Genomic DNA, 144,179 nt, shown 5'->3' with positions numbered 1-144,179 from the left:
TTTAATCGGGACAACAGTACCCAAAACACCGCTGGCAGCTGCCAGTCAGTCAACACACTCAGCCACTGGCAACTGCCAGTCAGCAACTGCCATGCAACTGGCAGCTGCCACTCAGCCACTGGCAGCTGCCACAGTCAGCCACTGGCAGCTGCACGGTATATTCGCTGATCAGCCGCGGCTGGCTGGATGAGCGTCCAGCAAGCGTCTGTAAGCTGCCAGTCGGATCACGGCCATTTGACTGGTTTAATCGGGATAAACGGCCAAAAAATACCAATCATACACAAGAATAAAGGCATGACATTATATTCATAATAAGAATTTTTTTTATTTCCTTTCATCGAGAGTGTCAGGCAACGCGTTACATTCGCTGATCAGCAGCGGCTGGCTGGATGAGCGTCCAGCAAGCGGCTGCAAGCTGCCAGTCGGATCACGGCCATTTGACTGGTTTAATCGGGATAAACGGCCAAAAAATACCAATCATACACAAGAATAAAGGCATGACATTATATTCATAATAAGAATTTTTTTTATTTCCTTTCATCGAGAGTGTCAGGCAACGCGTTACATTCACTGATCAGCAGCGGCTGGCTGGATGAGCGTCCAGCAAGCGGCTGCAAGCTGCCAGTTGGATCACGGCCATTTGACTGGTTTAATCGGGATAAACGGCCAAAAAATACCAATCATACACAAGAATAAAGGCATGACATTATATTCATAATAAGAATTTTTTTTATTTCCTTTCATCGAGAGTGTCAGGCAACGCGTTACATTCGCTGATCAGCAGCGGCTGGCTGGATGAGCGTCCAGCAAGCGGCTGCAAGCTGCCAGTCGGATCACGGCCATTTGACTGGTTTAATCGGGACAACAGTACCCAAAACACAGCTGGCAGCTGCCAGTCAGTCAACACACTCAGCCACTGGCAACTGCCACTCAGCCCATGGCAGCTGCCACTCATCCACTGGCAGCTGCCACTCAGCAATTGGTAGCTGCCACTCAGCCACTGGCAGCTGCCACAGTCAGCAACTGGCAGCTGCCACTCAGCCACTGGCAGCTGCCACTCATCCACTGGCAGCTGACACTCAGCCACTGGCAGCTGCCACTCAGCAACGGGTAGCTGCCACTCAGCCACTGGCAGCTGCCACAGTCAGCCACTGGCAGCTGCCACTCAGCAACTGGCAGCTGCCACTCAGCAACTTGCAACTGGCAGCTGCCACTCAGCCACTGGCAGCTGCCACAGTCAGCAACTGGCAGCTGCCACTCAGCAACTTGCAACTGGCAGCTGCCACTCAGCCACTGGCAGCTGCCACAGTCAGCCACTGGCAGCTGCCACTCAGCCACTGGCAGCTGCCACTCAGCAACTTGCAACTGGCAGCTGCCACTCAGCCACTGGCAGCTGCCACTCAGCCACTGGCAGCTGCCACTCAGCAACTTGCAACTGGCAGCTGCCACTCAGCCACTGGCAGCTGCCACTCAGCAACTGGCAGCTGCCACTCATCCACTGGCAGCTGCCACAGTCAGCAACTGGCAGCTGCCACAGTCAGCAACTGGCAGCTGCCACTCAGCCACTGGCAGCTGCCACAGTCAGCAACTGGCAGCTGCGTTATATTCGCTGATCAGCCGCGGCTGGCTGGATGAGCGTCCAGCAAGCGTCTGTAAGCTGCCAGTCGGATCACGGCCATTTGACTGGTTTAATCGGGACAAACGGCCCAAAAATACCAATCATACACAAGAATAAAGGCATGACATTATATTCAAAATAAGAATTTTTTTTTTATTTCCTTTCAGCGAGAGTGTCAGGCAACGCGTTATATTCGCTGATCAGCCGCGGCTGGCTGGATGAGCGTCCAGCAAGCGTCTGTAAGCTGCCAGTCGGATCACGGCCATTTGACTGGTTTAATCGGGATAAACGGCCAAAAAATACCAATCATACACAAGAATAAAGGCATGACATTATATTCATAATAAGAATTTTTTTTATTTCCTTTCATCGAGAGTGTCAGGCAACGCGTTACATTCGCTGATCAGCAGCGGCTGGCTGGATGAGCGTCCAGCAAGCGGCTGCAAGCTGCCAGTCGGATCACGGCCATTTGACTGGTTTAATCGGGACAACAGTACCCAAAACACCGCTGGCAGCTGCCAGTCAGTCAACACACTCAGCCACTGGCAACTGCCAGTCAGCAACTGCCATGCAACTGGCAGCTGCCACTCAGCCACTGGCAGCTGCCACAGTCAGCCACTGGCAGCTGCACGGTATATTCGCTGATCAGCCGCGGCTGGCTGGATGAGCGTCCAGCAAGCGTCTGTAAGCTGCCAGTCGGATCACGGCCATTTGACTGGTTTAATCGGGATAAACGGCCCAAAAATACCAATCATACACAAGAATAAAGGCATGACATTATATTCATAATAAGAATTTTTTTTATTTCCTTTCAGCGAGAGTGTCAGGCAACGCGTTATATTCGCTGATCAGCCGCGGCTGGCTGGATGAGCGTCCAGCAAGCGTCTGTAAGCTGCCAGTCGGATCACGGCCATTTGACTGGTTTAATCGGGATAAACGGCCAAAAAATACCAATCATACACAAGAATAAAGGCATGACATTATATTCATAATAAGAATTTTTTTTATTTCCTTTCATCGAGAGTGTCAGGCAACGCGTTACATTCGCTGATCAGCAGCGGCTGGCTGGATGAGCGTCCAGCAAGCGGCTGCAAGCTGCCAGTCGGATCACGGCCATTTGACTGGTTTAATCGGGATAAACGGCCAAAAAATACCAATCATACACAAGAATAAAGGCATGACATTATATTCATAATAAGAATTTTTTTTATTTCCTTTCATCGAGAGTGTCAGGCAACGCGTTACATTCGCTGATCAGCAGCGGCTGGCTGGATGAGCGTCCAGCAAGCGGCTGCAAGCTGCCAGTCGGATCACGGCCATTTGACTGGTTTAATCGGGACAACAGTACCAAAAACACAGCTGTCAGCTGCCAGTCAGTCAACACACTCAGCCACTGGCAACTGCCACTCAGCCCATGGCAGCTGCCACTCATCCACTGGCAGCTGCCACTCAGCAATTGGTAGCTGCCACTCAGCCACTGGCAGCTGCCACAGTCAGCAACTGGCAGCTGCCACAGTCAGCAACTGGCAGCTGCCACTCATCCACTGGCAGCTGCCACTCAGCCACTGGCAGCTGCCACTGGCAGCTGCCACAGTCAGCAACTGGCAGCTGCCACAGTCAGCAACTGGCAGCTGCCACTCAGCCACTGGCAGCTGCCACTCAGCAACTGGCGGCTGCCACTCAGCAACTTGCAACTGGCAGCTGCCACTCAGCCACTGGCAGCTGCCACAGTCAGCAACTGGCAGCTGCCACTCAGCAACTGGTATCTGCCACTCAGCAACTTGCAACTGGCAGCTGCCACTCAGCCACTGGCAGCTGCCACTCAGCCACTGGCAGCTGCCACAGTCAGCCACTGGCAGCTGCACGGTATATTCGCTGATCAGCCGCGGCTGGCTGGATGAGCGTCCAGCAAGCGTCTGTAAGCTGCCAGTCGGATCACGGCCATTTGACTGGTTTAATCGGGATAAACGGCCAAAAAATACCAATCATACACAAGAATAAAGGCATGACATTATATTCATAATAAGAATTTTTTTTATTTCCTTTCATCGAGAGTGTCAGGCAACGCGTTACATTCGCTGATCAGCAGCGGCTGGCTGGATGAGCGTCCAGCAAGCGGCTGCAAGCTGCCAGTCGGATCACGGCCATTTGACTGGTTTAATCGGGACAACAGTACCCAAAACACCGCTGGCAGCTGCCAGTCAGTCAACACACTCAGCCACTGGCAACTGCCAGTCAGCAACTGCCATGCAACTGGCAGCTGCCACTCAGCCACTGGCAGCTGCACGGTATATTCACTGATCAGCCGCGGCTGGCTGGATGAGCGTCCAGCAAGCGTCTGTAAGCTGCCAGTCGGATCACGGCCATTTGACAGGTTTAATCGGGATAAACGGCCCAAAAATACCAATCATACACAAGAATAAAGGCATGACATATTCATAATAAGAATTTTTTTTATTTCCTTTCAGCGAGAGTGTCAGGCAACGCGTTACATTCGCTGATCAGCAGCGGCTGGCTGGATGAGCGTCCAGCAAGCGGCTGCAAGCTGCCAGTCGGATCACGGCCATTTGACTGGTTTAATCGGGACAACAGTACCCAAAACACCGCTGGCAGCTGCCAGTCAGTCAACACACTCAGCCACTGGCAACTGCCAGTCAGCAACTGCCATGCAACTGGCAGCTGCCACTCAGCCACTGGCAGCTGCCACAGTCAGCCACTGGCAGCTGCACGGTATATTCGCTGATCAGCCGCGGCTGGCTGGATGAGCGTCCAGCAAGCGTCTGTAAGCTGCCAGTCGGATCACGGCCATTTGACTGGTTTAATCGGGATAAACGGCCCAAAAATACCAATCATACACAAGAATAAAGGCATGACATTATATTCATAATAAGATTTTTTTTTATTTCCTTTCAGCGAGAGTGTCAGGCAACGCGTTATATTCGCTGATCAGCCGCGGCTGGCTGGATGAGCGTCCAGCAAGCGTCTGTAAGCTGCCAGTCGGATCACGGCCATTTGACTGGTTTAATCGGGACAAACGGCCCAAAAATACCAATCATACACAAGAATAAAGGCATGACATTATATTCAAAATAAGAATTTTTTTTTTATTTCCTTTCAGCGAGAGTGTCAGGCAACGCGTTATATTCGCTGATCAGCCGCGGCTGGCTGGATGAGCGTCCAGCAAGCGTCTGTAAGCTGCCAGTCGGATCACGGCCATTTGACTGGTTTAATCGGGATAAACGGCCAAAAAATACCAATCATACACAAGAATAAAGGCATGACATTATATTCATAATAAGAATTTTTTTTATTTCCTTTCAGCGAGAGTGTCAGGCAACGCCTTATATTCGCTGATCAGCAGCAGCTGGCTGGATGAGCGGCAGCTGCCAGTGGCTGAGTGGCAGCTGCCAGAGTTGCTGACTGGCAGTTGCCAGTGGCTGAGTGTGTTGACTGACTCATCCAGCCAGCCACGGCTGATCAGCGAATATAACGCGTTGCCTGACACTCTCGCTTAAAGGAAATAAATAAAAAATTCTTATTATGAATATAATGTCATGTCTTTATTCTTGTGTATGATTGGTATTTTTGGGCCGTTTGTCCCGATTAAACCAGTCAAATGGCCGTGATCCGACTGGCAGCTTACAGACGCTTGCTGGACACTCATCCAGCCAGCCGCGGCTGATCAGCGAATATAACGCAGCAGCCAGTTGCTGACTGTGGCAGCTGCCAGTGGCTGAGTGGCAGCTGCCAGTTGCATGGCAGTTGCTGACTGGCAGTTGCCAGTGGCTGAGTGTGTTGACTGACTGGCAGCTGCCAGCGGTGTTTTGGGTACTGTTGTCCCGATTAAACCAGTCAAATGGCCGTGATCCGACTGGCAGCTTACAGACGCTTGCTGGACGCTCATCCAGCCAGCCGCGGCTGATCAGCGAATATAACGCAGCAGCCAGTTGCTGACTGTGGCAGCTGCCAGTGGCTGAGTGGCAGCTGCGAGTTGCATGGCAGTTGCTGACTGGCAGTTGCCAGTGGCTGAGTGTGTTGACTGACTGGCAGCTGCCAGCTGTGTTTTGGGTACTGTTGTCCCGATTAAACCAGTCAAATGGCCGTGATCCGACTGGCAGCTTACAGACGCTTGCTGGACGCTCATCCAGCCAGCCGCGGCTGATCAGCGAATATAACGCAGCTGCCAGTTGCTGACTGTGGCAGCTGCCAGTTGCTGACTGTGGCAGCTGCCAGTTGCTGACTGTGGCAGCTGCCAGTTGCTGACTGTGGCAGCTGCCAGTGGCTGAGTGGCAGCTGCCAGTTGCTGAGTGACAGCTGCCAGTTGCATGGCAGTTGCTGACTGGCAGTTGCCAGTGGCTGAGTGTGTTGACTGACTGGCAGCTGCCATTTCTTATTATGAATATAATGTCATGCCTTTATTCTTGTGTATGATTGGTATTTTTGGGCCATTTATCCCGATTAAACCAGTCAAATGGCCGTGATCCGACTGGCAGCTTACAGACGCTTGCTGGACGCTCATCCAGCCAGCCGCTGCTGATCAGCGAATATAACGCGTTGCCTGACACTCTCGCTGAAAGGAAATAAAATAAATTTCTTATTATGAATATAATGTCATGCCTTTATTCTAGTGTATGATTGGTATTTTTGGGCCGTTTATCCCGATTAAACCAGTCAAATGGCCGTGATCCGACTGGCAGCTACAGACGCTTGCTGGACGCTCATCCAGCCAGCAGCGGCTGATCAGCGAATATAACGCAGCTGCCAGTTTCTGACTGTGGCAGCTGCCAGTAGCTGAGTGGCAGCTGCCAGTTGCTGACTGTGGCAGCTGCCAGTTGCTGACTGTGGCAGCTGCCAGTGGCTGACTGTGGCAGCTGCCAGTGGCTGAGTGGCAGCTGCCAGTTGCATGGCAGTTGCTGACTGGCAGTTGCCAGTGGCTGAGTGTGTTGACTGACTGGCAGCTGCCAGGGGTGTTTTGGGTATATATATACTGCTTAACTTGTTGATAGGGTTGATTAACAGAGTCTGCTCCACTCGTGCCTAATTAGGTTTGATTATCTGAATATGCTCCTCCAGAACTTTGTTAATAAAACATCATTTCACGAGTTCACAATTACATCAATTAAACAGAGATTGTGTATTTTGGCGTGCTGTCCGTAGGGAGGGCTCAGAGCTCGAAATTTTTGCCCAAACCACAAATTATTCCCCAAAAGACAAAAAGAGCAAAGAACAGCCGCTAGACTAAAGATCCCCTAAAACGCAGAGATTTGGCGGGCTGGTGTTTTGAGAATAAGCCTGGTTGCTTCAGCTCATGAAAGGGGAGCAGTCAAAATTTGGAACAAACAGTCGGGAGGGCTTGCACCGTTAAATTGATGGGCACAGCTCACAGCATCAGAAAGGCGAGGCCTACCGGCGGATGAACAAGGAACAGCGTGATTAATGCCGCCTGACCAGGAGGGCCTATGTTGCCTCTGGCGGAAGCAAACTCACTACGCTAGGCGGATGGGCCCTATTGGCTGATGAATGAGGAGCAGCAAGATTTGGGTATGACGGGTGAGCTCTGCCGACCAATGGGCAGGGAGCAGCGAGATCTAAGATGGCCGACCGAGAGGGCCCATTTAGCTTTCGATGGGAACAGCTCAGAGTGTCGGGCAGGTGGGCCCTACCAGCCGACAACGGAGTGTCAAATTTTGGAATATTAATTCTGAATAGTGAACAGGTACTGGAGAAGAGACATCACTGCTGTGGCAGTGGAGAAAATTAGCAAGAGTAACAAAGCTCCTGCAGGAGCAGAGAAGACATCACTGCTGCGGCAGTGGAGAAACTTACATGGAGAAAAATGAGCTCCTGCGGGAGCAGAGGAGACATCACTGCAGCTGCAGTGGAGAAACTTGCCTGGAGAAAAATTAGCTCCTGCGGGAACAGAGGAGACATCACGGCTGCGGCAGTGGAGAAACTTACCTGGAGAAAAATGAGCTCCTGCGGGAGCAGAGGAAACATCACTGCTGCGGCAGTGGAGAAAATAGCCAGAGAAACAGAGCTCCAGCGGGAGTAGAGACATCACTGCTGCAGCAGTGGCAAAAATAGTCAGAGAAACAGAGCTCATAAAGGGTGGTATTCAATCTGCATATTCAGTGATTGCATTAATGCCCTGATAAATGATAATGAAGCTGAAGATTTAATGATTATGTCGTACTGCTGTAATAATAAAAGCAGTTGGTTCGCAAAGGTTCAAAAGCAAGGTCACAGTGCTTGAGTGGCCTTTGCCTCCAAAACCGGGTGACATTTACAGAAATACCTTACGGGTCTCTCCCTCTTAACTCCTTTAGGAATTGTATCACGTTACACCTCTGATCTGCCCTGCTGTTTGCTAGAAATAAGTCAAGACACTGTTCATGGCCTGCCAATGCGTATTGGTTATACGGACAGATTGAAATATTCAGTTCTGTATTGATTGTTGGTTATTGCCACTTTGCATTATTGTAAGTCACTTTAGTCAGAAAAAATCGGCCTGGACAAATGTAAATGTCCCTCACTCTAAAACTTTTTTCTCTTTTGCACTCTCTCATCCCGTGTCTTCTGATCTTCACCGTCTGTGCCTATAACAAGGTTCCCCTCTATTTCATACATTACTCAGCAAGACAGCTAGACTGCTTGCATCAGCATCAAATTGTCCTGCCAACAACTATGCCGAACCACCTGCTTCAGCCATCCTTCATCCCCAGTTATTAAAAATACATATATTACCACATCTTCAACATTTCCTTTCATATTTTTTCAGTAAGTTTTGACGTGTTTAGAATTTAGTATCTTCACATTCACTTATCTCAGATCCAGGAACACATACTTGCCACCAAAGGATGTTCTGGGACTAAGCAGTGCTGCTGTGGTTGTTGGAACTTGTTTTATATGCAATTTAGCGATGATGAAAATCTCCAGAGATCTACAGAGTGTGAATTAGAATTTTACCTGAGAGAACAGTAGATTACTGTTGGTTAAAATAATCTCACTTTCCTTTTCTTTTGTGTTATACAGAAGGTCATACTGATTGGAACAACTGTAAAATATGTCCGAAAAAGAACTATCAAGGGTGTAATCCATCCGCCGGAAACTGAAGCTTCCTCTGGGGTCAGCCATTGTAGCAGACTATCTGCTATTAGCAATCCATTGACTCCCATTCATTTTGGCATCACTTTGACAGCATCTGAGGCATCCAAAGACATTTGTCCATTATTAATTTCTAAAGAAACACGACAATGTATAAAAGGCTCAATTACTTTGTATCTTACGTTATAGCCCGTAAAAGCCGTTTTTTGTAAAAATAGGCTAATGATTGCGTTATAACCACGGGACTCTCTGTCGCACAGAAGAGAAGTTACTGTATAGACAGAAGGAGAAGATTGTAGGCAATCTTTTACTGTCTACGAGGCAGTCGGGTGGACATTGAGACAAAGTCAAGGCAGAAGCCAATAGATAGAGTCCATTAAAAAAGCAACGGGACAAAATATTTCAACCACAGATTCATTTCAGATTTCAATTCAGATATGGCTTGGCACAGCTACTAGAAGGTCAGAACAGTTTCTCATGTCACATCTATGTCGTCAAGCTCAGTTTGAGACTGTGCAGTACGCAGGAAGTGAGTGCTTCTCTTGGGCTTCAATTCTCTCCATTGAAATCAAGGGGGTCGCTGTGTCCATTTCTTTTACTGTCTATGAGAACTATACCATTAAGCACTAAGTTTGGGAGAATGAGACTTCAGAGTCTGCTGAAAAACCACACAAAGGTTTATTATATTATTGTGGTTGCTGTTTGTATTTAGAAACTAATGCAAATCATAATATTTTCCTCTATTTTAAAATACTGATTATTGTCCATAGCACTACATAGCATATTATTTTACCTTCTGCTGCACCCATACAGATAAGCATTCCAATCCCAACTGTTTCTTTTCTTCCAGACAGAGTAACACAAAGCTTTAATATAGTCTTAACCAAATTCCAATTACCTTACATCAGATTCATTTTAAGTGAAACATAAACCCTCCTCCAAACCCCGATTCCTTGGGTCTTTACACTGTTAATACTTTAAATGGAGAGAGAATAACAAGGAAAAAAACTAATTCATTTCGTCAAACTATTTCTGGGAAAGATTTCAACATTTCAAAGCCAAAGAAAACCAATGTCTCATTTTTTGGGGGTCTTTTATGCAGTCTCCCAAACACAGGTCTATCACTTCGTCAGTGTTATGGTATAATTTAATATGTATGCAACATCCCATACTTGCTCAATGATGCATTAACTTCACAGCACCAATGTTATTTTGTACACAAGCCAGTCACAAGGGTTTATTAGGCTCCACCACACATAACTTGGGCACGACCACAGGGCATCTTGACAATTCATCTTTTGCTCCCTTTTCCACTCACAATGAACTGTATTCATTTGAAATCTTACTTTATGACAATTCATGGGGGCACTGTTATCAAGGTTTAAGGTAACAAGGAACTAGACACTTTCCCCCAAAAAATAAACTAGTTTGTGAGGATATAAAGCAAGAATCTAAAGACTGTGGGTGTGACATGGCGCTGTGTTCCAGTGGTTTTTGTTGATCTCTTTTTGTTGAGTCTGATCTTAGATACACACTGACCTGACAAGAGATTGAACGCTTATATAGTACTCCTTGTTTGTTTAGAATGCTTACACTGAGACCCAACAGCAAGACTACGAGTGGGATCTTGCTTTTATACAACGGTTCAATAAACAAGAAGTTAATACTGAGTAACTTACATTTTAGACAAAATATTACCTTACTCACTGTAAACCGAAATAGTTCCAAAGTCAAAGTAGAACCTTTGTAATGTTCATCCCTGAATCAGTGATTTTGAATGAATGATTTGCTCATAAAGTCATTTGATTAGTTCCTCAGCATTTTGAACAAATTGGTTGAGTGAAGGGCATATTACCCTACTATATAGGTGGAAAAAACAGTATAGGAAAATAATATACATGTCTGAAATAACAGTATTAAAAAGTATCTGGATGACTTTCTACTTCCGACGAGATTCTGAAGTGCACATCCAATGGACACTTTAATATCCCATCAGGCCATGAGCAAGGATTTGCGAATGGCAGTTAAGTGATGCAACTAACGCTTGCCACATGACAATGACAAGACGAATGTAGCATTTCTAGATTTCATTCACAATATACAGGGCATAATGTTTTAACAGTTCTTATTTAAATGTTGTATCTTCTCAGGAAATATGGAACTTCGGATTTGTTCTCATTTCTAAGGGAATCAATATTTTGAACGAATCAGTTGAATAAATGATTCAAGGATCCACTCATAAAGACAGTCACTTGTCACCACCTTCCGGTGTATCGGTGCAACCTGCAGAACGTTAATGAAAAATCCCACTACAAAAACACAGACTAACTCAAATTAACATAGGCAAGCAGAGTGTTAACAGTGAGAAACTCTAGAGATGTAAGACTGCATATCAGTTATTTGACTGCCTACCTGGACATCAGAAAGCAAACTAAAGTACCCAGAGCAAACCGTTTCAGTTTCCTCCAGAATTAATAGGTTTTGTGGTTCTGGTAAGACTATTCTTTGAATTAAATGTTGGAGACCAAAAAATTTTTTTTTTCATTATCACGTTTCTGCATTATCCCTTACTTACCCATCTTAGCCCATAAACTAGGTCAGAATGAGTCATACAACCCACTCTCACGACATACCCCCTCCCCCTTTTCCTCTCTCTAGCCTCTCCTTAGCACTGCTAGACAGTACAGAACCGCCCACAGCTCTTTTACTTGTGGACACATCAAACTATCAGACATTTTCACAGACTTAAGAAATAAAGGTTTCTTTCATTTCACTGTGCAGACCACTAAATTCAGCATAATTGTGTTTTCCATCATCCATCTCTCCATACACATTTAACCTATTTTGGTTTATATGATCTTTCTGAAAGGCCACATCTTAGTGCTGTGACAGATGGAGATTTCCACAAAGTGTGGTGTTGTGGGTAACTGTGAGGTCTCTTGAATTAGGATTATTATTTCTGGTAACAAATCTAACATGTCAGTCCTCAAAAACAGAATTCAGACTTTTTTTCTTACCCTTTGGATGCACTGCAAACCTCATAAGAACAAAATAAAGATGCTCTGGCAACAACTTATCTGAAAACCTACCCTTTAGAGTGCCTTGCTTCATTCTTGGCTAATTTACTCAAGAAACAGCATTTTTGAATGAGTAAGCACATAATACTTCCCTAACGAAAACACAAAACCCTTATTACACAATTTTGTGGCATAAATGAAAAGTAGAAAGTAGAAGTTGACCATACTGGCAAAAATTAAAATTTGGCCATGGCCGTATGTTGCGATAAGTCTTGTCAGAATTTTAAATTGTCTTTTATTTTTTTTACTGCTTTGAAGCAGCAACACGAGCACAACCTGCTGTCAAACTAGGGGAGGGGCAGTGATAAGGCCTCACCTGATTGACAGCTAATCCACCCAATCCAAACTACTGGAATGTACTAAAATACTGACAATAACTAGAAACTACATTTTTGTAACAGCTCATATACGTTCAAACCATCAGACACAACAACACATTCTTGTGTGATTGTGCATGTTGGGAACTTTCCTGCTTAAATGTATGTTTCAACCATAAATGAGGATGCATACAATAAGAAAATGGTGTCTTACAAAGACTAAAAAAGAGGCACACTTAAAATATAAAAAATATAAAATCTGCAATAAAATCCACAAAGAGCGAGGTCCATCAAATGTGCCTAGGCAAGGGTGGCACCCACCCTCTGGCACTACTCTTACCATTTGACATTTCAGTAAAATTTCACAAACTTATCATGGAGATTGTGGAGGTTAATACTTCTGAACATTGGTAAATCTGAGCAGCCTTCATTATGCAGGCTTTTATTAATACTTCATGTTACACAACATCACATTATTTGTTTGGGCAATATCCATATACTTTGTGTTATTTTGGAGTGGCTATATTTAAAGTGGTGATGTTAAAATTTAGTAGAGTAAAACACATTTATTTTGTATTATTTATTTTTATTACACTTTATGTTGGGGTCAGAGTAATTCAAAAAAAAGAAATAAAGATGATATTACTTTTCAGCAAGGATGCATTAAACTTTCTATTCATCAAAGAAACCTTAACAATATATCATTGTCCACAAAAAAATAAATTAAGCAGAGTGGAATACCCTGCCAGACTCCTATGACATAAGCCCATGGCAGAGTTAAGGGAGGGAGGGGCCATAGTGGAGGCTTGACTGGTGGAACTAGGGGGACAACTGACTGAGACAAAGCTGATGGTGGTGGAGACCCAGGAGGAGCCGAAGACCCAATGGGTCTGGGTGGTACTGAAGGTCCTGGAGACTGAGGTGGAGCCACAGGGACGAAAGGTTGAGGCCAAACCAGGGTGACTGAGGCAGAGCCGGTGTGCCCGAGGAATGAACGAAATGACTCGAAAAAAGATTTGTTCATTTTGATGAATGAGTTCAAACAGGAGAGTCACGAACGCGCATCACAGAACAGAGCAAGGCGAGCATTTGTGCTTCTAAAACCTTAATTTATTTTTGACTGAAGAAAGAAAGACTTCTTGGATGACATGAGGGTGAGTATATTATCAGCAAGTTTTTTTTTTTTTTTTTTTTTTAAAGTGAACTAATCCTTTAAAAGGCAAACATTACACAGGCAATAGATTAGCGAAAATGGGTTTCACATCAGAAGTTTTCACACATTGCAATCAAAATTCTATAGATACATACATCCATGCAATCTGGCACTGCACTCCAATCAAACACTTTTGGGAAGAGGTCACAGAGTCACTATCCACTATAGTTGGCGGCCACATCCCACTGTCCCCTTCCCTTTGCTTGCTGGGGGACCTCACAATAATCACTGATAAAACTATAAACTCTAAAATACTCCTCATAGCACAAACCATCGCCAAGAAAACTATCCTCATGAACTGGAAAACCAGAAATAAATTACACATTAACATTTGGAAAAATCTTATTAATGACTTCATTGCAATGGAATTCGTATCTCCCCTTCATAATTACACATCTGAAACTAACCCCTGCCGTCCAACACTTTCTGACCTCTTACAGCTATGAATCCTTTCTCTGTTCTGAACTCCGACTCCTCCCACCCTCTTAATCAACCCACGAATATTAGTGCATTTTAGTTGTTTGAACTTGTTTCTGTCATCATTGTTATTACTATCTTTACTGTTACTGTTATGATATTTTCACTTGTATTTTTTGTTGTTTCATTGTTGTAATTGTTGTTGTTGCTGTCTTTTGCTCTCACCGTTGCGATCACCACTGCCATCATCATTGTCATTAATTATTATTATTATTATTATCATCATCAATATTGCCATTGTCAATGCTGTATTAGTATTAAGTGTCATTGTCATCACTACTGAAATAACTTCCCCCTTATCTCTTCATGGGTTTTTAATGCACCACAACATAGAATAGGGGAAAAAAAAGGAATAAGTATATATGGAAAAACCTCACAAACAACAAGGCAGGCAAGACAGGCGAGAAGTGGTTTCAACGGGACAGCATCTCTGTCCCAATTTGAGACACTCTCGCACTGTACTCCCTATTTTAATGCACTTTAGACATTGCACATAACACACACACACACAAAAAGAGAGAGAGAGAGAGAGAGAGAGAGAGAGAGAGAGAGAGAGAGAGAGAGAGAGAGAGAGAGAGAGAGAGAAATGGGAAAAGATAGGGACTGATGAGATGTGGGGGAAGGTTATCTTATATTATCTTATTATATCATATTCTATTTTATACAGGATTGACGATGGCAATTGCTACATAGGAGGAAGGATGGAAATAAAAATGTACCAACACAATATTGGCAGTATGGTGGTAGAGGGGAGTGGGATGGTGATGGTAATGACAATGGTAATAAATAATAAATGGTTACTTTGTTTACGCATACACACACACACACACACACACACCCACACTCAAACCCACTCACATTCACACTTAGATCAAACACTTAAAGAACTCTTGTCACTGCTGGAATTATGGATTTACAAGATTGCTCACTACTGCACTATGTTGTTTGTATGTACGTCTGACTGTTAAATAAAAAAAATAAAAAAATAGGTGATTGGGACGCCAGAGATGAGTCCCAGGTGGAGCCAAGGGGACAAGGAGCTAAGGTGGAGTAATTGGCAGGGAGGTTCTGGTGGGTCGACACTCCAGGGCTGGACTGGCAAACGCTCAACCTGAACCGATCGGAAGACGAAGGGCTGAGAGGAAGGCTGAAGTACAGGGCAATGTAGACAGGGGTTTCACACAAAAAATCTCTAGGTAAATACAATCTTCTTGATTGATTCGAAACAGGCACACAATTCATACATACTGTAGATCTCTCAATAGACTCAGAACAGGTAGTTCCTGTTCAATTCCAATTTCAAGAACCAGAAGCATTTACACTTGTCCAGTTTCGTCTGGAATGCGGCCCACCTCCTGAAGTGGTTTGAGCGATCGGATTCAAATTCGTCTCGAATGCGTTTCGGGGGGCATTTACACCTGGGGCCTCATGTATAAACGTTGCGTACGCACAAAATGGGCATAGAAATATGCGTACGCATTTTTCCACACGCACATCGGGATTTATAAAAAATAAACTTGGCGTAAATAAGTGCGCACCGTAAGGATGCTCTTGACCGTGCGTACGCACTCTTTTAGAAGATTATAGGTTTTGGCGACACCGATGGTGAGCTGGAGTCAAATGTCTTTTTGCTTACTATTAGACAGAGAATCTAAAGAAAATTATACATCTACAGAAAGATAATACAAATATAATTTCACAAACCTATCATCACTTGAAGCAAACATCCATCCCTTCTTAAATGACCGCGCCAGCACGCGCATTGGGCCGTTTAGTGAAACTGACGCACATATAGCCTATAATCTAACGGCAGATGGAGTAAAACCGTAAATCTTCATTGTGAGTCCAAATCATAAATACAGTCCATATTCACAATAACAGTTTAAATAAATAAGAAAATGGTTTAAACTATGTTTTACTTCTGATATAAACATTTAGATTAAATATTCCATTCTCATTACTGGAGTTAAACTCTTAAACTACATGCAATCATTACTGAGAAGTTACAATATATATATATATATATATTCAATAAATAGAAATAGACCTATTTGTTGTGGATGCATTGCTTTTGAACACTTTTCTTCTGGCATGCTGTGTTTTAATGTTTTAACTAGAGATTGTCTGAGAAAACTGTTTCGTGCAAATAATGCACAACCATGTCTACAAGTATCTCTTTCCATTAAAATATAAATCAATTAAAAATACTATTTGGCCAGTGGAAAAGATTGAGAAAAACTTTCTCTGAAGTATTTAACACTATTTGATTTATTCATTCAAAAAAAAGGCAAGGATATAGGCTACTAAAAAAATGTTTGTAATAATGTGACGGCACATCCGCATTTCATATTTTCCTAATGTCTTGTACCGTTAAACTTGGCATCACGTGGATGAATAATCATATGCAAATGATATGCAGATGAGGATATGCACATTTAAACTAGGCGTTGTAATCTCCATATATGGTTATTTCGGGGAGGAGACTGCGCACAATCTCCCGCTGACTGGGATTTATAAAGTGAATTCTGCGCAGGTTCTGGCGTACGAACGGTTTTATAAATCTGAAAACTTTTGTGCGTACGCACACTTTAAGGATGAAATCTACGCAAAGTTTTATACATGAGGCCCCTGGTCTTTTCACGATCGGATAGCTATCCGATCACAGAAAACGCATGAAGTGGCCAGGTGTAAACGGCCCCTAAGATGCATCACGATGCGGACGTGGACGATTCTGAATCGATTCACAAATATCAAAAATCGATTTTCAAAAAACAAACAAAAAAAAACTGTTTTTTTTATATATACTGTACATTTATAATAACGTATTAGGCTATGCCCGTCGAAGTTCCGAGTTCACGTGTACTAGGCCATCAACTTTCGGTTCAACTTCCTGTTTATACACAGACAGATATGGCTCTCTTTTATAGACGTTGTCTTCAACGTCTTGACGGAACTCTAAAGCGCGGAAGTGCAGTGCCCGGACCGTCTGTGGCGTGCACATAGACGCGATGGCTGAGCGCGAAATCCAAACACCCTCCTTGTTAAAAGCTGATGTGTGTAAATATTTTGGATCTATGAAGTTGAAGGGGGAAAGGAGCTGCAAAAGCCACACTATTTTTAAGCTTTGTAGAATCAAACTAAGATATTTCGGAAACACAACAAATATAAGAAGCCACATGACACGTTTCCACCTAGAGGAGGAAACTACAAGTATGCTGCTAGTTCAGGCACACATTTATTTTCTTGTTAGTTCTTTGCAATGTTAATAAAATATATTGTATGTTCTTTATGGGCCATTACTTGGTACTTTTAAAGCAAAGTATTTATAGTCACAAACACACTTTTTTTTAAAGATTTAGATAATCGATAATCGCTTTAGCGTCGAATTGCAGCCTTCTGAATCATAATCGAATTGAATCGTGAGGTGCCAAGAGATTCCCACCCCTAATGAACAGCAGCTATGCTAATAATTATTTTCCATTTGTTTGTTTATTTCCACCTCAGGATGTCCATGTAGTTATTTTGTTGTATTAAACATTGACCCAGTAGCTGATTGTGACCCAGTAGCTGATTGACAAACATATTGCCAAACTATACAGCAATATAAGGTTTGTCTATATTCTAAATGAGCCCCCATTATTGAAACCCTAAAATTGCCCCTGCTTTAAGCTGTTTTAGTCAGCTCATGCAGTATGATTCTTAGAAGGAAGAACAGATTTCCTCCGCACAGGGGTCCTCTCTCACGAGCACAGACACACACCTGTGAAAGGACATGAGGAAACAGGAAGAAAAGTCACCTTCATCCTTTAAACTCCCTAAAGCAGCAACACTCTTTCCTTTCGCCTTTTATTTTTTTTCTCCTCACAAAGGAGTCAAGTCTCTCCAATGCACCCACCCTCTTTTCACTTCTGTTAACCCCCATAACACATTCCTCTTTTCATCCTCTCACATCCACATCTTTGAGACGGCATAAATGCGTCATGAAGCATGTTTGGGGGTGAGGATGGAGATGCAGTGCCAATCTGCATGCATAATTCGCTGTTATATCAGCTGAGCAGATGGGCCAGATCCTGTCCCTGGTGATTGACCTATAAGCGTTGTTGTTGTTTTTTTAGTTTTTTTTTTATCACTCCTTCTCTTCCATCTGTTAATCATTCGTCAATCTTCTTCTATTTGTAGTGGTTTTCACTCTGTCTTTTATGATTTTTTAAAATATAATAATTTTTAGTCAGCTGTTTGGTGGACATCTAGTGGAGGAAAATGAAACCAAGGCAGTAGACACGCTGTCTGCAACATTACCTTCTTCCTCTTTCTCTATGCCTCCTTCCTGTGTCTGTGCTGAATGTAGGTCTTTACGCGCCTACAGCCATCAGCAGCAATCAGTTCTGCCCCAGTTACTGAGGCATCACATAAGCACACATTCACAACATACAGCATGTGCATGCAGGACATACTGTAGATTCCTGCACACTCATGAAAACACACATTCTACATATGAATGCACACACACGATTGTACCATCCATCCAAAACATATTCAAATATTTTTTTTTCTCTTGAAGATGCATTAATATAGATTTTGGCAGTTGTATTCTCATACATAATAATCTGTAAGAAAACAATTCAATTAAAATTGTATTTAGCTTCTGAAGTCACATGTGTATGTTGATATTCTTTTTTGTTTCCTTATAGTTCTTCTTTCCATGCTCTATTCAGTTTCGGTTTCCTTGGTTTCTGATTATGTCCCTGTTTATTTAAGTGATTATCATCAGCTCTATCTTATTTAGTTCCGTTTTAACCATTCCAGAATAACCAACCCTCAAGACAAGTAAAAGAAACATGGACTTACCAGCGTTGCGTCTCCTCCTCCAGAACAGTCTGGTGGAGTTTTTGGGTTGGATACTCCAGCAGAGCAGCTTCCCCATCACAACGTGCAAGCCTGAGGCAACACCTAAGTCAGTCTCGAAGTCTACACTCTGTCCGTTCAGTCAGGAGCGGACCACTATCTTGTCGACCTGTAGTCGGCAGATCCAATTGTTACCCGAGTCCCCACCCTCAAATCTTTGCCTTCTCTCTGGTTCCATTCAGAGATCTTCCTCCAATATTCTTGCCCAACTTCCTGGTCCCACTGCTCCACTGGTTACATGCAGTCCCCTGGATCTGTCGGCTCCACTGGTTTTGTCTTCTCGGCTTTGCACCCACCGCTAACTCCATGCAGCTCATCGGATTCATCTCTGGCGTCCCAATCACCAGTTTGGCACGAAGATGCAGACTCGCCAGCTTCACCTCTAGCATTAAGGCCTGTAATGACTTCCCTATAAGCCCAAGACAGGTGGTAAGGTGTTCCTCACGCATAATAAACCACTTCACACAGTGAAATCTGTTGAACAGTTGGTTTTGTCCATTTTAATGCAATGTTTAAGAGGTATACATAACAGTGGTTCTATGGTAAGAACCATAAATTCCCACCACCTGCCCCCCTTCTGATTCAACCCACGTCATTTAAATACCATGTGATGGAACAGGTGTGGTTTTCACCTGCACCACAGATCACACTGCCATCTAGAGGTGGAACAAATTACATTTGGCTACTACAAGGCCCATATATCCACCTCGGCCTGTCAACCCGCTGCCTCCGCCATAGCTCTTTATTCCCTCAGCTCCACTGTGGTCCTTCAGCCCTAGGACTCCTCCAGGCTCCCCCATCCTTCCATGTTCTGCCCAGGCATTCAATAAAAACTCCACCCTGGCTTCCTTCGCCTGTCAGCTCCACCATGGTGTGTCTCTCCACCGACTCCAAATTCCTGTCCAGTAGCTCCAAGGCAAGCCCTCCTCCAAGTCAAGTCAAGTTAAGTCAAGTCACCTTTATTTATATAGCACTTTTGACAATACAGATTGTATCAAAGCAGCTTCACAGTGATAACATGAAAATAATACAACAACACAGATCAATAATATTGTTGAATATTAAATGTCCCCAACTAAGCAAGCCAAAAGCCAAGGCAACAGTGGCAAGGAACCAAAACTCCATCAGGCCCCCTCCCTCAATACTCGAACTATTAGTTACAATTCGAGGACGTGCCTTCCGGGAGGGGGAGTCACTATTGTTTCTGTGACTATCATTAGCTACATCATATTTAGTTCCTGATTATGTGCTGCATGAACAGTAGAGTATACTGTTCAGTTTAGCCCTTTGTCGGTTATTGTATGTTTTTGGTTCCGTTTCCAAAGTATTCCTGATTAAAGAATATTCTAGTTCATTCTCTTCTTCGTGTGCTACAGAATGATGGTCATATAAGAATATTCCTCAAGAAAAAATAAGAATTGAATTTATATAAACTATGCTGTTTTGGTTACACTTGGTTGCATTTGGTTACATTTTAAGGTGTCCTTTTGACAAGTACAGATTCATTTTAATTAACCACATTTGCTTACTATAGGGTTAGGATTAAGTTTGTTTTAGGGTTAGTTGCATGTAATTATGCATAATTTAAAGTTATAACTATAGTAAATACATGCAATGTGTAACAAGGACACTGTAAAATAATAATAATAATTTGTTACATTTATATAGCGCTTTTCTGGGAACTCAAAGCACTTTACATGGAGGGGGAATCTCCTCAACCACCCGGATGATGCGACGGCAGCCATATTGCGCCAGAACGTCAACACAAACCAGCTTACTGGTGGAGAGGAGACAATTAGTATGTGGGGATAATTAGGAGGCCATGAGGGACAGACAAGGGGCAAATTTCGAATTTTTAATCATCACAGAGAGTCAGGACCTCGGTTTAACATGTCATCTGTGCTCTTTGACAGAATGGTGTCCCCATCACTTTACTGAGGTGTTAGGACCCACACAGACCACAGGATGAGCACCCCCTGCTTGCCTCACTAACATCTCTTCCAGCAGAAACTGGTGTTCTCTGGATGTCTCCCATCCAGATACTGACCAGGCTCAGCCCTGCTTAGTAGTCTCGGGCTACAAGGTGATATGGCTGCTGACAAGATCGGGAGTCAGATTTTATGTGATGTTTTGTTTCTGTTTTGTGTGGCCAGGAGTCGTCCACCAGGGGCTGGTGGCTATATATATAGATGTATATAAAAAAATACAATAAATCTTGGTCCAGTTCCTACAACGCACTGCCATCTGGTCCTCCACCAGCAGGGCGATCGACTCTGCAGCGCCTGGCGGTGGCGCCTGATAGCCCTCGTTGGACAGCTCAACACTCCCCCGCTGCCTGGTGGACGGAGACAGATCTGTGTTCAGGCAGTCGGCAGGAGTCCCCCGTTCCCTGCTCCTCCCCGTCATTGCAGATGGCAGCAGGCTCCAACCTCTGGCAAACGACGGTGACTCTGCTCTCTCACGGACAGCAGCCGCCCCTCCAGCACCAAGGGGGCCGGCAGCAAGCTTGATTATTGTATGGGAGGAAATATTGTTGTAGGGAAAAACTGCAGGCCTGGCAACCCTGGCTTGACTCATAGGGTTAAATAGAGCAATTAAAAAAAAAAAAACCTGTTAATGTGTTATTCACATTAACTACGACAGCCCTAAATTCAACACAAGATATTTTCTTCACGCCTGACATTTCCCCACCCCCTTTTGATTAACAGGATACAATTGGCCCTGATCATCGAGTTTAAAAAAAAAAAAATCATCCAATGGTCGATACGGAATTTAATTCATTTTGCTGATACATTGCTGCGTCTCTAAAATAGGATAATTTATTTTAGATTGGGGAATATATGTTGGCTACATATCAATGACGAATAGCTAAAAAGAGTTAGGGCTTTTCCCCCACATGCCCTGTGTTTGCAGTACAAGATCTTTCCACCCTTTGATGACCTTATCTTTACCCCCCTGAGGGTCATCCAAGATGGAGAGAGGTGAGGTATGAATGTAAGGATGGAGCAGGAGCGCCTAGGCAGTTTGCCCCTTTGCTGAGCTTGGTTCGTAACTGCCTCCCACGGGATAAATTAAAAAAAGATGGCAAGATCTCCCTCCCTCCCTTCCACACACAGGAACACATTACACAGAAATCATGTGAAGGACACATCTATCACATCTTATGTATGTGCATCAATAATCATGGACAGGGATCCCCTCAGAGTGCATATAACACATTCTCGAACATCTCATTTGCATGACATCCATGCATGCTTCTAATAAGGAAATAATGAGCTAATCTTCATTCTTATTGTGTAAAATGATAGATGTTGAAGCATTTTGGTGTGTAAATATTTGAATGATAATATATTTAATGGCTGTTGAATGTACAATTTGTTTCATAGGTCAGATTCATCATCACCGGTCATAAAATTGCCACCACATGTTCTCCCATATCTGCCTCATATAGCCTTTACATTTTTTTTTTTTTTTTTTTTTGTTGCAGGATTAGCGTTTCAAAACTGACTCACTGAGGGGATGCATTATGCTTCAAGTGGTTAAGTTTGTTTGGAAAGAAGTCATGTTTATAGAATTGAAGAGTTATAACAATTTTAAATACATAATGTGTGCTAATTATATAGTTTCAGTCACACATTCTGTATTGAAAATTATGTTATATTCTGGCGTCATGCTTAATTGTTAGACTGCTCAGCAGAAAGCAGCATTATATAATTTTTTTATCATATTCAAAATGCAAAGGAACTAGTTTTTGGACTACCCATCTTGATGCCCCAATGATGATCCCTTCCATTGTCATAGTAAAAGCCAGTGGAGAAATGGTGCATTCTGCCATTATTCCAGCCTCTAAGCAATGCCATGTAGTGCTGAACTCTGGAGTTGAGAAACTAAATTGCAAATTTACAAAATAGGCATTCACTAAATTTGTTATTGACATTGGTACTCTGAAAAAAATCAAATGCTGCCCAAAGAAGCTCATGTGGCACTGAACCATATACATTAGCCAAATCCAGGAATGTCACATGGAGCTCCTTCCTCTCCTTTTAAGCTGATTGAATTCATTGCCAGATAACACTGAAGTGTTCTAAGCATCTTGAGAACCCTGGAATGCTCGCTTTTTGAACTGAAGTTTCAGTGATGCCATTTTTTTTAATAGGTAGGTTGACAATCTCTGAGCAATATTGCTGACTCCACCTGCTCTGCGCCATGCTTTAGGTACAACCTGTTTTTCCCATGCCACTTTTATCAATTTCCATAGAACTCCTGAGGCACTCTTGTACACTCTGTATGGAACTCCATTAGGCCCTGGAGATGATGAAGCCCTTGCCTTTCTCACAGCCTGTTCTACCTCCTTTTTTTTAAGTTATTATAATTATTATTATTATTAGTTATCAGATTCAAAGATATTATGTTTAAAATCATTTAAAGAAAGTATATGTCAAAACCCATTGTACACGACATATCGGTTATCTGGAATCGGCATCGGCCCTGAAAATCAAATATCAGTCAACCCCTACACTGCAATGCACCATAACACCAAATGATCAATTGTGAGGTGAATGGAAGGAGCAATTATGTAGACAACTACGAAATACAAATCTCCTTTCATACCTGTATGTCTGGGGGAGTGGCATATGCAAATTCCACTTGCCCCCTTTATTGCCTTTTCTCAAAGTCTCAGAGGTGTCTCAAGAAAGAAAGATTTGTGGAGCATAACTAGCTGCATTTCCATTACCCTTCAATTTGCGCAAATTGAAATTGCGAAATGAAAATACGCTCAATGGAAACACGTCAATTTCGCAAAAGCTCCCATTTATCGCAAAAAAGTTTTTACGCTCGCATGAGGAGGTTTTTCAGGCAATTCGAAAAAGGATTTTTTTCGCAAAACTGCAATGGAAACTGATTTTGTGCATTTACAGTCACCTGACTTAGAAGACGGAGTGTGTTTTAGGTCCGTGTCCGCATATAATAATAATAATAATTATCATCATTAGCCTATTATAACATTTATTAGGCTACATATGTAGAAGACGCTTTTATCCAAAAAAGGAACAAAGCAATTCGTCACATCTCATTCATAGTACAGGTTGGACAATAATAATAACAGGGCTAAGATTATCACAAATAAACATTTGATTTTGTCCAATATCCAAGAGTGCGTGCGGAGTTTGGAGCACGCACTGGATGGCAGACAGGCGCAGGCGCTCCGCTTTCATTTTCCTATCAACAGTGGAATTTACTTAAAATACTCTATCATTTCTGGTTATACAGATAATAATAATACAATATTCGCAACTACTTTTATTTGCGTAATGTCACAATAACAAGAAAAAGTTGTGCTTTTGTAAAATAACATAAAACAATCAGGCGCGCTGTATGATCTTCGTGAACTGGAGCGCGAGAACTGAAATAATATCCTTTATAGACTAAAGCTTGAAATGTCCACTTTAAAAGGAACAAATTCGAATCGTAAAATAATATCTTCTGATTATGTAATCCGTATGAAAGGTGCAGTTCTCTCTAAAGGTGCATCCAGAGATTATGTTTTTAGCTCGTTATTTTTTCAGACGCATTTATAATAACTCACCTACAGCCAACAGCACTGCGGGAAAAATATCATAAATATCCATGTTCTAATTTGGCTTTAGAAAACCAAAATCTATATTTTTTTCCCATATTAATTTGTGAATATTTTAAATGTTTTAAAGGGGGCAAAAAGTCAAACAAACATCTAAAATTTCGTTGAGATGTATAGCCTATAGCGCAGCATTGGTGTGGTCAAACTAAAATGTTGGTGTTCAACTTTGCATTTTAAAAATACAACAACCGTTCATTTTTTGTTTTGCAACGACCGTTTGGACAAAATACAAGATAGAGTTCTTTATTAAATACATTTAAAAAAAGAAACAATAATTACAGGAATATCCTCACTACACCTCAAAGAAATGCCATCAAGACATCGAAGCAGAAATAAGGGAGAAACACCAAGAACTCTGTGTCTTTCCCTGCCATTAATGCTTGGATAACACACGAGAGGGGAAAAAAAGACGTTTTAGTCGCATAACATTGGTTAATGGAAACACCGTCATTTTGCAATAGTTTTTTATCGACATTTGGAAAATATCGCAATTTTTTTACGCAAATCTGTAATGGAAATGCGCCTACTGATGATCACCAACCAGAACAAAAAAGGGGAGACACTACTTCTTACCCTGTCCCATCTCTGTCTCTTTCCCTTGCCCTCTTTATCACTTCCCCCTGTCCTCCAGCCTTTGAATGCACCCCCCCCCCCCCCCCCCTCCTAATGAGCAAAGGCTGAGGGTCAAAAGCCCTCTCCATGTTCAATGAACTCTAAAAGAAGTTGAAATTCAATCTATTTTTCTCTCTCTCTCTCTCACCCCTCAACGCTATCCTCCTTTGGGGTTAAAAAAGAAGCAATTCAACCCCTCTCTCTCTCTCTCTTTCTCTCTCACTCTCTCTCTCTCTCTCTCTCTCTCTCTCTCTCCACATCATATAATCAATCTACATTATTACTTTAAATGTTTTGAAAGAAAAAATATGGTCTCATCTCAAAAAAAAAATGGTTTCATTATGGTCAACCACACTAATTTGAAAAGCCACCCCACAAAAGATAGTGTGTTGTCCTGAAGACAGACCCTTTTCATTCTATTTTAAATCACAAATACTTTATAATTAATAATAATAATAATAAATAAGAAAAAGAAGAAGAACAACAACAACAAGCAAAACATTTCCATATAAATAATTTTAGTTTTAGAAACTGTTCTTAGACTTCCATTCATGCCACTATGAATCCTTGATGAGTAACCTTGGCCACAGAGTGCTTTAAATAGCAAAGGAAGATGTCATCTACTCAAACTAGTGGATAATCTGTTTGTGTGAGTGTGCTTCTATGTGCAGTGAACCTGGTTGTAATAATAATGAGAAATCCATTCGTTCTTGTCTTTTTGTAACCTTCTCAGTAACCTTCTCATAAAGTCATTCAAGTTTGGTCAACCTTGAGGATAAAAACAAAAAAACACCCGTTGCTGCCTAGCTGTGAGGTAACTGACTCCCAGATAAATGTGAAAGGCAAAGCTTGTGTCTGGTTATTTAGAGTGTCAAGTCTGAGATTTGAGAAGATTTAGAATAATCAGTTTATATTAAGGAATAAAACTTTCCTTCATCTTTTAAAATAGTTTACTGTACTATGAAAACATACCTTGACTCAAAACTTTATCTCGGAAAAAGCACTATTTAAAATTAGCTGCAAAAACATTTCATTCCAAAATACTTCGATTTCTGACATCAAAAACCACTAAAGGATACTTTATTGCTAAACACCCAAGTTAATTAATGATGAGCGTAAAACCAGTCAAGCCTGTGTGAAGCACCTACTGCTCTATATGTAACGGAGGCCAGCTAGTAGTTGCTGTGTGAGTAAACCTCACTCCCCTGATCTCAATAGGCGCTCTAGCGACAGACGCTAGAGGCTGCAGTCTTTAGCCTCCTTGTTAGAGCGCCCGACTCTCACGCCAGAGACCCGGGTTTGAGGCCCGCTCGGAGGGGGTCGAGTGGGACCCGGCTGTGGGGGTTGCATATATATCCTTCCGAAAGATCGTAACATTAGAAAAGAGTGGCTGGTTTGACCTCATGAGTTTGAGTGGCATTTCAATGGTTTGTGCACCTGTCACAATAATGCAGATTTTCCACAGAGGCTGTTTGGACATAACATGACATAACTGCACTTTGCTTTTGCAGACATTGCCTTGAGGACAGCTCTCTAAAATACAGTATTGGGTGAATTGGTTTCATCTCCAGGCTTGAGGTGCTTTCTTTATCCTATTCCCATTGCTTCCTATCTGCTCTCAATGTTATATCAAATAAAGGCTAAAGGCAAAATAAATAAATTTTCCATAGGCTAGTTTAAACAAAAATCCAATCAACGACCAATTCCAGATACAGTTACTACTAGAGGGGTTTATGTTTCAGTGTCATGCTCAAGTAAACAAATGCACACTGTTAAAATCTCATGACCTCTCCAGTTGCTTCTGCCTGGTGTCTCAGTATTTTACCAGTGCAGACAGAAGTCAGCTGTACTGCTGTCAAACCAACAAAACCTTCTGAGGTGAAAGTAAATACTTCCATTTTCCTTATAGCTACACTCCTTTTCTTTATTATTTTAACTTAATATTAAAAATATTTACTAGGTTTGAGAGTAATTCATGTCAATGGTCATTCCAGCAATGGGAATCCACACCAATTGTAATGGAACTCAAGTGGATATTAGTCGTGCTTTGCAAATAGTGGCCACACACATGCTGTCTGACTACAAGCTAGACTGGATTCAAGATGTTCCATGGGGACATGGAAAAAAAATAGATACATATCAAAGCACTCTGACTAACCAAATCCATCTTATTCTCATCATAATGTCACCATCTTATAATTCTTATTGAATCCACTCATGAGTCACAATTTACTCTGATGTGTCATTTCCATCCATATCCATCCAACTGACTGCCCTGAAAACAAAACTTTCTGTTGTGTGGTATGATTCATTCACTTTTTGCTGAAATATATCAGGGTTACCGGGATCGGCTTGGCTGCGGAGTTGCCCAGTGCCTGCGTGACTCGCCATACACAGGAATTAAGTCAATTAGAAATTAAGTCAAAATAAGTGTAAGTTAAATGTACAGTGTAGACATATAAAAGACAAGACGCTAACAGTGTCAAGATCAATATTTGTGTAGCCTGCCTGACACAGTATTTTCAAACTGCATCCGTTCAAGGAGCAGGTAGCAGTGAAGAGATCATTTAACACAGAGTCTATCCCTGCTGCGCTACACAAGCTGAATTAAAGTGACAGCTCGTTGGTCAAAATGATCACAAATTGACATGACAATGAATTTCATCATAAATGCATTTAAAGCTGCAGACAGTAGCTTTTTTGGGTTAAAAATTATCCAAAATACATATTTGGGTAAATACATAACCAACCAGTGTTCAAAACTATCTGTTTGCCTAAGCTCGATTCAAAGCGGTAAGCTTTGTGCTAGTACTGGTGGATTTGTACACATCTGTACACATAAAGGAGCCTCGGGTAGTAGGCTATATTGTGAATGGCGGATTTGATGTGTACACACACATCTGTACACATAAAGAAGGAGCCTCGGGTAGTAGGCTATATTTTGAAAGAGGATGTTGGAGGTGGAGATTTATAGCCTTTTCTCACAGAACTTGATATAATTAAACTTATAAATTTGGCAGATCCATAAAGGTTCAAACGACAATCAACAATGACAACAGATTCCCCCACTGTAAAATGCAAAACACTTTGTTCGGACTTCGGAGTGGCTACAGAAAAAAAGAGATTGCAACCGGACCCATGCGAAAACAAGGATAATATCAGAAGGACATTACATTTAGTCACGCAATGCTGACATTGTTAACATTAACAATTTGAGAACAAAGTATAATTCGCATGATTTTTCGTGATATGAAAAGCGATTGTTAGATTTAATCAGCACGATTTACTGCAATGTCAGAACCAGAACAGAAGTAGATGTTACTTGTTGTTCAGATGACATTTTCCAGTGAAAATTCAATAAGAATAATCTATGATTCTGAATGACAGTATCCACACCGGCAAGGTGACTGACAGCCTCACATTCTCCTCAAACATTGTGTTCATCCACCCTGAGCCATGTCAAAGTAGAACTCACGTAAAGTTTATAAATCTGCGAATAACTGCAATTGCAGATTTTTTGCAACTTCAGCTTTAATTAAATAAAATGTAGTAATCTCACCATACATTGATTTAATTAAATACTACTATTTTTACTTTTTAATATTTTTTTGAGAAAATTTTGATTTGATAGTTAAAAGATTAAAACATTTTGCTAACATGGGGTCTTGTCACTGTTAGTCTTTTTACATCAGAGCAAAACTATGGTATGCAGATTAAGATTCAACATGCATTGATTAATCCCATGGCATGTAGCAAAAAAAAAAAAAAAAAAAAAAAGTGCGACCAAATCATATGCTGTGCAACCAGTGTTAAAGTTATTGTGGAGCCCTGTGTGTGTGCTTTCAGACCCCTCCATGATTTCTAAATGGGAGAACTAAAAAATAGGAGGGTGTTCAAATACTTATTTTCCTCACTATATATTACTTCCATTTACTACTTACACGTCTTAACTGGATTCAGTCTGTCACTTAGACAGCTTTATGATGTTTTAGCTTTGCAAAGTGGCCCACATTCATCTTCCTGTTAATATTTGTTTTCTGGCTTGGTCATGTAATCAGACAAGGATAGTAGACATCCACATTGGATTCAGGTCTGCTTAATTTGTGGTCAGAGTGTTTTGCTCTCTAATTCTGAGTGGTCAGAAATCGAGACAGACCCATAGGAACGGGCGACCACTGACACAGGAAGAAGGGTTGAGGCCAAACAGTTTCCTCTCAGGCTTTATAACCCCAAACATTGTATCATTTTATCTCATTTTCATTCAGTTTCTTTTATAGCTCAATAAAAAAAGAATAATTTCTATCATGCTTTACTCCCCTTTTTATTTGGTACTTTTAAACCACATATTAATTAAAGTAAAAGTAGCCTAAGTTAATAGTGAGAATTGGACCAAGTCAACCAATTCATTTTAGTTTATTGTGAGGTTGTTTGTGAGTTAGCCTTAAGATCAGCTTAATTTAGCATGCAACAATGCAGAATTCACTCAGCATAAACTTCAAATATATTTTGGGGTTATTACAAATTGCAACTCAATTACACTGTAAGAGTGTTGAACATACATTAATATTATACTGATAACAAACTGAGGTCATACTGTGACCTTAAACCCGTATTGTGAAAATGTAATACAGATTTTAAAACACATTGCAATGCCATTCCAATTAAAGTGTGCTAATGGCATCATTATTGTGTGCATCAAATACAATATAGTAATCTTTATAAATAAAAGCTTGGCCAAACCTAAAGGGGTCATATGATGCGATTTCTTGTTTTCCTTTTTCTTCAGTGTGTTATGTAGCTGTTTGTGCATACAAGATTTGCAGATTTACAAAGCTCAAAGTCTCAAACCCAAGAGATATTCATTGTAAAAGTTAAGGCTCAGCCACGCCTTCCTGAAACACGTCTTTAAAGGTGCATTGCGCAACTTTTCATGTTAAAAATAGCCGTTTTCTAACCCATACATGCTTAAACAATCGCCTGGTGGGCTGAATGAGCCCTTCTTTGATCACTGCGATCGCCTCTATAACCCTGTACAGTGAAATATATAAGAGGGATTCGGGCTCGAATCTGAGACTGGGCGTGACGTCATGCGCGTTCACGCTCGCCTGGCTATGTCTGGCAGGTTCGTGTAGCTATTCGCCGCCGTTCTCCGTATCAGAGAAGACAACTCGAGCGACACAACTCTAGTCAGCTTTCCACAAAAGTAGACGATGGATTCAAAGGGGCTGTTTACACCTGGTCACTTCATGTGTCTTCTGTGATCGGATAGCTATTCGATCGTGAAAAGACCAGGGTGTAAATGCCCTCCGAAACGCATTCGAGACGGATTTGAATTCGATCGCTCAAACCACTTGAGGACGTGGTCTGTGCCGTATTCCAGACGAAACTGGACAAGTTGCATCTGGTTGTTGAAACCAAGCTATATGTCATGATATTTTAGTCATATATGACGACGCGCATCACCTGAGCAGCTGAGCTGAGCCCCTTCATCAAGCGCCGCAATCTATCGCAAATCAAAGTGAATTAGTGAAAGTAAGTCGCAGACGCTTAACACTACCATCTTCATTAAAAGTAAAGAAATGAAATGATCTTACCAGGCCTGTTGCCGATCTCTCCTATTGCTGTCTTTGCTGATTTTGAAATTAGCCGATGATTAATAAAATCCAGCTCATATCTGTTGCTTTCGGTGACGTGCACTTCATTAAATCTGTATATGGCGCGGAAAGAGACCGGCTTGTAGCTCATTACAAACCCCAACGCAAACTCCACGTGAGACAGAAAATAAAACTTCTGTCTGTCCAGTGCCATGCGTCGGGATAAGACGAGAGTCAACATCGGGAAGCTTTCAACAAACGGAGAGATCTCCGGTCTGCTCTAGGGCTCAAACGGGTAATAGCCTATACAAAGTGATAACTGAACGTGTTTCCATAATAATTCAATCATAAGTGGATACAGTAAGCACAGGGAGATAGATGGAAACAAAAACCGAAGTTTTCTACTACCCCCGTTTCCCCCTCTCACACAAGTGTGTAATTTACTCGAATGCCTTTCCTTTCATATATTTTAAATGACTTGCAGATTTATTACTGTATTACCTCATTATGACTGTAACAAAAGATGTGTGCCGCACAGTGTGCGGCTGATGCTCCTTAGTTATGAACAGCTCGTGCAAACGTGCGTATGTGTGTGTGTGTTCCTCCATGAACGCGCACAGCTCTGGTTGCAGTTTCGCTTGTCGCCAGAGGGGGCGTAGTTCTGCAAAAACTCAGAGACTTGCGTTTAGCTCCTTTAAAATACGCTCCCACAAATCTACATCAGTGTGTGAGTTTCATAACACCGTGCAAATGTATCCTCAAAGAAAGAAGGCGTCACTTTTATTCTCGCTTTATTATTGTTGCCGCTATGATGTGGAGATGCTGTGTTTTTTGTTGCGAAAGCCTGGCCTTCCAAAAGAGGACACAATTAAAAAAAAAGTGATTAAAGGACAACTCCGGCGCAAAATGAACCTTTGGCCTGGACTTTGGGCTATTCTGAAATGTTATCTAGTAGGAGTTATCCTATTTCATTCTGATGCATTAGTTTCATTCTGAGGGATTGCTTTTGTCTTCCGCTAATTTCATTTCGCTCCTGTAGTCAGTCTGAGATAGCGGCCTATCTTTCAGTTTTCCACCGGCCTGAAAACAGCCGGCCAATCAACGAAAAGAGGGTGGGCTGAGAGCCGTGACGTAGACGCTAAGCGCCGAGATTACATTGTAGGTTAGAGAAATCGAAAACCGAAACAACCACGCAGAAATGGGAAACAAGACACGGGATGCAATTCGCTCTGTTATGGAGAACATTCCGGAGAAAGTCGGTCTCCTCATCTGTGAACGCTCCTGGTGCGCTCTTATTATCATTATTAACATCATAATAATAATCCACCATATTTCGTTTCGACATCCTGCTGTATTAGTCCCAGATATGTGATTCATGAACGATCTGTTCATTGTGTATGTCACGTGACAAATGAACGTAAGACTCGGAAGGTAAAGTGATTGTTTATGTTCCCTGTAAATCATTTTTTACTGCATTATGATTTCTTAATTGAGAATATGATCAACATTGCGTAGGTGGATGTGATCGGGGAATTTGGCTGTTAAAATTATAACATTAAGCCACTTAAATAAACGAATGAATCAGTAAAAAGAACTTCCTATTCATGACTCGCGAGAGCAGCGGCTCGTCCTCGCGGCGCTGCGGGGCGGCGGAAGCTAAATCAGACTCGTGAGAGCGGGGCACGCCGACGTTGCGGGGCGGCCGCAACTCAGTAATTCATATAAATAACCTAGTTTGTGAATTGTTCATTCCCGGTTGGCACACATTTTGCAGCCCTTACAAAAGCGCCGCTCCCTGTTTACAGTGGAAGTTATATGTCTCGATGCATAATGCATAATGTCTCGATACGGCCGTGTCGGCGCATAACATACGTCATAAATAAACTTATCTGATTGGCTTACGGGTAACCAATGATTTTAAACTTCAGAGAAGCGCCCCCTTGCGAGAGAGAAAACACTTCTCTATTATGCCATTCCAGACTCTGTCTACGAAGCAAAGTGAAGTAGCAGAGTCTGGTATTACCAGGCTATTAATTGCTTTTGAGCATGTGCACACAAACTATTATGTCATGCATCATGTCAAATAGAGCAAGTAGTCCGTCACTGTCTCAGAAACATGCATTACAGCAAACTGCAATGGAGAATTGTAGGAGAGCAGTTATTCATTAACACTGCAGACAGCATGTACATTGTATTATAGTAGGGATGGGCATTTAAAACAAAAATAATATTCAAAGACGGTAGGATAGGCGAAAATCGTAAACCTTACCTCTGTGGTGCTAAAAAAAAAAAACTAAAACCGGTGTGGCGCTTAAATAGACATTAAAAACCTCAAACATACGTATATAAATAAAAAGGTTGCTGCACAACAGTCAATCTGAATAGACACATAACCAACATATATTTAGAAAGCCAACCATTGAGAGTTTACATTTCAAGACTCAAAATTAACCAGACTGTTATTAATATTGAGACATATAAACTCAAACAGAAAAAACAACAAATATTAAGAATATATTTATTAAATGTATAAAAATATTATGTGAATTTAGCATTGCATCTCATAAACACAACTAAAACATGTTTTTTTTAGACAATCATCCCACACATCCTATTCAATATTCCATCCCACACATCCTATTCAATAAAATCAACTAATCGAATATTCAAAAATCTTGACTCATCACTAATTAATATAGTATTTCAGAGCAAGTGGGATTGACAAGTAGCAAAAGGCAGTGCAATATATGTGTAAGTGGGGTCAAATGTTCATAACAAATTTAAAAATAAAGCAATGTAGCAGCATCATAATGTATACTACCTGTGTTTTTGTGTAAGAGTCAATCCTCTGCCCTTATGTTATTGGAGGGTTCCCCTATAAGTTAAAAGGATGGATTTTTGGGAGATGAGCCTTCCTCAACTGTGGGAGGAAGTGCAGAGGTTTTTGAACTTTCTTGGCCAGGTTCTGTTGGTGGTGTCGATAGATCAAGATGGGTCATCTGTGATGTGGATACTAAGCATCTTCCTGATCTTGACCTGCTCCATCATGGTGCAGTTGATGTGATGATGATTGTCAACGATCACCTCGTCATTTGGGTGTGGAAGGATATGATGTTGTCCTGTTCGTGTCTGTGTGTTAGATAAACAACTGGATTATATTCAGACACAACCACAGAAAGCACACATTACTAGATAATTTTAAATCACATTTTTCATATTGACATTTGTATTAAGATGATAACCATCTTAAAGGAGCTTGACAAGACTACTGCAGTTCTGACCACAAATAATTTTGTTAAATAGCTCAAAATCAGCCACCTTTAACTAAAATATTTTTCAAATCATTTTTGTTTTGCTTTGTAGTCTTTTTTTAAAAAAAAAAAAAAAAACTGGACATAGGCCTATCTGTCAAATTATTTATTATTGCTCACTTTGCTTAATTCATTGTGTATGTACTGAATAATTATTTTGGATAAGGCTAAGCAACATATATATATATACTGTTAGACCTAGCTTACTGCTCCACTACCAAAATTCTTTCGTGGCTAATGTTACTGTTCTAATCAACGACAACGCATATATTCACGACGAAGTATAGCTTGCAGTCTTAAATACAACTTCTGAAAAGCATTAAGATATAGGGCTGTATAATCATTGTAAAAAAAAAAAAAAAAACCTTTGTCTTACCTTGACATTGACTTGCCGAGACACACCGGTCTCTCCAGGTTGGGTTGTCTATGGTTGTGTGTGTGACTAGAGTTGGCTTCAAACTGACGCGAGTCACGCGACGCGGGTTCAACGAATAACGTGATTGGGCAAATCAATTCAACAAAGCAACAACACAACCGTTGATTGGATCTCACTCCGGCCAACGTTTGAAATTAAATCTATTTCTATACTTTAAGGTGCAACTGGAAACAATCGGTAATCTTTTGGTGAATTATTCATACGATACAAATAAATAAAAATAAATAAAATGAGCCACACAGCAGCTGGGTAACGTTAACTATCAAATCAAAAAGTTAACGAGATAGACGGACTTGGCCCACTGCCTATTTTGGTGGTCAGCTAAACATTAACTGTTTTTAAAGACACATAATACATCGTCACATCATTTTCACTGGATAACTTTTGAGTCACTATATGTTTGTGTTGTTTAAATTATATGCACTTTCCAACAAAACACATTTGATGCAGATTTAATTACTTACCGCCTGACCTGCGGTTCCGACTCATGATCTGGATCTCTGGCACTACTCTATCTTCAGTTTCAAACGATCTGTAAATCCAGCGTCGAACTGGGCCTTGTTAATAAAACGTTTGTCACCGAAATCCGAGGGACAAACAAACACACTTGCATTGCATAACTCTGGTAATGCCACGGAAAAAGTAACTGTTTCCACTGTTAGTGTTTCCTTAACGCTGGATTCTTTGGGAAGATGGACAAGGTTAATTTTCCTCAGAACCAAAAACACACTTCTTTGGTGACGTTGTTGATTTCGAGATCTAAAAAATGTCCAAACATTGTTCGAACAATGAACTAAAGCTCGTTAATTGGGACGTGTTCTTGACTTGCACTCTCTGGTTGATGTGTGCGTGTGAGAGTGTGTGCGCACGCTCTTCCGAGAGAAGTGCCCATATAAGGAATTCTGCACGTTATGACATCATACAGTGCCATACGAAACTTGAATATTGAATATTGAAACTTGATATGAATCCATAGAGTATGAATACTGAAGGAGCATTTGGCACAGAAATACTATCCCATATGTCAAACTCGTTTTTTTTTTAAACTGTGGCCATTTTTAGCATGAAAAGCCAACTTAAAATCCCCGTGAACCGGAAGTTGCAAACGATTTTTCTCCAGTGCTGTGACGTATTTCCAAGTGAAACGGAATATTGAACAGAGGGCAGGGTTTTACTCTAGCGCTCCTCCTCTCCATCTCTCGCTCATAGCAAACTAACGGTTTGAGGGGAGTGGTTAAGCGTTTCTCCACCCAAGTTGTGAAACCTACGTCATCAGAAAAAGAAACTGTTCCAGACCGGAAGTAACTTTTCAGATTTTGATTAAAGATTACTAAGGTAAAACATTTTTTTATATATATATTCACTTGCACTGATTAATTGTTCACCACAAGACTAGTAATATGCGCTAACAAAGTAAATAGGTTCAATTTTGATTTCACGGGGACTTTAAAATTGCAAATATGGTTGAATGCATGAAATTACCATAGATAGCCCCTTTATATGTAGACTAAATTTATTTGTAGTAGCCTATACTTAGCATGAAATAAAATGATTTCAAATTCGTTTTAGTATATTTATTTTTCACTAGGGAAAACATCAAGTGGCTTAGAAAGACTCGTATTGTGTTTTATTGGAGCTTCACAGACATAGACAAATTATTAATTTGACAACAGGCTTTTTCAGTTTTATTTCACTAGGCGAAAAGAGGCAGAGAGAGATGGGAGCATTAGCCCCATGTAATGATAATGAAAGACCACAGCTGCACATAGTTACAAATAGCTTTTATATAAAGCACAGCCACAGATAGTCATAAATAACAAGTAGTTAGAACACAGAATACTTTATCAACTTGCATGTTGTAACACTGATCATAACTATCAATGCAAAGTGTACTAAAATGCTAACAGTATGACATTATGATCCCAGTGACACACACACACACACACACACACACACACACATGCACACGCACTGGAACACTTAGCCTTTCTCACGAAAACCTCACGAAGAGCAGCCAGGCCTAGGAGGCAGTGCTGTCTCCATGACAACTGCCTAGAATGTGCAGATCAGCATGCTTGTCCACATCTCTGCTGCTCTATGTCTCTCTCTTGTTTCCTCTTGGACCATCTCTTTCCCTCGATCTGTCAATCTCTTCATCTCCCACTGGATGAAGATGTTTCTTCTGGATCACTGTGCAGCACAGCAGACATCAGAGATGTAGTATGAGTATCAGAGGACAACACTGAAGATCTTTTGAACAGTTATGCAGTTCATGTGATAGGGAACGTTGCTCATGTGGAGTAAAACATTTTGAAACATAAATTTAAATATATAAATCTATATGATTAGACTATACAGTATAAGTGTACTGTACACATCAATAATTCTGAAATTTGGAGTCAAAACCGAAATATTGTTACCATTTTGTAAAACTGTTTTCTATTTGAATTGAATATGTTAAAATGCACTTTATTACTGTGATGTCAAAGCTGAATTTTCAGCATCATTACTCCAGTCTTCAGTGACGCATGATCCTTCAGAAATCATTATAATATGCTGATTTGCTGCTCAAGCAACATTTCTTATTATTGTAACTGTTGAAAACAACTGTGGTGCTTAATATCCTTGTGAAAACCTTGATATATTTTCTTTCATGATTATTTGGTGAATAACGTTTAAAACAACAGCATTTATTTTACAGTTTTTCTGAGTCGATTTGGTGCATTTCTATTTACATTTGCACAACAGTTATTGCAGTTCTCAAAACAAAATAGTACAAACTGCAAAACCTAGTTGATAACATGCAAAAGCATGTCACTTGCTCAAAATAAATAGCTTATTTCTCAAAAGCAAGTATTTACGTCAATGAATGTGTCATCAAGATGAAAAGTCCTGACACCATTGTTTATGAACAAGATAGTCAAATGGCTTTGTCATGTTTTCAGTATGACAGTTTATTCTGTAAATGTTTTCCAATGCAAAAAAGTCAGATCTTGGTGACACTGAAAATGCTCAAGAAAGCACTATATAATATTTGCACAGCATTTGAAAACTACAGTAAAGTTACACATTACTGGATTTAGTGAGGTAACTGAGTACAAGACACTGAATATGCATGTTTCTCATTTTTGCTCTTTGCAATTCTAATTTGTTCACAGCATTGTGCAAAAGAAAAAATACACCCTTATTTACAACAAACATAAACTCCCGTTGGGTAGAGCTGTGCACAACTGAAAACAATATATTACAGTTCACATTGGAACTGAACACACAACATAGTACTGTGAATCACATCCTTTCTCATCAGTGAAAGCTGAGTTTCACCTGAGAAAAATTGTTAATTATAGAATAAAATAAAAGTTTTTCTGCTTTTTAATTGTAAAATTAGTTTGACAGATTTTGACAAGTTCAATATTTTTGTATACTCAATGAAATGAGGACTATTAGTTTATTAACTAAGTAGTTATTTTTGACTGACATGACATAAGCAAATTGTAATGTTATAAAACAGCAGAGAGTTGTATGAAAAAAATTGATGCATGTCCAAAAGATTTGCAATTTGTTGGAAGGAATGAGAAACTGCTACTATGATGTCATGCACAAATGACTAAATGTTGTGGAGGTTGAACTAACTGTTGTGCAAATGTAAATAGTGATGTGAGAAATGCACTAAAGCAACTGAGAAAAACTGTTAATAGAAAGCTTTTGTAACAATGTCAAAGTCTTTATTGTTACTTTTGATCAATTTAATGCATCTTTTCTGAATAAAAATATTAATACAAATATAACTGAATGCAAACATTTGATCTATCTTTCCATCCATCCATCCATCCATCCATCCATCCATCTGAATTATTTTCTCAAGGTGGTTTGGGCTGATATGTTTAGATGTCAAAAGGAATACACTAATGTCTGCAAGAACATGTTTTTTTTAGCTACTACCTATTTAAAAGTTTTGCTCCCTGAAGGTTTTGTAAGTTTGTGGGATGGAGTGAAGAGGAGGCAGATTTTGCTGAAGGTCCTCCCCCTTTCCCACGATCGTTTAACAGCCCTCTGTCCTGAGGAGAGGATCCCTTAAAGAGGCACAGCTGAACTCTAACCCTATTACCCTCTGTTTCCTGCAAGAGCTTTAGTTTATAAACACAGGGGGATGGAGGGGGTGTAGAAGACACTTCCACAATTCAGATTTGTTTCCGTTTCTTTCTCACACATTACACAAGACCTCCTCAAAAGTAAAAAAAAGAGGCTAAACAAATGGTACTTTATCTTCTCAGATAAAAATTAAGGGAACCTCTGCATGAAGATTCATTACAAATTAATACTTCCAAGAAAAACACAGTAACAGCATTCTTATAGATGCGAAAAGCATAACTGTCCCTCCTGAAAAAAATGTTGATCTTTAGCATGAGTAGAGTGTAGTATATGTCTGAATATTTTACAGTGATTTAATGTTGATTCAAAGTAGAGTTTTTAACAGCACTTCATGTGCACTTCTTAGTAGCCAACTAGTACACACTCTTCACACAGCACAATAGCAGTGTCTTTGATATAAAATGCATTACATGACCACATTTGAATTGTCATTAACTATTTACTTACTAAAACTCAAGCATCAGGCAACAAGTTGTTTTTGAATTATTTCCCAAATGTTTCCATATGAATCAGATCATACAAATTAATTTGAAATCGCCATCTCGTAAAATACTTGTTCATGTTTTCTCATGAGATCATTGGCAATTCAGACAGAATCCTATATGCAGTAATTCTATAATAAACAACATTCAAAATAATTCGACCTGCCAGTTAATTCAATTCTGTAACATTGTATTTAGAAGAGGCCAGCTTTGTAAAATTGTGTTATTTAATTGTTTATTTTAATTACCATGCTGACAGGAACAGACATGCCAAGACATTGTTCCCCAAGTGTATACATCACCATAGACAAAATACAGTGGGATGTAAATAAGAAAAGACTAAGATGGGCATTTCTATACCTCTGCCAAATACTAACAGATGGATGTTCTTGCCTCTACGAAACTATGTGAAGATTTTTATTAGTATTGAGAAAAGACAACCAATTGTAAATGAAAATAATATAAAAGTTTAATTTAGAGTAGGCTCACTGGAAAGACTGACAGGTGTTGTCGCGCTTTCAAAGTGAAAGTCCTTATGTTGGTTAAGCAAACAGCAGTAAAAGCTTAATGCATTAATATTGCATTAAACAAAAAACTGTACCATGTTAGCAACCAAGCAAGTTTACCACATGATAAAATCCATATGGAGCTAATTATGTATGGCAAATGTCAAACTATAAAAATCATGCACTGTGCTGTGGTAACGTTTTGAGGCCATAGTATTTTCCAAGGAACCATGAGAAAGTCATTCACTTTTTTTAATCTTCCCTTTAATCGTTTCCTCAATGAGCCTATATCTTCTTGTTCTTTGATTTTAATAGGTACATTAGGTCAGTTTCCTATGGTATACTCAGAAGTTACAGCAGAGTCTTATATAGGCTTCTTTTAACTGAACAGCTCTAATGCTGCTGGATTCCAGTATTAGTCAGAATAATCATGGGTTACAATGCGGCTTCACAGTAAAGTCAACATAAAATTAGAACAACTAAATCCAAAGATCTCAGAGCAACATAACACTTTCAAAACTTGATCAACCACAATCCCTCAGAATACAGTACAGTAAACCTTCTTTAACATCCTCACATCTATAACACTCTTCTTTACAAGAATACTTTCAGTGGCAGAATTTATCCATTTAGTCCAGCTCTAGACAGACCACATTTCTCAGGGTGACTCATTTAGTAATACACTACTAAAGTGTAGATAAGTGTCAGAGAAAATCTTTATGTTAATGTGTAAGCTTAAATATAACATGCCAACACGTTCAAATTACCTCTGATGAAGAGGTGAGTTTTAGATGGTGTTTGGGGTGTTATTTTTGTCGTGTCCGTGGGATGTGTAGCGAGAGAGGAGAAACAGGAGGTTATGTAAACAGACTCTAATCGTCCTCCACACACCTGTGATTCCTATGAGATTCACACGGACTCAGCTGGCAGGTCCTGTCCCAGCTCACACACTTTCCATCCTCACAGCCCCTTACACTGAATTCCAGTCCCCAGTTGATTTTAACCCATTTAGCTGTAAAAATGACCAAGGTTTCACAGGTTAGAGTCCCAACATCTTAATTTCTGTAACATCTACACTACATTTCCTATAGAAGTTAACAGAGACCCATTCTTAGAGGACTACATTTTCACTTAGAATATACAAAGTCTGATGGTGGTCAAGATGGTGTAGTTACAGTTTCTATAGCAATTTGGAGAACACACAGCATATAAATAAATATGACTACCAGAATTAATGAAGTGAGGATCAGAATATTTATAAGCTACTCTAGTGGATTCTCATTTCAGACATCCCTCTTTCCACATTCAACCATCTGGAACTGAAATAATGTTCCCAATCGTGCAGTAACCAGCAGGGCTTTTGATGACATACTCTTACAGCCCTGTAACCGCTCAAAAAAATCCACTGGGTTATCCTCTTAATCCATAGCTTTTCAATTTCAGTGGGCAGAATGCAATGCAGAGAGAAAAGGGTATAAGTAACAGAAGTCCACATTTTAAGTAGTTTCACTAGTTTGAAAACTAGGCTGACATTAATAGTACACATTTAAAAATCCTATCTTTTTAATCAGCACCAAATTTTACCTCAATGAAAAAAAAAGCCCTAATCCTCATTTGCAAATGCAGCACTTCCACCTAGTGGACAAGTAGAAATAACTTGATACTGTAGGACTTCATGGAGGAATACAACACACTGCTTTGCTGCACATTAAATAGAGGCCAAAAAAAATAAAAATAAGATACAACAGGAATAATGCTTAAACACCTTTATTGTGCCCAGTCAAAAATTCAAACTTCACCCTTTTAAGCAAACTTGGCAGACAACGAGGTAGAATGACAGAGGAGCTTGGGAAATAGCTCTGCATGGAATGCATATGGTGAGAAAGGACATTCTTAGTTCTGAATGCAATTCATTCAGACTTTCAGCAGGAGATGATTAAAGTGACATTTGCATTTAGTCTGCTAAGGCTCTTGGTACATTCAAGGGAAGTCTATGCTTTTAAATACAAGCAGCCATATGGGCTCATACCCACAACACCTGCTGATGTACAATATAAGTGATTAAAAACCTACCCCTTTACAAAGTGCAAATTAAAAAGTGCAATAAAACTACGTGCAGTCGATGGCCATTCTCATTTATGGATTAATATATTAAGTTGGTTTGAAATCTGATCGAGAGCAGTAAAAGCAATGCCTAATGGAGGCACACACTGAAATTGATCTGGATTGGCAATTAGATCTGCAGGGTTATGCGCAAACCTCTTATTCTACCAAACAGAACACTGATAAGGCAAAAAACACTCCAAAAACATGGAGGAAAAAAGAAAGAAAAAAAAAAGCGCAAAATTAAAAAGCCGCCGGGTAGATTGCTATTCAACCTTTTCCATGCCATACCTTAAAACTGTTTCATGTAAAAATTTATGAAAACTAAAACTGTGAAAAATGTCATGATGAAAATCTGGCTTTTGTAGTTGCATCTCAAAAACGTAAAAAATATTGGCAAAAAAGTGCCAGAAAAAAGCAGCTAGTGTGGAAGGGGGAAAACCAATTAAAGGCACTGTATGGCTTCCGTCTGTTAAACAATGAGACTTTCGAATGATTTTTACCAACGCAAAATAGCAACCTATATAAAGGGGGGAGGAAAAAAAAAACCCTTCAAAGATGGCCTGAATCAACTTGGTCAAAAACTCTGGGTCTTCCCATCCACGGGCCCCAGCTATCCCATCTCACTGTGTACAGTGCCAAAGTGAACAAGCCAAACTAAAAAAGAAAGTGCAACAGTGAACTTTCTACAGTGTTTCCCCATGCCCCAACTCCTGGGAGGGCCTTTCGAACTGGGGCCGACTCTGGAGCAGTGCCCCGAAGGGAGCAGGCGCAATGGACATCCAGGCTGAGGCATCGTGCTGCCATGCACGCTTCAGTTGATGTCCCGCTTCTTCTGGTTTCGCATCAGAGGGCGGTGGTTACTGAGGATGTCCATGGAGTGCTGCCTATGCCAGCAGGAGCGACAGTAGTATTTGAAGCAGGTCTGGAGGGATGGGGAAACAGACTGTCATTATACAGAGACGTGCATTTAGGTCGATAAAACGGAAGAGGGGAAAAATAAAAATCACCTTGTCCCTGCAAAAGAATGGCCCAGGCTCACGACTGCATAATTGACAGATAGCATCCTCCAGGTATGGGTCAATCTGAACCTAAGAGGAAAAGCATACCCATGAAGAAAAGAGAAGCATTGAGGAAATTGTAATATTGAGTAGCATACTAATGGTCTAAAAATGAAACACATGCACTACAAGGCAGATATTGACAAATGTGACTAAATGAAGTGTCAATTGATCTGAAATTAATAATTTCTGTCTGGCAGTCACAACAGTAAACATATTTGCTTCCATGAGTGGCGCTAGTTTTCAAGTGGTCCTTTAAGCAGTAAATCGACGGACTCCTTCAGTTAAAGAGACTTACAGGTCAGTCCATTTAAAAGGAGGGTGTGATGCATACAAGAACTAGGGTGCTTTCACATCTGTAGTTCATTTGGTCTAGACCAAGGGCGAAAAATTATACTTTGGGCTATTTCAGCTGGGGTTTTGGTTTATTCTCACACCACACTGATTGCTATGGTCCGAATTAGATGAAACGAACGAAAATGCAGTCACAAGATGTGCTCACAATGTATGTTAAGACTCACCACAAGCTTTATCCTTTACCAAATCCCCTCATAAACAGCCTAGAGATAATAAGAGTAATAAGAGCAATAAGAGAGTCACTGTGCAGTGCAGACAACTTCATGGTTTATGGAGTTTTGGTGAGAGTGTAGAACGCGGTAAGTCACGGCTTAAAGGGAGCGCTTTTGACAATCTAAATAGTTTTTTTTGACTAGGGTAGCCGTTTTAATCCAAAAATGCTCAGTTCTTTGGCAGTTGGGTCTGTTTCAGGCCAAATCACGCTCACCACAAACTGCTCCAGAGCTCTTTTGAAAGCATACCGAGACCTCTTTGTACCCTTATTTGGTCCGCACCTGAATGCGATTAACAAAGGGGGCAACAAACTCAATGAAGTAAGTGTGAAAGCATCCATAACGTGAAAGACACTGGATTTGCCCTCATCTACCAATAATTTAAATCCACAGAAGATCAAATACTATAAAAAGGATATATATTAGGGCTGGACCCGAATATTAATTTGGTAGGTATTAGATTTTCAATTTTGGGATTCGAATATTTTTCTTTTCCATACACCCGGCACCCCCCCTTGAAAGTTCTCACTTGCTCTTGAAAATGTTTACTATAAAATCTGGTGAAATACAATACTTTACAATTTTGTATAGCTTAGCCATTTTTATTAGGATGGACAGTTGAAGGAACCCAACCTCGTTTTATAAATGAATACATTAGCTTCTTAGCCTACTAAAGTGTTCCCTGCTGCAACTGGACTATTCTCTGTGCACACAATGGCATGAGCTCGCATTTTGCAATCTGGTCTCCCAATTCTCAGCAAATGTAACAATATTTCATTTGACATGGAATCTATGGTTTCTTTTCCCAAATATTCACTCAAAGCCTCACCCATTTTTATAAGGGACTATAACGTTTCTTCCTTTTATTTGGTTCGCCTTCAAATATGCCTACCATATTCTCATGCTTTACTGTGTGGTAAAGTGGGAAAAAAAAAAAAAAACTTCAGACCTGTTATCCCAGTATTAGTAGGATCATATACAGTGCAGCATGCAACAAGGGATCAAGACAGTACTCCACTACTAACACAATAAAATAAGGCTTTAAGTGTTCAGGTTACTCTACCTTCTTTGTAAATTTGGGAGTCTTGATCTCCACAAATGCAGCACTCACAGCTTTCAGATAACTGCGTTGGTTGTTAAAGGTTACACGTCCAGATCCTGGAAAAAGGGAAAACCAATAACATGTCAAACCACAGCATCATACTAATATTAGTTACGATTGGAGGAGAGAAAAAAATAAAAACCCACCACATTGTAAGAAACTCACCAATGGGGTACTTGTGCTTGTCTGTGTCAATGCCTGCATACACTACTCCTCCAAACAGATCATTCATGATGCTGGCCAGGGCCTCAGCGTTGAGCATGCCATGCAGAGCTCCTACAAACACAGTGTTCCTAGGGTCCAGCCTCTGAGAGGGGCAACTCACATAGTTACTGTCCGAAATCACCCAAGGGATCACCTGTGCCTGAAGGGCCAAGAAAAGACAGGTCAGCATTTCTCAAACACCAACAAAACCACAAAAGAGTTCACTATATACAGGTTTTGGGCCATTTAAAAGTAAAATAATTCTGGAAGCAGGTCATCAAGCATTGTTCACCCACACAGAAACCTTTTTGGTACAACAGTTCAGTTTAAAACTCCAACATACATAACCAAGGCCACCTGCACATGTTAGAAAGTGATAAGCTTACATCTTTGCAGCGCATCCTTCTGCTGGACATTTTGAAGTAATACTCGCTGTAGCCCTCAGGATGGAGCAAGTCCTCAGTGCAGTCCTGAAGCAGGGCACGCACAGACTTGTCCGATTCAAACACCAAGTACACATAACCTGAAAAAGGGACTAGTCACATGCAAGTCTCAAAGGTTACTCATTTCAATTGCCTTACTGCCAACTGCATAATTGTAGGTTGTACATCAGACTAGAAATAACCTGCGTATGAACATTTTCTAAAGTGTAAAATCATTAACTCCCAGAACCGTTACCACCATACGTGTATGAAAGGTTGTTCTAGCCACCGAGAAGTTGAGTGCCACACCACCCTGCCACAGTGCTGTAATAAAATAGGTTTCCTACCCTTTTAGCATTACCTTTGGGCATATTACCTTTCGGAGGGCAGCGAGGGTGCTTGCCATCCTTACCTGGCCACTCAACACTCAGAGGGCCATAGCATTTAAAAGTGTTTATCAAACCAGCTAGGGACAAAGAGAAAAGCCATTAGTCTATAAAAAAAAGCCATATTTACAGTACCACTCAGTTTATAATTTTTTTTTTTTAATTCTTTATTATTATTTTTTTTCCGTTTAGAAATAATTCCAATGCCAATTTGGTGCTTAAAACATGTTAAACAGTTGTGTTGTTTAATTTGAGGAAAAAAAAAAAAAATGATCCTCTTACCTTCAGTAATGTCCCAGGGAACTCCTCCCAAAAATACCTTGCAGGAATAAATGGGATTTTGGTAGTGTCTGGGGGGCAGCTGTCCACTCCATGTGAAGGTAGCTTCATTAATTGCTGTGGAACACAATATCACAAGCTGAGTACAAGAGACAATATCACTGCACCAGGTTTGAACAAATGTTCAAGGTGGGTATTGGGGGTGGTTTAGATTAGCATTTAAGATCATGCACTACAGTAGTATGCAACAGGCCATACAAGCCGCCTGTCTGTGAAGCCAGGCCTCTCTTTCAATGCTGAAAGGGCTCTCCGGGGTCTTCATCAGGTCCCAGTTGGGCCAGATGGAGGCACCAGGCCAGCGGTGGGACAGGCCACCACCCGGGCTGCCACTGGATGGCGGGGTGAGAGGCGAGTTGCTGAGGTCCAGCCGAGAGCCGAGCGCTAGCTTGAGAGGATCCCTTTGCATACTTGACATAAGGAAGGGCATAGACGGAGAGATCCTCAATGAAGACTGCAAAAGGCAGGAGAGAGAATTCAGGTGTGAAAGTGTTAATACCATAAAGAGTTACAACTTTAAAACTAGCCATTTCACACTAGACTTTGGATCAAAAGGAGAGTCAAATTTATTGGTATGGTGCTTTTGATAAAGCATAACTTTCTGTAAAGCGGTTTTAAAAATGTGCAGTCAAGTTGTGAGAATAACAATGCGTCGACTAATTTCAGCAGTCAAGTGATGTTACTAAATTTAAAATCACGGTATAGAAACAAGATTAATTTAATTTTAGACAACTAGACTATTGTGAAGCCTATCCTTACAGTGTTTGAAAATTACACATTATGGGAAAGACTAAACAGGAGCTGCAAGTCAGTTAATTCATAATGTGCAAACCCCCATTGAGCAAAACCGATGCTAATGCTACAGAGGAACGGAAAACTAGTTTGTGGTGGTAGCAAAAAAAATAAAAAAAATAAAAATAAAACCTTACCAGCAGATCTGAGAGATGATCAGAACCAGAGCTGAAGCCACTGGTTTCCGAGTCCACAGGGCTAATGGAGTGAGAGTCCAGGAAAGATTGAGAGCTTAAGCGTGCCATGCCGGGAAATTTCTCTAGGAAGTCTGTGGCACCAATAGATGGCTCAGAGTAGCTTGGACGCTTGTTTGAGACACTGGGAGTCCCCAAAATCCCTTGAACTGAACAATCAGAATTTGTGACAAAACAAAAAAAGTAAAAAAAAAGGCCCCAAAGTAATCATGAAAACAGAATAGATTATCTTTGCATTTCTTCCCCAATTCCGAGAACAAACGAGCACAATAAGACAAAACAAAAACAGCTCTCATTTCAGCACACGATTGAGACTTACCAATGCATGAGGCAGGCCGAGAATGTGGCAATAGTCAACAAAAGGCTCTGACTCACTCTATGGGCCTAGCGAGAACGGTTCAAACCCGCTCTAGTCAGGCCACTGATACCAATAAAGATCATAATCGTTCACTTCAATCCACGCACATAGTTCTGTTTAACACACACTAGATTGAGTGGATTCATTGAAATGAATAAAATCAAAACTAGTCTCTCCATCCAAAATTAATGCTGCTTGGATAACTCTGTTGTAAACAGAATGTGCCTTTAAAACAAGTACAAACCAAGTTTTACCATTATATACTGAAAAATTAGCAAACATTAAGACTCACTTTAAATGATAATTGCATAAATGATAAGTGTTCAACTGTTTATGTAATGTTGTGGCAGTGTTATGATCCGGTTGTGGCAATGTTATCCTAAGATTGCTTTAAAGTCCTTCATTTCACTCACGTGCAGCTGTGTTGGTCTGTACCGAGTGATCAGTGTCATGGCTGCTCCACGGTCTCTCCCAGTCAGACAGGCTGAGGGACTGTAGGCCCAGACCCCAGTTATTGGCGTCAGGCAGACCCCTAGATGAGTCCTGGCCACTGCTGGGAAAAAGCATCCTGCTCCGGACCGCAGACAGGTCCGAGTCGGGACGATCTGTTAACAGAGTCCAGAAATAAAACAGAGTTTGACGACTCCGCATCAGCAGTGGGAATAAAAGGCATGCACATTCGAGAAAGCATTGGCTCCCTAGACTCTGGTAAATCACAGATCGCTTCGCTATGTCTGGCTAAACTGCACAGGAGCAGCTGTCTCTGCAGAGATGACCCACCCTGCATGTGACCCAGGCGCTGCTGCCCTCACAGCCCCTTACTAATGACATCAGTCTCTGGCCTCCACTGATGCCACACTACCGTGCATTGCTGACAAATTCTCCTGCAAAGAGGCAGCTCCCCCTCCCACCTCTGGCTCCCGTTTGAGGTGGCAGGGAGAGAGAGCGCGCGCGCGCCGCTAGCAGCAGGCTAAGAGATAAACTCCAGTGAATCGCAGGACTGTTGCTAAGTAGCTGAAGAATGAGCAATCTGGGCTGCTCATGCAGAACTGGACAGCCTCCAACTGCTTGCTTCAGCCCTGATTCAGCATCCTGCGTCTCGCCTGCATGACATTACATGACCGTTGCTGTAATGATTCCCTGAGCACATGAAGCTCGAATGCAGGGCCAAAGCCAAAAGTGCAAACAGCACTGCAGCAGATGCATTTGGATGTGGGGAGCAAAAAATAAAAATACTGTGACGCAAAGGTTTCAAATGTGTAGCCTAATGTTATTGTGTCTGCACATATATTAAGGAATGGTATATGTTCAACTTCTCACAAGACAGAAAAAGCAAACGTTACAATTTACCATTAAAAGGGTCTCGCTTGCATTTGGCAGTTGGAGTCGTGCACACCCCGCTCAGATCCAGTGAGTTGCCTAGCATGGTGTTCATTCTGCAGAATGTGTCTGCATTGCTGCATGTGGACAGGGCTGGAATGTCAGAATCCAGGCAGTTAAGAAGTCTGGGATTTTCTCGCTGTCAGAACAGAAGCAAATACAAGAGTTACTAATGGTAAGACATGAGGTGCATCCCAATTTCCTGGATGGATGATGCACTTATTTAACAGAAGAAAAAACAATGTTGAACACTTCAAATCTGGTCACTCAATGTCACAGCTTTACTTGCATACCAAAAAAAGGAAAGGGTAACAGAATCCAATGTTGACTGACAAAATATTTGAAAGCTTGCACACTATGTAAAAGCAAAGATAAGTGCACAGTAATAGTACATATAATTGGGACACAACTAGGTCAGATTCCTTCCCTGCCTCTTTTCCTCACCAGTTCAAATTCAGTTTCACAAGTGTGAGCAGAATACATTCAAGTTAAATTAGTGTAATAGGCATCACTGCTATGCTGTCGAATTAACAAAAAGCACCCAATGATTGATCTGATTGAGTAGCCCTCATCAATGGCAACTGCATTAATGAACGTCTCTCAAATGTAAAGACGACAGACTGAGGCTATCATAAAAAGCTAACATTTTTGCATACTCAACAAGACAGTAATGGAGCGGGAATTAATTTCACAAAACCTAAACTTCATAAAAAAAAGCGATGAACGCAGGGCAAATAAGCACCAACAAAACCTTTAACACACTCACACACTCCCATAGACTTATTAAAAACTTTCGGCAAACGTTGTCTTGCTGAACTACTCACCATAGAAAACGCCATGGTAACAACTAAAATTATCGAAAACAGCACCCAGTTTAAGTCTCATAAAGTCTACTTAAACCTTTCGAATGAAATTTTGGCCTAATTCACCACACCTGTGTTCGGGTCAAACACCCCGAGATCTAGTTCCTCTCTGGCATTAACCAATCACAGATTGCAGACACTTAGGCACGACGTCGTTTTTTTTTTTTTTTTTTTTACAGGCTAATTTACTGTTTCACGTTCGTATCCTTTAAAAATCCAGATTAAGCAATACAATGTGATTTATTATTATTATTATTATTTTTTTTTTTTTTAATTAAGTAAATACTTGTGGCATCTGACGTATAGGCCTTCTGAGATACAGATGAATATATTTAGATGTAAAAATAAATGTGAGGGCTTTTTGCTATTCTAAATCTGCACAGTGCGAATTTGGCATTAAGTTTTAATATATGAAATATGTAACGTGTGAATTGCTTTTATTGGCAGAAATCAGGACCATGGAGAGCACCATTTATAAATTAGGTCTTCGTTGATAACAAATTTTGGAATCAAGACTTTGATAATACAATACAAACGTGTTTAACAGACACATTGCTTGAGTGTTCAATAGCAACTTTCCGGGCGTGTAGCCTATTTTAAAAACAATTTATAAGACTACGGAGTAACTTCCTCTAGAGGGCAGCACTGATCTTATATTATCACATTCTGTTTGTCTTCTGCATAGATAAGTCAACCTAAAAATGAAATCTTTCATATGAACTAAGTTTTAATCTAATAAAAAGAACTAAATTGTCTGTTTTACAGACAAGGCTTAGATTAAGCTAGGAGCTTAGTTCAAATTATACATTAACATAGCTTTTATAGATGTGTCTTATGAAAAAAAAAAATACTGGTGCAAATCTGGTCCCACTTTCTATTAAGTGACTTTAAGTACTATACTTGCATATATAAAAAAATAAGTACAATGTAGTTTATTGTGTTCATGTTGTATTGTAAAACACATTGCTGTTATTGTGGTTAGAGGTAAGAGACAGATATGGTGGTAGGGTTTGTTTAAGGGTGGGTTAAGGTATAAAAGGAAGTGTCAAGTGTAATTAAAAATGTACATACAAAAATTGATTACTGTTATTACATTCAGGTATTTTAAAAATAAGTACAAGGTAAAAACATGTACACAAGTTAATTGTATCAAATTATTTAAATGTTAGCACATATTTAAAACCATATAAAGAGGGACAGGGCATCTTAAAACAAAACAATGGCATTGTCATTTTAGGATGTATAATGCCCAGTATCATTTACTATATGTAGTTGTCTTGTTACGTCTTAGACAATAATTTTATGCTTTATTATAGATTGTGCTCCATTAATTCTTTATGTACTGACTTTGTCTATTCTATTGTCCAGAAAATTATGTTGTATTTTAGTTTTAAAATTTATTTCTTGTGTAGTTAAAGTGTAATTTGTATAATTTATGTGAAACTATTTGTATGTCATGCACCCTCGCTTTATCTTGGCCAGGTCGCCATTTCAACTGAGAAAGTGTTCTCTACGTGTTTACCTGGTTAAATAAAGGTTATATAAAATAAATAAAAATATATCAGTGCAAGTTCCTTTAAGACAGCTTAAACATGCCTTTAAGTCTGGGACTAGAATTAACTGTCTGAAAACAGCCAAAATCATTTTAAACCTGCCTGATTTATTTCTTCAGGATGGTGTTAGGTAAAATGGTAGTCTCAAACACCATTTATTCTTAATGCATGCTAAAGTCAGCAAATGTGAGATGCTCTCAGTCTTTGACACAATCTGCCATGCCTTAACATCTGCTGTTGTGTTCCATGGAAGGTCATACAGATTTAAACATGTGAATAAATTACATTTTTAGGTGAACTCATTAAGTGTCCCCGCTAATTCTGGATGCCTGTTATTGATGTTTAATGCAAGTAAAATGTGTATCCTGAAGTAAGTTACTGAAACTGAACAAGCCCATAGAACATTTCAGCATCAAAAGTGAAAGTTAAGACAAAGTACACAAGCCATTTTAATGCATTCCCATTTTAATACCATCATACAGTAGTATTTTACAAACTTTTTTTTTTTTACAAATACACTTCTAATGTCGGAATTAACCATTACTACCCACATTAAAATCATGCACCATTGTAGCATATCTGTATATTCAGAGCATTAACTTGAAACAGCATTTTCATGTTAGCAGCCACATTTGCTGTCCCTATAAATGTTAGTTTGTGCCACACTGACAGTCAAACCAAAGAAAATTACAACTTAATCTCTGAAACTGCTATAAATGGACATTTATACAAAAACAAATGTCAAAACATACAAAGCAATAGTTACCAATAACTTATACAGATCACTTACTTAAATTGCGCAAACACTTTTCTCCCCAGATATACACTAGATTAAATTAGTCTCATATTTTGAAAATGTATCATTCCCACTGTGATGTGTTACAGTGGAAACTAGCAAGGGAAACCATCTATCGGACTGGACATCACCCATCAAAATGAGTCGGCCAAGGTTTTGTACATAACATAAGAAACTTCAATGACCAAGCTATCAAACAAACAAGGTTACACCGGTCATGAAAGCAACAGACATACTAGAATGAAGCACAGAGCTACTTCATGCCAAAACTTACATGCTTTGTGTCTGCAACGTCAGTTGATTGTCTCAGTTTACTTGGACCCAGAGCAAATCTCAATTAATGAACACATGAAAAAGAATTTAAACTTAAATTCAATACAAAATAAAGGAGAAAAAAAAAAAGTTCAAGGAGCTGATCCATTACAAAATACTAAGGTCTACCATTGTACCATCTAATATGCCTCTTTTTGTGCTGTTGGCAATATGACTTCAATATAAGCTTAATGAGCAATGCAAGCTTAAATTTCATATTTTCATGGCCTCATTCCACAGTTAATACATCCAAAAACCACAAGTTCAAATGAACTGGACAGATTTTAAACCGGAACTGGAAGGTGCCATTAGCAGAGAAAAACCTAAAAAAGAAAAGACAAAAAAACAACAATTACCAATATCATTATATAAAAAATAAAAAAAATATGCACAAGATTATCATCTAATCACTTTGCATGGGAGAGGTAATGGCCTTACTATATTTTTAGCAGAATTGCCTCGATTTCCATCCAGGCTGGGAGGAGTCTGATGTGGAGGGATACCAGCGCATCTATAAAAAAATGAACACAACTTTCTGAACAGGCCATATGTGCTCATGACCAATTACAGTTTCATCCAACAGTTGTGACTACTATAAATCTATTCTTGGATTAATCTAAAGGCCTCACTAGAAACATTTTTAGGAAAGCATGTGACCGAATCTTCTCAATTCATTAGCATGAGGCCAAAGCAGTCACGGTTGACACATTGTAACAACTTCAGTGCCAGGATCATACACCTTATACAATTAGCTTTTCTTGCCATTTAGATTAGTCACTTCTAGTCTGGAATAGGTAAAAAAGTCAGTAGAGAGCAAAGTCACACAATATTAATTGTGCCAACATTCAGCGGATTTTATTTCAAATAAATATCAAAAAGCATCAATTCTTGACTGACCAGAGTGTTTGAATGGAGGTTACATTTAAAATCATACATTTTAAGATTAGACATCACATTTTGATGTAAAATTCACTATTGTTTTAGGTATAATTGTTCAAGTCTATACAGTATTTGATGCAATTAAATCAGAAGCAATTTTTCTGCTACCCTTACTTTAAGTGAAAATGTAATTACAGTAATTATTTCATCATACATTACACCAAAAAAGGAAAGAAAAATAAGATGGACTCACCTGAGCATGAAGTGCAGCTGCTGCGGCAGCGGCTGCTGCTGGGTAGGTGAAAGCCGTGTGGGGCAGGCCCGGGCTGAGCTCCTGGGTATAGAGTGGGTAAGGAGACCAGGCCTCTGGAGACGCTGGGATCAACGTGGCCCCTGTCAAGTCATCTGAGGAGGTATAGCAAACCATCACTTCAGACTCAGGGCCAGCTCAGCATGTCAGACTAAAAATCACTACAGATAATGTTTGACAAATTGTTGAAGTCAGAAGCCCTAACGTTCCAACAGACTTTAAAATGTGCACACAGCAGAGGCAGGAACTGAATAATGGTACCTGTGTGATCTCTGGTAATATCTGTGACTTGGCTTGGAACAGAAGAGAGGTTGAATGAGACGTGAAGTGCTAATGCTTAACTCGTGTAAGAGAAATTGGAGAACCTTTTGCTAATAACATGCAAGTGGAGGTGGATTAGTTTCTTCTTGTGTTTTCCTAAGATCTACATAGATGCGTAGCTACAGAGTGTGTGCCTGTTTGTCTCTGCAGTGTGAACTACCACGTGGGCCGGAAACTTACATGGGTCCCGTGCTATGAAGTGCGCTCCTAGAGCTGGGTGGATATTTGTGGGATTCGGAGTGCCCATCAGCTTACTCTTTGCCATCTTCGTGTTGGCCTTAGCAAACTCTAACCGGAGGGTCTGCGGGTTTTCAGGGTCAAATCGAACCCCCTGGAGACACAAGGGGGGGAGGGATAGAGTAATGGGGATGGGTTGTGCCTGCCAGACCCTGGTAAAAATGTGTAGTGTCTTAAGCTGGTGCCCACATGCAGGTGAACGATTCTACAAGTGACTGAACAGCAAAGCTAGTGTTACCTAAACAGGTGGACTACATACTAAAAGACAAGAGGAAAACATGATGCTCAGTAATACTTGGATTTCTTGAAATAACATGTTGCTCTTTAAGTGCTTGAACAAAAACTAATAAAATGAATGAGGGACACCAATAGCACACCAGTTAATTTAATGTTTTATGAGATAAAGAGAGAAGGGGAGGTAAGCTATGGCGATTTGTGCTAGAAACTGCAAGTACAAAAGGTACATTCTTGATGTAGGCTATACATCCACTCCAAATGAAATATCAAACATGATACCCAGTTGGGCATCAAAATACCCAGTTGGGCATCAAACAGATTTGCAATAACTCAATTCATCGTTTACAGATGGCTGGTTTCTTACGTTTAATGCATTTTTTGCCGCTTCAGCCCCGGAACGGCTATCAAAGGTTACAAACCCAACAGGCTGGAAAAGAGAAAGAACAAATCAATGAGCAAAAGAACAACGTTACTTATCGAACACAAAAAATATATTACATTTTATAATGTAAAAACATAATTTAGGTATGTTATCCTTATTATCAATTTAGTTTTCATAAGTCTGACCACCAAAAAAAGAAAAAAAAAAAAAAAGCAATGACTTGCAAACATACATGTTTTTAATATACAGCAAACCTGCTCAGCTGTAATATCCAACAATGTCTCACCTGCTTTGATGTTAACTTGATAAGTGAACCCTCATAACCCTGAAAAGGAAAAGAAATCCAATTAGCAGCAATGTAGTCACATGCTTGAAAAGGAAGAAATTCCTTCTGCACTCCCCTTAAGAGGCCAACACTGTCAGATAGAGACATTTACAGAGGATGCACTTTACTGCACTGCTAACCTGAGCGACTGGAGCTGAAGATCTCCAAGCGTTAGAATTTGGATACTGTTTAGCAGCAATTTATCATGCCAACTTGATCATGCCATTCTAGTTAATTTATGGGTTCAGTTTTTCTCCTTCTGTTACTTTGACATGGGTATGAACATAAAATATATTACTTAAGTAAGAGCTAAGACCTAGGGGGGGTCAATGAGATTTGCATTTAAAATATCTGTTTTTACCTTAAATGGTCGAAACAGCAGGTAGAGCTCACGAGGTTTGATATCCGTTGGCAGACCACTGACAAATAGAGTTCGTACCTGTAAAACAAGAAATAAATCGATTGCCAAATTTAAATGTGAAATGACTAATAAATTAAAAAAAAAAAGATTATGGTTTAAACACACACACAAAAAGACAGACAGGAATTGTGTTGTGGCATGATGGAAATACTCCTATGAAACAATTCACTAAAAGCCTGGCAGTTTGACATTCAAACCACAATTTATAGTACAAGACAAATGAGTTGTGCATGACCACATTCACATAAATGGCTATAGAAATAAACAAGTGTGCATCCACTGGCTTTGACTTGATAAGAGTTTCAAAACCACAATGGAGACAGTGGAAGCACAATGGACAACATCGCACAGCGTGACAGCACTTCCTTCCTTTGACCCACAGCAACAACCCCGACAGCGCAACAGTATTCCTCTGCCCTCAACCACAGCTCAGTAACCCATATACCTTTATTTGTTTCACCTGACACATTTACATTCTACTGATGATGTTTATTAAAAGTAATATTGTATAGTATATCATATGTGAACATTTCATACACACACAAGATTATTAGCTAAATGTGTGATTCATGTACATTTCTAAAACGCATCACAGTCACCTATGAGATCACTCTAAATAGGCTAGTAATGTAGACATGCATTTCCTGTAAAGCTTATTTAAAATAATATGCATTGTGTAAATGATAATTGAATGCAATAATAAACCACAATAATTTTTTTCTATATTGAATTTTATATGAACCGTATGCAGGGGACCCACAATGTAGTATTTTTGTAGCTGTGCGTTAATATTTGTCTTTTTCTGCCACTCAGATGGTATTCATGAACGGATAAAAACGGCCTGCATAAGATCAGATTTGTCCATTTAAATTTGCATTAAAAGAAAACAGCAACAAACTGAAACACTTCAGTTTAACAATGCGTTTGCAAACTGTGCGCAATTTCATTGTCGTAATGCATTATAACCACTACAAATATATTATAAACAATAATTCAGTGACACTGAACACAATTTCAAACAATTTCAGTGATTTGTGCCCGTACAGACAAAATAAATCAATAGATTGACAGATCTTTGCAGGCAAGGAATTAAACGAGCACGTAGGCTATTAAATAAAGAACTTTGCCAAAATTAGAAATATAGGCTACAATTAAAAACTTTAAAGCAATCCTCACATGGGTAAAAGGAAAACGACATTACATGGGCTCTATTAAAAACAAAACAAAAAACTATCGATCAAGGAAAAAGGTGCTCATTAATTAGCCCGGAATATTTAATTCTCATTTTGAACAGCACTTCAAACCACAGTCATTTATTTCTCTCGAGTGATTGTTTCCTTACTTTAGCCTCACAGCAAAAACTTCGCGGAGAGACGTTGCATGAGGCTCCCGTAAACCCCTCTAAAGTTTGAAACAAATTTACCTCGACATAAAACACACTTCAATCACGCCGAACTCTCACCTCCTCTTCAACAGAGACGTTGTTGTTTGGCTCGGAGTCAGACTTGATACTCATCTTGTGCGTAAACTTGAGACACCCAAAAAGACTAGTAGAAGTTTCTTTTCTTTCTTTTTTTTTTCTTTTTTCCCCTCGTCCTAAAGTGCGACTGGATCCTGATGGCGATGCGTGTGGGATTCAGCAGAACTTGTGCGGGAACACCGAGGTCGTGTCAAAAGTGGCAGGTGAACTGAAGACGCGAAGGTGACTCGGTGAAAAGAAGTGAAGTGCGTGGTGGTGGTGGGGGGGAAGAGAAAAAAAGAAATGCCGGTGCCACCTCACATTTACCTCGTTTTAAACCTTAAATTTCAAAGAAAGCAGAGCTCATGGGTAAAACCTGTTCCATAGTTGACCTGCTCGCCAATTAGGTCATCAAGTGAGATGGGCAGGCTCGAGAACGGCGTTGCAGCTGGTGGATAAGCCAACCCCTCCATTAGTGAATCATCGCCTTCATGGGAAAGTACGGACCAATTGGAACCTCTCCTTGTATTATTGGAGACATCTCATATCAACTGCATCAGGAGGAGGGGGGAGAGTAAATAAATTAGAGAGAGAAATTGCATATTAATTCGTCCACCCAAGAGATATTACACAACTTTTTAAAACTAACTTCCTAGTTTCTTTATTGGGGGCAGTTGTGAAAGGGTCAGGGTGTAACTATATCCTCTATTTGTTTGTTGAAAAACTGAGCTATTCTAAAAATAACCCTGACATTTGTGTGCACTTAATTATGGAAACCTCTGTTTAAAAGGAAAGCTGCTTGACTTTTCCCTTTAAACACGGTGAGACACAGTGAACCGTTTATTAGAAATGGGCCTGTGCTATAAAGCTCATAAATTGTGTTAGACTGTTTGCACCTTAAACTGGCCTGGTGTCCTGTTTCCTGACATTGTGTAGTCACACAATCAAAGTACAGGAGCTTGGTGAAGCCGGCGAGGTGCGGTGAGAGTTGGGAACATGTCTCCCCCCTTCTGATTGATCCAGTGTTGTTTTGTACAATCTGTCTAAATATAGACAAATTCTTTCTTGCCAGGCCTCTCCAATTCCATTGTACATAAGGGAACTATGAACTATTTATAAATCCTACAGATGTTTATACACAGACTTGAAGTTTGTTTGAGGCTGTGTCTTATAGTAACTCCTTAATTTGGTTAAAAGCTCCAACCTGGATGTGTTCAAAGCTTCAATGTACTAATAAATATCTAGAGTTCTTATGAGAAACATTTACCAACAACATCAAATGAAAGGTTGACCAACCTGATGTCAGCTTTTCCATTAACACTCATTCTAATAGTAACCAATAGCCTCTTGTCTTGTTCTCAGGGGTTTAAAAATAAGTCCAACAGAGCACAGAGGTACACAGAGCCAAAGATGATTATACAGTAGACAGACTGATAGAGATATCAGTGCCAGGCTCTTAAAGAATGACAAGTGTGCAGATTGGCTGAGTGCAGACATGCCACAGTCAGAAGGGTGCTGGGCTTCATCGAACACATTGCCCTGCAAAGTGACATTCAAAGCAATAGTTTTTCTTTAAGTACTTTACAGACAGATATCCCGACGAATTCCTGGCAAATTGTTAATCGACATCCCGTTTCGTGTCATCTGCTTGTTAGTGGTGAAGTCCCCAACACAAAGCCTGTACAGTGGGGCCAGAATGCTGTGATGAGGCCTTCATGTTTTATTGGAAAAGAGCAGGTCCATTGTCCCAAAAGCCACCTCAATCCACACTCCTCCTCCTCACGCCTCACTGGCCCCGTCCCATCGCATCAGCGTCACAGAGCTCCACAGCACTTAGCTTGTGTTCCCTGTGTCCTCTGTGCCTCACTGCGTATCCACCATTTACTCCAGCTCTCCTTCTTTCAGCTCAGAAGAGACTTCCAAGTCTGATTGAGGGTGAAAGACAAAACTTCTTTTCACTTTAGTAACCAACTAAGCTTTTGATTCATGTTGTATGTGATTGTTGAGTGAGTGATGCATCCACAATAATAGGCCTCAAATATTTGGTCCAATTTAGTCAGCAGGACTGCATCAATGTAAGGGGATTTCTCCATGACAGACTGATCTGCAGTCAGTAATACTCGAGTCTTCATCCCCACACTGATATTGGTCACCGTGTCTCCGCATTGAATATCAGCTTGCTGATGCTCAACTGGGATTGAAACCGTTCTCCGTCTCAGGACACCTTCCTCAGGCTTATGACAAACACCTACACAAAGTCACCACAGTTCATCGCCTCATGGTCAGGGACTTTTTGCCTCTACAAAAACAAACCAATGGCATTGAATTTTTGGATTAATTGTTGATGCAGAACTGAATAAAACAAACACAAACCAAATTATGGTAAGTGCTGCTTGCATCAATACAGTCCTTTCCTGTTTACTTCTCGATGGCCTCTTTTGTTTCTTAAAGCAACGAGACCTGTGACCGAAGGATATTAGTATGCCCTTTAGCTTTCTCTTGCATTTGTATTCTCTTGAACTGCCAAAACAGAGCTGACAAAAACTCTTGTGTTAATCTGTCATTTCCTCTATCTGTCTTTTCTTGGAAAAATAGCAAACTCTGAAAATACCCACAAACGATAACTAATGTTTTTGTTAGTTGCAAGCCATCCGAATATACTTAAAATGGTACAATTTTGCTTTTGTTCACATGTTCGCTAAAGTTTTACTATGTGTCTTCTGGATCGAGGGCTATTTATTTTATGTCCTCCCTCATATTTTCATGAATCCCATGTTTCCTGTTTAAATTTGGAAAATGCACATGAGAGGTTATGCTGTTAAAACAAAGGGCAACACATTCCCAGAGAGACAAATTCAGATCCGATACCCTAGAGTTTTGACGCTGTCTTACATAAACATTCCATGCATGTAGGAAATACAAGGTCTATACAAGGTCTATGTTGTTCGGCTGTTTGTTAAAAAAGGAACATCTCTTGAGTATAATGTAAAAACCAAGATTTGAAATAGTAAATACACTGGAAACTGAATGGGAACATCCAAATTTGGCCCAGTTCCTTGTGCCTGGACTGGCTGCCAAACAGGACAAATTACAACAAACTCCCAATGAGTACTCAATCTCAAATAATTGGGCTTAGCTCATACTGACGGAAACAAATGTGAACTATTGTGTGTTCAGACAAATCAAGACAGAAATGAATAATTACATTTATTATTTAAATAAATTAGGGACATTTTAAGTCTACAAGACAAAACCCACAAGAGCAAAACTCTGACCAGAGAATGTGTTATTTTAATGTATAAAATATACTGTATAGTTATGTTTTAGCTCATCTGTATATGACCTCATTGGGTGGTATTTCCTTAGGGTGAATTTAACACGGATGAAAATGAGGCTTGAATGGGTAGACTTACAATGTCTTTACAAATGGTATCCTGTATAAAGGTGCTAGATCATGTAATTTTCAAAATGGAGCTTTTGTCTACTGAATTTTTTTTTTTTTTTTTTTTAAGATGTTTCATCAGCTGAACAATGGGCATGTTGTGAAACTACAGTACACTTTTTACTCATATCGTAGCCTCATTTTCATAGTGCTACAAGGTCTATAGCATGAGTTGACAAACTAAAGTGGTTGTTTCAATACAGTATTGAAACTTCATTTTAGGGGACGGACATCACCAGCAAGGCTTTTTTTAGTTTTTAGATTTACCATCAAGCAAAAACAGCTTTTGAGACTCACTTTTCTGGTGGCGCAAGCAGAACTTCATAAACCTCTCGCACAGCACAGACTGCAACTACAGAAACACAGAAAAACCAGTCAAGAGGAACTGATCTCATCAAATATTAAACAGAAGTCGGGGGAGTGATTCGGTGATGCATGGGACTGTTAAGGGCTGGATAAGAGGTGTGTATGATGGAGCGTAAGTGGGCCAGCACCTATGTTAAGATTTATCTTCTAGGTGCAGCAAAGCTTTTTAAAATGAAAATCGTCACAAATGTTTTATCCATTATCATTTGGCGTTAAAACATATACAAATGTGAGAAATACTAACTCTCATGGTTTCATATGGCATATGTCACTGATCTTAAAATGTCACCCCATATTCTCTTGAAGTGGTTCAGATATCACACCCACATCAATCAATCTCATTTTAAGCGATATATTTAAATGCACAGCAAGGGCAATCACTTGAAATCACTTGCAAAGGCAATACAATCCAGACTTAAATACAGAAAGGGACTGGAGCACCTGTCCATCACATCCACTAAAGTCTGTCTCAGCCTCTAAGAAAGATGAATATTTCATAATGACCCTCCTTCTTGTATGAGCCTGTCAGCTCCTGTTCTTTCCACAACTGCACAACGCTCTCTCCGGACTTAAGAGGACGGTAAGGTTTGCATTATTCAGACGCTCCATGCTGTGCACTTTCTGTCCCTTAAAAAAAACTGGGCCATATGGAATGATAAATAAAGCAGCCTAAATGTAACGATACACGTACAAGATCAGAAATATGCATATAGCTCCGTTGCCTATACAGCTCCGAAACTATGCACAAAACTCTGTTGACTCAGCCGCAGAGAGGAAAACTGCAAGTGGTAAAAGTTTTTTCAAAAACAACCTCACTCACCCTTTGTTGTTTACATAATATGGGACACAGTTATGCCCGGAGAAGTGGACACAGTGTGTGTGGAGTGGTAGGATTAAGAATGAGGAACAAAGGCCTATTGATATCGAATGGTTGACAGGCCGCCAGGGGACAGCTGCATGCTCAGGTCAAGCAGTATTAATCAATGTGTTAATAATAATAACAACACATGCAATAATAATAATAGTTTATTAAGGGCCAAGTATCAAAGAAGCATAGGTACCATTGCATCCGTTAGTCTTCTTCTTCTTCTTCCACTCTTGAAATATATGGCAGACAATAGAACAGTAGAATAGTTGATCAGTATGGTAAAACGTTATGAAATTTTGCACACAGATAGTCTGAGGACAGTCTGAGCATTAACCATAGCAATTCCTAACTCCTAAGTCTCTAACTCAATCTCTCTAGCGCCACCAACTCTCCAAATTGTATCTTACATTTGTACGAATAACTTTGAACCATAAGGGCTAGAAACAAAATGAGTTCTCTTATTCCTTGGCTCAAGACGATCCGCCATTTAGAATTTCTAACTTTTTTGAACTCATGGGCGATGCTCCGATTTTCACGAAAATTAAACCAGATCATCTTCAGACCATGCCGACACAAAAACATAACCTGCAAGCAAATTGGACGAAGAGCATGTAAAAATGGATGTGAGGCTACAGTACATCTCCTTAAATGCTTTATTCAGACCGAACTAATGACAACCATGACCTGAGGATACCTGCACAGTTTTCGCACAGTTCCACCTGGTCAGGTGAAATTAAAAAATGGCTATGTTTGACCAAAAACATTCCCATATATCAGCTATTTTAGCCATTGGCCATTTTGAATATTGTTGTAAACTACTATATTTTTACGAACGCATTGGCGTATCATAACTCAAAAAGTTTTGGGGCTGTGCCAATCAAGGAAAGAGTTATAATGAGTTAGTTGACCCAAATAGAAAATTCTGTCATTACTCACCCTCATGTTGTTCCAAACCCATAAGCCTTTCTTTCATCTTTGGAACACAAATGATGATATTTTTTATGTAATCTGAGAGCTTTTTGTCTCTCCATAGACAGCTTCGCAAACACCACTTTGACGCTTCAAAAAGTTCATCAAGAGATCATAAAACTAATCCAAATGAATTGAACAGTTTTATTCCAAACTTTTCTGAAGAGACTCAATCACTTTATATGATGAACAGATTGAACTTAGGTATTTATTCACTTATAAACATTGATCAGCTCATTTATCATTGATCTGATCAGAAGCTCAACCGAACCACATTGGTTCTTGTGTTCAAACATGCTGCGTAACACGAGAATGATGAACCTCATTGGTTCTCGCACGTCAAGCGAACATGCTTGCGCTTCACAGCTGATATGAGTTGATGAATTTTTACATAAATAAAAGCCTTAATCTGTTCATTATATAAAGCTAACATTTCCATATTCATATGGATTAGCTTTATGATCTGTTTATTAACTGTTTGAAGTGTCAGTTGTGTATAGTCAATGGGTGAAGTGACACTCGAGTGATCGAGAATATGGCAATATACAAATAAGTTTTCCATCGATTCCTCCGTCCTCATTTTCTTTGCTTGCAGCCTTCCCTTGAATCCTGAAGGGAATGGAGCTGAGATGCGAGGAAAGGAAGCGAGGATGCACAAATAAGAATGAGAAGCACCCATAGATACCAATTTTGCTACTTCTGGTCTGCCAATTAGATTTTTGTTAAAAACCTACCTTTTAACTCATAGACATAGACCATTGCTTCAATTTTCACAAAAATGTAATCAAATCATGCACATTTTTTTTATTATTCAAGTCAATTCTTCAAACCATTCGTGAGCTTAGAATTATAAGGTTCTATCTCCACTTTTGGTCAAAATTAAGTTTAAGGCATAATGTGATCCATTAGGTGTTTATTAATGCCTGTGTGGTGTTATTTTTGTAAAAAAAAAAAAAAAAATTAATAGATAAAGCTATAATAGAAGATTATACTGCATAACAGTTTTGCCAGCTGGGATGTAAAAACTTTGATGCTCAATATCTCAGAAATACCCTAAACGGAGATAAAACCTTGTAATTCTAAGCTCACGTATTCTTGATTTACGCACAAACAAATCTGAAGACCAAACTGGGTATGCCTTTTTATGACAACCATGATCTGAGGATACCGGTAGTTTCAGCTAGTGCACCTAGTGGTCAGGAGATATGGAAAATTGACATTTTTGCTTATACATTCTGTATAATTATACATACATACATACTTCTGTACATTCTGCTTATAACAGCTGGCCAAAGGTCAAAAATCTTTAAAAAAGATCAAGGTCCAGATCACGGTCAAAAGTAATAAGCAATTATGTCACAATACAAGTGATTGTATTTATGAGCTTTAAACCATTTTACTTAAAACGGTCTCCTAATGTCTTCACTTCACTCAATGTCTTTTGTAGTTGCCTTGCTGTGCCTTGATGATTTTTAGCTCTTCGATAAAATTATCCAGATGCTTGGCCTCTTAATTTTGCTTGGAGCTATTTATTATAGCTTAATAATTATAATAATTATTTATTTTTTGCTTGTAATTTTGCCTTATCTAATCAAGCAATATGTAATAAATAAATGTGCATAAAAGTTTAAAAAAATTCAGAGTATGTAAGTGGATGTTATTAAATGATTAGTTTCTGGCAGACTCAAAGCCATGGTGAACTCATGAGATAAAAACAAACCATTGCTTTGGTCAAGCAGTGTCACCCAGAAAGTAAATGGAAACCAATAATATTTTTATTCATTTTAATCCTATTAAAACATTTTTTTCTCAACACAAGCTGTTTATTTTATTAAGAACTTACTGTGGGATATGTTACCTTTATTTGAATTTATTTTGATGTTATTTTTTTTACATTAGTGGTTTGTTGAAAACTACATTCGCAATGACTGTGGTTCATTTGAAAATATCTGTTTTCAGATTACGATCTCTCCAATGCCACAATTGTGTTTACATAACATGGTTATGCAGTAAAATGGAAAGGACAGTGTTTTTACATGGGCGGCCTAAATTGTTTTGTTTAACATGTCCTTTTCAAACAAATCTTACATATACCCTCAATCCTGTCCTACGTCTCCTCTTCCTCAGCTGGCAGTATTTCCCAGTGTTTAGAGGGTGGTGGGGGTAGGCGATGTCATCCGTTGGCTGATGTATACCACCTGCCTTGGCCTCAGCCTGACCCTCCACCGCCCCCACAGCAGAGGCATTCCAAAACCTTCCAGAGTCATGTTTGTTCTGAAGAAGATTAGACAACCCTCCCCTTAGACTGAGCCGTGCAAATGACCAGCCTCCGCTCCATGCCTCTTTATCTAATGAGGGCAAGTGAGGGAGGCCAGTCTGCGTGGCCAAGATCCTTTTTATAACAGCCACACTAGCAGCAGGATCATGTTATTGTATTGAGTCATTTTGTGAGGTCATATCATTTTGAAATATTAGACAGGGTTGTGTTCTTATTCTGATATATGTAACATAATCACCAAATGAATGTGGTTATTTGATTTAGCGTGTCTTTTTTGAGAGAAACCAATCCTACTCAACAAATATCAGGCGAAGAAGACAAACACCTCTCATTGAACCCTACGCATCTCCAAACAACAAAAGTCCTTAGCCAGGATATTTGCTGTCCACTTGTTGAGGACTTCCATTTAGAAAATATATGAAGAGTTCAGATGCAAAAGCCTCTAAATGCCATTTGAAATTTTCTTCTAAAATTACCATTTTTATCAAGCTTGTATATTTAAGTTCAGCAATTTCACTTAAATGACAATTAATAAGTAATCTTCATTGCCATTTAAGTGAAATTACTGAACTTAAATATACAAGCTTGATAAAAATGGTCATTTTAGAAGAAAATTTCAAATGGCACTTAGAGGCTTTTGCATCTGAACTCTTCATATGTATTCGCTAGAATTTAATATAGGAATGTTGTGAAAGCAAATATGACACTTAACTCCTTAATACGATTAGGATACGAAGTAGAATCGATTCTCTTCTAAAATGCTATGTTGTCAAGAATTTATACCAGATGAATTGGATTAACATGTTCAGAGGGATTAACCTTTAGGTGCAACATCCTGGTGCTTTCATTTTCATTATTCCTTAATACTTGAACATGAATCAACACTATCAGACAAGAATACAGCATCAAAGTCTTTTTCCACATGGCCTTCAGTGTGAAAACTGATTTTGCCAGATTTAGATTTTTTGTTTTAATAAACATAATGGCTGTGCTGAAAAAAATGGACACAGCTGTAAAGCTATAAAATAGGTATATTTTTTAATCTCTTATTCATAGTTTTAAATATTTTTTTTTAGGTTTAATACATATTTTATATTAAGTATTGACAAGAGGTGGTGATGGTGCAGTGGATAAGACACATGCCTTTGGTGTGAGGGACGTGGGTTCGAATCCACTGTGAGACACCAATGTGTTTCTGAGCAAGACACTTAACCCCTAGTTGCTCCAGAGGCGTGCGACATCTGACATATATAGCAATTTTGAGTCGCTTTGGATAAAAGCGTCAGCTAATGAATAAATGTAAATGTAAACAGGTGGTTTTAGTAGTGAGAGATCATTAAAATAAAATAATAGTAGGGTACATTTTTCACTTAGTACATGAAATTTGGGCAATTAATCCATTAATGCAATTATCCAATCAACCAATCACATGGCAGTTGCTTCAATGCATTTAGGGGTGTGGTCCTGGTCAAGACAATTTCCTGAACTCCAAACTGAATGTAAGAATAGGAAAGAAAGGTAATTTAAGCAATTTTGAGCATGGCATGGTTGTTGGTGCCAAACGGGCCGGTCTGAGTATTTCATAATCCGCTCAGTTACTGGGATTTTAATGCACAACATGCACTCCTCTCACCTGATAGAGGTCAGAAGAGAATAGGCCGACTGATAGAAGAGCAACTTTGACTGAAATAACCATTCGTTACAACAAAGGTATGCAGCAAAGCATTTGTGAAGCCACAACCTTGAGGCGGATGGACTACAACAGCAGAAGACCCCACCGGGTACCATTCATCTCCACTACAAATAGGAAAAAGAGGCTACAATTTGCAAGAGCTCACCAAAATTGGACAGTTGAAAACTGGAAAAATGTTGCCTGCTCTGATGAGTCTCGATTCCTGTTGAAATATTCAGATGGTAGAGTCAATTTGGCGTAAACAGATTGAGAATATGGATCCATCATGCCTTGTTACCACTGTGCAGGCTGTGCAGGCAGGGTGTGGGGGATGTTTTCTTGCCACACTTTAGGCCCCTTAGTGCCAATTGGGCATCGTTTAAATGCCACGGCCTACCTGAGTATTGTTTCTGACCATGTCCATCCCTTTATGGCCACCATGTACCCATCCTCTGATGTCTACTTCCAGCAGGATAATACACCATGTCACAAAGCTTCAATCATTTCAAATTGGTTAATTGAATATGACAATGAGTTCACTGTACTAAAATGGCCCCCGCAGTCACCAGATCTCAACCCAATAGAGCATCTTTGGGATGTGGTGGAAAGGGAGCTTCATGCCCATATCCATCCCAAAAATCTCCATCAACTGCAAGATGCTCTCCTATCAATATGGGGCAACATTTCTAAAGAATGCTTTCAGCACCTTGTTGAATCAATGCCACATATAATTAAGGCAGTTTTGAAGACGAGAGGGGTCAAACACAGTATTAGTATGGTGTTCCTAATAATCCTATAAGTGAGTGTAGATCTAATTATGAGAATAGATATACACAAAGGCAGCAAAAACCTATAAAAATTATTACTTTCATAATTGACTTATTGACTTATACAATAGTTTTGTATAAAAAAATGTATTTTAAGGTTTAGCCTATAAAATTCAGTTCAAGTCACATTTATTTGTATAGCGCTTTTCACAATATACTGTATATATATATATATATATATACTGTATATATATATATATATATATATATATATACTGTATATATATATATATATATATATATATTCAAAAGCGCTTTATACAAAACGATCTATTATCATAGGTGGCTGTGTCCAAATAATGTCCATATTTCAGAAAGGTGTAGGCCTAGCCTACAGTTCCAAGTTTATTCAAATCACGTAATTAGCTAACAACATCAAGTAGGCCTATTGATTTTAGGCAGACGCAATGAGCTCATACGATCAAGTTGTGATCGTAATAATTACAATATCTAGAACATTTGGCAGTTGTGTATATTGATTCAGAGTTGCGTCACCTGAGGTCCTTGCAGGAGTTAAACACAGGTTTCCTGTTTACAAACATTACAGGGTGCGTGCACATACCATAGGCAGAAAGCCAGATTGGTGAGCTGGTCCGCTAGGGCAACAACCTTAAGTATTGAAGTTTTCCTTATTGTTTGTGTATAACAGCTGACTCAATAAAACGTTATTAGGTGTTCAGGCACGAAGTGCTGAAAACCTATTGTATTTGCTAGAAAGAAAAAAAAAATCCCCTAAAACGCATCGTGCAGCCCAAACCGTAAGGGCTGGAGCTGTGAAACTTTGTCAGATGGTAGGGCCTCGAATTGTGGAGAAGCTATCAGAGTATGACCCCGATTGGCCCATAGGTGGCGCTACAGCAACCAAAAGTACTAAATTGCTCATAACTCCAATTTTCCAATAAAAAATGACTATTATCCTGAAGTTGAAAATGAGTGTGTGAACTAAACTGTAGTAAATCATATTTTAACATGTTAAATTATGATAAATCATATTGGAACATGGTTAATTATGTAATATCAAGCTGAAATGTAGTATATCATGATAAATCATGCCTGCTACATAGAACTTAATGTCTTTTGATGCTTTTGTGCTTAAATGCCTTAAAGACCTGAACACCGATAAATGCTGCTTGCAGCTTTAATTTTAGTTGGATCTGTTTGTCTGTCTTTAAACTGTGTTATACTGTGATATAGTATACCTAACAACATAACACATTTGGTTTCCACAAATTCGCAGGAGACCGCTTGATCCTGAATAATACGGTCCATGTTACATTTAACCCCGCGTTAATTGTGCCCCGCGCTCCCCTAGGCCTGCTATGAAGTCATGTCAAGTAATGTAGGCCTAGTTAGTCTGAATGTTAGCAGTGCAGCATCTACTGGACAGTCCGAATTTGTAGGCTACTTAATATAAATTACGTTCCGCTTGTTTACGTTAAAGACCCCACCACCAGCCCACAAACACGTATTTATTTATTTTTTCTGCCTACCTGGTGCGTGGATGAATGACCAAGCAGTGATGATGACGTTGCCTGTCTCTTCACAGGTGTTCATCTGAAATCTTCAGATGGGTTAGCTTCTCCAGTGGAAACACAGAAACCCAGATGGAAAATAACGTGCAAGATATTTTATAGATATTTTATAGTTTTGAGCCATTCCACCGAAAGGGTGACATTCCTGTCGCCAGGACATTGTATGTGTAAAAATGCATGAAAATTAACTCTAAAATACATTGTATTATTAATCAAAATGTCCTGCACGTATGCTAACTACAAATTTAAAATGTATAATTAAAAACATTAATAAAAACTACATAGAACACAAAAAAATTGCATTTTCTGCATTTTCACTCAGTCCTGTAACCCTAACACCCCCCCCCCCCCCTCCCCAGCCCTGAAAAACTTGGAATATTCCACAAGACACATTTTCAACAGGAAGTTGCATCATCTGGATATACTGTAGTAAATCGGAAGACCATAAGTAAGTCCTCACTATTAAATTTCTGTATATTTGATGAAATTGTAACTATGACTGAGAAGGTCAATCTCAACATGCTGTACCAACGCATTTGGGCTGGCTGTACTGTTACCTAAATTATTTCTTAGATTTTATTCATTTATTTTAAAAATATAAACGTTAGGTGAATCACTAGAATTTGGTACGTGTCCTTATGCTATTAGCGTGTATGCTATGTGGCCATATGTCATGTATTTGATAACTTTTTGCTTAAAAACTCAATCCCGTTACTTTCAGTCCTGTTACTTGTATGAAAAATAACAGGAGTGAGTTAAAGTAACAGAAGTGAGTAGAGTCCTGTGTTTTGTTGATTTAATACTGTAAATATTAGTTGACATAATACTATTCACCTGAATTATGAGGTTTGAGGTTGTATTCACATAAATTGTAGACATTAGTATTAGTTTTACAATGTGAACACCATACTTCTAGGAAGCCAGTCCACCACAAAGTGACTTAAACGTTTTGTCTTTGTATTTCTTATATTTTGTAGAAGATGGATAAACCCCATACTATGTAGATGCCAGAAACACCCACCTATGGCATGCTGCACTGGGAAGAAGCAAAGCACCTGCAACCCTCTCTTTTCTCCCTTTTTTTTTGTCTTAACTTCCCTCATTCTCCCTCCATCTCTTCTTCTCTCTCTCCTTTTTTCTCTTTCCACCTCCTTCGCTGTGAAGTACTACTAGCACATAGTAAATCACTTCAACACAGAAATCTTATGCACACATAATCATATACACTCTCTCTCATACACACACTGTCATGTACAGTATCCCTCATACACACTCATTTAGACACTCATTCCTGTTACCTAATGTTCATTCATGTTACTATTTTTTTTTCTAAAAAATTGATGTTAAACCACTGTTTTTAACAATTTTGTTTGGTCCATCATTTATACATTTGTTTAATACATTAAATTATTTAAAAAAAATTATAAACTTGAGGCTTCGGTTTTCTTTAAAGTGAAAAAATGGCTATATGTTTTACATTAAAATAGCTACACCTTGCCTTAATATACGTATAGTGATTTTTTTTGTCACAAATATCAATTATTTGAACATATAACCAACAATTTCTTTAAAATAAACACTTTCTTGTGGGGAAAACAAAGGAATTAATAGGCATGCTTTTAAACATGCTTTTTAAATGGCACGAGTTTCGGTAACAGGACTGAGAAAACATGCGTCCATAGTCTGCTTAGAAACCTTGTAAAAAATTAAATAAAGTTGCCTGAGATGGACCAATGCACATTTTGAATAGTTAAATATGTGTAGTAATAGATTCAATGTTGAAAAAATAAAATAAAATGAAGGTTTATTTTTGAAGATTTACAACAAGCAAATGTCACCCATTGGGTGGAATGGCTCTTTTAGCAGTGTTTGTAGCCTAGTCATTTAGAGAAAATGAGCATAACATGATTATTGCTCCATCAAGTGGTGATGTTATGACAAAACAAGCTATACCTGACCGGCTATTTTTTCCCATTTTGATCAAACTGTATTTTATAAATGGGACTTAATCATTTTTTAATCAATAATTTTTTTAATTATTATTATTTTTAGTTTCATCTTTTGTAAACGTTTTAGCCTGGTGTAAAATAACGTTGAAGTTAAACACAATGTCTGTCTACAAAACAAATAGTCTTTATTTAATTTAGTGATTTGCAGATGTTTTGTGGTTTGGGATAAGACAGGGGGTGGGATCACAGTTCTCCTCCCATCATAACATGAACTTGAGCATTGGGGCAAAAGCAGCTGTAGCCTGCTGAAATGATGATGAAGCACTCGATCCACTGAAGAGAGCTCGTGGAAGGACGCAGCATCACGTCTGTTAAACCCGTGACTCGAACAAGTGCGCTCGCTCAACACAACTTACCCAAAAAGACGCAATGATCAACACCCAAGCAAGGTAAATAGTCTAATAGCCGTTTTTGTTTGTTTGTTTGTTTAGTTTTGTTTTTGCTTAGGTCAGTCAGTGCACAAGAGCATCAGCTCAGAGGCTGATGTTTAGAGCATCCTGGCTACATTTCCGAAATGGTTTGGCGTTAGAGACCGTCAGTGCACTTCACGTAGGCTATAATCTCCTTAATTGTCTATTCATAAGGCAAACCGTTTTGTTTTATTATTTATATTAGGACGTATTGGCAAATAAAACTAAAGGAAATGAGCTGGACTAGAGTGTACATAAATGAAGAAAATGCTATTGCAACTTTCTGTAAATATGGTAGTAAATATTCACATCTCATTTACAGTCTCTTGAGTTTCAGACTGTGTTATTTGTCATGACGGTGTTAGTAGCATGCTACTAATACCGTTCATAGAGAAATAACACAGGACAAATGTGTGCGGTCCGTAGCGTTACTGATGATGTAAGAACATGATGCGCATCATGTTCTTACATCATCAGCAGTTCGCCACGGACCACACACATGTGTCCTGTGTTAGGCCTATTTCTCTATCATTATGGTGTCTGATCTGATCTCTAAGTTTATTGCAGGGATGTAGGCAAATTTAAAAACCGTGGTAAAGAGAGTGAGTGTGTGTGATCCATACAACACGGTCGACTTCGGTGTCAAGAGAACTGCGCGCGCGACCTCCAGCGGGACGTTACGCAATAATGCTCGAGCTCACAGCGGGGCCATTTCCAAATAATAATAGACCTAATGATAGAATAAAAGCGACAGTTAATAAAGTTATTAAGAGCAAAGTAGGCTAAACATCTAAAGTGAGGTTTAGGATTAAGGGATAGAAACTATTAGTCAAGAAAATAAATGCTTTAGGATATAGCACAAACAAATATAGATATGTAAATGTGTAATTAAATCTACATTGTAATCATGCAGTGTTGAACACCGTTCATTAAGGCAAATGGGAGTGGCCATTTGTGTGTTGTTCAACATGAATTTTGTACAATAAACTCAAAGTTCAAATTTCTCTCTTGTGTCTATGCAGAGCTGTGCTTCTGGATTCAGCTTGTGTGCTCCGCTGGGTCAGGCGGCAGGCTCCAGGGCCTCAGTGGTGCTCCTGATGCCCCTTACCCACAGATGAACACAGCTGGACAAGACATGAGCCGGGATCTGCCTCGAGATGTGCTCCTTTACAAGGTGAGGATGTCACCAACTCACAATGGTGATGCTTATACAAAAGTCACATAAATATTATCTTAACTGAGACAATCTATTTAGCACTATGTAATGCTTACAAGCTTACGCGGACAAGCTGTCTCACATGAGGTGAGGTCACAGCAACAGCAAGCCAGAATGATCCAATCGCTTCCTGATGGACAAAATCAAGTCCTGCCCTACATTTTGTTTTTCCCCATTTGAGAAGCCGTTTCACTCCAATATAAAAAGACTCAAAACAGACTCTAAACAGAGTCTAAACAGCTAACTTCTGTTTGTGTTTTTGAGAGGAATGTGAGTGGTGATATTGGGCTGATGGGAAATTAAAGATGAGTGTAAAATAATGTGGCGATTGCTTTTTTGTTGTTGTTAATTTTTTTTTTTTTTCTCTTTCATTATTTCATGCAGGATGGGAAGTTAACCGTGAAACAGGCAACCTCACTGGACAACGAATCATCCATTCTGATATTTCAGTATCAGCTAAGTGAGCAGTTGTCCTGGAGCATGCAGACTGTGCTCTCTGGCCATAGCCTGTTTGTTGGTTTACCAAATGGAGAACTTCTCAAAGGCACCAAAGAAGGGTACGTGATAAGTATGGGCTGCACTGTTTTCCTTGTTGAACATTTCCCTACTGAAACAATAGACTGCTGTTATGCAATATGCACCTGTATAATGCAGTGTTATTTTAGATTTTTTTATAAACATAGCCTTAATTTACCAGTGGGACATGTCACCACCACCACTTTTTGCCAGGGTTGATATTGTCCCCACCACTTTTTAAAACGTTTTGTGGTACGGATATAACTAATACAAAGTAAACATCTCTAAATGACTATAAAATTTGTATTGTCAATCGTTTGTGTAAAAACTGTCCCTTTGGTTTTAAAAATTCTAGCACCAGACTTTTAGGACACATGAACATCACATGCAGGCTATGTAGAATATTTATTAATTGACTAAAGACTCTTCGGACAAAATATAGTAGATGTAGAATGAAGGCACTATGTTGATAAATTTAACTCTAAATTGATTTATGGACATTGTAATGTTTTTTGGTGCATTTGTCATTGCACATTTCTGATATAGCCTTGTATTAGCAACATGTATGCATATGAAACAAAATTTAGGGGATAGTTCTTGTCAGATTTTATTGCTGATTTGAAATATGTTTTTAAAAGTTTGGCAAGCTTTTTCATACTTCCCCATTCAAGTAGATAGGAGTTGGTCTTCCATGTCCGAAATAGCCCAGAGGCGTTAGAAATGTGGACTCAGAGTGAACAGATGTTTCTTAAAAGGGACTTTTGAAAGTATGTTTTCTTTTTTCTTTTTACTCCTGAAGGCTCACTGCGGTTTTGGAGTTTGCAGAGGAGAAATTGAAAATCAATCATGTATTTGTGTGGTTCCTGAAGAACAGGCCAGATAAATGTAAGTTCTGGATGAGTGGATTTGATGTGCTGGAAATGGTAAGACCTTTGGGTTGGGTCTTAGAGTTATACTGTAGAAAGTATCACAATACATTACATCATTATAAATAGCAGCCTTTTAAGCCATTGTCATGAGAAATTTTATACCCTTAAACTCTGATGGTTTTTTTTTAATAAAGTTGCCATTTGTTCTAGTCTCTTCCACAGTGCTCCTTACCAGAGCATTCTGCTACCTTGGCTTTGAGCTTGTTAAACCAGATCATCTTATAGCATCTATTGCAGGAGATTTGCGTCTTATGGTCTACGATATTCAACAAACTCACTCATCTGAAGAATAACTAAAACATACACAGATATTCTATAGACTGTTGCTAACTGGACTAAACCAACAATATCAGGGTTATTGTGAAAAATGTACATTGCAGAGGGCCATTGAGGCTACTGCGAAAAGCAAATCAGTAACTGCAAAAACAAAGTATAATAATTCAAAGTATGGGCTAATTTGTTTGCCTCAAGAAACACGCCATTTCATACTGAACATTTAAATTGTGTGTTCAAGGTATCAAAACAGCAATAACTGGGTTGTTGTATGTGACAATGACTCAAAATGACTCAAATAACATGCCTGTGATATTCATACTTAACAGTAATTCCTATGTAAATGGTAAATGGTAAATGGACTGCATTTATATAGCGCCTTCATAGACCTAATGGCCACCAAAGCGCTCTACAGTTTGCCTCACATTCACCCATTCATACACTCTTTCATACACCGACGGCGGTGTCAGCCATGCAAGGCGCCATCCAGCTCGTCGGGAGCAGCTGGGGTTAGGTGTCTTGCTCATGGACACCTCGACACTTGGTCAGGTGGAACCGAGGATTGAACCACCAACCTTTCGGTTCGTAGACAACCCACATGAACCACTGAGCCACTGCCGCCCCAGCACATGTACTCTGTGGCCACTCTATGTAAAATGAATTATAGCAACACCTGCACCTGCATGCTGTAATAAGAACTTGTTTTGCATTTTATGAATCAGTCAGTGACAGTCTCTCAGTAAAACTACAAATAAAGAAAAGTTAAAATAATTGAACATACTGAAATTTTAATTATGCATGATTTACTCCTCACAAAGAGATATCAATTGTTAATGAACGTGTCGGTTTTTATTATTATTATTATTATTATTATTTTTACATATTTTTCTCACAACACAAGACAGGGAACATACCAACTTCCAAAGCCATACTTTAAAAAATTGAAATGAGCAAGAAATAAAATGGAATAGAGTTTTTCAAAGATGTAAAAGAGGCAAATAAAAAAAGCAAATATTTTATCACAGAGGGGAGCATATGTTTTCTGTCTTTCTACTTTGAAGTATTTAAAACTTATTAATCACACAAAATCATGAAAATACAGGAAGGTTTGTCATTTCTTTTCCCTTTCCCCATCAAAATGTACCATATTCACAAGGTAAGAAAACTGGGGATTCAAAATATTCTTATAAAACCTTATAAAACCAAGGGAGGCATATATTGCAAATACAATATTGAAAAAATAACGTAAAATCACTCAATATCTCAAGTCTTGTCCACAGATGTTATTGTTCATTTGTTATTAATGCATGAGCAAAATATAGTTGCAAAATAAAGAACAAGAAACCAAATATAATATGGGCGCACTTTTGTGGAGGTCATTTCACCAAATATTTCTTAAATTGAATGCCTGCTTAGCTTTTACTAAGTGATTTAAACCTGACATTGATCGAGGTCATTTGTAGAAACACAATGGTTTTATGGAAGGTAAGATAGACTGGTTGCAACGTAACGTTACCAAGCCAGTCTGTTAGCCGGTGCGCTTTATATTCATAAATAACAATAATAGCATACTAAAACATCAGTAACGCGTGAATCATGACACTTGCCGGTTTTCTCATGAACATAAAATGCATAAATATTTATGAAGACAATGTTTTTTGTTTGTTTTGTTTTTCCAACACCCCGGTCGATGCACTTTAACCTTTAATGGAGAGGCAGATCACCGTGCTATGATTGGTCAGTTCAATGGAGTGACGCAGACAGCGTCATATGCCGACATCACCATCATTCACTACCGTACCGACCTGATCTACCATTCTGTCCAGTGAGCGTCTCTCTGTCTGCTACTGTCCTGTGCTGAACATGTACACAAATGTTAACCTAAATATGCTATATGACTGAATCATCTCTGCTGCACGGTAAGACGTTCACTGGTGTTGTTGACGTGTAACCAAGCTGAGCTCATAGATAATAAAGCTGAGCCCGGCAATCTATTGAGCCACATGAGATTTGCGCTAACTAGCCACTAAGTTAACGTGTTACATATGCTATTAAAGCGTTATTAAAACGTCTGAACTATCTGATTCGTCGACCCTGACACTGATTATCTGAACATAACATCAGAGAGCAGTATTGTGTTACAAATATTGTGTTGCAGTCTGTGGTTAACACCAGCACCGGTAACGTGAGTTACAGAAAACCTGCAGCAGTTAGCTCAGGAATGTTGACTGAAAGCTAATGAACACTAGCTGTGTGGCTCTGTAAAGAAACAATGCTTACTGGATGTTTGTAAGAACTATTTGAGCAAACTATTACAGCTTCAATCAGAAACAATAATCTTAAAGGGACCGTTCAAATGAATGTTCAGTCATCATTTGCTTACTCTCATGTCGTTCCACTTTCATACATAACTTTCATTCCACTTTTCAACATAAAATAACATCTTGAGAAATGTCTCAGTATTTTTTTATTATTGTTCTCTCGGATCATACAGCTTTGATATAGAGACTGTTATTTAGAAGTTCCTTGCATTTGGATGACCAGATCCTCATGAAATTTTTGACCGTATTAGTTTAAAGGGATAGCTCCTTTGCTCGCCCTCAAGTGGTTCCAAACCTGTATGACTTTCTGTCTTCTGTTGAAGAGGATGGCTGGTAACCAAAAAGTTGATGGCACTCGTTGACTTCCATAGTAGGTAGGTAAAATAAAAACACACTATGGAAGTCAATGGCTATTACTGTCTGGTTACCACCATCATTCTCTAAAATATCTTCTTTTGTTTTCAACAGAAGAAAGAAACTAGTTTTGAACAAAATGTGGGTGGGTAAATTATGACAATGTCCATGTTAGGGTGAACTATCCCTGTAATTATTCAAATTTAAAAGGATTAACTCAAAAATGAAAATTCAGTCATCATTTACTCAGCCTCTTCTTATGGAAACTTGTTTCCTCCAGGTAATAAAAATAATAGTAGTAATAATAATAAAAGTAATTGTAACTTTTTGTCTCACAATTATGGCTTTTTCTCACATTTGTTAGTTTATATCTCATAATAAAGAACTAAGAACTTGCAATTGCAAGTTTATATGTTTCAATTCTGAGAAAAAAATTCATAGATGTAAAATATAAACTAGAAGTGAATGGTGACTTAGGCTGTCAATGCTGCCTCTACTTTTGTGTTCCCCGGAAGAAAGAAAGTTTGTCCCTTGAAGATGTTTATTCATCCCCTGTTATTTCCCAGGTGCCCTGGGACGGATGTTGGGCGCTGCAGGCAGGAAACATGCAGCAGAAGCGCAACATTCAGATCATAGAATGGGAGGACTTGGACAAACGCAAGTTCTACTCCTTTGGAGTATTCATGACCATGGCCATCCGTGTCACGGTCTACCCGGCCACGCTGATCCGCACCAGGCTGCAGGTTCAGAAGGGGAAATCTCTCTACACTGGGACCTACGATGCCTTCTGTAAGATTCTAAGAGCCGAAGGGCTTAGAGGACTTTACAGGGGCTTCGTGGTGACCACGTTTACACTCATATCAGGACAGGCTTACATAACCACTTACGAACTGGTAAGGAAATATGTTTCCAACTATTCTAAGGACAATACGCTAAAGTCATTAGTAGCAGGAGGCTCAGCGTCACTGGTGGCCCAGACCATTACTGTTCCCATAGATGTCGTATCACAGCACCTCATGATGCAGGGCCAAGGGGAGCATCTGACCCGCTTTAAAATTAAACCCGAAGCAAAGCACTCTGTATTTTTCGGCCAGACGAGATACATTATTGGGCAGATGTTTGCTGCAGATGGCATTCGTGGGTTCTACCGAGGATATGTGGCATCTCTCCTCACATACATCCCCAATAGTGCTGTTTGGTGGCCGTTCTACCACTTCTATGCAGGTACGAAATGTAACCATTGTAATGACCTTAAGCTTTGCATTTTTGGGTCAATATACACTACCATTCAAAAGTTTAGGGTCAGTAAGTTTTTTTACTGAGGAAATTAATACTTTTATCCAGCAGAGATGCATGCAGTTGTTCAAAAGTGACAGAGCAAAGACACAGCTTAGAAAATTCTATTTTAAATAAATACTTTTATTTTGAGCATCCTATTAATCAAAGACACCTAATTTAAAAAAAAAAAAAAATGAATCACAGTTTCCACAAAAAATGAGGCCGCACAATTTTTGGTAACGCTTCCTTTTACAGTCCAGTTACCCATGTAAATACTACAGTATATGTACTTATTTTAGTAACTACAATTACTGGGTAATAACTAGTACTAACCCTGAACCTACCCCTGTTCCATGTACTTACCTTATATTAGCCAGTACTTTCTAGGTAAGTACACTGTAAGTACTGTACTGTAAAAGGAAGCGTTACCCAATTTTTTTTCAGCATTGATAATTAGATTATAATTATTTCCCCCTTGCAGCCAATCAGTATTATTGAATGATCAGCATTAGAATGATTTCTAAAGGATCATGATGCTGAAAATTCAGCTTTGTGATCAAAAGGATAAATTACATGTATTAAAACTGAAAATGTTTTATGTAAATTTTTATAATATTTCACAATGTTGCTGTTTTCACTGTATTTTTGATCAATTAAATGCATCCTTGGAGAGCATAACAGACAAACATTAAAAAACAAACAAATCTTACCCGACCCAAACCTTTGTTCTAGCTCTATATGTGTTTTTGAGTGCCAATGCCACTATTATGTGCTTTGAATGCTTATGTTTTGATTGTTAGAATACAAAACTGTTCAAAATTACATAGACACAAACTGTCTTGGGTTAGCATTAGCAATCCATATGACTCATTAAAGAGCCGTATAATGCCAGTTGTTGTAGATTAAGTTTAATTGGCTCCTACTGGCTCCACAGAACAGTTGTCTAAGATGGCTCCCAGTACCTGCCCTCATCTAGTGCTGCAAGCAATGGCTGGACCTCTGGCGGCCGCCACTGCCTCTACTGTCACCAACCCCATGGACGTCATCAGGGCCCGGGTTCAGGTCATTTCCTTTGCACTCAGTATTAAATCAGACAACAGATATGTATAGCTGGTACGAGTGGCTGAGTGTGTTTACAAAATAAGGAATAATTGACTTCAGGCCGTTGAATTCTTCAAAAAATAATGCACACCCGAGGTGGTAATGCGGTCACGATGCAAAGCTGAGTGGCTGTTACACCTCGGGTGTGCATTATTTTTCGGCCTGAAGTCAATTATCCCACTTATACTACAGTTACCACATCTCAAAACATTGTTCAGATGATGCATATCAAGATGTTTGTCAAGTTTTTGTCATTAAAACGCTCTTGTATGTAGGACTAATTTCTTACGCATCCAATCACATTCCTCCATTGCTAATTCCAAAAGGTCATTTTAGAGGTAATAACGGATGTTTGAGCCACTGATAGCAGACTAATGAATGATGGGGGATACATTTATGACTCGCTGAAATATTCGAAGACCGACTGTTTCCATCGACTGTCGCGGGTCTTAAACACCAACTGTGAATGCAGACTGTGAACTCAAACTGAATGCGCTGAACACGCGTTTGGGAATGATCAGTCAGAAGTATCAAATTACATTCATAACTGGCCTTAGTAGGCCTAAGTGCGTCCCGGTTTTATGCAGTTATTAGAGAGAGGAAAAGAGAGAGAGATGTTGAAATAATGAGAGAGAAAAGCATGTGCGTCAATATTATTATTTATTTACTAGTTAAATTTGTTTTAATTAATTTGTTCATTCTTGTTTTCTATAATTGACAGTAGATAACCCAATAAATGAAACACACAAAGCCCTTTTAACAAGTAGGCCTACCAATAATTATTTATTTGTTATATTATCAGGAATAATTACGAAAATCTGTGCAGTAGGACTATTCATTTATTTATATAGCCTATTCAGTTTAATTTTCTATTCAGTTTCAGTTCTATTATAGGCCACATACTTTATTTATTAAAAATGAACTGTATGTGTCCATTGATTGTGAAGTTAGACATCGGAAATTGCAGATCAAGCGCGTGGGGCTGCATGTTTTTTCTTGTTATGAATTGTATCCTATTTTCCGTTATTACAGTTAACTACGCACAGTGACATGGAACTGTAATGCAGTCAAACCTGCCTGAAACTACTTTAGCCGTGCGTTTCCCTGAAAATAATTGCACAACTTTAGAACGTTCTCAACCAATCAGAATCAAGCATTCAACAGCCCTGTAGCATAAACACGGATAACCAACACAATGAGACTGACTTGGCATTATATAATTATACTGTTATTTTTAAGTTGTTTTTTTTTGTGCTCTTTCTACAATTCTCTTTCAGCATTTTTTTTTTTTTTGGGGGACAATTTTTTCCTGAATGTAATACCTGACACCTAACTATCTGATGGTTTGTTTGTGCAGGTGGAGGGCAGGACATCAGTCATTGAGACCTTTAACCAGCTGATCAGAGAGGAAGGATTCTGGGGGATGACCAAAGGCCTCTCTGCTCGCATCATATCCTCAACGCCCACAGCAATAGTCATGGTGGTTGGTTATGAAACTCTAAAAAAGCTCAGCTTACGACCAGAGCTGGTTGACTCCCGACACTGGTGAAAAAGAAATAGAAACTTTACAGTGTCTGTCATCTGCCCTAATACTCTTCCACTCCCCCTTATTGTTCATTTTTGCCTTTTAAATCTCTTGCCTTGTGATGCTTCAGTGTGACACTGCTGGTTACTTTTGGGTGATTATTGTGATTTAAAAAAAATGTTTTAGCTAATAATAATGCAGCTTTTGAGCTCTTTGTTACTGTCAAGAAAAAAATGCTGCTCAGGTTTTTAATCGGTGTAAGAGGCACAAAAGTCTTTCTTGAATGAGTTTTTAAAAAGAATGTGATCAAACAGATTTAATGTTTTATTTAAAGTATTTTAAATGTCTTCAGGTGTTTATATTCTGATGGATATAAACAATATTTCTTTTAAGATATTTCATTTAGAGAAAACACTCCATTCGACTGTCCCCAAAATTGCATTTTATCCATAGTAGGTATAGTTTTTATTGTAACTAGATCTTCTAATGTGTACATGTTTTTCCTCTGAATATGCTTTCCATTGTTTTTTTTGGTGTTGGGATGTTTTAAGTTGCCAAAGCTGAGTAAATATATTTGAATCTCTTGATAGCCTATGCTGAAGATAATGAAAACCTAAAACTGATTACAAATGTATAAAGTTATATATATATATATATATATATATATATATATATATATATATATATATATATATATATATGTCCGTGTGCACTTTAGTATCATTTGAAAGTTTTTGAGAGCATAGTTCTCCCAAATATGAAAATGGTAGACTGAGTACAGTTGAGACATAGGTGCAGTTGAGACACCTTAAATAACTTGCGCGTGCAGCAAGCACAAGTTGTGATTTTTGCTGTGCACATGCATATTAGTGTCCTCTTTGATCGTGGTAAATTTGAACAATGGATGCATCTAAACGTCGCAATTAACCAGCATAAGTCACAAATGAAAATAAAATTTGATATTTGTGAGAATTAAAATATAAAATATATATTTACATAAAATATATTGTTTCTGTTTTATAAATTTATTATGTTTGCGATGAACGATTAGTTACTTTAAAGGGATAGTTCACCCAAAAATGAAAATTCTTTCATCATTCACCCACCCTCATGTTGTTTCAAACCTCTATGTGTTTATTTGTTCAGCTGAACACAAAGGAAGATATTTGGAAGAATGTTTTAATCAAACAGATCTCAATCCCCATTGACTTCCAAAAAAAAAAAAAAAAAATTTGGGTGAACTGTCCCTTTAACATCATTAAAAGTGGGTGTCTCAACTGTACCCATATGTGGTACAGTTGAGACAAAAGAAAAAACACCTTATTTTTATAAGCTAATTGTGGAAAATATAGACTACTTGTGGGTATTATTGATTGATAATATCTTAGTCTACAAGCTAATGAAATGTCATGTGGCATGTCATGTGGAAATTCACTTTCTTTTCAGTATCTATTTTTGATCAAAACGCAAAAAGTGTCTCAACTGTACTCAGACAACCCTACTTACTGTCACGCTATTTTTCTTTCTTCATTGGGACTCATGAGGCAATAAGCTAAATGTTTGAGTTGCTCGCTTTTATGTAATGAAAGTGAATGGGAATTAGGGATAGCCTGGTTGGAAGGGGGGGGGGGGGTGTTCACCAAAGATATATTTTTTTTAACCTAGATTTTTGTAATCATTAAGGTGTCTAGAAAAGGAATTTTGATGTTCCCCACGCAAATTATTGTCCCATATGTGATTTTTTTGTCTCATCTTTTGTGTCCGTGCTTGATTTTTGGCTGCGGAAAAGGCCTAGGACTGTCAAGCTCTAAATGGACAAATTAGCATCACAATAGTACATCAAAATATCCATATTATACTTGTGCATACAATAGGTTTAAGGAATTGACTGGAATTAAAGTCATTATTCACTGCAAATCTTGCTTGTAAGCCATTTCTGCTACAATTCTTTTGTTGATTGGGGGAATGATGACAATGTTTGGGTGAACTATCACTTTAATAGTGTTTTAAACATATGATGCAAGTGGAGTGAATTGTGGGGCAATTAAGATTTTTTATTTATTTACCATATCTCTTATATATGCTGGCTGTTTGCAAGGCCTCCAAATTATTATTTACCTATAAATTTTGCATTGGCAACGTAACTGTATACTGCCGGACAGCGTTTAACAATCATGGCCATGGACTCCGTGCTGTGTGTTTCGACTTGACACCACTAGGGAGCAGTCACTTATAAAGAGTTAGCGGATGCTCTGCTCTAGTTTTATAGACATGCCTGATAAAGTCATGACAATCATACTAATTATATATTTAGCAACTGCTGCTCTTCTGTGGTGTTTTACTTGCAGGTTAATTGTAATATCATTTCAGCTATAGGGCAGACAGCAAATCAATATTAGCTTTGAATAATTTAAACTTGTCTATAGGGAAATCTGTGTTTATTTGTGTGAGCATCAACAAATGAATAGTTTATTGTATAGATACAAATATCAATACAGTAAAAACCTGAGCAAAGAATTCAGAACTTTTGATTACTTTTTTATCATTTTAAATAAAATGTCAAATATGATGTAATATTCACAATGTCAACAGGTATCAGAGTAAATTTCTGAAACGCTATCCATGCATAGCTGTTAATCTAAGTACATATAGCAAATACTATACTCCTCAATCAGGTGGCCTCGAGATTACTTAAATTATTTAAAATGATACAAAATAAACTGGTTTTATTTTTATTCACCTCCTAAACAACTCATATCTTATCTTGAATATATGAAAAATGAGAAAGCCTAATTTTAATAGTATGATTTCTAGAGCTGGAAAATTAACATACTTTTTATTTTCACTGCTTATTTGTTTTCATTGGTTCAGCTCTGCTTCATGCTTTAAATATATTGTTTTTTTCATTACATAATTTCCCACTAATTTCAAGCAGTTAGGGAGACAATGTCTGCAATGTTTATTTTGCATAGATCATACAACAACATAAATATAGCTAAATGCACAAGCAATGGCATGCAGCGCACTGATAGGTTGTTATCTCTTCAACACAGCAGCAGAAAACCAAAGCAAGTGACCAAAGATTTGACCATTTAGGAGGAGTATATTCATTAGTTCAATTTCAGGGCAAGTGCGCTGCCCCCTACAGTGTGTTTGTCTTTGGGCAGTAGAGCTTCTTTCTGCTCTGATTTAATGATTAGTGCCAGGGCAGTGCTTCTCTAAAGCCCGAGGTATGTTTCCCTGCAGCTGCATTCATATGATGGTGCGTTGTGCTTCAAATCAAACTTTAGGGGTGAGGAAGGAATGATATTACACATTTCGAATCCCAAGTTTGCAAGATCTCATTATTTTTTTTCTGTCAGTTGGAAAGCTTTAAAATTTTGATCAGAGCAACCTTCAGTTTAGGCTCAACCTCAAAAGGTTTATTTGCTCAGTTGTGAAAAAACCAGACTACTTTTATACAGACTACCAAAACCACCAGACTACCAAAAATATAAACTTTGACAGTGAATGTAAAACACACAGCATGGCATTTATTCACTTATATATGCACGCTTCCCTAGATTTGAATGCATATAATTAAATCATAATAGAACAATGGCCTGTTATCAGCATGCTAGCTGCAAAATTTTGTGATTGGGGTGCAACATGCAGCTGTGATTAACTAATGCTGTGATAGGGTCTCCACCCTCAGGCCAGGAAAGTGCTGCCAATGATCAATGTCTCAGCCAGAACACAATGGCGCAGACTTCATCACTGCGGCCAAAACCACTATCTTGCGCCCGCAGCGACAATGGACCGTTGAAAAGAGCATTACTGTCCTTTCACATTAAACACAATTTATGAAAATATATTATCTTTTTTTTTACTATTTAATACTTGTTGTTCTATAAAAAACAAATGGGAATCCCGCACACTATCGATACTTGCAAAAAGTATAAAAAAATATTTATTAGCCGGTGTGCTATTTTGTCTATAAAATATTTATTTTTTACAATAATGTCATATTTACATTTATTAAAAAAAAATTATTTACTTGTTTAAAGGTATTTTAAAAGGTTTATGTTTTTGTTTTGCAGGTCTGCTAGAATAGAATTTTCTCATAATATACAGTACATTTCAGGATCACCTCTTTTCTCACACTGTCTGAAACGGTTCGATAAAGGATTTGGTCTCTAAACCCCTCTTTTCTGCTCTCTTTGGTAAGATATCCAAGTCTGTTGTGATTGGTCGGCTGCTAACAGCGCGTGTCAGAAACTCTATGGCCATTTCCTAATCTGAATTCCCCCTCCAGACACTCCTCAACGCTTCTATCCACAGTGAAACAAACAGTAACGAGGGTATCAGTTTTACCGTATCAATTTGAGACTAATTCTTCCTTACAAGTGCATGCAAAGTGGATATGCTTTTCCAGAACAGAAAACAGCTTCTCGACACGTCGACAACACTAACCAAACTCTTTTAAGCCTCAGCAACTGCAGTGTTTGAGGGCGGGTCAAAGTAGACGTTCCTTGTGGGCAGCCAATGAAGAACAAAGGCTGGCTTTATGCAAATGTGTAACGAACCTAATCTTGGAGGATGTTACAGTCAGTTTAGAATCGGTCCTTTCTTTTGGGAGACAATAGGCCTCATTCATAAAATGTTGCGTAGAAACCAAATGTGCGTACATGTGAATCAGAGAACGAACATATGCACAAAAAAAGTGCATACGTCTCTCTTCCAGATGTGAAATCTCACAAATGATCTTGAAATTGTGCACAGCTGAATGGTTTCAGATCTCCACCTTATAAATGCCGGCCAATTAATGTCATTAGCATATAGAATGACATCAGCCCGCGTCCAAATCCTTTACTTGAGAATGGCAAGCGGCAAGAATTGCTTCGATTTCTAGATACCCTTGCCAACATGGAAAAGTGCGTATACACGTGCTTAAACCCTGATGTGGCACCACATCAAAGACCGTTTTTACGAATCTTAACATTGGCACACTAAATGAAACCTTATTCTAAAGTGTTACCAAATCAATCTTAATGAAAGAATACTGCTGAGAGAAACGTTCAATGATAAGCATGGGAGATGGGACAACCCGATCTCACGACCAAGTCGTACGAATTCGACGAATGATTAAAAAGTGGCTAATTCGTAACAATGCATACGACCTCACTCGTACGAATTAATACGATATTGCTAAATCGTACATATTTTACGAATTGGCCAATTCGTATGAATTCGTACGAATGACCTACCCCTTACCCCGCCCCTAAACTTAACCATCACGTGGGTTTAGACAAATCGTACGAATTAGTACGAGTGAGGTCGTACGAATTAGTACAAATTAGCCACTTTTTAATCATGCGTCGAATTCGTACGAATTGGTCGTGAGATAGTGTTGGATGGGAAGATTGCAGGCTGAGGTCTAAAGACTCAATCACTGATTAGTCAACATAGATAAATGATCAAGCAAAGATCAGATGGACGAGAGTTTGATGTACTGCTCTTCATAGTCAGACGCCCAGGGCATTGACGCATACTGTCCCACTGGGAGTGACTTCCATTAGGTACGTTTCTGAGTGAAAAATGACTGAGCATAATAGATACCCTAATGAGTCTGGGGGTCTCTATATCTATGACATCAGTGGACAGGGTGTTGTCACACTAGGCCATGTCTCTTTTGCTAAGCTGGACGGTGATGGATGTTCTCCATTAGTGAACGTCGATTGGTGATTTGTGATTTGATCTGGTATGACCTCAAACCAGGTCCATCTGAGCCCTGATGGGAAGCTTTTAAAATCTAGGTTGTTAAACAGACAAAAGGGAAGATGAAAACTTTCATTTGAAAACATGAATTAAAACATTAACAATACTTCTACAGCATTTATTAATCTTTGTTAATGTTAATCTCAGCATTTACCAATACATTTTAAACATCAAAAGTTGCATCAGTCACACTTTATATTAGGTTTTTAACTTGGATGTACTTATTGTGTTCGTGTTGAATTTGTAAAACACTTGCCGCTATTGAGGTCGGATAGTTAGTTTTAACTTAACTGGGTTACAGACCGGTGTGAGGGAAGGCTTAACAATGCAATTATAGTAGTTGATTAAAATGTATAATTAAGTTCAGTGTAACATGTACACAATATAAGAGCATTGCATCAAATGATTCATTTAAATTTTAGTATCACTAATGATTAATGAATTGCTTTTTGTTACTTCTTGTTAGTTATTACATGAACTCATGAGAGCTTATTGTAAAGTGAAATAAAAGTACTGAAAAGCAACAGTCCACTGTTACTGCAATAACACGTCACAATACATTGCAAACTTTAAACGTTCTGCAGGTTTTTGAGGAACAATTGCCCTCCACATGATGGTCTTGGCATAGCGTGGTCTATATCAAGGACCACACATTGGCACATTCACCAGGGCCTTATAAAAACAAAAGAGAGAAAAGATACATTCACAAACAGCATAATCTAAAGGCCCATACCAAATCAATTGATTGATGGGACAAACAGTGGCTGATGAGGGTGTGCGAGCGAGTGGATGGGTCCGTCCCCTTCTCCGGGAGACTTCCTGGAGAAATGACAGAGTGCTCTCTGCCCTCTCTTTACATTAATTATCAACCGCTGTCTCAAAGGCACTTTGTCAAATGAGATAAATGAAACAACATCGGGACAGGAACAAATCAGACTGTCGAGCAGGGGAGGGAGGAGTTCAGCCTGGGGCCCCTCTTTCTCTCCTGGGGCTCCTGTCCTTCTCCTCTTGGGAGGCAGGATCCGGGATGAATGGGTCTTCATGGGAAATGTGTTGATGGTTGTTTTTAAAATGAGCTGTAGGTCGTTTAAAAGAGAAACAAATTGACAATCTAATGCAGATCCTTGAGTATACACTCACAACTTCAACAGTCGCATATATTCGTGAAAAATAATTAACATTCAGCACTTCGGAATGGTTTTTTAAAAATGCACGGGCAGAAAATGAAACCTATTGCTTACATTTATATTCATCCAAAGGTTGCAGAACTGGCAGAATGATGAAAAGACTTTATAAGAGTGAACTGACTTCTTAAAGTCTTTAGGAGCTTTATATGAGAATAGATGCGACAGCTCGGATAGTATTAAAGCAATGAATTCAAGGATGTGAGATGAATGAGAAGCGCTAGAGAATGGCTCCTGTAAGCCATTACATCCATCTGGGCGGGAGGGAGGGACCACTGACGTACGTCACAGATGCTTGCTATCAGCAGTGGTCCAGGAGACAGTAGAAGAGACCGTGTGAGAAAGAGAACAAGAAAAGAGACGGGGAGACACCGACAAGTTCTTAGATCTGAAAAAATAAAAAGGGTTGGAGATCTATTTTGATTTAGAAGGGTTTTTTTTTAAGTTTTAACAGGTCAAGATGCCTAATTTTGCTGGAACCTGGAAGATGAAGAGCAGTGAACATTTTGAAGAACTCCTGAAAGCGCTTGGTAAGCGATCCTCTCAGTTTATCCTTCAATGCGTGTGTTGTAGGTGATCACTAGACTATTTTATCCTGTTGTTTAGGCCGCGTCCAGGATCCTCTCTTCTGATGCTGTTTCGTCTTCAATAGCATATTCATGGATTAACTAGTGTGAAGAGTAAATCACAATTATTTTCGGGCTGTTGGACTGCTTCTTCAGTCTCTTTTGTTTCTTTGACAGCATGTGTTGCCTGGATTCGTATTCAAATTCTCAAAGCTAGAGAGACAGTGCAAGAGATTTAGCAAGGGCACGAAAATGCACCCACTCAGTGGATTTCTCTTTTCTTCAAAATTAAATTAAATCTAATGGCTTAATACCAATAACCATTTTATGAGGCCCCCTGCAAATATGGTTTGGTCAAAGTTTGTTCAGAACTTTACACTACCATTCAACTACTTTACACTACCATGTTTCTGAGAGACGATTTTAATGTTCACAGAGGCAGCATTTATTTGATTAACAATAGAGTTAAAACTAATAATGTACAATCATTAGTCCAGTTTTCAGTGCCACATGATCCTTCAGTTCTCAATAAACATTATTATTATTGTTTTTATTATTGTCTTATTATTGTTTATGTTGAAAACAGTGGTGCTGCTTAATAGTTTTGTGGAAACCATGATACACTGTGGTTTAAAAGGACAGCATTTCTGTAGCCCTCAAACCGTACTAACTTTAAAGCCCTTAATCCTGTAATTGTGGTGGACAAATGTGGGCACAGAGGACACAGGTGTGATCCTAATTTGTATTTATTATAAATGTTATATCACTGTCTTCGATAAAGTTTTGTCTATCCATTTTTGGTACTCTTCTTTATTTTGGGGGTATTTTTGAATTTATTTACTTCAAAAAGTACCATATTTTCTATGTAAATTGTGCTTATTTTTATGTTTTATTTTTTTTTCAACTACATTAAAATATGATTCCAATAAGTTGTTAGAGCTAAAACCTAAAGATGAAGTGACTTTGCTGTCAACTGATGTCTTATTTTGGCTTATTTTAGAATGCTCTAAATTACAGTTTTTCACATTCATTTCTATGGGTTCCCTTTTTTGACCCAAATACAAGATTAAGGAGGTTTTTTTTTTCACCCACTTAACATTGTAGAATTGAGTCAAGAAAAATTGTGTGTTTTCAGGAGGCAAACTTAGGAAAAGGAGCCAAGTATTGTACCGCTCAGATCAAGAGAAGTATTTAAAAAAAAAAAAAAAAAAAAAAAAACTATTTTGCCGACATTTGTCCAGAATACGGTTTTAGGGTTAAAATGCAGAAATCTTTTGTAAAATTATAAATGCCTTAACTGTAACTTTGAATCACTTTCATTCTGAATAAAAGTATTAATAAAAAAAGTGTGCATATTAAGAAATGTCATCTTTTCCAATCAAAAAATAAAGTAATGGTGAGTGAAACTGATGCCAGAAAAGCCTCTAAATTGTTTCCAAACACAAAGAGAGAAATTTTGGGATGGAGAGGAATGAGAATTGAAATATTTATGAAACTGATCAAACAGTTACTCACCCTAATAGTTTACACCACAATCCTGTGCCAAAAATGTACAATTAATCCTAGAATTTCAACATTGTCCAAGAAGGGACTATACAAGACCAAGAGCCGTGGCATTCCTTCCAGTCAACACCCTGTCATTACAACTCCTTATTTCCAACATCTGTTGATAACAATCTACTCTGTGGTCACTTGCAAACTATTTATGCAGAAAATGGCATACCACCGCTGCATGAATGCTTGCTTTGCCCCAGTTATGGCTTGGAAAAATGAACATCAGACACATTAAAATCATGAAAGCAGATCAGATATTCCCTTTTCCCCAGTATCTATTGCAGCAGATACAAATAAATGATGCAAATACCGTCTTTAGGGAATTATATGAAAGTGGATAATTACAGCACAGTCGAGAGTGATGAATGCTCATGGAGTTATTTGATTATTTTTTGCGTATAATAATCATTTTAATTGGAGACATTTATCCACTCTGTCTCAATGCATAGAGCTCAAAACATTTACATAAGCAAAGTGACACATTTGGCATGTTTTGTGCAATGTAGGCGTGAACGCCATGCTGAGGAAGGTGGCCTGTGCCGCAGCTTCCAAACCACACGTGGAGATCCGTCAGAACGGAGAACAGTTCTACATTAAAACCTCCACTACCGCGAGGACCACAGAAATCAACTTCCAGATAGGACAAGAGTTCAACGAAGAGACCGTGGATGGGCGGAAGTGCAAGGTAAAACAGCTTCGGGGTTTTCTTTTGTTGTGATCAATATTTATATTGTACGGAGGCGTATTGTACGGAGCCCCTCTAGTCCCACTTTGGTAAAAAAATGTAATCATAACTATCTTGTGGCCTCAAGATAGTAACTCGTGGCCTCAAGATAGTAACTCGTGGCCTCAAGATAGTAACTCGTGGCCTCAAGATACTAACTCGTGGCCTCAAGATACTAACTTGTGGCCACAAGATAGTAACTCGTGGCCTCAAGATACTAACTCGTGGCCTCAAGATAGTAACTCGTGGCCTCAAGATAGTAACTCGTGGCCTCAAGATAGTAACTCGTGGCCTCAAGATACTAACTCGTGGCCTCAAGATAGTAACTCGTGGCCTCAAGATAGTAACTCGTGGCCACAAGATACTAAATCGTGGCCACAAGATAGTAACTCGTGGCCTTAAGATAGTAACTCGTGGCCACAAGATACTAACTCGTGGCCACAAGATAGTAACTCGTGGCCTCAAGATACTAACTCGTGGCCTCAAGATAGTAACTCGTGGCCTCAAGATAGTAACTCGTGGCCTCAAGATACTAACTCGTGGCCTCAAGATACTAACTCGTGGCCTCAAGATAGTAACTCGTGGCCTCAAGATAGTAACTCGTGGCCTCAAGATAGTAACTCGTGGCCTCAAGATACTAACTCGTGGACACAAGATAGTAACTCGTCGCCACAAGATACTAACTCGTGGCCACAAGATAGTAACTCGTGGCCTCAAGATAGTAACTCGTGGCCACAAGATAGTAACTCGTCGCCACAAGATACTAACTTGTGGCCACAAGATAGTAACTCGTGGCCTCAAGATACTAACTCGTGGCCACAAGATAGTAACTCGTCGCCACAAGATACTAACTCGTGGCCACAAGATAGTAACTCGTGGCCACAAGATAGTAACTCGTGGCCTCAAGATAGTAACTCGTGGCCACAAGATACTAACTTGTGGCCACAAGATACTAACTTGTGGCCACAAGATAGTAACTCGTGGCCTCAAGATACTAACTCGTGGCCACAAGATAGTAACTCGTCGCCACAAGATACTAACTCGTGGCCACAAGATAGTAACTCGTGGCCACAAGATAGAAACTCGTGGCCTCAAGATAGTAACTCGTGGCCACAAGATACTAACTCGTGGCCACAAGATACTAACTTGTGGCCACAAGATAGTAACTCGTGGCCTCAAGATAGTAACTCGTGGCCACAAGATACTAACTAGTGGCCACAAGATAGTAACTAGTGGCCACAAGATAGTAACTCGTGGCCTCAAGATAGTAACTAGTGGCCACAAGATACTAACTTGTGGCCACAAGATAGTAACTCGTGGCCTCAAGATACTAACTCGTGGTCTCAAGATAGTAACTCGTGGCCACAAGATAGTAACTTGTGGCCTCAAGATAGAGTTAGTATCTTGAGGCCACGAGTTACTATCTTGAGGCCACGAGTTACTATCTTGAGACCACGAGTTACTATCTTGTGGCCACGAGTTACTATCTTGAGGCCACGAGTTACTATCTTGAGGCCACAAGATAGTTATAATTAATTTTTTTTTTTACCAAAGTGGGACTAGAGGGGCTCCGTAGTATTGCATTCACTTGAAGAAAAAAAAATGTACTCTGTTTTTCTGAATTAATGAGTTAATTTTTCATGAGAAAATATTTTTTCTCTGTTTTTCTGAATTAATGAGTTAATTTTTCATGAGAAATTTTTTTTTGCTCTGTTTTTCTGAATTAACGAGTTAATTTTTCATGAGAATTTTTTTTGCTCTGTTTTTCTGAATTAATGAGTTAATTTTTCATGAGAAAAAAAGTTTTTGCTCTGTTTTTCTGAATTAATGAGTTAATTTTTTGTGAGAAAAAAAGTTTTTGCTCTGTTTTTCTGAATTAATGAGTTAATTTTTCATGAGAATTTTTTTTGATGAATTAATGAGTTAATTTTTCGTGAGAAAAAAAGGTTTTGCTCTGTTTTTCTGAATTAACTCGTTATTAACTCATAAATTACATTATTAATTAAATTATTGTTTATGAAACTGTTAAAAGTAACTTAATATCACATTTTAATCATGCTGATTTTTGGAGGAGAAAAACTGAAATGGCACTCTTCGTGTGATATTGATTAACTACATAAAATGATATAAATATATACATTTTCTAACCCCCAAATCTTGAATTTTGTGATCATTCACATGCATTTATAAATACATTTTAGGGTCTTGATGTTTGTCAATAATATGAAATATTTAATCCGGAAAGGGCAAAAAAAAAAAAAAAAAAAAAAAACAATTGATAAATGAATGATAATCATAGAACCATTTTCCTAAAGGGTTCTTATTATTGAATCCTTAAAAAGGGTTCTGTATAGAACATTTTAGGGGTTCCAAATACATAGCGCTGATAGAACCTTTTAAGGTTCTATATAGAACCTTTTCTTTTAAGAGTGATACTGTTGTAAAAAGCACTAAAGTCTGGGGTCAGTATTTTTTTTTTCAGCTATACATTAAATCGAACAAATTTGACAGCAAAGACATTTATACACTCTAAAAAATGCTGGGTTGTTTTAACCCAATTTTGGGTCAAATATGGACAAACCCGAAATGTTGGGTTAAAAATGTAATGTAAAAATTTAACCCAACGGCTGAGTTAGTCCATATTTGACCCAAAGCTGGGTTAAAACAACCCAGCATTTTTTAGAGTGTAATATCACAAAATATTTGAAATAGAGATTTCTATTTATTAAAGAGTCCTGAAAAAAAAATGTATCATGGTTTCCACAAAAATAGTAAACAGCACATCTGTTTTCAACAATTATATAACAAGACATGGTAACATTTTACAATTAGGTTAATTAGTAACATAAACTAAGAATGAACAATACTTCTTCAGCATTTATTAAGTTGAATTTCTTAGTTTCTATTAATTTCAACATTTACTAGTACGTTATTAAAATCAAAGGTTGTATTTTTTAACATTAATGCACCGTGAAGTAACATGAACAAACTGTATTTTTATTAACTAACATTACCAAAGATTAATAAATACTGTAACAAATGTATAGCTCATTGTTAGATCACGTTAGTTAACACATAATCTAATGTTAACTAATGAACCTTATTGTAAAGTGTTACTCAAATGTTTCTTGAGCAGCAAATCAGCATATTAAAATGATTTTTGAAGGATCATGTGACACTGAAGACTGAAGTAATGATGCTGAAAATACAGCTTTGACATCACAGCCACAAATTACATTTTAAATAGAATACATCAAATAAATGCAGCCTTGCTGAACATTCGAGATTTATTTAAAACAAAAGAACAAAACCAAATTCTTTCACCTGTTATTAAGGTCACAGATAGTTTGTTAAATTAGATTACAGGACACACAAGCGCATCAAAGCAATACTGCAGGCTTATCTAGACTAGTTTCAGTCACCCTTATGTCTTCTACCTTTAATCTCCTGGATTTAATTGGATCTGAGGGGATTCTGACTCAAGCGGTTGCACATTAGCACTCCATAAGATAATGTGTGCAACTGATGAGCACTGATATGACAGGATGTGTTTTTTTCGTGAGGGCACTGAGTTTTCCTTCTGAGCCTGTCGACCCATCAGAGGCTGCTGAAAGGGCAATCGGCGGTTGCAGGCCGAGCTGTCATGTGCTGGAAATCCCTTTTAACAAGTTAACCTTTATGACTGCTGCCATTTAACGGGCAAATAAAAGTAACCACAGACCTGGCACAAAATAAACATCTGTTTTTGACATAAATCGACACCCAGGCATTTTCTATTTAGATATTCGGCAGGGGCTATCTGGCATAATAAACATGAAATAAAACCTGTATTTAGTCATCCTAGATTTTAGTCAAGCAGAGAGGGTGAGTAATACAGATGAATGTGTGTAGAGGTTATATGTATAGCGGTGGTGGACATCTCTCCTCAGCCTATTACTTATGATTCACTCCCTCAAATCAATGACCTAAGAGGTTTCAACATTCAATGGAGATCATAATTCAAATGCAAATGGCCAAAGAATTCATCTGAGAGTAATTTGAATGTTCTTCCCTGGAAATAACTTTTTTTTTTCCAGAGTAGGCCTACTGTAGATGTAGATAAAGACGTGCATCTTCAAAAGACTACCATTAGACTGTAATTGTCCACAGAGCCTGGTCACATGGGAGACAGAGAACAAGATGACCTGCACGCAAACCCTTGTGGATGGTAAGGGCCCTAAAACGTACTGGACACGAGAGCTGAGAGGGAACGAACTCATCCTGGTGAGGAACTTTTCCATCAACACAACTAAAAATCATTCATTCTGTGTCTGGCACCCTTTATTCTGAGCCGAAGGCTGCGTGTTTCAATCTGCTTGGCGATTACTAACACCCGTGATAATCTGCTCAAATTCATTTATTTGCTTGGAATAAATTTAAAAAAAAATTGAAAAAATGCAACACTGGGTAAACATCTGGCCTTCTGTCTTTTATAGGCCAGATGGACAACAGTAAACTGGCCTTATAACTGAGGAGGTTTTATTACTGACTTTGCTGCCCCTGAGGGACATCAAATGCCTTCCTCTTTCGCTCAAGTATCTGTTGTAAACTTTAAAGCGGATTTAGTAAAGACTTGTGATGGTGAAACACTGTGAAATGTTTTTTACCATTCTTCACATGGGTCACTGAAAATATGTGCCATGAAAATGAGCATTCAGTAAAGCTATCTAACACAGTAGCAGCAGATCACCTGGATCTTCTGCAATTTTGCTGAAAGTCATGCCATGACATAAAGTTCATGCTATTTATTTATATGTAGTTTGATATGTGTAGGCCAAACTTAGAAGTTCACAAGGGCTCCATATAACACAAGTTATGACCGAGGCCCGATTTTGAATTCACTCACTATGCTTTATTCAGTAACCTCTTCAGCAAAATGCAGTACACTTTAGTATGCCAATACTTTTTTTTCAAAGCATTAGAAGCACAAACCAGTGTTGTAGTACTCGAGACTCGGACTCGTCTCGGACTCGGTCTCGAGACCATATTTTAATGGTCTGGTCTTGTCATGGACTCGTGTGCATTTGGACTCGGAATTGACTCGTACCCGAACATTTTTTTTTAGGACTCGGACTTATTCCCGAGTCCACTCGAGTTCAATTCAAAATATTTTTCATGATTATTAATGTATGTTAATAAAATATTTCTTTAAATTGAATGACACGCCCAGTGATTGGTGATTTTCTAATGCGCAACTGCACATGAAAAATTGTAATAAAATTACTTTTAACACCACCTACTATGTGGCCTTTTTACCCTAAACTGATCATATTTTTTAAACTCTAAGTAAATTCAGTAAAAAAAAAAAAGGATTTCTCTAAGTAAATAAAAGTAAATTAGGTAATCAACCCTCACTGGTCTTGGTCTCGACTCTGACTCGACCGTCTCTGGTCTCGGACTCGACTCTCTATGGACTCGGTCTTGACTCGGACTCGACTCTCTCTGATCTCGGTCTCGACTCGGACTCGGGTGAGGTGGTCTCGACTACAACACTGGCACAAACATCATATTTTTGTTGTGAGAACTATTTGTGATTATCACAGACAAGGCTTACAGTGTGGGATTTTTAGCGACATCTAGCGGTTCGGTTGCGAGTTTGCAGCATGTTTGCACTAAGGGCTCAGCCCACTGCTCACCCCTCTCTTTCGAAGAAGCTACGGTTGCTAAACATCTCGTCGGCTGAGACAGCAGAGAATAGCCATAGTAAGAAGAGATATAACGTTAATTTAATAAAATAATAGTAATCAGCTGATTATTTCACAAACGTAACCAGCACATGTATCCCCACAGAACTAACCCATAACACAGCGAGGGAGAACTAAGTTACATGAAACAATGCCAACTACATATTTATTTTACACCACTCAAAAAGGGAAAAGTCACTACTCACGGTGTTTATGGCTAGCTTCCAGCTTCCTGCTGCTTTTCTTTCAAGGTGAGGTAGTGTTGAAAGGCGTTCGCTGTTTGTTCGCGTTCGGTTACGGTAGAAACATGACGTAACAATATGGCGACCCTCATAGAGGAGTAAAATAAAAAAAATATGAAAAATATATATATTTTTTTAACATTGTACATTTTCAAAAACTCCTATAACTTTTTCTGTTTCAGAAAAAAGAGGCTCTTCTGAAGGCATTAAGATCAATTTCCAAAAGATGATTTTTTAAATTCCTCTTTTTAATCACCTTTAGCATGGGTGTGTTCACTTGTGCTAAGCGCTATCTACCAATCTTCTGGGTTTCCAAAAAGCTCTTTTTTAGTTTAATCGGACTATAGAGTCAGGGCCCTATTGAAGTTCCAGTTGTGTCTGACAAATGAATATGGAGTTTGGTTTTGGGGATGTTTGTTTTGGGGGATTTGGAGATGTTGATTTGACCACTCAAACTCTCCTCCTCACCAAGCATCACGTCCTCTTCCTGGAAGATTCGTAACATCTTTAGTTGATTGGAACTTCTTAATAATTGCCATGATGGTGGAAATCGGGATTTTCAATACTTAAGTTATTTTCTTACAGTCACTTATTTTCTATTGTTTGTGAAGCTCAACAATCTTTTGCTGCACATCAGATCTATATTCTTTGGTTTCACTCATTGTGAAGAATGATTAAGGGAATTTGGCCTTTGTGATTCCTCATATTTGTACTCTTGTGAATATTTATCATACATTTATCATTTATATTTATCATACATATTTGTCATAGCTAGACAATTTCATGTTCCTTGTCACCCTGGTGTACTAAAAAATATACTGAGTAACAGCTAAATTCGCAGCTCTTTTACTTATTTTTGCATAGTTTTATATTACTTGTATGTGTGTATTTTATTTATGTATGCATTTATTCTTTTGTCTTCGCATTATATTTAATGCTGGAATGCACGTCTGTTGAAAAAGTGATTTAAGAGACCCTTTCAGGCCCTATGTACTCCTATTCATGGAAAGTTATTGCTAAATAAATGACCTCAACAGGGAAATACGCTGGAACAGCACAACTCTTATTTTTGGTCTACATTAATGCGCTAATGGACCTTGACACAGTTGGTGGCATTACATGATGCAAGACAATGAACAACTGTATTTTTATTAACTAACATTTATTTAAAGATTAATAAATACTGTAACACATGTATTGCTCATAGTTAGATCACGTTAGTTAACACATTAACTCATGTTAACTAACTACTGTTGAAGTCACATCTGTGTCTTATTAGGCAGGGCAGTGAAATGGTGATGCAGCCGGCTCACATCACAATTTCTTTCCACTCATATCTTTCCATTCATGACCAGCTGTTTTGTCACGAGCTGAATAATCATGCCAAAGTGTTTGACCAACTGCAGCTTATTTTAAAAATGTCTCGATGCATACGCAATGGTATTTGTGATTTTGTTTATTGAAATGAATGTGTTATTCTTATAAACCATTTGTCTTCTCTCTTCATTATAAATGGCTCACTTAAACTTTCCTTCATCTCTATCTGTTTTTCCTTACCCGAATGATTAATGCGTGTGTGTTTTGTGTAAAAATGGCCACACGTTACCAAAAAGCTGGCATCATGGAGCAAAGTTACTGGCAGTGACCCAGAAAATACTTTGCAAATGTGTCTAATTGATCATGTTACATGTAGGAATGCTGGCGGTGTGTAGGGGCCTGACACTCCTCTCTCTAATGTCTCCCACGGCACCGCCGCACACACACCAGATGGCCTGTCCTAAGACCATTTTTTAAAAGAGTGTGTGAGGTGGTCCTGCTCTCTTCCGTCTCTGGAGCGCAGATGGTGTATGGTGTTGTCAGCTGCTCTAGTTCTGTGTTGGTGTGATTTTCAAACTCGTAAATGGCAGAGGCACTTCCTCTTAATTCGATCAATACATGGGTCAAAGCATTTCAGTGATGCACAATTTCATACAAAAGTTAAACATAAAAGAACTTTTGTACCTTCATTTTAAGGGTGTCTTAATGACTGCAAATGAATCATGGCAAACGAAATGAACTGTGAATAACACTGAAAGAATGACTGAGTTCATGGCATCCTCTGTCTGTTTGTCTTCATTGCTCAGACCTTTGGGGCCGACGATGTGGTGTGCACACGGATTTATGTACGGGAATGAGCACCGAGATGAACTGGATGGAGGGATATTCCGGCACTTGCAGCTTTGAAGGAATAACATTTTGTTCATGATTAACTTGCACTGTGTTTTGTTAGTTGACACTTTCTTCTGTTCTAAGTTGGAAACCATTTGTGTGCATTAATCATTAGATTCATTTTTATAATGTTTCTTATTAATTATAGCCTACAGTACAGTGTTAGTGGTGGGCTACAGGACCCTTGGGGAGGGCCGCACATGTTGGGGAATTGAGTGATCCTGTTGTTAGTAATTATATTCATGGTTATATCTGATAAACATTCTAGCACAGTTACAATGGTTCATTGCAGCAACGTCTCAAGAACTTAATTTAGGCCTACTTTACTTTCTTTTTCAGTCTCTGACCCTGCATGAAATAATAAAGACATGTACTTGTTAATGATGTGATTGTATTTTTTTGCAACCAACCAATTCTTTCTACTGAAAGATAATTGATAGCATTCAACTGTTTTTTTGTAAAATATTTTAAAATGTAATTTACGCCTGCATGCGGCAATTATTTGAGTCTTCAGAATTTGACACAGGGACGCACACACACATGCTCTCTCTCTCTCTTTATTGGGACATTCCATAGACATAATGGTTTTTATACTAAACTGTCCCCTTACACTAACCCTACCCAAATATTCTGCATTTTTAGATATTCAAGACTTAATTGTGATTTATAGCCTAAGCTGTGTTCCCTCATAAAAAGGTCAAAATTTATCCCCATATGGTCAAAATTTACTGGTATTACTATCCTTGTGTTGTGGGGGACATTTGGTTCCCATAACATAGGGAATACCACACCAGCCCGTTCTCATCCCAAGGCGTCATATACTGACGCTTTTGCCAATGCGTATACATCCAACGCACACGTCACCCTTTAGTGTAAATATGAGACGCAGATATATATGGGCCAGAAGGCGCCCCCTAGTGGTCTAACACTAACCCTACCTCAGACCTAAACCTACCCATAACCGAAGTGTGTTATATTGATGCTAAAGGGTGCCATGTGCGTTGGATGTATACGCTTTGGCAAAAGCATCAATATGTGACGCCTTGGGATGAGAATGCGTTGTATATACACACAATAATTTGTTTTTTCCAAAATATGAAAACTCAATAATATAAGACATTTGCAAATGCAAACAACAAACATGTGGCTAATAGTTTGTAAAATAATCAAGGGTCAAAAGAAAGTGTTGGAATCTTACATTAAAAACATGTTTTCATTTAATGCTCTGAGAGTTATGGACTTGTAGAGCCTTTTATGACCAATTTTTCCAGAGACTGCTTAACTATAATGCAGGCTCAAATCTTAAGTGAATAATGAGACATATCGAACCCGCACCCCTTTTTATTAACTGTTGTGTTAAATTTCACTGTAAACTTGTATTACTCCATTTGGTGTTAAAATCTAAAATTAACATGAGAACTCTGAATAACTGCATGCTTCAGTGTTATGAGAGTTCGAGTGATGTTTTGGGTCACATTTCAGTGTAGAACATTATTACACTTGTCCACCAGGAGACGGTCCCAACGCTCCCTCTGCTGCCAGTGTGGAAACAGTGCACATTAATTATGCATTCTCATATTCAAAGCATGTGAACGTAATTCAGTGAGAAAACAAGCATGCATTATTGATCGTTACGGTTCCAGGCAGCAAGACACACGGCAGGGTAATCTACTACAATTCTGTTTTATTTCAATCTTTAAAACAATAAGTAATAATATAAAAGGGCTGTACATGAGAACATAGAAACATGCCATCATTGCCTTCTTTAAATATGTTTTACATATTTGTCAGCATAAACCAAAGCCTCAAAGCACACACAAATGTGCCCCAAGTTACATTTCCAGACTTCTCGTTATAAGAGGGCAAAATGGGACCAAACAGGATCGTTTCTAAGTTCTACTCAGAACACAGGCAGTGATATCACAAATTTGAATACAAGTTCAGATAAGGGCCAAATATAGCGTCATGAAAAATGATCCTATACAACATCTGCAACAACAGATGTCAAAACGAACATTTTTTGTGACTACATGAAGAGAGGAGACAGAGCGACCAGACAAAACACTTTAAACAAGTACTCCCTTTGGTAAGAATATTCGAAGTGTTTTCTTAAACATCCCAGCATTAGCCTCCCCCACTACGCAGATAGGGAAGCCTAAGATCTGAACTACGTAACAGTGAAGGTTGTCTGAATATAAACAGTCAGGCATATATATATACACATTGTATTTACATTACAAGAGCTTTTGTGACTGTACTTATTCTGGTGTTCCTGATTGACACGTTGTGGCTGGTATCTTGGATGTCTATTAATTAACAGTAATACCTTCATTAATGGTGCTGTAATTAACCAGTGAAAAGAGACCTTAATTACATTTCATGTATATTGCGAACAATAGACTAGGGAAATTCACATCACCATTCCTGGTTTAGCTGCATAGCCCCAAACACAGAGGCTTTTTTTTTTTTTTTTAAAAACTCAAGAGTCAAGATTTTATGTCTTCATCAGACATTTTCTCTCATTTGTTTGAGCATGTGTGTGGTTTAAGTAATCCACAAAAGATTGCTAATAAACTACTATTCACCTTGAGGAGATGAAAAATAACAAACGATATACAAATGGGCATGGATTTGACCTGTATTTGTAAACCACCCTTTTCACAAAAAGCCTCTAAAAAAAGACAAAAGAGATTCTTATTGAGAATGAAACGAATGTCTGACAAGAGCTGCAGCATTTTCTTGCCCTCATGATTAAAGGACAATTACCAACTGGGTATAAAGTCCAGGAAGGGGGGGTAACGGGGGGTTGTTAAGACTCCAATCTAAAAATTTAAAAAGGTAAAAATAAAAAAAGAAAGTGAGCAATCTTCAAAGAACTCAATGACGGTCCGATTTTAATTTCAGTGCTACTTCAGTCATCATAAAAACAACATAAAAAGGAGGTAAAAGCCCCGCCTTGTTTTGAAAACTTGAGCTTTACAATGTAGTGCCATAGGTGACTTTATATTTGTTGATGTTCTGGAAGTGGACGATCTTGGGTTCACAGACCGTTCTGCAGGGCAGTAGCCCCTCCCGGCCCTCTCCCATCAGCCACTTGTGTGTGGCGGCTGCCATGTCGCTGGTCACATGATCTTTCCGCCACCTGTCCAGCCACGCCTGAAAGCGCTGATGCAGACGAGTGCTTACTCGCTGGTGAGACTGAAAACCATTGAGAAAAACGGAAATCAAATCATTGTAAAACATCTCAAAACAAATTCCTTTATCACATTGATTCTTAACTGTAATTACATTTGTAAAAAAAAAAACGTGAAGATGTGAATCATATTTTCCACTCAATAAACAGAATTAGAAGTGGTAACATTCTGGAATCACTAAATTTATTGGGATTGTCCACTCAAAATTTATAATTCTGTCACAATTTACTCCCCCCTCATGTTGTTCCAAACCTATAAGACATTCTTCTGTGGATTAGAAAAGATATTTTGAGGACTGTTGATAACCAAACAGTTTCAGTCCCCATTGACTTTCATTGTTCTTTTTAGGTCAATGGGAACCAAAACTGTATAGTTACCATAATTCTTCAAAACATCTGCTTAGTCAGTCATACCGGTTTGATGAAAGAATTGTCATTTTTGGGTGGACTATATTTTAAAATATCAACACTTCCAGATTCTGTTAACACAAATAATCATTTTAATATCATAAGATAATTACAGAGGAAATTTCTCATTTATTAAGAGGGCCTTCGAATATGGTGTTGGACATTGGTGAGCCCTCAAGTCTAAAAAGTTTGATCATCTATATACCTGATGCGCTCTCAGCTGTGCAGTGCGTCGGTACATGTAGTCCTCCGACTTGAAGACGTACACCATCTTGTAGGAGTTGAGCTTAAACATGCACTCCATCTTCGAGTCCTCGCCACCCTCAGAGGATTTCTTGGCCGTTTCTTTGACCTCTCTCATCTGCACCTCTTGACCTTTCTGGCACTTCCGGATTCGCCTTAGATTCCTTAAAAAAAGAAAAGGGCGCATTGTTTCATTAAAGAAACTTTCTGAGATTTAGTACAAATGCTATCAAACATGTTAAAGCTCAGTATCTGACAGCTTAAGGAGAGGAAGATCCTAATCTAAAAGAGAAATTATGCAACTGTCTACAGTGCACCTTGGTCTTAATATATATCATAAAATATCAACAAATACGATTATTTCCATTGAAAACTCATATCCATGGCAAATTCATATTGATCAAGTGCCAAATCAAGGTTTTGGGTGGATAAAAAAAAGAAAAAGAAAAAGTCAAAAAAAAAAAAAAGAAACCGGACAGTTAATTTCCTTGCTTCAATTAAAGACTAAAATTAGAAGTGTACTTACCAAAGGTTACAGATGTGAATGGGCATAGAAACCATGACTCTTATTTTGAATTCAGGACTTCACTTAAAGAAACTAGCCAATCGTCACAAAAAAAGAAACCAGGTAGGGAATTAGGTTAAATAGCCAGGATATGGGTTGACATTGTGCATTATGCATTGCATGACCATGCACTAGAAATGTTTGTTGCATTACTTTTCTTAGCAAAAACAGTGGTGCAATGTAAGCTACACAACCTCACACTGCACATAAACAGAAAAGAATCAATAAAAAAAATAAAATAAAAGAAATTGATTGTCTGAATCTGGATGGAGACATCAAGAGCATCTCTCCAGCACTGCACATAAAACATGCATAAAAACAAAAAAGAACAAGCAAATCAATCATCCTTCCCATGCTAGAGCTCAAACGTCTGTTGGAAAGAAATACACGCACATTTGAGGATAAAATCCAGACCAGATTTTTATTGACAAGCCCCTCTCTGAAATACAGCCGTGTTTGTGTCAGACCATGGTGAGTTTAATTTCGAGTCACAGCACTACTTTGTAAACTGACAACCCCAATCGAACTCGAGAAAGAATCATCTCTGAGATCTCAGCATACAAGGTCTACTCACTCAAATCTCTGACTATAAAAACATTTACACACAAGAATGAAATCAAGTTACATACAGAAATATATCTGAGAATAGAATTACACAAAGAGACCACACCACACTTTATATGAGAAAGCAAAGACGTTTTCTGACACCCAAGAGTGGGCTGTTTTAAAAAGATTGTGAAAACTATTCAAAGGAAAAAAAGTACAGATCTGAACAGAGCACTCAGGCTCATCTTATCTAAATGCAGTCTTCAGTCTCTCCCAAAGAAAATGATGACTCGACCGAACCCCGTTAAGAGCAGGCATTTAAAAACATCTTCCATTTTCTCAGATGATAAACATTAAAATAAAATGAATTTTTCCACCTCATTAAACGTGTTATAAAGGCTCAGCCGCTATTATATGCCCTAAAATAAAAAAGGGTGCACACAATTTCAGATGACACCTCTGCACACATTCCCCACAAACACACCATACGTACAATTCATAAATAAGCATAAAATAACCAATGTGACTGTATTGTGGCCACATCTGAGCAGAGATAAACCACCTAACAATGCGTTTTCATTAAATAAATTCTCAGTAAAGTGCTAATGCAAGCAGGCAGAGAGCTCATGTGTGTTTGGGTAGAAAAAAAAAACAAAAAACAAAACAAAAAGCCAGGCGATTACAAACAGGCAGCACTTGTACAGTGTAACTCCCAGACATTTTCCCAAGACTACCGTAAGCATTCCTGGGATGTTCCTGTCTTGAGTTGATGCTTGATGGGAAGGGGGCAAGTGTAAAGGACTCATGGCTCTAAAGATGGGTGTACTTGGCTGAGCCTCACCTGGGTAGAAACACAGGCTTCTGGGACAGGTGCTCTCGCAGTTCTGGAGAGGCCGAGCTGGTGTTCAGATATCGCTCCACGTAGTCGGGCCAGCGCTGAAACACACACAGAGACATCCAAGGTTATTCTTACAAGATAAAGAGTCAGTGTTAATAGCTGAATACATTAATAATCAGCAGGATATCCCCTCGGCGTGACAATTCTGTGTATTGTTTTTCATTATTTCTATGAATGAACCTTGTGTATTATGCAAACACTTCATGTATTTCACGTTCTCTCTTTGTTGGAGCACAAACCCAAAACTGACATATCCAATCTAAAAAGAGCAAATCTAATGACATTATTTAAAAAAAGACCTTTATTTTACAGTCCTGTTCCCCATGTACATACTATGTACTTACTATAATTATTACAGTAACTGGGTAATAACTAGGTACTAACCCTAAAACCTAACCCATGTAGTTAACTTATATTACTAGTACTATCTTAGGTAAACTGTAAGTGCAAGTACTTTGAAAAATGGCAACCAAAACATTACATACATGTATAACACTTTAAGAACTAAACATTTGAATTATTAAGGGGTTACAATATAAAAACAGAAACATTTTTTATAAAAAAAGCCAATTTTAATTATTTTGCAGTATAATTTTACAATAAATATATTTTTTAAACATAATTGTACAAGTGAATTAAAAAGTATAGAGTGCTTCTTTGTCTCTCTCTCTCTCTCTCTCTCTCACACACACACACACACACACACACACACACTTGCTTGGCTATCTAAATAGGGACGTTCCATATACATAATTGTTTTTATACTGTACAAACTGTCCCCTTACACTGACCCTACCACTGATCTATATAGAATGACATTTTATAGATCAGTGAACCTACCCATCACAGAAAACTTTCAGCATTTTAACATTAAAAAAACAAAACAAAAATCTTTATATACCAGATTTACAGATGAGAAAGGGAGGTTTTTAGAGATTTTGTCAAGTTTTGGTCACTTCTGGGTACAAATGTGTCCATACAATATAGTTAAGTGCACACACACGCACAGGCACACAGATGGGCTTCAGAATATAGAAAAGTCCAGGAGGAACTGTGGGACCTGATGCAGAAGTTGATGTACTTTGACAACCTATTTCTTCAATGAATGTCCCCTAGAATTCTGTGTGGGTCATTAATGTTGGCAAAATCTGCTGAAGGCCAAAACAGTTCAACACCACTGCCTGATTTCATGGAAAACTTCACAGCAGCCAATTCATTAGGGTCCACTCTCTGTCACCATCCCGACAATCTCTGTAGGCCCTAAGGAAGGATCAGTAGTTCCCTCCATTCAACAAGTAGCACCTTGTTGTTTCTGATCCAGTGGATACTGCCACAGAGAAAGTTCCTTTGCAGCATGTTCAGGTGTTCGGGACAAACTTATACTGCATCCCAAACATTGCCACAAGCCCGAATGAATTTATGAAGGAACTCCCTGAAGAGTGAGAGGCTGGTGTAAGAGTTGCCAACAAAAAGCTTGTAGTCAGTGACCAACATTTTTTCATGCTGTAACGAAGTAATAACTCAAATGGTCTGTGCTCAAAAAGGCGTCTTCTCTCAAATCCCAAGCACAAATAAGTATCTGCCAGGACAATTGTTTTAGTCACCTTTGTGGGTTCATTTTTTCATATGCTGGATGAAGATCTGGATCTGGAACATTCATTTATCAACCAAAATCTGTAAAACATGAAGAGATCTTGCAGGGATCCATCCATTCCTCATACTAAACACGGACAGAAATTTTGTGTAGGCCATGATTTGTGCCAGAAATAACGGCATAATCTTGTCATGGCATGTCCTTTCTTAGAGCCATTTAGACAGTGTCAGAAAACTGCCCCAGTTGTTCATACAGTTCAGAAACCAAGATCTGGTTCACATCCATTGTCACCTCTCTTCTGACGTGCAACAGGAAAGAGCAAGGAGGACACGGCACATTTTTTTTTGTTTTACTCGTTTCCCCTCAACACCTCATGCAGCAGCAGGCGGCACAGATGTACCAGATGTTGTTGGAAACAGCGACGCAGCAGAAATGGCGAAATCTGTTCCTCTGAAAGATGGATCTCAGCCTTCAGGAGACGAGTCATCTGAACGCCTATTGCACAGCACAGAATATAAAGGAATAGCACAAGTACCAAATTTACTGACAACCACATTGGCAGCAAGTTATCATGACTGGTCTGTGCATTGCAACACTCATTTTGATGTCACATTATGTGGTCCATGCCCCCATGATTTTAAAGCACATTTCAGATCTAGTGCTTTAAAAACTTGAAATAGCACATTTTGTTTGTCAAAAATATTCATGTCTCACCTCTAATAGTCTTAAAGAACCTTTCAGAAGGTGATGTGTTCTTGCATTTCGTTGTGCTATATTTTTTATTCTTTAATGGCGCTTTTCCACTACACAGTACCGGCTCAACTCGCCTTTGTTTGGTTTTTCACTGTGTAAAGGTTGTACCTGTACCTGCTTTCGGGTACTTTTTTTGTTTCTCCTCCAGCGAGGTTCTGAGCGAGCTGAGGCGACACTAAAAAAAACACTGCCGACTGCTGATTGGTCAGAAAGAATCGTCACTATTCTCTGCGTCATCATTGCACGCGCCACATGGGGGATCCAGAATAACCCCGCCATTTTTAAATAGTTTGGCCAGAGATAGTTACTAAACTTACTACTATTATTATTATGGCAACTCGGAAGAATACGGCGTGGTCAAACGAGGAGGTGCAGACTTTCCTTTGTTTGGTTGCCGAAGAGAGGATCCAGCGAGAGCTTGATGGGGCAACAAGGAACGAAAGGCGTCGCCATGACGACCGGATACTATTTGTGGAGGTATAATCTGCTATTGAAAACGGAGCGAAAAGCAAGCTGAGTCGAGTCAAGCTGGTACTGGAAATGGAAAAGCACCATAATTGTTGGTTTATAAAAACATGCAATAGGGACAACGTTTGCTGTGAAGTAACTTTTCACCACTGTGAGCGAATCTTGGGAATGTACCTCAGTATCCACAGGTCCATCCGAGTTCTCTTCCTCTGTGTCCAACAGCTCCACAGCCAGCTGCACAGTCCCCTTAGACTTCTGGAACAGTAACTGTAATACACACACATAATAATTAAATGTAATACACGCCAACTATAATAATGATATATTCAGCCTGTGAGATCTCACATAAATTGAGAGACAATATTAAATCTTTGCACTTGTACAAACTCATTTGTACAAACTATTGAAAGAGTCAAAGATGCAGTTTTTCTTATACATTCAAATAAGTTTTCACCTAAAATGTTGAGAAAAAAATACATTATGAGCTTTATAGATGCATATTTATATACAGTACACAGGGCTCCAGGATAAAATTTGAAGTTCTACAGATGGTGGGAATTGATGGTTAAAATTACTATTGTATAAGTAAATTACTAATAGTAAGTTACTAATAATATTGCATGTTTGTTTATTGGAAATTTAACAGTAAATCACTGAGCATGAATTGAGATACAGATGAAATTGACTTATGAAGCCAACAAGTGCTCCTCTGCCATCATCTTCTAGTTATAGTGGTAATTTCATGTTTATTTATTTATTTTTTATAAATATAAAATAAAAGTGTTTGCCACAAAGTTTTAGTTTTATTTTTCATCCATTGTGAATGTTGGCGATTTGTGGATTAAAAAGCCTTTTATAACCCGTTCGTTCATGGCACAATGTTCCTCCTGGTTTCCACATCAGTGCTGTTTGATCTGATATGGTTTATAACAGAATTCTGTGCCAAACTTAAATGCTCCTCACTAGATCTCGCTGTGATGTTATTAATGCTGCAGCAAATTCAAACGTTTTCTCACAGGATCTTCCAGCTGTGTAGGAACGTGTCGGGTGATCAAAGATCAGCCCGCAAATACCTGTTCTAAGCTCGTGCTCAAAATTTCTATCCAATAGAAATGGTGGCGTTTATCAGTTAGGCAACGAGGTGTTGGCACCAGTGCGATCTTTAACAAAACTGTTGCACCGGCAGGAAAAAAGGTCGCAAAATGTGACCATTTTGTCACAGTCTGGAGCCCTGATACACAAACAAAAGTGTGGTCAAACTAAAGTAGTTAAATAAAGTAGAGGTGAAAAGAGGCAGCAGATAACAGTGACTTTGAGAGATGCGGTCATTTACACAAAAAGCAGTGATTTTAGTCGATAAAGCATCCTTGACCGATAGCTTGATGGATGGTCTATTGGCTTGCTTGAAAAACCAACAGAAAGATCTTATCAGCATTTCCCATACAACCATCCTTTACGGAGACTTCAGCTTTGTCACTGTCAATACAATTCTAGTACAAAACAAAAACACTTACTTTCTACAAACACACCATAATATCTTCCCTACACTACTGATACCACTTCCACCCTTCTTGTGCATACTGCATAAAACTACAAAAGCCCAAAGTACACTTTGATTTTGACTCAAACATTTAATGTATGCGTAAAATCCAATGTGTAGATTTTTAAACGTATATCCTATTTGATCGGGTGCGCTAACACAGGCACACGACAGATTCACACTGGAAAGCTTCATCCTTGTCCAGTGCCAGCGTTATTTCTCTCCAGAAGTTGAGTAATGAGTAATAAACATGTCATTGAACTCTCAACTCATATGTGTTTTATTGTTGTCATCTCCAGTTTATTGTTGCCACCTTGTGAACAAACTAATTACTGGAAGAAGAAAACATTCGAGGCGCATATAGTATGCGAGCTGCACATACAGAGTATTCTTATTACGTAGTATATTAAATTTATTATATAGTATGCAATGTATTCTGAACACATTTAGTAAGAAAAAAAAAATGTGTACACAATGCATGATATTGGCGTTACATGCACTGCACACGTTGGTGTATGCGTAAAAAATGGTATACTTTGGGCTTTTAATGTGAATCTTTTGTGGTAGTTTTATCCATACCACTCCAATTCCATAAACAATAAAGAAGTACACAGTGTGTCTAGGTAAAGTAGAGAGATAGTCAAACCTTAAAACAGTTCTCGTCAGACATCAGCTGCTCGGCTTTGCGCTGGTAGGAGGTCTCAACACTGCCTCTGGATGTTTGTGTGGACAGGGACCCACCAGTGGCTTTGTTGGTACACTCGGCAAGGTAAAGATCAGTCACCTGTACACAGATCTCATCGCTTACTATATGTTGCAGCTGTGGGAAATTGAAAAAGAAAAAGAAAGTAATTAGTTGAGATGAAAATGCTCACTGATACACTTTGAGGGAAATTGAAGAACGAACTGGAGTGAAACCAAGTTCTTTTTGGTGTGTTTTAGAGGTTAGCCTGCCAAAGCAAACTTTCCGGAAAAGTTCGCTCCGACTGGTAAACACACGAACCACCACTGCTCTGAGGCTCTGCTTTCTTTGACGTGGACATCTCCTCTGGTTCATTTCTTCTGTTTAGTCCGTCCAGGTCATTGGAGAGCTTGTGCAAACATCCACATCGCTGTGATCAGATTTGTTAACTGCCGTTTTAACACTGCTTTCATTTTTGTGGTGAGTTTATTTTGTTATTGAGAGGAAAGCACGTATTTACATATACATCTAAACTAGGAGTGTGCACGCATATTCGAATTTTCAATCTGTAATTATTATTCGAAAAATAAAATACTATTCGAATTTTACTACATTGCTTTGCTGGCCGTAAATGCAGTGAATCCATGATAAATCCCAAGCACCAGATCGCAGTTATAATTAAATGCACTGGGTGGCGCTGTGGAGTGCGTAAACAAGTAGTGTGTCTTTGATCACATAAAGTTGTCGTCTGCCACGCAAAGTTTGGTATTATTAACTATCTTACTAAATGATTTTACAAAATGGAATTACTTTTGATCAAATTAATTCATTAATCCGAGTTATGATATCATCACCACAATGAGAAATGAAATCCAAACATTCGAATGAGGAAAGGCCGCTGACCATCACTGCATTTACGATGGTGCAGGTAAATGGACCGCAGCTGGACCCCGTGTCATCCGAGATGACAACTTATCTAATAGCAAAATGATTTTGAGACACATACTTCCTTTAAGTTTCGATGAGGGAGACAGAAAATGCAAAGTGCTGTTAGAAACATAGAACATTGATATCTTTTTGTCTCTGAAGCGTCTGTCAACGCAGCGCCTTTTCTCACTCGAGCATAAATTGCCGGCGGCACCCCTTTGTGGATATTATTGTTTTTCTCAACATAAACATCAAACAATATAAATGATAATCATATGCTGAGTCGAGTGTATGTGTACGTTCTGTATGATATCTGGCACAATCTGCTTTATTAGGCGTTTCTTTCTGTTCGCGCTGCTTGACCATGCTTTTATTAATGCTTTTGTTTTTTTATATTTTTTGTTTACACATAGGCCAACTGTTTAACTAAAAGAAAACTTTAACATATACTGTAAGCTTGTGTATATTGGCTAATCATAAACTTGTTTAGAAATGGTGACAAAAACGTCATGTCTTTTTCGATAAACGTCATTTAAATAAACGAATATTCGATTTTTATGAGCCTGAATATTCGAATGCAATATTTTTGAAAAATGCCCATCCCTAATCTAAACAAAACTCCCAGTGGTGTGGTTGGCATCGGAATGATCACTAACAGCATATCGCTGCAAAGGTTACTTCTTTTTACCCCTCAGCGATGAAAATATGAGTATGCTGTGAGTATAATGGGGCCTAAAAGGAAGCTAAAGCCAAAATAACAATGACAATACAAGTAATACAATTAAAAAAAAAAAAAACCTACCTGTCTCACTATACTCTGGACGAGTTTGTCCATGGTGAAGGCAATGTAGGCATGGATGGTAAACATTTCCCTCAGCTGGTCTTCGTATTGAGATGTCTCCATGTTGCCATCCAGAAGGTTTCGCACCATCTCTAAGAAGGCAGAGTAGTAGTCTTCAACATCGATGTCCACTGCAAAACAAACAAGACAATTTTATTTGATCAGTCAAGCAACTGCATTACCAACAAAAACATTACAGCCAATCTGTGAGTCGTTCAAGTAGTTTCCATGGTGATAGCGCCCTGAGGGTTGCGGGCAAATCTGAGAGAAATATCATTAGCTCTAACATGTGTTAAGACCCTTGAGAGAGACTGGTGATAACACATCCTCCTGTCTTCACAAATTTAGGGCATCTCGCACCTTGAATGAGTTCTCAACCTTAAAGGATCATAAAACCACCCTCTTTCAGCTCAAGTCTAGCTCACAATCTTTTTGAAAAATGCAACTTAAATGGGCGTGGATAGCTGAGAGAAGAAGCGAGGGGAGTGGGTGTGGTATGGCCATCACTGTCATCGCCAATGTCCCATGGATATCGACTGTCACTAAAAAGCAGTGGTAAAACGTCAGGAAATGCTAAATTTTTTTATTTATATTAGGGCTGTGCAAAAGTTAATTGCGATTAATCGCATCCAAAATAAAAGTCTGTGTTTACATAATATATTTGTGTGTACTATATATAATTATTTTGTATATATAAATACCTATGCATGCATGTATATATTTAAGAATTATTTGCGCTTAAACTCTGTTTATATATATAAATACATAATCTATATTATATAAATGTAAATATTTTATATATGAATAACACATTTTCTTAAATATATACATGCATGTGTGTGTATTTATATATACAAAATAATTATATACAGCACACACAAATATATTATGTTAACACAGACTTTTATTTTGGATGCGATTAATCGCAATTAATTTTTGCACAGCCCTAATTTATATTTTTATTTATATTTTATATAGCTGGCAAAGTTAAAGTCTTATGAATTACACTTAGACTTTATTATTGTCCTTTCAAAAGTAACTGAATGCCCTGCTAAATATATTAGCCTACAGTAATCGTAATTCTATTTTAAACATATTAATGTAGGCTACATGCATAATTATAATGTCATTATAAAATATATAGTGGTTTAAGACACTATAAATGCTTTTGAAAATTGTTAATTTCCCGCTTAAAAAAATCATTCCGTGCATAGCCTAGATCTATGCGCCCCCTGAATCCCCATAATAAAGATGGCTCTGCGGAGGTGGATGACTTCTCATTTCACACACACACACACACACACACCTCTGAATGGATAGAAAAGTCCTCGGGATACCACATCACTCGCAAGACGCAACTTGGATTGGTTGTCAACAAGGCGAAGTCCACCATTCTCAATAAAGATTTTAAACCCGGACGACGAAAAAAGCGTGAAAAAACTCGTCTTCAATGGTGTTCAACACACATACCTCGGTTTGGTTTGGTTTCATTAAAGCCCAATTTATACTTCTGCTTCAAACTCACGCCGTAGCTACGTCATAGGCTGTGTGTAGTGGGCGAACCCTTCGGCGTAACCTGATGTGCAGCTCTCCAAAATTGCGCGTCAACACGGACAACGACACAGAAGTATAAATGAAATCCAACGCGTAGTCTAAAACGTAGAGCTCTGACGCAGAAGTATAAATCAGCCGTTACACAAAACCAGTGTGAAAATTTAGTGAAAAGGGGAATAAATTCATTTAGCAAAATGAACAGTTGTGTTCTGCTCTGTAATCTGCAACTTACTGGGTTCTTTCAAACGCAGCTGGATGGCCGGGCTGTCGTTCTTCTCTCTTTTCAATCCCAGTACATTCCTTTCCCACTCCCTCTCTCTGGAGTCTTCCTCGATCTGTTTTTCCGCCTGCCCGTAAATCCGGAGCAGTCGGGAGCACAGGATCTGGTGCAGCCGAAGGAAGATGTACCAGTTATTGTTGACAAAGAAGAGGTTGTAGGCATCGTCACAGTTACTCAGCTTCTGCTGAGTAGCTGCTGTATGGCTGAAGAGGAGCTTAGACTTGGCTGACGTCGTCCCATTGTGCTTTTTAGTCCCGTCTTCATCTTGTTCGGTCTCCTCTTCTTCCTCCTCCTCCACATCAGAAAGCTCACCACGCCGAGCGAACAGCATATCGGGGATGAAATGGTAGATGATCTGTTTGATTTTATACTTGTCGTCTTTGTGGATGCCGGACTGCCTCTTGACATGGTGGATGATGAGAGCAGCTGCATCCTCCAGGATCTGGCTGTCCTCGTACATGAGGGTCATGTGAGGGCCTGAGGGAGGGGCGGCATTGTCTTCAGAAGCCTGCTCCTGTCGCTAAGTGGATGAAAAAGGCAATTTTTAAGCATCCTAACAACAATTACGATGCCTTTCATATTTGCGTATGTACATTTAGAATGTTTCTTACCTCATCATAAAGAGACTCGATTTCATTGAGCAGCGTCTTGGAGCGAAACACCTTTGTGTCATTTTGTTTGAAGTTAATACCTTGGTGATCTAAAGACTTCAGGTAATACTTCTCATTCTGTTCTCTCCAGATCTTATTGAAGCCACGCTGAGCCTCTCGCCACTCTTCTTCTTTAATTTTCAGCCTGAGAAGACAAACACACAATGAATTCTGTGAGGAAAACCTGAAATATAAAAGAACTGAATAAGACAGCTCTCCCTGTCTGAAAAAAAGTGCATAATGATGCTATAGGATTGTAATAACCTGGTAAATTACTAAGGTACTACTAAGCCTAAAGTTTTGAACTGCCTAAAGTAACTTTTTTTTTGTGCAATTTGACAAAAAAAATCCAATTGCGATACATAAAGGTTTTCCATCTCATATTTCTGCTGCTTGGATATATATAAAAAAAAGAAAAGAACAAAAGCCGTAATAATCACAGTGAAATAACAGATCTCATATTCAAACAAGTTTGGCTGCCAATAACAGGAACAATAAAAGTTACTTAATTTATATATTTTTTTATTTTATTTAGAAACTTACTGGATCAAAATGTGGAAAAAACCTGGTTCTTCGCATTCACATCCTACTTGAATTTGAAATCAATCAATCAATCAATCAATCAATCAATGATCAATCATGAAATCCATTTGATGGGTCTGGATCAGTCTACTTTGTACTCACACTGTTATTTCTGTAGCAAGTAAGCTAACTTTATATTTAGCAATACATTTTGGTCATCAATTCTTCACTTTCACAAAGCAAAACTAGACAGACTCTAGTCTTTAGTTTGGTTTTAACAGAATGAAGAACTGGTAGCTAAGAAATGTTTTAGATAAAGTCAACATGGAGCACTTTTTTTCAAGATTTTGATCTTAATTTGAAAAACTGTGGAGCCCTATATGGTAGTGAATAATTACCACATTAACGTACTATGCTGTAAACATTATACTCAAAAGAAAACTACCAAGGTAAACGTTAAAAGATATTTTTTTAAACAAAATCCTTTCCTTTTTCATGCAACAATGTATGACATTTTTATCGTTTTCATAAATTTCCTGGGAAGAAGTCAGAAAATAACATTTATGCTGACCTTTTGAGTACAATAGGTACAGAGACAGCAGGGTTGGTCTTGAGCCCATCTATGATGTCTGGAGCTTTGTCACCATATATCCTCTGAATAGCTTTACGGTGGATGACCTCAGAGGAGCCTCCAATGGTGTTGTCCAGTCGGAACTTGGCTTGTTCCTCAGCAGACATGCGCGAGAGCCTCTTTTGAACAGACTCCAGAACACGGATAGTGGCGAGGTTTGTCTCCAGAACCACATCAAGCTTAGTAACACATGACATGTTTGATTAAGCACCAAACTGAATATCCAATTACACCGATTTCTATGACAATGAAGCTTTGTTTTATTTCTTACCTCAAAGCGCTCATCTTCACATCTATATATATGCTCTTCATACTGGGTCTTTTTGGAGCTGACAAAGGTTGAGTCCTCAGACCAGGATGGAAATGACACCCATGTATCATTCAACACCTGAGAAGCATTCAACATTAGCATAGTGCTGTCACAATACCACAATTTCAATACACAATTATCGTGTTCAAAAGAATATTATTATCTATCGACAAAAGAAAATAAAAAAATTATTTGGCCAATGAATCACACTGAAAATTCGAGTGTAGGGAGGCAAAGTTTCTAACTATAAGTGTACAAAATCATATAAAAAGAACTGATCAACACTTCCTGCAGACTACAAAAAACACCCACAATGGCAAGGTAACTTCTTTCAGCTTTAAATATCAAGATTATCATCAATACAGGTATATAGACACCCCCCAACATAACTACCTACAATCTGATATTTTCCTCCAAATAGATTTATAAGTGCCGAGTTAGCCTTGAATTCAGAAACAAAATCCTTTTGTGGTGTGACGTTTGTACATACACGTTGAAATTGTATTTACAAACATGCGTTTACAAACACACCACAATCGAATGGTGTACTCACCTCTTTGCACAGTGGAGTCCTGCCTGTACATCTAGGCTGCTGGAAGCTCTTGGGAAGGGCTCTATAACTGGAGCCCAATCTCTTGCAGGACGCATAATCAATTTCCATTGCAATGCCTTCAGTGGCTCGCTCTTTGGGAAAGCTCTCAATATGGGAACACTCTCTGTAGCCGAGGAAGTTCTTGAACCATGTAAAAAGCTCCGGGAATTTCCTGAAAACCAAAAACAAGCAAAACTGTTAGAAAAAGGTCATAATATTTATTACAATTTTAACAAGTAATAATGTGTAACGAATAATCTTATTGGTTATATTAAGTTATAACTATATATAATCAAATTAAACAATGGCTTCATAAAATCAGTCTGCAAGTGTTTCACAGATTAAATTAATTTGAATTCCACTCACCCCAAAAATGGCAAGACCAACTGCACAAGTTCAGCCCGTGAGATCACTTCTTGGTTGAATATGACCAAACAGCGTAAGAAATTGTCATAAGCCTCTGAACTCCGCAGTGCTTTCCTCACCTAAAAAGAGAGTGGAGCATTTAAGCCATATAACTCACTATACTCCTAGTAATATTTACTGTACCAACATAATGCTGTTGTATATTCCATTGTAATCAGTGCAAGACTATATTGAAAGCAATCACCTTTTCAAAAAAGAGAGATTCAGCACCAATTCCAAGTTTGCTGGCCTCAGCCATCGATTCTTTTGCCATAAACTTTTGCTTTTTCTGTTCAGGAGTAAAAAAAAAAAAGAAAGAACACAATTATTGGTTGATACAATATGTATATAAGAACAGTGTAAAAGAACAGCCATTAAGTACAGTAATGTCAAGTTTTACTCAAAGTCACCTTAACAGGAGGTGTAGTGGGCGGCCCCGAGTGTCTGCGGATCTGACAGCCATTCTGGTTAAAACTCTGCTTATGGTTAGGTTGGGGTCTCTTGACCGTCCCTGCGCGTTCAATTCGCACAGATTCAGCCTTCTCGGCTGTCGTCTTACTCAATAACTGAGGAGAAGGAAAAAAAAGGCTTATGAATAATCAGCTAAACGAGCTCCATGATTTTTAGTTTTCATAATACAGTACTTACCGCTGAACTGTTAGCATCTGGCAGGAACTGGCCGAATTCTGAGAGGAGGTCCTCCTGGTTCTTGAAGAGCTGGGCCACCTGAGCATACACCTGCTGCTCCGTGAGAGTGGGTGTGTAGTTTCCTCCTGCCTCCTTAGCATTACGCTGCTCCTTCTATACAACACACAGAACAGAAAGTTTACAGTAAGCATGCAGCATGAAGAGCTGTAAATTACTTAAGAAGTTTGGGGTCAGTAAGACTTTTTATTGTTTTTGTAAGAAGTCTCTTAGGCTAATTTTTGTATCTTATGTCTTTTATGCTGTTTTTTTTGATTATTTATTTGCTCACAAAACAGTAAAACAAGTAATATTGTAAAATATTGTTAATTACAAATAAATGTTTTATTTCAATACATTTTAAAAAGCAATTTATTTCCATGGTGGGACTTTTAGCAGCCATTACTCTTCATTAGCTATGATTCCATCCACATATTTTAAGCATTTTGGGTTATCATGAAAAAAAAAAAAGATGGATGGAAATGCCAAGATGCACATAAATTCTAAAAAGAAAAAAAAATAATAATAAAAAATCTAAATCTAAAAAAGAAAATGTATACGATAAGAAAAACTATGACCGACCTAATAATTTCCTTGATGTGCATCAAAAAAAGTCCGGTGATTGTCACATGTTCCTTCAGAAATCATTCTAATATGTTGATTTGTTACTCAAAAAAAAGTCTTATAACCAATGTTAGGGTTAGTCATAGGGTTCGTGAATAGAAAGGAGAACAGCATATATTTGAAATGGAAATCTTTTCTAACAGTATACATGTCATTCCTGTCATTTTCGATCAATTTAATGCATCCTTGCTGAACTGAAATATTAATTTCTTTCACAAAAAGTAGAACAATCTTACTGAGCACAAACTTTGACAGTAGTGCACTTATCTGAATAAAAAGGTTGGTTGTACACAGCATTTTGTAATGGATATTGCCCTTAGTGCCTCAGCTCTCTCACCTGGTATGTGTGCAAAATTTCCAAGAAGGATTTGTAGACCTCTGGCTGGCCCTGAAATCGGTTCTTGATTTTGTTCACGTAGCTGATAGCATGGTTGAACTCTACAGGCTGGTTATTCTGTAGAGGGGTCGAACCGGCAGTGCTGCTACTGATGGGAGTGTGGGACTGGGCCGAGGGCGAGCGCGGGGAGGCGTACGAGGGAATGGACGGATTAGGCTGGCTCGTTGGGGTAAGTGCAGGAGACTGCATTGGCTGTGGAACATAAAACGTATTTAGACAACTTTGCAAATATACAACCCAAATCTGTACAGAAGGTAAAATAATTCAGTTTTACCTTGCTGATCTTGGCAGGGGTTGGCTGGCTAGGGATGACCACAGCAGCAGTGCTGGTGGGAGCTGCTGGTTGGGTCTGGTGCTGTGCTGGCTGTGTAATGGGGAGGTTCTGGACTGAGATCCCATGCGGGGTTATGTGGTGGATCTGGCCAGGAGTGGTCACATTAACCAGATCATTGGTCTGAACCTCAATCTTGTAGCCAGGAGGCAGGAAGGTGTTGAAGCCCATGATTAAGTCTGGGTGACCTTTGAAGAGCTGGGAAACTCTGCTGATCACACCTGGTGTATCAATACTGACAACACAAGGACAGTAGATTTATGGTATTTGATTTGCAGTGTCCTAAGAATCAATCCAAATGTCCAAAAACACATGATTATAACAGTGCATAACAGTGTTATGTATATTACTTTTTTCTAAACTTGTAACACTTAGTATTAAACATTACAAACACTATATTAAATAATTTGTAATCATGTTATTTAATAATAAAATAATTGATAACTATGTATTATGCAGGTAATTTGTAGGAATGTTAATGGTTAAAATCTCCAATGATGGATTAAATGAATAAAACCCTAAAAAAATAGTCCCTGATTGTGATTATTTAACCATCATTATTAACCATTATTAGGGTTTTTTTAATAGAACTGTACTTTTTAATAGAATTGGTGAACACTGATGAGTGTGAAGATCAACTCTAATTCAGCATTCATATACTCAGATCGAGAGCCTGACCCCTAAACTTAAAATATTACACTTCTGCTGCCTTGCAAAGCACTAGTATTTCCTATTTGGAAATGCAAATCTATTAGGGGTCCAACAGATCATTAGAAAACTCATAGATTGAATCATATTACAATTGTTTTGGACCAGAGAAAAAACTAAAAAACAAGGGGGGATATATGACTTTGCATTCTATTTATTACTTAAAGAACACTTCCAAGTTGCTAAATTAATACATTTCAAACATTATTAAAGACAAGTGAACAATCAGTAATAAAATAAGAACAATTAAATGATAATTCCAGTATTTAACACCTAGAGTGGTGGACTTAGAAATTTTGACAAAGGGTCCTGTCTCGAGTTTTTGACTTTTTTAGAATCGCCTGTGACAGCGTTAGACATGCCCATAGACAGCCAGTCTAAAGCTGTCACAGGTGATTCTAAAAAAAGTCAAAAACTCGAGACAGGAGCCATTGTCAAAATTTCTAAGTCCACCACTCTATTTCATTCAAAACAAACTACAAAATAGACTCAAGGTGTTAAATACCGGAATTATCCTTTAAATTTCATCCTTGTTAAAGCTGTCTTTTTATTAAAGGAACACTCCGACTTTTTGGGACTTTAGCCTATTCACCTTACCCCCCAGAGTTAGATAAGTCCATACATACCTTTTTCATCTCCGTGCGTGCTATAAGTCTGTTTGACGCATCCACCGCTAGCCTAGCTTAGCACAAAGACTGGATGTGAATGGTTGCAGCTTTCCAAATGAGTGGCAAAATAACGCAAACGTTTTTCTATTTACATGTTGTGATTTGTATAGTCACAGAATGTACAAATAACAAAGTCAAATGAGACACTGACATCTTTTAACCGTATAAAACCTGGGAACTATTCTCTGAAGGCGAAGCACTGCTACTTTGACGGCGTAATAACCGCATCATCTGAGACACGCCGTGGTGAGGAGCGGAGAGTTCGCTCAGTGTTTGGGTAACAGAATCAGCAATTTATAAATAGTAAAAGCGTAGTTTAGAGTCATTGGTTTTCGCTCTATTGTAAATAGCTGCGACAGTAAACAGGGGAGGTAATACCATGTTTCACAGAATTCCAACTAAAAACGCTGACTGGATGAAGAAATGGCTAACTTACTCTGGATATTGATCCAAACACACCTAAATAGATTATCAAGGGACATTATGTTTGCTCGGTACATTTCAATGGACGACTATTTTGAAAAAATGGAATTTGCCACACGGACCATAATGTGCTGAAGGATACGGCCATCCCATCTATAGCACAGACAGGACAAGTGAATCACCTGCGGCTGAGGTAAGTGTTCCGTTATGTTTTTAGATTATGACCTACTGTAACAGTGCCATTAGCCAGAGCTAATGTAACGTTAGTGACACTATTATATGATTAGGGTATGAATATGTTTTTATCTTGATGCGGTGCGGACGCGCTTGGAAAAAAAACGAGCGCGTTCACCGCGTTGAACTTGCACCCTGCGCCTAGTAGCCTAAATTTGAAATAACCATGGAAATAACGAACTTGAGCGTGCAAAAGGGTACGATAGGCTGTGAGTTCATTGTGCAAAAACAATTTGTGCTATTACTTTCCCCTTATTCTATCCTATAGTAATGCAATTATACTGTATATTATATACTGTTGAATACATTTGGTTCAGCTAATAAATTGCATTTAAAATATATTGATTCCTGTAATAATAATTATTTATTCATGTGATATTTATAAATCTGGGTGCGTTTTTGGTTGGAAATCAATGAAACATGGTACTGTATTACCTGGTCTCCCCTGTTTATTGTCACAGCTCATACAATAAAGCAAACACCCATGATAAACTATGCTTTTCTATCTAACGTTAGTAATTGCTGACTCTTTACTCCAACACTGAGTGAACACTCCGCTCCTCGTCACGGTGCGTGTCAGGTGATTGTTATCACTCTGCCCAAGTAGCAGTGCTTCGCCTTCAGAAAATATAGTATATACGGTCGTCACGGTGCATGTCAGGTGATTGTTATCACTCTGCCCAAGTAGCAGTACTTTGCCTTCAGAAAATATAGTATATACGGTTAAAAGATGTCTGTGTCTCATATGGCCTTGTTATTTGCACACTCTGTGACTATACAAACCACAACATGTAAATAGGAAAACGTTTGCGTTATTTTGTCACTCATTTGGATTAGTATGAAAGCTGCAACCATTCACATCCAGTCTTTGTGCTAAGCTAGGCTAGCGGTGGGTGCGTCAAACAGACTTATAGCACGCACGGAGATGAAAAAGGTATGTATGGACTTATCTAACTCTGGGGGGTAAGGTGAATAGGCTAAAGTCCCAAAAAGTCGGAGTGTTCCTTTAACATTAATGACACAGACAGCAGGAGGTTTATTAGGCTGCTGTCACTTTAAAGCAACACTAAGAATTTTTAACTTAATGTTTTCAAAATTGTTTCAGTGGTTCATCAAGTCTTGACATGGTGAAATGCACTTATGCCACCGCTTTGCAGGCCTTTATCTGATGAGCTATGTAAGATTGCCAGACTGGGTCGCGTTTCTGTAGTTCTAATGAGGACAATTCCATTTCAAATTAAGACCTAATGCACAGATACAAAATAACAAAACATCCAATTTCTTTTTGTTTACATTAAAGGTCCCCTCACATGGGGTTATTTTATTATTTTATAATGTTTCCTGGGTTGCCCTTATAATGTATGTTTGTTTTTTTTTGATCAAACATAGTCATAATTTAGAAATAAAAGGCATTTTTCCTAGCCTGATTTTAGCCTCTGCTTTGAACACTCTGTTTGAAGGGGTGTGTCTGCTGTGGGATTCAGTGTTCAGCTGTGATTGGCTAACATGCTTGCAAATGAAATTGCTACATATTACATGTGAAACTCTCTCGAAAACGTTTATTACAGCAATTATACGTTTTTACTATTACAGTTATCAAGATTAACGAATAGTGAGAAGTTTTAGTTCTTAAGTATTTAGATCTATTCCCAAACGTTGCCGTGATGAGCATTCAGCAAGCAGATGACAGTCTGTTGATTGTGAGAATGAAGATATTATCATTGTAATTGTTACGTACTCGTACGTATTTAAGTGTTGCAATATGGATGTGGGTGTGTTGTTATTGTAGTGTGTGTTTCAGGTGTCCGTTGGATCAATCTGCTGTCAATCTTCATCATGACGGTGACGTTTCGGTTCGCCTCCTCCAATCACATCTCACCACTGCAGTTAAAGACCGTGCTCACTCAAATGTTGAACAGCTGTTTGCTCACTTTTGTTTGTTCGCTTGTTTGATTTGCTTTCAATGAGTTTCTGTGTGTGTCTAACATTTCAGTTGCTGTTTATTGTTGCTTAGTGTTTTGAGATTATAATGTCAACCTGATCACTTTACACGGAGTGTGTAAAGCTGGGAAGAGAGCAGGTTAGTAGGTCGCGCGACATGCACTTAGGATATTGTTGATGTTAGACACACTAGTTTAGGAGAGTGCCCACTTTGTAAGTTTTTGTTATGTAGTTAGTATAGTTTTAGTTAGAGTGTCTTGACGCCGAAGATTATTATATTCTACATTTTGTGTTTGGTAGTTAGTTTAGTTAAACTTAACCTTTAGATAATTCATTTTGTTTTGTTGATTTCTTTTATTTGGGTACCTCTCGTGCTCATTTTCCCACTTTAAGTATTTGATAAATGTTATGTTTGTTATTGTTTTTATTTATTGTTTGTACCAGTGGCAAATACATTTTTCAAAAAAAATGGCAATGAGGATTAATAAATCCTTTTTGAGCTGAGTTCTGATCGAGTACGTTTTTTTTTTCTTGTTGTCCTGCACTTTGTTTACACACACTGTTTTTATAAATGTTGCTTCCTTAATCCCTAGAAAAATAAAAGAGGGACGTAACAGTAATGCAGTTTCTGCACTCTCTCTAATGCTTTCACCAATGCAGACACACGATGATGCACATAGTGTAAGAGCTTCGTTGTGTACTGTAATGTGCGTCGTTGATTTCATAACGAGTTGTCCAGATAAACTCACCCTGTGTGGAAAGATTGTTCTTTGATCGCTTTCTGTATATAATTTGTTCATTTAAATAAGACAATTTTCATCATACTAAAAGAAACGATGTGAAGTTGATATTTTAGTCACTGGCTTGACTTACTGAAGCATAAACAGTATTGAATGATTTTGAGAGAAAGATTACCTGTCTGAACTTGAACAATTAGGCTACACACATCAGCAATTGTTGCTTGGTAGATCAATCGATTTTTTTTTTCAGGCATTCATTGAGGCCAGTTCTGTATTGGCCCAAGTTGAGGAAACAGTCGTCGGTGAAATGTTTGGACCATTCAAAACTTTGGGAAGTTGTGTCAGCGCATTTACAGAGAAAATAAAATTAACCCATTGTTTCTTCAGAGGCTCGGAAGAAAGAACTAAAAAATACTTCATTGTGTTCATTTGTACATTCGAACACTGATCAACTGCCATGCTTCGCTCGTTTGCAAGACATATCTCTCGAGGAAAAACTCAACCGCGTTCGTACTTCCAAGCTCATTTTCTCATGGGCGAGCTAAATTCACTGGGCGGGCAAAGCAGAGGTTACCTTTCCTCCATATCATACGGAGGAGATTCAAGATCAGCCCATCTGAGCTTTCATTTTCTCAAAGGCAAAGAAAGATAGTCAAAGCTCGGTTTACACCGATTGAAATTTCTAGCCACTGGGGGACCATATACAGTAGGGCTGGGTAATAAATATCGATTTCTCGATATTAATCGATTCTCATTTTTACAAACCGATATCGATTCTTAAATCTCAAGAATCGATTAGTCATCCTGTTTCATTTGAATGAATGAGACATTGTATCACGGCTGCGCACATCCAACAAATCGCACTAATCTTTGTCCTGCTTTGTTACTATTGATATGAAACAAAGTCTCAATTTTCAAATTACGTCCATTTTCTTTAGAAATTCAAAAACATAAATAGCGTTTTGCCGTTTTGGCGCTGTGGCGTGAGATCGCTCTGGCGCAGCTCCAGAGAAGCAGCAGCGCTGATCTCTCTTCCGGGTTAATAATACCAGTCACAGCGCGAAATAAACATGAATGAGCATCTGAAAGTGTGTTAAAAGATCGAGTACAACTTATCGAAATCCGTATCATGTCACATTGATTCGCTCAATCTGCGTTTCAACCGTGGAAAGACGTCAATTAAACAGCTTGTAATCAATGTCATGTATCGTCATATTTACCTCAGAAAACCCACATAAACTCGTTAGTCCACACTCGTTAGTGTTCTTCAATATTTAATGCATATTTAAATAAATCTGGCAAGTTTTTATGACAGCCACCATTTAAATGTTTATATTTCATATAATCTTCTTATTATAAAAATAAATAAAAGTGTAATTTAAGTGTTTGTATAGCTACAAAACAGTTAATTATTACCTGCATATTAGGTTAATGAAGCCTAGTAGGCTACAACTAGACTATATATATAGACCATAGTTTACAGCCTTTAAGAGATTTGATTCCCTTGAGAAAAATTGGTATTTATTGTAACTGATATCCAAAATAATCGATATTGAATCGAATCGTAATCGAAATCGAATCGAATTGCAAGCTTGTGAATCGAATCGAATTGTGAAATTTGTCTCAATACCCAGCCTAATATACAGGCTACGAGAACTCATATTAATGTTAAAAAACTTCAGAAAGTGAAAATTTCATGTCATGGGACCTTTAATTTCACTTAAGACATAACTGACTGCGTTTACGTGAATACTTTAAGACAAGTATTTTAAGATAAGTTTGTGTTTGTCAAGCTCAAGGAGACATGAAAGAACTCAATTCTCTTTGCGCTATCTGAAATAGGGCACAAAAACCTCATCATGTTGCGCTTGAATGGTTTAAAATCACAAGACTTAGAAACACGTGCAAATTGTATAACTTTCACTGTATGATGGTTAAAGTTTGCAATTACTGCATGGGCCACATGCGTTCTGAACCGTGGGGTATGGTCCGTACAGATCATGGATTAACAACGATCTGTTACTAAAATCTATGAACAGAACATGTGGAAACAAAAATAATTAATCAGTAATTTGAATGTGAATTTTAGAGGAAAATGTGCAAACTTCAGATGAAAATAACATACAATACAATAACATAGTATTGTCCCACAACATAGTACCACAAAGACAGGTTAAGGGTTTCTCTCAGCAACCCAGACCAAAGACCAAGTCCCCAGGGCACTCTGCACAACTAGATCAACCCATTCACGGTGTGAAGCTAGCCTGAACTAGAAAGGACAGAAACACAACAAGCCGCAAGAAGAGAAAGAAATTCAACAAAAACAAAACTCACGCTGACCTTTGAGACTTGAACTCCTTCATGATATCCAGGAAGTCATTGTAGACCTGCGGCTGATTGCCAAACTGAAGTTTAACTTGATCGAGATAGGAAAGAGCATCTTCAACCTGAAATCACAGAAATCTTAGCTCTCCATCTAAACTAATGCAGATAAATTCCATCCTCTACTAGACAGATCTCTTACCTTAAGCCGTTGAAACTGCTGTTGGCCCAGTGTTGGGGCAGGGGCAGGGGTAGCATGAGAGTGCCCCTGGCCCACAGGCTGGACAGCTGGCCCATGGTGATGAGGCCCACTGTGCACAGCTGAACTGCTGGTGTGACCGTGTCCCCCAGAACTCTGGGCCATTGACAACTGTTAGAGCAGAAGGAGAAATGTTTAATTATCATGGCTGCTTATGTGAAGTAAAATGTCCTTTCACTTTTTAAACTATGGAATGAATTCTCATTTGTATATTTTTATACAGCCCAGAAAGGGCTTTCAATAAATTAAATGCACACAGTCTTCTACACCTTGTATTTTTCCAGTCAATCACAATTTCAATTTCAACCCAATTAAATATTTAGTCAGTGTCAGTGTAACTATAAATATATATAGAAAACAACTTAAAAAAATCTATCTAAATTTAATGCAAAATACATATATATAATATATATTTACAAACACACAATACCAGTAAAAAGTTTGGAAACATTACTATTTTTAATGTTTTTGAAAGAAGTCTCTTATGCTCACCAAACCTGCAACTATTTGATCGAAAATACAGAAATGTTGTAAAATATTATTACAATTTAAAAATGAATGGTTTTCCATTTAAATATACTTTAAAATATAATTACAAAAACAAACCTGATTTTTTGTCAGCCATTACTCAAGTCTTTAGTGTCACATGATCCTCCAGAAACAATTTTAATATGCTGATTTACAGCTTTGATAATAACGGAGTATCAAATCAGCATATTATAATTATTTATGAAGGATCATGTGACACTGAAGACTGGAGCAATGATGCTGCATGATTATTTTTAATAGTAATAATATTTCACAATAGAATAGTTTTTTTCTGTATTTTTATCAAATAAATGCAGGTTTGATAAGACTGGTACTATATACACAGTCTATACATCCACACTAGATGCTGACATATTTACAGGAATCCCAAAGGAATACCGCGGGATGGGAAACAAAATCACCAGGTATCACGGGATTAGGACGGGAAAGGAAAAAATGTCAGCAAGAGAGGGTGGGACCGGGAATCGTAATAAAACTTTGATACCCAATTTTATACACAAATATACAGTTTCTATAAATACATTTTGAAATAAATTCTATTTGCCCTGTCTCTTAATGCTCTCCTGTTTGCTTTGGTGAGGCTGGTAAAGTGAATGACGTGCTCCACGCCAGTACCAGTTGGTGGCTGTAATATACATAGCTGCCAACTCCCGCATTTGATTGGTTTCACACGCCACACCCCCGATTTCTCACGCTGAAGTGTCAACCTGGTCGGTCAAATGCCTGGAAGATGAGTTTTTCTATATATCTACCTGTTGAGCCACTGTGATCTTATGTGACAAATTAGTTAAATTCTCCCAGAATCTAGAGCGAGTGTGTACGTGAGACAGAGATTGTGCTTCAAACCACCTAGCGCTCACACATGGCAGAGAGGGAAAGTGAACGAGAGACCTGAGTGCGCGTGTCATCCAAACCACCCAGTTTTACCGTTTTCTTTTTTTTACTGTACGGGACGTTTTTTTTCGTGGGACTGGGACGGGACAGGATTTTTTTTTGTGGGAGTGGGACGGGTTTGAAAATCCACTCCCGGGTCACCCTCTAATCCACCCACGCACACATGTTCTCTGATGTTTACAGATTATATATAGATTTCATATTTATAAATTACATTTAAAGGGTTAGTTCACCCCAAAATGAAAACTAAATCATTAATTACTCACCCCCATGCTGTTCCAACCCCGTAAGACCTTCGTTCATCTTCGGAACACAAATAAAGATATTTTTGATTGAATCTGAGAGCTGGATCAGTCCTACATAGACTGCCTAAGGGACTGGCTCTTGACAGCCCATAAAGTCATTAAAGAAAATGTTTAAATATTCCATGTGCCTACAGCGGCTCAATTATAAGTTTATCAAGCGACGAGAATACATTTTGTGCGAAAAAAACATAAATAACGACTTTATTCGACTATTCCATTACTTCCTTATGGGCGCATGCGCGAGAACTGAGACGAGGACGATCTCCTTCGACTTGTTACCGGCTGCTCACCGCTTAGGAGTTTTACCGCCACCTACCGTATAAAATGATGATCCATATATAAGGCGCTCCGGATTATAAGGAACACTGTCGTTTTTTGAGAAGATTAAAGGCTTTTAAGTGCACCTTATAGTGCGGAAAATACGCAAATTGAAAAGCGTATGTACAGCGCGCATCTTCCTCTGCTTGTAAACAGAAAGTTTTGCGCTTCCAGCTATATCAGCACATCATCTTATACGGTAGGGGGCGGTAAAACTCCTAAGAGGTGAGCAGCCGGTAACAAGAAGTAGACGAATGAGAACGTCCTCGTCTCAGTTCTCGCGCATGCGCCCATAAGGAAGTAATGGAATAGTGGAATAAAGTCGTTATTTATGTTTTTTTCGCACAAAAAGTAGTCTCGTCGCTTGATAAACTTGGAATATTTAAACCTTTCTTTAATGACTTTATGGGCCGTCAAGAGCCAGTCCCTTAGGCAGTCCATGTAGGACTGATCCAGCTCTCAGATTCAATCAAAAATATCTTCATTTGTGTTCCGAAGATGAACAAAGGTCTTACGGGGTTGGTACAGCATGGGGGTGAGTAATTAATTACTTAATTTTCATTTTTGGGTGAAATAACCCTTTAATACAATATTTACATATATATACTGTATATATATATATATATACATGTATACATATATATATACATACAAAAAAAATAATAATAATCAAATAGAATTAATTAAATAAATAAATATATATATATATATATGGACATCTGCACCGAAATAAAGTAATAATAATGTAATAAATAATGTAAGCGTGTTGTTCTCTTTTTATTTGTAGTACCTGATAGGTCTGTGAGACAGAGTACTGCATGCTGGACGACGGCTGCATGTTATCCGGTGCAGTCTCGTAGAGGGAGGACTGGGAGGCAGAGTTGAGGACGCGGTGCTGAAAGCTGTCCACACCCCCGGGGAGCCGCCGCTGAGAACCGATCACTGTGTCCTGATCCTCCAAGCGCCGCTTCATTATGTACTCATGCTCCTCACTGCGGCGGAATCTACAACAACAAAACAGCAAATGTTCAAAAGAAAGTTGTAGATGCACTAGTCAAACATTTGGCACAATTCATGTATATTTTGATATTAACCTGATAGTAAACCCAAAAGTGAATTAGTTTGGAACAACCTAAGAGTAAATTACATTATATAAACATTATAAATGTTTGTTTAAACTATTCCTTTAAAGAACATATAATCTAAAGACAGTAACCAGAGGCCTGTTGCACGGAGCCGGTTTCATTTGCTAGTCAGGTAATTTTGAGATTAGTTTGAGCAAACTCTTGTTGTTTTGGGCTCGAGAAGTTGGATTTTTTTTTAGCAGTGTCCATTGCCACAGTAACTTGCACTTCACAGCTAACCTACAAGGGAGCAGGTTTTAGTCTGGATTAGAGACCAAAACTGAACCAATCAGCTGTGGGCAAAGACATATAGGCTATGTGATGCAATAAAGCAACTCCCTCTGAACCCCCAAATTAAATAAGATAATAGCAAAATAATTTAGAGACAAAATTGCCAATCTTTTGCTGCTAATTATTTATATGAATTATAATTATTATTAATTAATATAATGTATTCATAAAATTATCATATGTTAAAATGTCAAATATTAAACTTTCCATTTAAATTAATATAAATATATGCATACAAGAATTAATATATAAAGCTTTTAAAATGAATATAGACTTAAGTATTTTCCTTTAAACACTTTATGAACCATTATAAATTATTATTTAAATTCAGTTGATTCACTTGCATGATAATAGACGTTTTATTTTAGCACTGCCTTCACAAACGTTCATTGCAGCGGCAGTTTATTCCTGCCTTAAAAAAAAATTTGATTTTAATTTTCATAATCTCTTAATCTTCAGGAGAGAAGTGAATTTTGCCGGCTCTCTCGCGAGAAGTGAATCAAAGTGAGTGAATCACAAACTCAAAGTTTATATTGAGTGTTGCAAGCGCCAGATGAACCAGATCTAAACAACTACGCATGGATTTGTATAATTTTGTCAACTCTAAACCTACTCTGAAAGAGTTTGTTTAGCTAGCTTCATGCAACAAGCCACACAGATCAGTTTTCTAGACAAATACATTACAAAACTAAAATACATTATTTTAATAGATAAATTGGACTGGATTTTGCAGGTAAATGAGCCAAAGTGTTCAGCAAACATACCAGGAGGGACTTTATGAAGTTAAGGAGGGAAAAGCCCAAAGTGTCACCATGAAGACTACAGTGTAGTTTTAATTTGTGCAATATTGTAGCCACTACATAATTTCCTATGACTTCTATGTGAGCCATTTCATAGTTTTAATAACTTTATTAATATTCTAAAATTTGCCAAGATGAGTACAAAAAAATAATGGCTATAAAAATTATTTTAAATGAACAAGTCACAAGATTGGCTTATTCATGCCTCATTACTACAGGCGTGTCGATTCTTTGTTGTTGAAATTTCTGGACTACAGATTAGTTTATGACAGGCTTGGCTGAATTATTGTCTTATGCATAATAACCCGAAAGAGTTTAAATCCCACATTGTCTTAAAAACTCAACGTGTTAGCAGCCTTCCGAGTGGAGATCCACTTTATGACTTTGTGACACCTGTCAAATGCACTCCACTGCCAAATAATAACCCTAGATGTTTGTTCGACATGGTTATAAACTGTCCATCATTTGTCGTTGCTTAGCACAGATCGGCTAACAGATAGTAGCACGGCATTATGAGTCTGACCTTTCGCCATTACCACATGAGACTTTAAACAATGTTACAGTTTCTATAAACCTGTGTAGGCGGATAGTGGTGTGTAAACAGTTACACTGTGAGGCAAACATGCTGGGGCACGTGCGTTGTCTCACTTTTATTTGAATGGTTAAACTCCGTTTCATCCAACCGTGCAGCTTCTTGTCGTCCAAGTGTGTAAGGCCTGACTAAATGACCCACGCACTCTACAACACACTGAAATACACAGTATAACTTGATCGAAAACACGTATTGTCTATTTAAATTAGTGCATGTTTACTAATGTTCTGGCTATTAAAACGTGTTTTATCAAGCTGATAAAGCTTCTTGAACCTCTATGAGGCGTTAAGCGGTAACCGCCTCTGACCGATGCAGAGTTCAGTCCAACACAATCTGATCACACCAAAATAAAAACATGATCCGATCCGATGACTACCGCGTCGACTGAACCCAGCAAAAAAACATCTAATAAATCTTCAAACACCGAGAAAATGTGATACGGCAGCCTGGTTAGCACTCGATGTGGTGAAATGTTTCTAGCTACAAATCAGGAAGTCCTACTGAACGCTTTCTACCGGTAAACACACAACTGTTCAATGATCAATGCAGCACCGTTAGCCGGTAACGTCAATCAGAAGACGTCAATAAGCCAGTGAGTTACTGATCGCTAACAGGTCAAAGGCAGATAATGATAGCTAGACCCTCATGTTGAGCAACTGATCAATCCAGCAGAGCTTAAAAACCTTAGGTAGCCATTCAAGCTAGTAGTATGCGCGGCTAGCTAGAGCCTCGACAAATACTCTTATATAATCAGTGCTGTGACATGCTTCACTTCAAAAGAACATGTCGCTATCTTTGAATTTCGCATCACCCGGGTAATTCAGTGGCCATTTGGTGAGGAAATCGGTTCAAGGGTCATAAACTAGAGTTAGATACTTTTAGCCTGAATGAAGCACTGCGGCGACGACAGCTAGCGAGCGTCCGCTAGCAAGCAAGAGCCAACTCACCCCGCAACAGACACTCCGGATGACTTCTTTCTGCTCCGCCGAGAAATCAAAACCTATAAAGCTCGGTAACAGTGCTCTCAAACGTTGATTCGTGTAAGGTTCGGATTTGAAAGGTAAATTAAAATACACGTAAGCACCATTCAGTCAAGGCGCCAGACCTCAAATTGCATGCTAGGATGCTAATTGGCTAACATAGGAAAACAACATCAGCAGGAGGATCCTCGGTTGGGGGCGTGGCCTTGAAGGAGGCGGAGTCAACGAACTCCAACCGAGAATAACGATTGGTGAGGCGTTGGTGAAATTCAAATAGATCAGATTTCTCCTGGATTATTTACCCGCCTCCTCTCTGACAAAAGGAGCAGTGGTGGGGATTTTGATTCATCTCAGTGAGTCGACTCATTTGAATCTGTTCACTAAACGTTCCTACATTTCTGTTTGCTGTTGCAGCTAGGTGTGTGGATCCTTGCATTCTTCCATACCCTTTTGCAGTCTATGTTCCATACTATATACTTTGCAAGAAATACATTGAAAACTAGAACGTAGGCTACTTCATCAGAGGCCAACCAGTCAGATAGCCCGTACGTTTGTTAAATAGCTTTTCATTTATAAAGCTTCTGTTGTCTACAAACATCTGATAAACTTTTATTATTATTATTATTCAAATAATTTTTTTTATTGACATTAGAAAAACATGACGAAAAAAGGTCTTCTTTGTGTTCTGAATGAATCATTGACATTTACTTAATAAACACACATTTGTTAGTCATTTTGTCAACTATTACATTTTAAAAAACACTAATTTAAGAGTTGCAATAATGACTTTTCGACATTTTCACACATTCCCATCCCGTCTCTTTATGAACGAGAATGGGCTCTATGCACGGCGGTATTTCCGGTGAAGCATTAGGGATGCTCGATAACTTCCGCCGATCATAGAGTCCAATGCAATAGCAAGAATTTATATTGAATTTTATACTCCATGGTTATACTAATGAAACGTTAGTCACAAAAACAGATAAAACAGACACCCCTCGTTGTGTTTTTGCTTCTTTTTAAAATGATATCAAATAAACATAACTGTATATAAAATTACATCTAAACGTATGTACATTTCGTTTCAAAGACGGGAGGACAGTAAATATTGAAGACTCTGCCATAATCCCGTTTTCTCCGGTTTTCCTCCGCTTTAATCTACACAACCGGAAATAGACGAGCATCCTTGCGTCAAATGCGGAACTTATGCGTGCATATAGCCCATTTCTTACATGAACGAAGGCCTCATCCCCTCAGTGCTGTTTATGTTTCGAGTCTTGTTCAGTGAAGTAGGCCTAAGCGTATTTGTTCACTAGGTCTGACTATAGAGAGAGATACGTCAGGTCAGAGGATACGTATTTTCCGCACAAAAATACATCGTTTCGCTTCAGAAGGCCTCAATTAACCGTTAGGCCGTATGGATTACTTTTATGATGGATGGATGCCCTTGTTCAGGCTTCAAAATCTTACTATTCTATAGTGAAGTTACCATTCAACAGCCATTCAGTGGTGGTTCAGGGCTGTGACTGGGGGAATGTAATGTCTTCATTACTGGATGAGGATCGTATGTTGTAGTTCAGATTAAAATGTAAAAAGTTTATTCATTTTTTAAGTTAGCTGTTAGTGAAATATTGTTTTTGAAGATGTTGAAAACGATAGTTTTGAGAATATGTTTGAGATGGCGAATATGAGCCAGATGATGAATGTACAGGAAATGAGCTCTGATGATGATATAAAACATCTGCTAAAAACGGAACCCTTTCAAGATCCAAAAGGTAACAAAATATGCTTCATTTTACTGGGTCACTAAAGACTCAAATATTTAATAATGATTAGCGAAACATTCATGCCTTTAAAGAGCACCAATCATGGATTTTTGAAAATGACTGTTCATGTAGTGTGGAATATAGCTCTAAGGGAATGAAAACATCCTGCAAAGATTTATATCTGAAAGTGCACCGTATAAGTTATTGTCTTTCAAAAGTGAGAGTCGACTCTGTTTTTGAAACAAGTCATTAGCTACATCGTGACGTAGACAGGTCATTGGCCGCTCCCAACAACTGCGCGCACATACGGAAGTGTAAACTTGAAGTGACATCTAGAACCTATGTCTAGAACACATTCAAATACTTCAACTGAATCGCATCATGTCGTGAAAAAGCTGTGTTCTACATTGCAAAGACAGTTCAGCCACTTGTTTCCATTGTCCAGGGACGAGCATGTGAAGAATCAGTGGTCAGAGTTCATATTTGTAACAGTATAGCTCGAACCTTGTGTTCTCATCACTTTTATGACGAATCATTCAAAATTCAAAAACCTAAATGAATTCATATGTGGATTCGCAAGTTGGTTGTTCCTGAAGGAGGGCTCAGTATCCAGTGTATGGACCAGGTTCGTCCTCCTCCGAATCACAGTCTGTAAGTAATATTAATGTTTGCTGTTATGTTTTTTGGAGCATGCACAATATAGTTATATTGTGTACACTCCGCCCAGCTTCTAAGCGGGGTAAAGTTAGTTTTGGTTTTGATATTCACCAGACATTCATTGAAAAATGGCAATTACCTCCTAAACGACTTAGCCAAATATGACTACTTCGCATATAATAAGCAAAAACCCCCGCAATGTGAGTTTCGCCAGGAAAGCTCGCTCTTGATGGAGACGCAAGTAAGGGACTATGTGGAAAGTGCACTTTTTCTGACACGTTTGTTCAAACACTGCATACAATTTTCAACACTTGACAAGCTATAATCCTTCAAATAGCAGTGCGCTAATAAAAGTGCAAATATGTTTCAATAGCTCTTATTTCCATATTCCAAATATACTGGAAACCTTACGCATCCAAGTCTGCATTATTCTTTTACAGGAAACAAAGAAATTAATATGAAAATGTTCATAAAAAGAGCAGCATCGACAAGATTAAACTTCACTTGAGATTACTGAACTAATATTTAGTTGCAGTTTTCTTTTCTTTTCTTTGCTTTACTTTACTTTGCTTTTTATAACGCTGCGCATCTGCGTTGCATCAAGTCCACCTTCTGGCATCTAGAAACAGGTATTTCAGCCCAGGATGAACAAGCTACATTCCACAGTTCCTGTCAGTTTTTAGGTTTGGCTTCAGAAATTGCATTTTTCTGTCACCCCACACGTTTTCAATGGGGTTGAGGTCAGGGGATTGAGCTGGCCACTCCATTACGTCCCCAGGGCATTTCCTCTTCACCATAGTGCAATATAATCTCTCTACAACACCTAGTATGAAAAAACATACCATCATTTTTGTGTCTGTCTTCATACTGTGAAATATTTGCTTATATATAAATATTCTTCCTTAATAAAGGACAATTAATGACACCTGTTTTACACAGAATAAGAGAATTATCTAAATAAACTCCCCACTGCAATTATCACGAACATGTCTCTTTCAGTAAATGAGTCAATTACTCTGAACAAGCAGTGTGCATGTCATAACAGTTGGGTCTGTTGTTTTTCTGACGTACACTACAAGTAAATTTTTTGCAATGCAGAAATATCACTTCTACTAATAACAATGGTTCATCAGGTTGCTGATGTTGAACTGCTATTTCTTTAACACAATTGTATATCATATTACTGTATACCTGCACATGACCCTCTAATCTCAAGATGGTAGAATACTCAACTACAACAGCATTTTTCAACATTGATGGCCATTCAAAATTAACAATGTGTTCTGCAAATACAATATAATATTTATTAAAAAATTCAGTTGACTTCAAACACACACACACCTCCTTCTATATGCTCTCAGAGGCAGAAGACTCCAAACTCATCCTTTCCAATCACCCTACTGTCCACTTGATACTATCCCCGCTAATCTCCTTCAAGCCTTTTCTTCTCAGTTGTACCTGCACTCACTCACATTATCAACACTTCTCTTCACCCTGGTACCTTTCCCACAGCATTTAAGCAGGCTCGGATAACTCCACAGCTTAAGAAACCCATTCTAAATCCAGCACTTTTAGAAAACTACAGACTGGTATCCCTTCTTCCATTCATTACTACTTGAGTCAGTAGAGTCATGTTCAACCAAGACTACCTTTCACACAGAACAACCTCCTGGACAACAACCAGTCTGACTTCGAAAGTGGCTACTCAGCTGAGACTGCCCTGCTCTCGGTTATCGAAGCTCTGAGACTGACAAGAGCAGCTTCCAAATCATCGTTTGCTGCTTTTGACACCAGATCGTTTTTGATCACCAGATCGTCCTGTCAACCCTCATGACAATGGGCATCTTAGGAACCACACTCCAGTGGTTCAAGTCTTACCTCTCAGGTAGGTCCCTCATTCAGGGTGTCATGGAGAGATGAAGTGTCTAAGGCCCCGTTCACACTGCAGACAAAAGTGGCCCAAATCTGATTTGGGGTCAAGTGACCAGGTCAGACTTCTTCAGAGATAGTGTGAACACTCAAATCTAGCCCAGATCTGATCTTTTTAAATCAGATTTAGACCACATTCATATGTAGTCCTGAATCAGATACAGATCTGATTTTTTTCAATGTGTCCGCAGTGTGAACAACCAAGGCGGATTTAATGCGACTCTGACATTTGACACAATTATGCGCCGGCGAGTATAAGGACTAGACACAACAGACACAGACAGTAACATTAAAAACTTGAATACATATGGAGAACAGTGATGGAGCGAGTCAATGGAGGGAGAGTGTGGTGTTAGTCCTAATTAATATATGGGTTAATTAATAAATAGCCAATTTTGCTTTCTTTCTCTTCATTCTTCTCCTCATCATCACCTGCTCATTAATTTTACAGCTTCCATTACATAGACATTTAGAAATAAATGCGTAAATGCTTAATTCCTCCATAACCACACGAACATTAGTGCAACAGTGTGCTGCGTAAAGTGCGTAATGTCATTGTTGTTCTTTTGCGCATGTGGGTTAGTTTGAAACATGCAGACAGTTCACATTGGAATCAGATATAGGTCACATTTTAAAAGGTAATGTGAACAGCCAAAACCAAAAATCGGATCTGAGCAAAAAATCAGAATTGAGCATTAAGACTTGCAGTGTGAATGGGGCCTAAGTCGCAACATGTAGCTACTGGGGTGCCTCAGGGCTCAGTGCTTGGACCACTTTTCTTTTCTACATGACATCACTTTTTCACATGTTGTTCTTTTAACTTTGCTCATCAAAAAATTCTGAATACAATGTATTATGGTTTCCACAATAAAGCAGCACAACTGTTTTCAACTGATAATACTAAGAAATGTTTCTATTGCAAATCAGGGCAAGGATTGTGTGACAATGAAGACAGGAGTAATGATGCTTAAATTTCTCATTTGATCACAGGAATAAATTACATTTTAAATGTTATATTCACATAAAAAAAACATTATTTTAAATTGTAATAATATTTCACAATATTACTGTTTTTCACTGTATATTTAATCAAATAAATGCTGCCTTGGTGAGCAGAAAATACTTCAAAAACATAAAAAATCTTACTGACCCAAAACTTTTGAACAGTACCGTATATGTAACATTTATTATAATTTGTCTGTGCGATTAAATTGATTTAAATTGATAGTTCTGTTTTGTAATTCTGCTAATAAATCTGTCTGAAAAAATGGGGTACAATATCCTGTCACTGGCAGACCTTTGAAAAATTAATAATGGCTTAACTGCAGTAACAATTCACATGACTAATTACAGCCACTTCGAGAGCACAAATCACAAAATAATTTAATGGTCACAAAAAATGTATTCAGATTTGGCATATTGATACATTCACCTTACAAATCATGACACACTGCTTTACCCTACAGGAAAGAACATGTAAGTTCAAGTGCATGCTTTTAAAAGTATCAGTCTCAGTATAACGGCGATACTGGCCCTGTGGATCGATACCAAAGTTTGCAGTGTCAGCAACCCCTAAAAGAGGCACAAAATCACGTTCACACACCTTTTCCTGGACTTCTCCCTGCTGGTGGAATGACCTGTCAAACTCAAACCTTGCAGTTGAGTCTTTAGATATTTTCAAGAAACAGCTGAAGACACATATTTTTCATCATCTCTTGACCTGTTAATACACTTACTATTTTATTCTATTTATATTCTATCTATTGTTTTTATTTATATAAAAAAACTTGCAATGTGTAGGCTAGACTGTATACTATGCACACGATGTACAGTATACTGTGCTTGATTCCTTACCACAGCTATGCAGACGACTCACAGATCTACTTAGTCCTATCACCTAACGACTACAGCCCCACTGACTCCCTGTGCCAATGCATTGAAGAAGAAAACAGTTGGATGTGCCAAAACTTTCTTCAGTTAAACAAAGACACAACTGAAATCATTGCGTTTGGAAACAAAGATGAAGTTCTCAAAGTGAATGCATACATTGATGCTAGCCTAGGGGTCTAACAACTAAAAATCAAGTCAGGAATCTGTATCTGCCAGAGCTTAGTTTCAGTAGTCATGTCAAAGGAATAACTAAATCAGCATCATCTGAAAAATATTGCAAGAATTAGATGCTTTGTTTCCACAGCAGGGTGGATTATTATAATGGACTCCTCACTGGCCTTCCAAAAAAGGCCATAAGACAGTTGCAGTTACCCATGTAAATACTATGTACTTATTTTAGTAACTACGATTACTGGGTAATAGTACTAACCCTGAACCTACCCCTAAACCTACCCCTGTTCCATGTACTTACCTTATATTAGCCAGTACTTTCTAAGTACACTGTAAGTACACTGTAAAAGGAAGCGTTACCAAAATATGAACATTACACCAGTCCTCAGGTCTTTACATTGACTCCCAGTTACATTTAGGATTGATTTTAAAGTATTATTACTGGTATATAAATCATTCAATGGGCTAGGACCTTAATATATTGCAGATATGCTCACTGAATATAAACCCAACATTCTCACTTATCATTAGAATCACATCAGCTAGACATACCAAGGGTTCACTATAAGCAAGGAGAGTCTGCTTTTAGCTATTATGCAGCCACAGCTGGAACCAGCTGCCAGAGGAGATCAGGTGTGCTCCTACAGTAGTCACATTCAAATTCAGACTCAAAACACATCTGTTTAGCTGTGCATGAGCACTGTACAGACTGTTTTTACTGTCCTTTTATTTTTTATTCTTATTTGTTTTGATTATTTTAATATCTTCTATATGTAAAGCTCTTTGAATTATCATTGTGTATGAAATGTGCTATATAAATAAACTTGCCTTGCTTAACTGTGACTTGTCAACAGAGACTCACATATTGTTGATTTGATTGCTTTTGTTTTCCTAATTTGTAAGAAGCTTTGGATAAAAGCATCTGCTAAATGATTAAATGTAAATGTATTGCATGGTATTTAGTTGTTTCATTAGTTCTAATCTCTCAGAATAATCACCAGTGAAAGTTTGTGGTCCCTTCAGTTAGTCGTTGCTGTCATTTTCCAGAGTAATTTATCACATGGCACTTATGGCCTAGGTCAGGGGTCACCAAACTTTTTTCTCTGGGGGCCACATTATCGTTCCTGACTGTGATGGGGGGCCGGGCTATATAAAATAGAATTGTGTGACCAAGACCAAACTGACCACCAGCAGGCCTCATAGTAGAGATTACTAGCCTGGCACAGCCATATTTGTTTATCATTAATAGTTGTTTGCAAAAGTAGTAATCGAGTCTTCACACTTTGTTTTAATTTGAAATACCACAGATTTTCCATTTATTTATTTTCGAATACAAATAACATCAAACCTGTCAAGGTAAGAAACATCTGCCTAGTTGAGGTGAGTGGCACTGGTAAGGATGAATGAAAAATTATAAATTATAGGTAGGCCTGTTACTATTTATAATAATTGTGTACAGCACTTAATAAAGGTCAAATAAATAGGCCTATAAAATAAATAAATAAACATTGAAATTATAACAACAACATGAGTAATAGAACTAGTCAGCTCTTATGCCTATCCAGGTGAGCATGCTCAATAAACAACAAAATACCAAATGCAGACATGTTATTATTTTCCAAAAAGCAATTTAAAAAAATAGGCCATGACGACTTTTGGGGATTGCCGGTTCAAGTAGTGGGGGGCAGAGGGGTTGGGGGGCCAGTCAAAGGGGTGTGGCGGGCCTGATTCGGCCCGTGGGCCTTAGTTTGGTGACCCATGGCCTAGGTGATTGGCTCAAAAGAACCTGGCAGCAGAACTATGGGTCCATGAGCCGCCTTGAGCAAATAAGGCATTATTAATAAGGTGTCCTGTAACATTGAGATTAATATGAATGCTAACAGATAGCTTTCTCAAGGTATTATAGACATCTTTGAGTTTGAATTTGATATCACGTCTTTGCCAGTTACGTGATAAGGATATGACAAATGTCAACATCTACTGTTTCACTTTCTATTTTTAGCATGCTAGGTGCACAACACAATTCATCAAGTTCATAATTATTTTCTGATTATGTCTTTGTGCCCTCCGAAAAAAAATGCTCACCGATTAAACATGCATATATCATTTATTTTTATTCAATTAAATATTTGCAGTTGTAAAATAAATAAATAAATAAAGAATTAACAGAGCATTGGTAAATTGAAAGTTGTGATGAACAGTGTTGTATGGAGGGACCCATAACAGCAGAGGGAGACAGAGTAATTTCTGGGTTGTTAATCTCTCTCTGTTTAAGGACAATAAAATGAGCTCCCTTGCATGTTGTTGAATCATGAATAATGATGAATGCTCAGCTAGTGCAGTGGGTCCAAATTTATACTCATTCACAATCAGCTCTGTTTATTTTCAGTCATGTTTTCCTCAATTGGTCAGTCTAAATGCATTATGTTAGCCAAACAAACCATGATTCCATTTTCTAATGGAAATACAAATTTCTTAGAACTATTAACTCTATTCCTGATTAAGGCAGATTGCAAACCTTTTCTTTTCTAATTACAAATTCTGCATATTACACTGTGTAACTGCATGCATTCTAGCGTGCATCAATCATCATACCATCACAGTTCTCACCATGGAAATGATAGAAAGCTCTATTTTTCATGCACCAGCACCTCAGGATCTAGTGTCACATGCAAGTTTTGTGCTAGTTGACCATGTCCTTCTCAGTGATGGACGGTATATGACATAAATCTGAGTGAGCAGGAAATCTTTCTGCAGGTAGAGGAGGCTTGGAAGAATATTACTTTGGAGTTTTAATGCTGGAAAATGTGAGAAAAAAGTGAGGGGTCATGATATGCTATTTTACAAAATAAACCTCAGAGTGTGTGGAGGATGGATGCCTTTGTGAGCCTTTTTGAAGGTGAAATTTAATTTTGATTAAATATAATTAACAGCACAGCATAAACTGCAAAGTAGACTAAAGGCATCAACAACAATTCTTTAAATTACATTTCTGTGCCCTTATGTAAATACTATTGAAAAATGAACTGCTGGAGAGCACTCAATAGTCTACGAGGTGTATATATATATATTGCAGTAGCCTATGTCAATATGCATTTAAAAATAATATTTCCAGTTGCACGCAGATGCTCATATATTATGCATGACTAGTAGTTTATGTGAATGCACTTTTGTGTTTTTATTTACTTAGAGGTAGGCTGTCAAATTATGTGAGGCCAAGCAACAAAGCTGTGTAGGCACCTGCTCTGCTCATAATACATTTTATTGTTCTTCTGTCTTGGGGCCCCCTGATCCAAATGGTAAAAAGTTGTGAAAGGTGCCAAACTGTATGTGACAATGTAGCAGCCCGGGTATGTAACACCTTTTTCTTCAGCATCTGTAACTCAATTTTTGAGCTAGAGTGCTCAAACTTGTATACAAAGTGGCCACATTGTTTACTACAAATTCATCAATTCAAACATCTGCAAGAATATCACATCCCCTTTGAGTTGATGTCAAATACATGGGGCCTGTTGGGCGTAACTTATAAAAAACAAGGAGGGGTGTGGTCCTGGTCAAGACAATCTCCTGAACTCCAAATTGAATGTCGGAATGGGAAAGAAAGGTGATTTAAGCCATTTTGAGCAGGGCATGGTTGTTGGTGCCAGACGGGCCGGTCTGAGTATTTCACAATCTGCTCAGTTACTGAAATGAATGCTCCGCTAGTTAACTGAAGATGTTTTATTTATTTGTATTGGTACACCCTCAAGATATTTTAAAAAGTGGTGGGGCCAATATAAACCCTGGCAAAAAGTGCTGGGTACATGTCCCACCCACCTGTCTCATCCGCAAATTACGCCTAATCATGGGGCCAAATCATACACCCGGTGCAAAGCAGCGCCAAGTGCGACAAGTTTTTTTGCTAGTTTCAGTCTGACGTAGTTATCATTTTGTCATCCTGCGCCAAGTTGTTGAAATAGCAAATGCATTTGTGCTCATTTGTGCGCCCTTGGGCGTGCTGCTCTGAAAACGAGGTGTGGCGCATTTTTGGCGCGTTGCTATTTTGAGGCAACTGAAATAAACTGAGCCATTAACCAATAAAAACCTGGTCTCAAGTCAAAGGCGCAGTCTTTTTTATATTTATTTAAAGAGCGCGTACACTTTGCTTATTATCACACAGAGACGCCCAGTGGCACACAAACATGCCAAATATTAAAAAATAAAAGAATTACAATGTAAAAGATTAATATTGTGCACATAAATATATGGTAGAATCTGGCTTGTCCCATAGATGGCCTGTTTGCGCAGTTAAACCTCACACTCGAGCAGATCCGTTGCTGCTCTGGAGACCCGTCCAGTCTTTCAGCATGTAAATTCAGCCATGTAAATAGCGAAACCACCATAGCGCGAGCACAGCTGGATTTTAAAGAGAATGGGAAAGTACAATCTGATTGGGTTTTTGCATGTTACGCCCAAAACACACCCATAACTCATTAAGAAAATAGAGACAACCCTTTTAGACCATGAGCTGGGAGCACCGACCATTTTTCCCATCGTTAACTAGCAAAAGTGGATTCGGATACAACCTAAGTGCAATTGCCACCCTGCACTTTAGACCATGAGCTTAGATCATTAAAATAGGGCCCAATGTGTGCCTTTGTTACAATTTACCACACTACCGGGGTAAGATTTAACACATGCTGGGCTCAGTGACAATTAGTAACAAAAAAGAAGCAAAAAAAGGACACATTAAAGAATATGAAAACTAAAATAAAAACTAGTTTATCGGTGCAATTCAAAAGAACAATAAAAAACAATGTCTCTCTTTCTGTGACCACAACTCAAATTACTTTAAATTCAGGAGTGTTTGCATGTGTCTGCAAAATTAGTCTGCTAGTCTGCAAACTTCCATAATAATATTTATGCTAAATGAACGCTTGACTCCACGGTGTAAAGAAAATGTAGGTATATAAAAAAACACAGTCGTGTGAGTTTGTCAGTGTGTGAATATTCCCAATCAGAGTCACAATGGTGACAAATTAATGTTGTCAAACTTAGAGTGGTGGGCCCTAACAGGTCCCCAAGGCTTCTCCAGCCTGCGACAGCTCACCAGTTCGCCTGCTAGCTTTGCTAGATTCACTCAGGTCGCTCACTGACGGACAATGACCTTTATCCGCCGCTGCTTTTTGCCATTGACGACGAGGCAGCTGCATCTGTGGAGGAGGCCAGCTGCTCTATCCTGGCGTCAGACAGTGAGGATTGGGCGAGCTCTGTAGACCTCCCCCCCTGCCCGAGAATCGTCAGGGAGGCAGGCCAGCATTGAGTCCGAACTGATGCGTCTGCTCTCACAGCTGAATGGATGTTTCCTGTAAAGGGACCGCACCCTACCGCCTCCTAGGCCTGTGCCTTTTCTTCATGAGCTCCATAAAGAGGTACCGAAGTCCTGGAATGCCCCCTTTTCAGCCAGAGTGCACACCTCTGTCTCAGCCAACCCGGTCTCATCCCAAGACGTCATATAACTGACGTTTTGGGACATCTTTTGACCATACGTCAATATTCGCCTTTTTAGGGCCCCCTTAAACGTCGTCGGTAGATGAGGTTATGGGATCCTAACTCTACCCCAGACCTAAACCTAACCCTAAACCTAACCCGTCACCTAACTGACGTTAAAGGTAAAGCGTCAGTTGTATGACGGCCCGGGATCGCCATCTACCGACGTTTAAGGGGGCCCTAAAAAGGCGGAAATTGACGTATGGTCAAAAGACGTCCCAAGACGTCAGTTATATGACTTTTTGGGATGAGACTGTGTTATCTCAGCAGCATTCTCTGTGGTGGACGGTGCGAAAGACAGAGGATACCACTCTCTTCCTCCAGTGGAAGGAGCTGTAGTGGCCCATCTTTGCCCGCCCTCTGCTGGACGGCGAGCTAAGATGGCGCAACTGCACAACTTCCGCCATTCACACCCGAGCTCATTCCGGCACTGGGCAGGCTGTGTCGGCATTGCACTCGATTGCCGTACTGGTACTGCAGATATTCCAGGCCAACCTTCCTGGCTGACGCTATCTGAGATGCCGGACTCAGAGTGCTCTGTGTTCCTCGATGCACCCAAAAAATGCTGGGTCTCATGGCCTCAGCATCATCAGTACTCCAGTTGGGTCTGCTTCGCATTCGCCCACTGCAGTTATGGCTAAAAGCGCGAGTACCATCTCAGGCATGGGTCTCCAGTCTGTTTTGCCTCAAGGTCGATCAGAGATGCGTCTCAGCTCTGAAACATCGGAGAGCAATCGACTGGTATCAGTCAGGTGTAAACCTGGGGACTTCCTCGAGTGTGGAGATGGAGAGTGCTGCTCAAGGGTACACCGTTCTTTGGCCAGTGGTCAGAACGGGAGAAGCTCCTACACATAAACGGTCTAGAAATGATAGCAGTCGACAATGCGCTTAGGCGTTGGTCAGTGGTGGCCTACATAAATCGCCAGGGTGGCATCAGGTCCCAAAACCTTTCAGGCTGACGGAACGCCTCCTGGTCTGGACTCACCATAATCTGCGCTCATCGAGAGCAGCACATGTGCCTGGTCACCTGAATTTGGGACCAGACAGACTGTCCAGAAACAATGTTCCATTAGGAGAATAGTCTCTGCACCCACAGACGGTCCTACTGGTGTGGGAGACATTTGGCAGAGCGCAGGTAGACCTGTTTGCGTCCCAAGAAAATG

At 38.8% G+C, this 144,179-nt stretch overlaps 6 protein-coding genes and 1 long non-coding RNA gene across 12 annotated transcripts; 3 read left to right on the top strand and 4 right to left on the bottom strand.

The window, feature by feature from the left end:
- Positions 1–33,056: 33,056 nt before the first annotated feature.
- LOC148998427 (uncharacterized) lies at positions 33,057–35,155 on the bottom strand. The gene is made up of 2 exons (XR_016156297.1): positions 34,767–35,155; positions 33,057–33,684 (listed from the first exon to the last, which is right to left on the bottom strand). It is a non-coding gene; the product is annotated as an uncharacterized LOC148998427 (long non-coding RNA).
- A 6,774-nt stretch (positions 35,156–41,929) lies between these two features.
- On the bottom strand, positions 41,930–49,314 carry cpeb1b (cytoplasmic polyadenylation element binding protein 1b). Of its 3 annotated transcripts, none has more exons than XM_039657958.2 (12): positions 49,174–49,314; positions 48,320–48,488; positions 47,383–47,574; positions 46,555–46,760; positions 45,827–46,079; positions 45,572–45,685; positions 45,265–45,369; positions 44,868–45,004; positions 44,443–44,641; positions 44,239–44,333; positions 42,556–42,636; positions 41,930–42,470 (listed from the first exon to the last, which is right to left on the bottom strand). In XM_039657958.2, the coding sequence occupies exons 1-12, from the start codon at positions 49,186–49,188 to the stop codon at positions 42,360–42,362; spliced, it is 1,677 nt and encodes a 558-aa protein (XP_039513892.1). In that variant the 5' UTR covers positions 49,189–49,314; the 3' UTR covers positions 41,930–42,359. The 3 variants fall into 3 exon arrangements, with proteins under 3 accessions (XP_039513892.1, XP_039513902.1, XP_088985482.1); XM_039657968.2 differs by having other exon boundaries at positions 45,280–45,369; XM_089129356.1 differs by lacking the exons at positions 48,320–48,488; positions 49,174–49,314 and adding an exon at positions 47,750–47,894.
- A 2,742-nt stretch (positions 49,315–52,056) lies between these two features.
- Positions 52,057–56,748, bottom strand: rbpms2b (RNA binding protein, mRNA processing factor 2b). The gene is made up of 8 exons (XM_039657991.2): positions 56,448–56,748; positions 54,926–55,003; positions 54,526–54,564; positions 54,222–54,284; positions 53,564–53,714; positions 53,006–53,157; positions 52,312–52,384; positions 52,057–52,196 (listed from the first exon to the last, which is right to left on the bottom strand). The coding sequence occupies exons 1-7, from the start codon at positions 56,499–56,501 to the stop codon at positions 52,319–52,321; spliced, it is 603 nt and encodes a 200-aa protein (XP_039513925.1). The 5' UTR covers positions 56,502–56,748; the 3' UTR covers positions 52,057–52,196; positions 52,312–52,318.
- Positions 56,749–70,705: 13,957 nt separating this feature from the next.
- oaz2b (ornithine decarboxylase antizyme 2b) lies at positions 70,706–73,946 on the top strand. Its single transcript, XM_039658022.2, has 5 exons — positions 70,706–70,796; positions 71,840–71,991; positions 72,418–72,590; positions 73,349–73,434; positions 73,641–73,946. Exons 2-5 carry the CDS (start codon positions 71,932–71,934, stop codon positions 73,769–73,771), a joined length of 450 nt encoding a protein of 149 aa, XP_039513956.2. The 5' UTR covers positions 70,706–70,796; positions 71,840–71,931; the 3' UTR covers positions 73,772–73,946.
- Positions 73,947–75,531: 1,585 nt separating this feature from the next.
- Positions 75,532–80,666, top strand: slc25a44b (solute carrier family 25 member 44b). Its single transcript, XM_039658011.2, has 4 exons — positions 75,532–75,670; positions 76,993–77,650; positions 78,639–78,766; positions 80,163–80,666. Exons 2-4 carry the CDS (start codon positions 77,032–77,034, stop codon positions 80,352–80,354), a joined length of 939 nt encoding a protein of 312 aa, XP_039513945.1. The 5' UTR covers positions 75,532–75,670; positions 76,993–77,031; the 3' UTR covers positions 80,355–80,666.
- Positions 80,667–87,579: 6,913 nt separating this feature from the next.
- crabp1b (cellular retinoic acid binding protein 1b) lies at positions 87,580–98,634 on the top strand. Its single transcript, XM_039658036.2, has 4 exons — positions 87,580–87,801; positions 89,898–90,076; positions 94,265–94,378; positions 98,204–98,634. The coding sequence occupies exons 1-4, from the start codon at positions 87,732–87,734 to the stop codon at positions 98,252–98,254; spliced, it is 414 nt and encodes a 137-aa protein (XP_039513970.1). The 5' UTR covers positions 87,580–87,731; the 3' UTR covers positions 98,255–98,634.
- A 1,318-nt stretch (positions 98,635–99,952) lies between these two features.
- Positions 99,953–131,260, bottom strand: sin3ab (SIN3 transcription regulator family member Ab). 4 transcript variants are annotated; one of them, XM_089129352.1, is made up of 21 exons: positions 131,042–131,260; positions 128,078–128,291; positions 125,165–125,332; positions 124,975–125,087; positions 117,870–118,161; positions 117,536–117,787; positions 116,539–116,691; positions 116,301–116,456; positions 116,096–116,179; positions 115,852–115,970; positions 115,447–115,657; positions 114,855–114,971; positions 114,524–114,762; positions 113,392–113,575; positions 112,733–113,300; positions 110,908–111,077; positions 109,143–109,316; positions 107,131–107,223; positions 104,085–104,179; positions 102,095–102,296; positions 99,953–101,486 (listed from the first exon to the last, which is right to left on the bottom strand). In XM_089129352.1, the coding sequence occupies exons 2-21, from the start codon at positions 128,258–128,260 to the stop codon at positions 101,265–101,267; spliced, it is 3,795 nt and encodes a 1,264-aa protein (XP_088985478.1). In that variant the 5' UTR covers positions 128,261–128,291; positions 131,042–131,260; the 3' UTR covers positions 99,953–101,264. The 4 variants fall into 4 exon arrangements, with proteins under 4 accessions (XP_088985478.1, XP_088985479.1, XP_088985480.1 ...); XM_089129353.1 differs by having other exon boundaries at positions 124,981–125,087; XM_089129354.1 differs by lacking the exons at positions 99,953–101,486; positions 102,095–102,296 and having other exon boundaries at positions 103,100–104,179; positions 124,981–125,087.
- Between the last annotated feature and the right edge of the window lie 12,919 nt (positions 131,261–144,179).

This window comes from Pimephales promelas, chromosome 1 (assembly GCF_988280905.1).
Source record: "Pimephales promelas chromosome 1, fPimPro1.hap1.1, whole genome shotgun sequence".
NCBI lineage: Eukaryota > Metazoa > Chordata > Actinopteri > Cypriniformes > Leuciscidae > Pimephales > Pimephales promelas.
The sequence above is the reverse complement of the archived record's forward strand: the minus strand, read 5'-3'. Positions and strand labels throughout refer to the sequence as shown.

What these genes read in the sequence shown, in the direction of transcription:
- crabp1b (XM_039658036.2), top strand. Translation starts at nt 87,732, where the DNA reads ATGCCTAATTTTGCTGGAACCTGGAAGATGAAGAGCAGTGAACATTTT. An exon ending in AGAACTCCTGAAAGCGCTTG is followed by an intron (nt 87,802 to 89,897) that starts GTAAGCGATCCT and finishes TGTGCAATGTAG; the next exon opens with GCGTGAACGCCATGCTGAGG. An exon ending in GAGGGAACGAACTCATCCTG is followed by an intron (nt 94,379 to 98,203) that starts GTGAGGAACTTT and finishes TTCATTGCTCAG; the next exon opens with ACCTTTGGGGCCGACGATGT.
- rbpms2b (XM_039657991.2), bottom strand. Translation starts at nt 56,501, where the DNA reads ATGAGTATCAAGTCTGACTCCGAGCCAAACAACAACGTCTCTGTTGAA. An exon ending in CTTCATAGCACGGGACCCAT is followed by an intron (nt 53,158 to 53,563) that starts GTAAGTTTCCGG and finishes ATACCTCCTCAG; the next exon opens with ATGACTTGACAGGGGCCACG. An exon ending in CAGCTGCACTTCATGCTCAG is followed by an intron (nt 52,385 to 53,005) that starts GTGAGTCCATCT and finishes ATTTTTTTATAG; the next exon opens with ATGCGCTGGTATCCCTCCAC.
- oaz2b (XM_039658022.2), top strand. Translation starts at nt 71,932, where the DNA reads ATGAACACAGCTGGACAAGACATGAGCCGGGATCTGCCTCGAGATGTG. An exon ending in CTCAAAGGCACCAAAGAAGG is followed by an intron (nt 72,591 to 73,348) that starts GTACGTGATAAG and finishes TTACTCCTGAAG; the next exon opens with GCTCACTGCGGTTTTGGAGT. An exon ending in GAAGAACAGGCCAGATAAAT is followed by an intron (nt 73,435 to 73,640) that starts GTAAGTTCTGGA and finishes TCTCTTCCACAG; the next exon opens with TGCTCCTTACCAGAGCATTC.
- sin3ab (XM_089129352.1), bottom strand. Translation starts at nt 128,260, where the DNA reads ATGAAGCGGCGCTTGGAGGATCAGGACACAGTGATCGGTTCTCAGCGG. An exon ending in CAGATGCTAACAGTTCAGCG is followed by an intron (nt 116,457 to 116,538) that starts GTAAGTACTGTA and finishes CCTTCTCCTCAG; the next exon opens with TTATTGAGTAAGACGACAGC. An exon ending in CCACTACACCTCCTGTTAAG is followed by an intron (nt 116,180 to 116,300) that starts GTGACTTTGAGT and finishes ACTCCTGAACAG; the next exon opens with AAAAAGCAAAAGTTTATGGC.
- cpeb1b (XM_039657958.2), bottom strand. An exon ending in CAAGCGAGACCCTTTTAATG is followed by an intron (nt 47,575 to 48,319) that starts GTAAATTGTAAC and finishes CTCTGTTAACAG; the next exon opens with ATCGTCCCGACTCGGACCTG. An exon ending in GAAAGGTAATATGCCCAAAG is followed by an intron (nt 45,005 to 45,264) that starts GTAATGCTAAAA and finishes TCCCTTTTTCAG; the next exon opens with GTTATGTGTACTTGGTGTTT.
- slc25a44b (XM_039658011.2), top strand. Translation starts at nt 77,032, where the DNA reads ATGCAGCAGAAGCGCAACATTCAGATCATAGAATGGGAGGACTTGGAC. An exon ending in GTTCTACCACTTCTATGCAG is followed by an intron (nt 77,651 to 78,638) that starts GTACGAAATGTA and finishes CTGGCTCCACAG; the next exon opens with AACAGTTGTCTAAGATGGCT. An exon ending in TCATCAGGGCCCGGGTTCAG is followed by an intron (nt 78,767 to 80,162) that starts GTCATTTCCTTT and finishes TTGTTTGTGCAG; the next exon opens with GTGGAGGGCAGGACATCAGT.